This window comes from Epinephelus moara, chromosome 2 (genome assembly GCF_006386435.1).
Source record: "Epinephelus moara isolate mb chromosome 2, YSFRI_EMoa_1.0, whole genome shotgun sequence".
NCBI classification, from domain to species: Eukaryota; Metazoa; Chordata; class Actinopteri; order Perciformes; family Serranidae; genus Epinephelus; species Epinephelus moara.
In genome coordinates this window covers 25,752,002-25,896,180 of record NC_065507.1, presented here as the reverse complement: position 1 = coordinate 25,896,180, position 144,179 = coordinate 25,752,002, and the positions used below count along the sequence as shown (strand labels likewise).

At 41.2% G+C, this 144,179-nt stretch overlaps 4 protein-coding genes across 9 annotated transcripts in view; 2 read left to right on the top strand and 2 right to left on the bottom strand.

The window, feature by feature from the left end:
- Positions 1–18,530, bottom strand: part of esamb (endothelial cell adhesion molecule b) — a 60,581-nt gene extending 42,051 nt beyond the window's left edge. Inside the window, exon 1 of the mRNA XM_050068988.1 lies at positions 18,156–18,530. Within this exon, the coding sequence (XP_049924945.1) occupies positions 18,156–18,210 (55 nt within the window). The 5' untranslated portion in view covers positions 18,211–18,530. The remainder of the gene's footprint in view (positions 1–18,155) is intronic.
- Positions 18,531–39,109: 20,579 nt separating this feature from the next.
- zgc:77784 (uncharacterized protein LOC402947 homolog) lies at positions 39,110–114,161 on the top strand. 5 transcript variants are annotated; one of them, XM_050070424.1, is made up of 27 exons: positions 39,110–39,721; positions 55,585–55,911; positions 69,227–69,384; positions 72,697–72,817; positions 72,899–73,037; positions 75,886–76,013; positions 76,626–76,637; positions 84,359–84,483; positions 87,273–87,444; positions 87,871–88,076; positions 90,792–90,873; positions 91,084–91,252; positions 94,412–94,578; positions 94,891–95,012; positions 95,250–95,466; positions 97,418–97,536; positions 100,707–100,884; positions 102,474–102,692; positions 104,941–104,983; positions 105,069–105,205; positions 105,303–105,587; positions 108,124–108,262; positions 109,503–109,834; positions 110,052–110,168; positions 112,223–112,402; positions 112,707–112,828; positions 113,544–114,161. In XM_050070424.1, exons 1-27 carry the CDS (start codon positions 39,667–39,669, stop codon positions 113,553–113,555), a joined length of 4,083 nt encoding a protein of 1,360 aa, XP_049926381.1. In that variant the 5' UTR covers positions 39,110–39,666; the 3' UTR covers positions 113,556–114,161. The 5 variants fall into 5 exon arrangements, with proteins under 5 accessions (XP_049926381.1, XP_049926399.1, XP_049926373.1 ...); XM_050070442.1 differs by having other exon boundaries at positions 105,300–105,587; positions 112,241–112,402; XM_050070416.1 differs by having other exon boundaries at positions 105,300–105,587.
- Positions 114,162–124,162: 10,001 nt separating this feature from the next.
- lim2.3 (lens intrinsic membrane protein 2.3) lies at positions 124,163–126,256 on the top strand. 2 transcript variants are annotated; one of them, XM_050068125.1, is made up of 5 exons: positions 124,163–124,318; positions 124,955–125,148; positions 125,592–125,741; positions 125,834–125,968; positions 126,065–126,256. In XM_050068125.1, exons 2-5 carry the CDS (start codon positions 124,974–124,976, stop codon positions 126,124–126,126), a joined length of 522 nt encoding a protein of 173 aa, XP_049924082.1. In that variant the 5' UTR covers positions 124,163–124,318; positions 124,955–124,973; the 3' UTR covers positions 126,127–126,256. The 2 variants fall into 2 exon arrangements, with proteins under 2 accessions (XP_049924082.1, XP_049924080.1); XM_050068123.1 differs by lacking the exon at positions 126,065–126,256 and having other exon boundaries at positions 125,834–126,042.
- Positions 126,257–127,507: 1,251 nt separating this feature from the next.
- On the bottom strand, positions 127,508–133,265 carry hspa8b (heat shock protein family A (Hsp70) member 8b). Its single transcript, XM_050061359.1, has 9 exons — positions 133,014–133,265; positions 130,550–130,759; positions 130,254–130,459; positions 129,792–129,944; positions 129,024–129,579; positions 128,715–128,917; positions 128,431–128,629; positions 128,104–128,336; positions 127,508–128,018 (listed from the first exon to the last, which is right to left on the bottom strand). The coding sequence occupies exons 2-9, from the start codon at positions 130,752–130,754 to the stop codon at positions 127,833–127,835; spliced, it is 1,941 nt and encodes a 646-aa protein (XP_049917316.1). The 5' UTR covers positions 130,755–130,759; positions 133,014–133,265; the 3' UTR covers positions 127,508–127,832.
- Positions 133,266–144,179: the final 10,914 nt, after the last annotated feature.

Below are 144,179 nucleotides of genomic sequence, written 5' to 3'. Positions count from 1 at the left end.
TGAAAGTGGCAAACAACTTAAAAACAATGCTACCTGTCTCTAAACTTATATTTAATCTCCTTTTTTATCACCTGCAGCCATCTCAGTTAAAACCATCTATACAGCTGTCTGAAGAATGCGTTAGGTGGAACATTCTTCCTTAAAAATACCAGTTTATGTGTGGGAACGAAAGGTTTTTGTGCACATTATTTATGCATCTGGCCCCTGATCCTGTAAATTAACATCCTGTACACACTTCAGATACCTCATGTTTGCAGCCATCAGTTCCTTCCCACAAGAATCTCAATTGATTTGGTTGAGATTTTATCACGCACAGCTGAAGGCGCTCAGCAAAGATCTGGTACATGTTTGGAATCTAACTTGGCAGACCAAATGAGAACACTGCCTGGTCCATTTCACTGGGAATGGCTCCTGTTGGTTTGATAATCTTAGTAAGTAGCTCGGCCACTAAGAGAAGTCAGTATTAGAAACCTTCTCATCCACAATTATCACCTGACAACAACACCCTTACATTTAGATGAGTGGAAACTCTGCAGGTAGCAGCCTGCTGGTGTCATATTTTAGAGCACTTTGTCAAACTTTTATTCATTTTACATTTTTATGACTCCTGTGAATGTTCATGTGGGACTGACATGTTGCATGCGTTCTTCCCTTTCACCTTCAAGGAAGTGTCTTCACATGTCTCCACTGCAGATTAAAGGCAGGTTGGACACAATAAAGTCTTCAGGTGCAGTTTTCAGGGCTTAATCATTTCTCATACGTCGCAACAGTTTCTGAATAAATTCTGTACTTTAGTGGCAGGCTTGATACCAGAGAAAGTTTATGACTTCCACATTCCCATCTGAAGTGAAGCATATTTGATGTCTGAGCTTTGCCGGTAAAGGTGCCATGGTTACCGGGCTTATCAGGTGTGAGCAGGTTTCTTAGAAGCAGCTGTGTTCGCCAGATCAATTTAGAGGACCGACCAACCAACCTCTGGGCTGGAAATAGAAATGAGCAAATTCCCCCGTTGAAAAAAAAAAAAAAAAAAACCTATGAGGTAAGACTCACTATAGATCCTAATATATGTAACTTAATGCATGACTGCCTGCTGCCACACTGCTGACAGAGATACAGGAGAGTGCTGCACAAAGCAGTTCATGTTTTTGGCTAAATTAATTTCAGGACTGCTAAATGTGACATAATTTAAAAAAGCTTTTTTTCAGCACTCACGCGACTATTTCAGAGTGGCATATAAAACTGATGATTCAAACAGCTTCACCACCCAGTTACTGTGTAAGCAAACTGTCTGTTAATGCACTTTCGAATGATTTAGTCAGACTTTGCATGCATACAGGGCGCCAGAGAAAGTTATGGAGTTAAGACAGACCTGCATTTGTTATAACATAATGACATGTTTATGTTCCATAAAAAAACACATTAATAATAGTGCAGCTTTTCATAGTACTCAGGAAAAAAAGGCCTTATGAAACAGAAAACTTTTGAAAAAGGGCATTTTGAATCAAAAATTAAGTCCTATAAAACTATATAAAAACTAGAGCACTCAGAGAGCGCAGACCTCCACCAAGCAGCTCAGATTTCCTGCCATTTTATTATTTTATCCACTTCGCTTTCATCAAAATCCGTTCAGAACTTTTCGAGTTATTTTGCAGACAAACAGACAAACAGACATAACCTCCTTGGCGGAGGTGATAAGAATGGAGTAACATTTTTGTGGAATAACTATTGTAAATTATTGTTTCATTTAAATATGCTGCAGAAAAATATAAACAACACCTCTGTTTTTCAAGAGTTTAAGTAAAATTCTTTTTCTATACACACATAAAATTCTGTTTTCTCAAAGTTTGGTCACATTTTTTAAAAAAATCCATGTTAGTGAGCACATCTCCTTTTCCAAGATAATACATCCACCTGACAGGTGTGGCATTATCAAGATGTTAACTGAACAGCATCATCACTACATAGGTGTGCCCTGGGCTGGTCACAATAAAAGGCAGCTCTAAAATGTGCAGTTTGATCACACAACACAATAGCCCTTTTAAATAGGAATTGTGCAAAGTTGCAGGAAAGCCCAATCAGTCTTCTTTCAGCATTGGCAGTATAAAAACAAAATCGGGGAGTGCGGCAAAATGCTGCCTACCTACTTTTGTTTATACGGAATGCGCCTTTTTCAGGGCAATGGGGGGCATGAGCAAGTAACAAAACGTGTAGCTCAGCGGACATAAACAGTGACGTGGGAGGGAAGCCACGGCAGGTCAGTCCTTTGGCGATTCTCTCGTAAGTCAGCCCGTCTTTCACCGCGCCTGTCATTAATGGCCTCTTCATTTGCGAGGACAAGGAGGGCGCGCAATTCTTTGTCTCCCCAGTTGCTCATCTTTACAGTGTCTGTCAGGTTTGCGTTTCCCTCTTGCTACTAGCTGCTCGCTAATTCCTGCTATCAGCTGTTTCCTGTTTATCCACCCCCAGTCCCACATGCGGCATCATCAACAGCTCCTCCCACAAGTCTTCAACAGCCCCTCCCGTTGCGGAAGGCCACCTCGTTCTTTTTAAACCAAAAAGGTTCCGCCAATATGACTACACCTCGGGTCAACTCGCCAATCCGGCTCTGTGTGTCTAAACGCTCGCAGCTTGCCGGCAAAACGGCCCAACATTCGCAGAAAATCTGGCAGTGTAAAAGGGGCTTTTGTCACAGATGTCACAAGTTTTGAGGCAGTGTGCCATTGTCATGGTGACTGCAGAAATGTCCACCAGAGCTGTTCCCTGTGAGCTGAATGTCCATTTCACAACCATCTGCTGTCTCCAGTGTTTTCCTCTTTGAATTTGGCAGTACACCCAACCAGCCTCACGACCACAGACCATGTGTAACCACCCCAGCTCAGGACCTCCACATCCAGCGTCTTCACCTGCAAGACCGTCCAAGACCAGCCATCCGAACAGCTGATGCAAAAACTGTTTTTCATGGTTAAAATAATTTCTGCACAAACTGTCAGACATAATCTTCAGTGGCTGCTTTCAGACTGTCTTGCAGGTGAAGAAGCCAGATGTGGAGGTCCTGAGCTGGCTCACTAGACTGGTTAAATATAAGATAAAACTGCATATTTTTGAGTGGCCTTCCACTAGGATCAGCCCAAGGCACACCTGTGTGGTAATCATGCTGTTTAACCACCATCTTGATATGCCACATCTGTCAGGTGGATAAATAATGAATTATGTTGGTAAAGTGCTCACTAACATGGACTTAAAAAAAGTTGTAAACAAACTTTGAGAACTAAGCCTTTTGTGTGCACAGTCAAAGTCTTAGATCTTTTACTTCCAGTCTTGACAAATGGGAGCATGTGATTATTTCATCTTTATTCATTATTGAACACTTTGGCGGTCCACAATACTGTAGTGCAATTTGTTTCCCAATGTGCAAACAAGAAAAAATAGTTGAGTAATCACCCCAGTAATCAAACATATATTAATTCATTATGACTGTGATATATTGTAAGAGTGTGTGATGTATTAAGTGAGGTTTAATAATCCATCATGATGACATTTACATGGATTCTGCTGAAGGCAGTATTGGGCTGGCTGTATATTTAATTTCCCTGTGTCTGAATAATGTGGCTAATGGTTGATCAAGGTGTTACATAATATAAAGTTACACTCATCAAACAAAAACAGCTGTCTAAAAGAATTCTTGCTGCAGAAAGTAGGAAGACTGCTGCACACATCTTGGTAAATGCACTACAAACACAAAGCACTAAAAACTGAAAAACAGCAGATAACTGAGGCAGAAAAAAACTATGGTAAAAAGGGAGAAATCATTGATGTGGCTGCTATGGATGCAGACGTAATAATTATGTAAAATATGTTCTTCCTAACCTGTGGATACCGATTCTGTTCAAATAGCTCGACTCTTGGCCTGGGTACATTTGGGAGAATCACTGACACAGGCTCAACAAGGAAGGAAAGTAATATTTGTGTCAGTTACATGAGTTAACAGTTACAGGATAAATAACTGACAATGTTTCACTGAACTTCCACATAATCTCTAAACTGGAGCTTCATGTAGAAAAACACTGTTTGATGCAAAATGCAAATCCTTTTTGTATCTGATCTAAATGCTTCTCTTCTGAACCCCTGCTCTGCAGCCTCTGTGTGTCTTTTAATCATGTTTTCTGTGTAAAAATGTCAGTGTGTATTATAGCTCTGGTTCTCACTAACTGGGAAATCAAAATACAGTAAATTTTCCAACTTGTTAGTGTGCAAAGTAAAAATGATAATAAGAATCTCACCTGGACAGTCACAGGACTAGTCCTTGCAGAAAGGCTTTCATTAGTGATGATGCCGAGGAGAAGTTCCTCTTATCAAACCCTCCCTGGTCATACTAATGACATCAGGAGAGGCTTACTGACAAGAGCGTCACCTCAAGTAACGGTAAGGTCATTACTCTGCCCGGCTTCAATTCTCAGTCATCCCAAAGAGCCAATTATTCCAGGGGTGACAGATCACTGAGATTATAAAATGCTGTTCCAACTCATATTCTGCTTGGTAGGTTGTTTCTATTTTGAGCGTCAACACCCCTCAGGGTATTAATTCTAATGGCAATGGCCTCCCCACCAGAGGGGCCAAGCAGAGTGAAAATTTGATCCACAAAATAAATTGATGTTAGAGCTGTAATAAACACTTGAGGGCTCGGCAAGGAAGGGAGGGGATTCGTGGAAACGACGAAGACCACCACTGGGAGGTTTAGTGTAGTGGTCGGCCAATAGTGGATATCTAAAGGCAGATTTAATGACGATAGTTTGGAACAGACATTTTGCCGATATCACCCCCACACCCCTCAGAAAAAACTAAATTAAGAGTCTTTTTATATCTTGTTAGCACCAATAGCAGTCGTGCTAAATAGCTAGCTAGGATGCTGATGTTTAGAAGGTGTAGCCTAATGGTTACAGTGTTCACCATCTTGTTTTAATGTTAGCCCGCTAACATTTGCTAGTACGCGCTAAACACAAAGTACAGCTGAGGCTGATGGAAATGTTAGTTTTGCAGGAATCTGGACATAAACTTGAGTGTTAAATTCTGGCCTGAAGATGGCGCTAGATGAAAGATTAGCGTGAGAATAATTGAATCCACCCCCTAGGGACAATACATGTCTGTACCAAATAGCATGCGACCACATCCAGTAGATGTTGTAAAATGTTAACCTCGGGGTGGTGGCTCAGAGAGGTTATTAAATTCTCTCTACTTCCAAATACTTTAAATATCTTTAGCACATTTCATGCTGAACCACAAATGTCAATGTCATGGTGAGTCATCGGATCACCAAAATTACTAGTAGGCTATTCATCCTCTGAGAACCATGAATGTTGGTATGAGGTTTCATGGCAATTCATCTCATCTCACTGTTTTTATTCACACATGTTGTATGTAAAAACGCATTGAGATTACTTTGTATGCAATGTGCTATATAAATAAAATTTTATTGATTGATTGATTGTTGTTGGGATATTTCAGTCTGAACCAAAGCAATGAACCAACTAACACTGACATGGATAAAAAGTGATGAAGGATTTTGGTATTATAGGTTTTAGGTGCCTTCAGGATGCCTGTTATTTTGACCAATAAAACAGAACTACACTGTTTATTAATATGAAAAAAAAACAAACATAGATCCTCATATATCAACCTTTTAATTCCACAGTCCAAGTGACATTACTGTTGGTGATGCTATCGCAAAGACAACCAGATCTTTTTGGCCTTTTCCTCAGAGCCTGGCAACGACCACAGTTCACTCAATTACTTCTCTTGTTCTACTACCGTCCACCATTTCTGCTACTGGCGATGGTAACCGCAAAGATCTTACAGTGATACTCTTTGGCAACTGAAGATAGCTACCGATAGCTACCAGGGACAACAAAGGCATTACCCTCTTCCTGTTTTGGTTGCGCAATAATGTACTTCCTTTGTGCCATGAATAGAGCCTTCATTATCCTGGGAGATCCTACCCAGTGGCAGACACAGGTTCATAGTGAAAGCAAGGCTTATGGGGAACCAATCTAAAGGCAAACCAATCTAAAGTTAAAGCAAAAAACCTCTCGACTTCTACTTTAAGAAAAGTGTTTCTGAAGAGAGCATGAGAGGGAGTAACATTACATAGGCACAGCATGAAGCAGTTTTAATCTGTATGAAGGAATAACTGCTGCCCGTGCGGTTGAGTTGCCTCGCCACCGCAGGATTGACCCAAAGGACCTTCTTTAGCCTCACATAACCACGCCTGAAGCCTGTAAGGCCAGGTTACACCTCAAACCACATGACTGCAGTAATCTGGCCACAACAACCCTCCCCTCCATCTGGCGAGACAGTCGAGCAACAGGAGAAAGGACCAAAGATGCCTCTCACTCCTCAATGAATACTAATCTCTCATCTCTGCTGCCATTCGCCCCAATTCTGTCCTTTCACACGTAAAAAAAAAAATCACCAGCTCCACAGGGCTATCACCTAGCATTTTAAAACTAACCTATCACCAATATAGCATGGCAGAAAACCTATACAACCCTATGACACCATAAGAGGAAAAAAATTCCATCTCCTGTGGCTTCACTACAACAGCCAAACAGGACTATAATCTTCTAGCGTCTTAGTGCAAAACTCATCTGCTGCCACCACGCAGCCCAGTTCCTACCTGCACTACAAAGTCAAAAGAATAAAAGGTATTTTTTTCTTTACAGACCAGCAGTTTTCACGCATTTTACCCTTGAAAATCAATCTCCCTCTTTGGATAAAAGCAAACATTTTAAAATGCTGATGAAACAGGGTTTTTTTTTAACAGTCATATTGCTTTTAAAAGAAAAGAGCCTCTCTGTCAGAGTGGAGCAACCTCCTGCGATTACAGTTCTGATGCTGCTTTTCAATTAGATGAAGAGTAATTGTGATGAGTTGTCTGAAAAATAATTTCAGCAGGTTAACATTGCTTTCACCAGCATTAATAGGATTTCTTTGTCTCAAATCTCCAGATAAATACCTCTTGGCAAATGTTACTGGAGACGAGTTAGCGGCCTCGCATTGTGTGTGTGTGTGTGTGTGTGTGTGTGTGTGTGTGTGTGTGTTTGTATGCCTGGTCTCTGAAGTTCACACGCTGGTTTCTACCCAGACTCGTGGTCTCATTTAAAGAGGGAACGCACCTCATTAGTGTGTGCCATTTTCCCAGGGTGCACCTGGTCTAAATCATTGCGACCTTCGCCCACGCCTGGGTTGTAAATCACACACTCCTCCGAGATGCATCATTTATGGGCCACGATCAACAGGGAGATCAACCAACGGCGAGTACAAACACACTTCATTTGCTTTTTCCTTTGCAGAACATCTGTGATTCAAATGTTGTGAAGGTGTTGCAGCTGGGGTGAGACTAAAGAGCCAAATGACCATGGAACTGACCGAGTGGGAAGATTTGAAAAGCGCCCTGATTGTCACATCTCCCCGGTGGACAAACCAGACTGGTCGGTGGCCACATCATTAGCCACATGAAGAGGGAACGGGGTGGAGAGGTCAAACAGGTGAAGGTGCAGCACCAGCAGCATCCATATTTAAGTTTCATTATAGAACAACCTGCAGGTAGTTTTAAAGACGGATTTGATCAACTAAATAAACATAATATACCGCAGCTGCTTCTAAAGCCTTTTTGCTACAGCAGTCAATCAAGTGGTTGCAGTTTAGGTTTACAAATGATTCAAGCTGAGAGGATCTATCTCTTGTGTGTCTGTGACTATATATTCTTTCCCTTAAACACTGAAGACTATCTGAATCTGCCTACATGAAATTTTTATTGCATAACAAGAACCATTTTGCGCGGAGGAACACTCCTCTGTTGAGAATAAAGCATTAACCTCTGAGAGTTTATGTGCATTTCATTTCCTCTGCTGTGTCTTTTAAATTTCTGCTTCAATTTAAAAAGGAAAAACTTGAAGAGGAGCTGAATGCCCACCGTTTTAACGCCTGACTGGAGATAAAACAGCCATATGATGGTGTGTAATGGTTTGCATGAAACGGTAACTTGCCATAAAACCAACAGTTAAAGCATAATTTCAACACAAAGCAGGTACTCTGGGTTTCTCTCTATAACAATGGCTGCTACTGCCAGACACACTGTGTGGTTAATCGACCTGCATGTCTTTCATATACAGTATTTTAAATTTGCTGGTTTTGATAGACAATATAATTTCACATCCGGACACATTTTGGATGTATTTGACGTAGGGCTGCACAAAATTATTTTGACAGATGGGAATGGCAATTTTTACATTTTATTTTTACCAAAAAATATACAAAAATGAGGATGATGTAATTTTTGCTGCGGTCTAAAACAAAAAAGCATGTTCCCTTACGCCTGGAATATGATTTGTAAGCTGGAGCATCTCTGTAGCACCATAATGCTTCATTTATAATGATATTTCATGACACATTTTACCGTAATCCAAAAAATTGCAGCTCTTGTGATTTGGATATTGAGATTTTGATACCATTTTGATTAACTGCACAGCCCTAATTTGACGAAATGCTCATTTTTATTTGGCATCTGTTACTGCAGCACGAAAATATATCAGATCAGATGAGTTAAATTCATCCTCCAGGGTTTTGCATATTATCAACAGTATGACTTTTGTGAGGTGATTGACAGATATAATTTGTTTCTTCGTCTGCTTATAGGAAAAAAACAAAACCAGATTATACATTGAGATGTAGATTGTTTTCAGAGAAGTAATGACAATTTTAAAGGTCAATTCTGAAGCTCACTATCCTGCTGAATGACAGATGAGACCACACCATTAACACATCCATGACTGGGAGCTGAGTGAATTCAGTCAGATACACCACAAGGGGCTGGCATGGCACAATACAAGTGATTACTCTGTAGAAACCTAGTTTTATACCACTTTAGACGTGATTTGTGGAGGTATTGTATGTTAACACAACACAACTCTTTCACTTAAAAGCAAGGGGAAGGTTATACATATATAGATGATGGTCTCTTCTTCCTCTAGTACATTTCCAAACTACTGCAGATGCTATAATACTGCACCTGCAGATAACGTGTGGTTTCCTGTGTGGAGTTTTGCATGTTCTCTTCATGCCTGAGTGCCACAAAGACATGCAGGTTAGGTTAATTGGAAACTCTAAATTGCCCTGAGGTTGTCTGCCTCCATGTGTCAGCCCTGTGATTGATTGGCAACCTGTCCAGGGTGTGCCCCACCTCTAATGTAAGTCTGAGTGATTGCCTTTGCACGGTGCGTCACTGTAAGTCAACTGCTTTCCAATTCACCCTCACAAATTGAATTAATTGTTTCTTAGACATTTAAACTCATTAGATCAATATTGATTTCACACTTGATTGGTTGGATTGGGTTATAGACAGAATCAGTAACTCTTCTGCCCTGTTAAAGAGTAACTAACCAATATATATGGTTTTTTGATAGTGGTTTTGATTGATTCAGGTCCAAATCTTAACATTTAGGTGCAAAGTTTTTGAATTCTATATGTTCTACATGTGCTATAAATATCCATAGTGACTTCCCTCGCTCATCTGGTGCCAACTGAGCCAGCTTTCGTCACCAACCAAGCCACCCGCTCCCTCTGTAGAAGCAACATCTCTGACTGTGCAGACTGTGGCGAGCAGTGGTCAGTTAGTAGGTCAGTTAACATAACACTTAAATTAAGAGCCTGCGCTTTTATTTGCTTCAATCACTGAACTCAAACAGCATATATTTTAGACAGAGGTCAATATGAGACAGGCGAGAGAGACAGTTAATACTGTTGTTTTATGGCACCAGAGGATTACAGTTATGCATTCTCATAAAACAACATTCACAACTTACATTAATTTTTATGAAAAGCTCTTTTGATTCTTTTGATCAGTGGATTATTACAGACTAAAGGAATATAAATAGGAATGTCCTGACTTTATGGCCAATTCAGAGGCAAGGAATCACCACCTTTTTTTTCGTTTTGATTGAATTGTGAAGAATTCAATACATTAAATTTTGATAATTTTACTACAGATAACAAATCCTGCTGCACTCTGCATTCTTTCTTCAACAAAGAACCAATGAAGTCACCAAAACTCAAAAATACTAAGAAACAAAATAAAGTACTGAACTGCTTTAGATTTTTTCATGTCATTCTTTTTGGCTGGACCGACACAGCCATACAGCAGGTTATGACCAAGAAAAAAAGAAAAGGTTTAAAATACTCCATTTTTTCCTGACTATTAGGCCACAGGTTCTCATCAACATTGCACTGGGCATTTTTTCTTTGCAGTGCATTCCCTTGCACCGAGGGAAAACCCTCTTTGTGTAGCTTATCCATCTCTGGCAGTCCTCTGCACCTATTGCCAGGCAACCAGCATTTATGGCCTCCAGTTGGGACCTCNCAGGAGGTGAACTGGCACCTCTCCAGCTACCAGTCCACGCTCCACATTTTTTGGTCCGGACGGGGACTTGAACAACCCAAGTCCCTATGGACTGAGCTACTGCCGCCCCTGAGCTACTGCCGCCCCGGTGATCATTTACCTTTCATTTCCAAGCAGAGAGAGATTCCTCAACTGAGTTCAGAAAAAGACAGTATGCAGAGAGGAACTGCATCATCATACGAGGCTGCGCTGCAGACCATTCATTCACACAGCAAGAGCAGTGGAAGGCAACATTGTCCAAAATGATGGTGTAGATAGAGTCATGCCAGGCCTCAACAGGACTGTCTTTAGGTGGAACATTCACTCAGTATGTAAAGTATCATGTTATTAATTATCAATGCACAACGATTAACAGAAGCAGTCGTCAATGAAAATCTGCTGAAAGCTGAGATACACAGTCGTATACAGGAGCATTGTGACTTACCTGTTCTCACTAGAAAAAGTCTGACAATAGATGCCACAGTGCTCCGACTTAAAACGAACTGGACCCTTTGTTCAGCCTCTCTAAAGGACAAGCCATGATTGATGACACATTTAATAGTTGTTGCCTGAATTGCACTTGGAGCTAAAGCTCTATTTTCTCCTCTTGCTGCGACTCCTCCACTATATGAACATCTCTTCCTCGGGGACCTCTGCCATGGCCTCTTAGGGCTCATTTATGCTCAATATCAGATGCATATAGGGACATGGATGGAGTCTTCTGTCCGTACTGTGTGTTCATTTCATCAGTACATTTTCTGAAAGCTTACGGATATGGATGAACCACTGAAGATCGTGGGGGCAGCGCAGCATAGTTCAAGTGAGATTCGATCATAGGACACGATGAAGACATTTAAAAGTGACAGAGCATGCCGTGATGAATTTAATGGCCTCGCAGACCTGGCTGTCTACAACACTGCCTCCATTAAAAGGTACAAATTTACGACTTCCTCCTCTATTGCCATGTCTGTTGTTTTTAGAAACTTTTGACTTTGCTCTCTGGTGCAATTTAATAACTGTATCTAAGGATTCTTGGAAGTATGAGGGCGGTGACGTTTACAATGTTTGAGACGGACATATCTGTTTTCATACATAGATGAAGTATGAATGAGCCCTTCTCTCCTTGCATGCCTTTGGCCTCTTTGATCCAGGTAGCATTTTTTCTATACGGAAAAGGACTGATTGGTGGTCGAAGAGTTGTGCAAAGTGGTGTAAAGGAGTTTGCAGCTGAGATGCTTTGGTTGCATCTGGTTGCTATGATACTGAATTCTGGTGGAGGTATGTTGGTGCAAGGAAGAGCACTTGCTCTGGGCCTCTGCTCTGAATGAAGGGAAGGCTGAAGCCCATACGCAGAGAGGATGGACCTTCTGGTCTATGTGGGTTCAGTGTTCATTTCTCCTTCAATGTTGTTGTTCTGTACTTATAGGTGTAGGATGTGACGGTTGGTCTTTGCGGTATTTGTCCTGCCTCTCCTCCAGTGTAATTGGATGGCTGGGTAATAATTGTCAGTGATGAGGGCAGCGTTTTACCCAAAGGTTAACATTTTGCAGCTCAGTGCCTTGCCCCCCTGCTGGCATTTGTAATATGGTGTAAATATGAAGTGCTCCCATTGCAAAAATTACAAAAAACAAGGATGCTTCGTTAAAAAGAAAAAGAACTGAACATAGTGGTGTTAATATTGCAGCATTGCAATACTGCTAATATCATGGAAGATAAGAAAAAGTGTTAACACAATTGCAAGAGAAGACTTCATCTGTGCGAAGAAAATGCGGCTAAAGATCAAGTGGATACCAGTCTCATTAAGCAGGACAACCTGCTGACTGTGACAAGACCAAGTGAAAACCATGAGAATGTACATAATATAAACATCAAATCTTTTTTTACTGTAATAGTGAAGGGAAATGCAGGAGAATGAGAAAGACTATCTCTTCAAATACAGCTTAATTCACTGTACAACCTCAAGAGTTTATATAACCGAGTGTAAAAATCTGTACTGTGTCAACATGGTCGCACATCCATCAAACTTAACTCGGCACAGATTGTTTTGATCACCTGCCTCAAAGTCACATTAGCTCAACGAGCCGGCACGCAAAGCTCCAATCAACACCTGTCAGCCTCCACTACTGTAACTGTCACCGGGTGTAGTATGAAGTTGAACATGCAGCAGCTGTTGTGTGTAGGAACATGAAAAAAATCTGAGCACCACCGTGCTCTTTATTGTGTGGCGAGCATGAGCCAATTAATTTGACCTAGTTTTAGATGAAAGAATCCTTTAGGTAGCACTGGCTCTTTCTGCCTCCGATCAACGTCTGCACCCTCTGCAGGGGTCTCTGTGTGTGTTTGTGACACACAGAGAGGACCGAATCAATTCATCTCCCACTCACTAAGGTATGCGTCAGTTTCACAAATGTTGGAAACTGGTGGTAATTCACCAGTTTGAGTCAGAGATGACAAATTCAGCTCAGTAAGGTGACTCAGAGGATGTATGTTTTCTCAGCAGCAGGACAATGGCTAATGTGGTCGCTTTTAATGTGTTTCAGCTTATTATCCTGCAGGACGACAGAAAACCAAGCACACTCTGATGAAGCACGCATTATAGCTCCTGATTAGTAAAACGGTGTCCACCAAAAAACATCTACTGTTCACAAGTTTACTCAGCCACCTGACCTGTTGATAGGAAGCATTTTGCATCGAGTGCAGTTTATGGACTTAATTCACTGAGAAGTAGACAAGACGTGGCAACAAAACAGCCGGGACAGACAACAAAAACATGAAGGCAGCATGTGACACTTATAAAAATGGAAACTAATGAATGGTAACATCATCAAAGGCTGAGGATGAAATGGAAATGTTACTTTCAGTCGGCTTTTTTCATGTTTCACAAGGAACAAGAAAGGATTAATGTCGGCTGTCGGTCCAAATCTAGATCCACTAGATTTTCGCTAAAGGAACATCATCCCATTATCTAACAATTTACCTTTTCCTGTCAAATTAAACCTAAACAATTAAGAGTATTTCGGTGAAAAAGTCAGTGACTCTGGCTTCTGAATAAGTCTTTTGTGGGGAGTACAAGTAGCTGTGGTAATGCTAACTTGTGCAGGAATGAAGGAGAGAAGTTGTGGAATGTACAGCTGGATGCACGATATATCAGGCCGATAAATTATTGGCCGATAATGGGACATTTATATAATTTTGCATTATTCCAATAAGTAAAATTATAGCCGATAAATAATGCCGATAATATGAAACCAGACTGCTTTCATTGACTTAACAAGGGCAGTGTCTATACACTGGACACAGTGGGTGGCGGTGCATGTACCTTAAAGCCTGGTGTGCGAGCCGCCAGTAAACACAGAAGAAGAACAACACCTGCAGCACACTGTCTAGAGTTCCAAAGGGAAGACAACAGGATTGTCTCCAGTGTTAGCACGAGCTAAGTAGCAGCAGCGGCTTACATCCAACACCACTGTGAGGTCAGGGCTATGGAATATTATATTTTCTCACTACATCTTAGCCTATCTTAACTTCACATGTACATAAACTACAGACAATGCACTTCCTTTTGAAATAAAAAAATGTGCAATTATCAGTTTTCATATCAGTTAACGGCCATGAGAAGCAGGTAATTATCGGTTACCGGCATTGGTAGAAAAAAAGCCATATCACTGCATCCCTAGCGAATAGGCTAAATGATGTACAGTCATAACCTACCATCACTGCATAGGTCGCTGTAAGCTCTCTTTGTCATCTCTGGAAGGCTTTTAACACTCGTATGTATGCCCACAGGGCTGGTACTGGAAATCTTCCAAGAACACATAGCTGCAATAGTCAAAACTCTCTGCCTCCATTGTCCAGTGTGCTCTCCGTTATTATAGACCATTCCCTGGAATTGCATCGCTAGGCAACAGCAGATGTTCATGTTTACTTCCTGTCAGCTTCCAGTCATTCGCATACACATACATAAAGACCCATTTAGAATGATTATGTTGTTAAGTTCGAAGTGGTCTATACATGTTTTTTTGTCCCTTTGTTTGAGGTTTGACTGACACTTTTTTTTGATTACATCATCTCGGTGTGCTCTCTTCTCCTAAATGGAATGGAATATCCGCCACTTACTGCTAATCTCGATGAACCAACACCCAATGTTAGCATACAGTAACAGCGATGGATGGAAAAGCACATATATTTTCTCTTGCGGATTGTCTGAAAATTCCATATCTGGATCACATGATAACAACTAGGGCTGTCCCCGACTAAGAAATTTCCTAGTTGACCAATAGTTGTCATTTAGGGCCATTAGTCGTCTAGTCGCCCACATGTTTACGATATCAATTTAAATATTGAATGATATATTTTGGGCAATACAATGGTTTGAGTTGAAGGTGTGAGAAAGAATAGTATCAGTAACATTGTTAACACTGTGCTACATTACAGAGAAATACAAAACCGTACTAATAACCCTTCATTAATATAGGCCTATATTTTATCTACAAGTGNTAGGACAAATGAGCGTGAAGGGGGGGAGAGAGAGGGGGAGTGACATGCAGCAAAGGACCACAGGCTGGAGTCGAACCCGGGCCGCTGCGGCAGGTTTTGATTTATTTTGACAAGGCACAGCTCCTAACAGAGTTTCACATTTGTATTTTTTTTTTCTGCGACTATGTGGCCAATGAAAGCTTGCCGACCTATGACTGGTCAACTAATGTTTGGTCGCCCATCAAAGGGGCAGCCCTAATGATAATTAAACCATTTCTATGAAGACTTAACAAACTATCTGCTGATGAAGGCTAAAAGCTCTGGAAAATGAAACCAAGTCAGTCGACCTTGTGATGAGAATTTGGTGTCAACTACTTTGTTACTTTTCTAATTAACCAAAGTTCCTTCCAAAACCCCGTATTACACACAAACTTTGGTATCTAGACGCACACACTAAAAGGCATCTGTGTTGACTGTTTTGGTCTTTGACTTTGACCCATTCTCTTCCAGATATCTTCCAGATCTCTACATGACTGAGACTCTTGATTGCCAGACTCTAGTAGCTGCTTTGCCAACAGGAAGCTTTGCACTAATAGTTAATTCTCATGGCAGCACCCTGCTGTAATCGCTGTTTGTTCCAGCACTGGACGTCAACCAACCAATTTCTTGTTTAGTTAATCATGCGATACATAATCAGAATTACCCTAAGCTCTGTGAGTTATTCTATGAAAAGGGATATAGCTGGCTCGCAAACATCAGCTTACACCAGAGCCAAGTGGCTCCCGTCTCATTACACAGCAGCCGTCACTGAACACAATCAGCTGAGGACATGACAATATTTTAATAGATGGGCCACAGAGAAAGGCATTTTTTCAAGAGGGGGGGCGAGGCTGGCACGTTAACTGACTCTACACTCAGACTGCTGGGAGCCGAGTCACCTTGTCACTGTCCTCAGGCCAGTTTGGGCTATCTGATGGGCAGCGGTAATGTGTTTGTGTGGTGCAACTAGAACTTAATTTATTGCTGTCAGTGGTTACAAAATGTTCAGCATCTGTGTCAGATCATCAGAAATAAAAGGATCCTGCAGGCAGCTGAGTATTAACAGATTTATTTTAGTGTTCAGTTAGCCAATTAGCTATGGGTCTTCTCATGTAAAGCCAATGAGCAGCTCTGTTTCATCAGTACCAGCTGGGTCTGCTTTGCTCATGGGAAGACAGGCACCACAGTTTGTGCTGCAGTGTTTTGATTCACTAATTATGACAGTTCTGACAGACAGGACTGGTTGTGTTTTTCTGAACAGGCTTAGCTGCTGTCAGAAATGTGGAAAGAAATCCATCATGCAAATTAAATGAAATCCATTCGATCATCAGAACAGGAAGCAGCTGAAGTTGCTCGCCAGTGAGCCGCAGACTGAATTCATTCATTTGTTTCATTCCATTTAGCAGTGGCACCAAATCAAAGAACAGCAGATGTAATGTCACGCCACACTGGTTTCCATGCAGAGGCTCATACAAACAACACAGATTTTTTACACCAGGTGTCCTCTGCAATGTTAAAGGACATCATACACACTTTCTAAGTAATTCCAGCACTCAGAAGTGGGTTAAAGATGGATATAATGTCCCCTTTCTGTCTTTCCACTGCTGCCCCTCAGTGGAACCTGAGTTTGAACCAAACAAATCCTGACATAAAAGACACAAGCTGGAACAATCTCTGATTTCCACACTGGAGGAAAGCCAACATCTGGTAAGAAATGATGCAACAGCACAGATGACAGGTAACAAAATTGGCCAAGTCAAAAAGGACTTCTTTGAGTTCTGAATGATGCAGATTATGTGTGGATAAGGAAGACTGAAATATTTAGTACTCAACACAACTTGTCAGTAATTCTGTGTTTGTGATTATGTAAAGTAAGACTCTCAGTTTTGCCTCCGAATTAAATATTTACGGCCCCGAAAGACAAATACAACAATAATTGTTGATGTTTTTAGCTTTGCAAAACATTTGAATAGTTATGCTTCTTTTTGTCAAACATTTGGTGTAAATTTGTGTCATTATAAATGTGAAATTTTTATCAGTTTGTCAGTGAATTCATCACCAACTACATGCATGCAAGCCATACCAGCAAAACGCCAATACTGGGTGCAGGACTTTGAAGCCGTATGACCATTAAGTGACCCAAAATATGACAGCTGGGATGCCTTGTCCAGAATTTTTTTAATTGACATCCTCTTCCTTCTGGTAGACTGGCTCACTTTTATGTTATTTCCGACCTCACAAGGGACAATAAGCATCAAAAGAAAGCAACAACACTTGACTTCCTTGAAATTCACTTCAGAGCATTCAACCATGCAACAACATTATGCCCTCTTAAGATGAAGAGTACTCTGCTGTGTGCTTAAAAGGGGACCTCTGGTAAAACCACAAGCAGCAGCAGCCACAAGAAATAAAAATTACATATTTCATGAATTGTCAGCGTGCTCGCTCCTGCATTTGAATTCAAAATTTTGCTGGAGGGAAAAAAAGGAGGAGAGGAGGAGTGGAGGGGCCTTTCAGATTGACACATATTCGGCGTCTGAGGAGGCTGATGGCTGCTCCTTACTGCCAATAATGTGAATCTGAGTGATGCATTTGACTACATTTACACATGGGCGTATGCTTCCTTTCAACACTGAGGGGTCAATGTCTGAAAATCTGAGCATCAAATACTTGATTTCCTGCCAAATTTGTATGCATCAATTTGTGCCATTTTTGCTTCAATTCATGGTTTCATGTCTTTCATTTCCTCAAATTAAAAGTCCTCTTCTACTTTCATTCAATATTGAGGAGGACATGTGCCGTGCTTCCCACAGAAATCTACTCCTGTGCAGCCACTCAGGATTTAAATCTGAAGTTAATGCAGCCAGTGTTAAAGGTCACGCAGCTACAGTCCAAACATTACTTTCTTTATTGCATTGTGCTTTACTGACTCAATTCATCACAGTTAACCCTTAAAACTTGTTTGGGAATAAGGAACAAGTTAAAGGACACTTTCTGTTGTTTTCTGACTTTCTAATTTGTCCAAAAGTGGAAATTTGATGACAAGAAAACCTTTACTGTCTTTTCTCACTTGTTTTTCCTTATAACTGCCGTTTGAAACACATATTTATCACTTTCCCTGACACTAACAAACTGCTACTGGACCCAGGTTACACTCACAGGTTGCCACTTGCAGCAGCTTAAAGCTCCTCGAGTGAATTAATTAGCTTACCTTGTAAAATCCATAATAACATCAGCATGGCTCGAAGTCTTGTCTTTATCTCCATGGCGCAACATCCACCGGCTGCTCCAGCGCACAGGGGCTTTCTTTGAAGTTTGTCACCAAACAATCTCTCTCTCTCTGCTGCTTAATTGTCTTCAGGTAGCAATTAACTGTCCGCTGCACGAACCAGCGAGGCGACGTCTGCAAGTCAAGCTTCCTCTCCTCTTCCCATCCCGCCTCCAAACAGCGGCGGACATCGCAGAGCGCACCGCCGACTCCGCTCGCCTTCAACTTTACAAACCTCAGGAAGGTTAAAACAAAGAAAAGAAAAACACTCAGGGTTTCTTTTATATCCTTTCTATGTTGAATCCAGCCTGCTTCACTTCTGCTCCCTCAGTGCGTGTCGCTCCTTGTCGTCCTGCTCACACAGTAAAACTGTGAGAGCTTATCACCTGCCTGAGCTGCTCGGTGACGCCCCCTGGCACCTAAACCCCAACTGCAGCTCGTCAGTGAGCACATCTGTCCTTTATTAGGCAGGTAAACCGTTAATATAAGGACTTTTGTCTCTTTTAATAGACAGAGACATTAAATGGCAGCATGTTGCACTGACAGTGAGAGTGGGTGTGCCAAAAAACGCTCTGTAATATGCGTTTCGCTTATTGCTCTGACTTTTTTGGGGCTTGGTGTACACTTTCTTTACAACAGTTAAAATGTCAGAAACGTTTATTCAATTTTAAAGTAGAATGCATTGTTTCTTTGCTTGGTTTTGTCTTCAATATAGCAAATAATGTGAGTACAAAACTCTCTCAAGTCTCATCAGTCATGTAAAAACTTCTAGGGAATACAGTGCTCTTGAATGCAAGTGAAGGTAACATCCACAAACCACAACCAGAAAAAAATACTGTTCAGTGAGAACAATCTTGGCAAAAATAGTTTATTAAAAATAATAATAGTCATGTTGTTTATTTCTGATGTCTTGTACTAAGCCTGTGAAAGCTTAAGTTCATCATTGCTTAGGTGGTTTTAGATTTATGTATTGTGGCGGCACAGGCAGATTATGAGACAATGGGCCCCTGGGCACAGATATGCAAAAGGCTCCACCACCTCCCCTACACAGGAGCAAGACACAGAAACTTTTTGTTGTTGTTTTTGTCTCTCTGTAGTTATTTTGCATCTCTTTGTGGTCTTTTTGTGGAGTCATTTTGAGTCTCTTTCTGGTCGGTACATGTTAATTTGAGTGACATTTTGCCAGTAAAGGCTAGAGGGGTCCCTGACACTCTGGGCCCCTGGGCCTGGGTCTGATGCCTGTTCAGTTATCCATCCATGTGTGTTGACTATTGTCCTGTATGTTCTTGCCTTTCACAAAGTAGCTGAGTACCAAATATTCTCTGTAAATGGAGAATATTGTAGGTTTTATTTGTTTTATATTGCCCCCAACAACCAATCGTTTTATGCATCCCATTTATGCCCCACAGCACACAGGTGATGTCAGGGCGTCATAAAAAGGTAGCAACCAGCTGCCAGACAATAAGCAGCAGGCATCCAAGACACACAGCACTGAAAAAAAATGCAAATATAGCAAGGCAAAATGTCAAATCAGAGTAAATCTAGGGTTTGCTTTTACTGTCACTTTCACCGGCAAGTGTGTTTACAAATAGTAGTGACAATCACACATAGCCGCACAATGTGAAAAACCACAATAAACTTAAAATAACTTTGCTGTAAGACCAGCACGAAGCGTGTCCTCCCCATGTCTGCATAGGTGTCCTCCACTTGGATGGCTTGGGTGGCTGTGGCTCAGAGGTAGAGCGGGTCGTCCACTAATTGGAAGCTCAGTGGTTTGATCCCCGGCTCCTCCAGTCTGCATGTCAAAGTATCCTTAAGCAAGATACTGAACACCAAATTATAGCCCAATGGCTGTTCCACTGGTGTGTGAGTGTGTGTGAATGATAGAAGTAGGGGGCACCATGTATGGTAGCCTCGGCCACCAGTGTGTGAATGGGTAAATGTGATATGTATGTATGCATGTGTGTTGACGGTGGCTTTAAGTTGAATATTTTACAGGCAGAAGTTACATCCTATTTTACCTGCAAACATCAAAATAATGGAAACACCCCCTCAGAACGACTCTCAAATACACTTAGTCCCATCTAAGTGTAATGTCAACTCAATCACCATGCATTACCTGATGTATTAGAAAGTCTAATTCAGAGCAGAATGGAGAGTCACAGGTAAAGGTCCCACAGGAACGGGCCGCGCAGCCACTTAAACAGGAGAACAGGAGCTGCTGTGGGATTTTACATTGTAATGTGAGTCTGAGGTCCCAGCTCGACTCACAATAAATGGGTCACCAGGTGAAATATTAATGCAGGTGGGTCGATGTGTTGTATTTTTAATGGAATATAATGGATTTATTACATGATATAAAGCTTCACATGTTTTCTGGGAGCAGTGGCTGCACCGCTGTGTGCACTGAGCTTTACAGTTAAACACCATCAAGCCACGAGCCCATGGTTCAGACACATAAAGGCTGATATGATGGGGCTGGTGTTATTTTGGCATTGTTGTTTGTTTTATTTGTTTTAAGTGTTACTGTCTGACGCTGACTTATATTATTTATATTGCTGTCATGTTGTGGAACCTGACATCTTTTCCTATTGTTATCAGATTTTAACGTTCAACTTGGAAAAGTTTTCACTGAAAATATTGCTTAAGTCAAAAATGATATGTGTGACTATCTGACTCAAACTTTTTGATTGTTCCAGAGGTCAGAGGTCAAAGGCACGGAGACGCAGCCTTTGTCAATTATGCCCCTGAACTGTGGAACAGTCTGCCTGCGGGCCTTAGGGGCTCTACAGTACATCTGTTGAAACTTTTTAACGTTACCATGAGACACATCTTCTTATCATTGCTTTTGTCTTAAAACGTATTATTGTATTAATATTATTACTATTACTAATATTATTGTTATATATGCGTGTGTGTGTGTGTGTGTATGGCAAAGTGTTCATTTTGGTAACGCTTTATATTACAGCCCTGACAAATTAGAGTGTAATTATTTTGCATTTGGGCATACTGATAAAATACTTACTGGGTTTCTACTGTGACCATGGAAGGATTACTAAATGGGCCAACTAGACACAGGCCCAGGGGCCCAAAGTGTACGGGGTGGGGGGCTGGCCCTCACCTGACTACAGAGAGCTTGAAAATTACAACAAAGAGATGCAAAGGCACACAAAATAATGACAGAAAGAGGCTACACAACTACAAAGAAACACAAAACGACCAAAAAAGACAAACAACAAAAACAAAATTACCTCAAAGACACACTCACACATAAGATGCATTATGACAACATGGAGATGCCAAACAACAATACAAAAAGAGCTATGCTAACTATAAAGTGTGTGTGTCTGACACCTACGAAGGAAAGGTGGAGGATGAGGCTCTTGCGTATCTGTGCCCGGGAGCCCACTGTCTGATAATCCACCTTTGACTGAGACAAAGACAAAGACAAGATCAAGGGGGTAACAACTTTGTGATTCAGAGGAAATGACACTGTGCTGTAAGTATTTTTTTTGTATGCATGGAAACAGTATTGTAAATAAAGCCCTGTACACTCTTTTCTGTCAGGTGAAAGTACCTCCAGTCATTCAGAGCTGCTTTACAGTAATCAAGTTAAGCTCTTAGGAAATGCCCGCTGCAAAATACAATCCAAAAGTGCACAAAAGATATGAATGTTTGTTCTTGGAGCCTTAATACTGAAAGTGCACTTAACTTACTCTTGAAAGTGACTCTTTTGATCTATTCAGAATGTGTTTGGACCAGTTTCTAAAAATTATTTTACTGGCTTGAACAGTAAGATATGGGGTCCCCTCTCTGAACCCTGTAACTGTGTTTTTTTATTATTATTTTTTAATCAAACATATGACTCTTACGTCTGTATTTATGTGTGAAAAATGTGTAAATCGTGGACACTTGCACATGAGGAATTTAATGTCACTGCTATGTGTGAATAATTGATTGCTCAAGTGTGAAAGAAGCAGCGATATGAAACTGCACAGCTTGCATGTTCCAGCCTCTCCGACCCTGTTCCCCATTCAATGAGCTACATTTCTCAGTAGGTCAGGTAGATTTTAGTAATGAATTCAGCAAAAAATGTTACGGACCACTTCACCACCTGTCCTTTCCTGCAAGTGACCACGTGATTTACGACTGCACAGAAGAGATGAAAAATGTCTCTGTGGAGGATTTCTTTAGTATCTCTGTGATTTGTGACACTCTGAGCTCCTATCTATAGGAGGAAAAACACTCCCTGCTTTCTTCCTGAATATGTTCATTGTTGGAGTTGGCTGAGATGCTGTTATCTCTCAGATAGCTCGATGATCTAGCCTTGACAGTCTACTTCCAGATAGCATGACTGGAATCCTTTGTAGAGACCATTTCCTCCCCATTGCACTTTGCTCTACTGTATTTTCCACTGTCTGAATAAAACAACTTGATGGATTACTGGTGCAAAGAGTTTAAATTTATTGATTCTTTTGTGCCATCTAGTGGTCAACACCTGAAGCACTAGTCCTCTACCTGCTTTTTTTATCTTTATTTTTAGGGGTTGTTGGGCTGCAGGTAAAACATTGTGAACAGGTCAGCAGTCCCTCACAGGGCTAATTCAGCTTGACAGACAATCAACCACACTCACGCTTGTGTACCTGTTGGCAGCTTTAGTCTTCACTCCTGACCTGCTTGGCTTTGGACAGAGGGAGGAAACACCCAGAGGAAATCCATGTGAGAGCATGAGTGGGCGGATTCAAAGGTCTGGACCCAGGCAAGATTGCTGCTATAATTCTATACTTTTTCTCATTGCCAAACAAGTCCCAAAAACAACACTGTCTCTCAATGCACCCAGTCTTCCCTGCTCTGTCTGTGTCACCCAGCCCGGAGCCTGTTTGCTCCCACGGAGAATCATAAACCACCATTCATTTTTCCAATGGGCACTTCTGTTGCAGATGAGCAGCAGCATCAAGTATTCATAGTCTTACTTGCCAAAAAGGATTTATATGTTTAAATGTCAAATAAACATTTAATCAACCTGCTCATATTAATTTGAACTGGATCAGCCTTGTGTAACTGTGACTGGATCCCTTATCTCCGTATTATTTGGCATTATTAGCTCCATTGCTTCCTCTGGTGGCTCCACTTGTGTATTGTGCAGACAATCAGTGTTGAAGCAACAAAACTTTTGTTAAATTTATGTTTCTAATAATACTGCAGGGTCAGAACTCCAGCAACCATTTTAAAGAAACAACTTTATTATACAATATGGCAACAAAGTTGTTCTTTACACTGCAAGTTCACAAGAGTTCTCACCTCTTCAGACTTCTCCATGCACACTGGAAATAAGTTTAGTTGTTCCTATAATGTTTCCAACGAGACTAACAGTTAAAGGGACAGTTCACCCCCAAATCAAAAAATGCATATTCTTCCTCTTACCTGTAGTGGTATTTATCAGTCTAGATTGTTTTGGTGTGAGTTGCCTAGTGTTGGAGATATCAACCATAGAATCTGTCTTCTATTGAATATAATGGAACTAGATGGCACTATTCAGCAATGTCTCTTTCAGAAATCATGACTCAAGAGAGTTAGAGTTACTCAAGATAATCCACAGACCTTGTTGTGAGCAGTTTCATTAAAGACTCACTCTTCCTAAGCTTGAAAAGTTTTTGTCACATACAGCAAACATCTCCTCGCGATCCGCTAGCTACATGTCCTCTGAATATGCTGTGAAAAAGTCCGGTCTCTGTAGGCAGCCCAGGCTCTGCAAATGGCAACAAAAACACTTTACTTCTGTTTACGTTCAACAATGTTATCAAACACAACGGAGCTAGCTCGCCTTTTAGCCTCATTGTAGCCTGTAGCTCTAACTGCCTCTCTGGGCGGGAACTGCCCATTGGTTCGACATCCCATTGGTTCGACATCCCATTCTTCCGACCATATTAAACTCATTGTTCCGAAGTCCGTTCCGAAATCATCATGATGCCCTGTGGTTAAGGTCTGGTTAGGTTTAGGCACAAAAACCACTTGGTTAGGGTCAGGAAAAGATCATGGTGTGGGTTAAAATGAAAAAGAAAGTGACAAACACATAAGCCGTGAGCCTGCTTCGCCTCAAGCCGGTCGCGGCACACCATACGCCCGCCGCGAGCCGTTCAGCACCGCAAACAGTCGGACTAATGGGATGTCGAACCAATGGGCTGTCGAACCAATGACATGGACCCCTCTGGGCACTGCATTCACGTGTGCGCGCTTGCGCGAGACCGTGAGACATGGGCACTGCGTTCATGTATGTATGTGTGTGTGTGTGTGTGTGTGTGCTTGGTCGCAGCCTGGACCAAAATGCTTTTGTTGCCATTTGCGGAGCCTGGGCTGCCTACAGAGACCTGACTTTTTCACAGCATATTCAGAGGACATGTAGCTAGCGGATCGTGAGGAGATGTTAGATTAGACAAAAACTTTTCAAGCTTAGGTAGACTTAGGGAGCCTTTAAGGAACTGTTATCTTTTTACCCAAATACATCTGCCAACTGCTAGCTCAAGTAATACCGCAGAGCTAGCTTAAGTTCCAGCTGAGCCAAAGAGGACGTACATAATGTTTACATCTTGTGCTGTCACGAGCACGAGCCTCTCGTCCATGTGTAATGTCCCTCCAAGAGTCTTCAGCCATGCTTGCAGCTCTGTGATGCTGTAGGCTAAATGCTAACATGCTCACAATGCTAACATGCCGATGTTAAGCTGGTAAAATATTTACCATGCCCACCATCTTAGCTAAGCATGTTAGCATGCTAATATTTGCTAATCAGTAGGCTATTAAACCTGAAGCACAGGTTGGACAAATAAAATGTTGACCTGATGGTGGTGCTAGATGAAAATTACAATTAATCTTGAGGGAGACTCAGTGCATTTACAGAATTTCATGGAAATTCATTCAGTAGTTGCTGAAATATTTCAATCTAGAAAATGCCGCTTGCTTGGCTAAAATAAATATATCAGGCTGAATTTTGGGGACATTGTATAAGATGAGGAACAACACACCTACATTGTTTCCATCTGATGTAACAGTGCAGCTGCGGGGTAAGCAAAGTGCTGTCTTTGAACATTTCACTTTGTGCACAGTGAGAATCCAGTAAGCAACTTCAAACACGCAGATACAGAACGTTTTCAGTTTGTGATACTCATACACAAAGAGGGAAATGTGTCTTTTGAGCTGCCTTATGTGAAATTCAAGGGTAAAATTAAGAGTTTAAGAGTCTAATTAAGGTTTCTAGATGCACCACATTAACACAGGACTGCAAAAAGAAGACATCAGAGCAAATAAGGTGATGGGAGGACTCTCTGAATCCATGAAAAGTCTAAGTCACAGTACATTTAAATGTCTTTGACTTTATCGGTCATGCTGTGTCATATTCTTTGCATGTCACGCCTTAATTTGGATTTCCCTTACCAAATAAGAGTTTGGCAACACCTCTTGTGTTTCCAACATTTCTGTAAAACAGTGTTGGCCTAGTTTAAGTTTGCTGATAGAGAAGCTGGTTTTCATTGATAAGTGCTTCTCTGACAAACAACCGTCACCACGCTGCCACTTCATATGAAAAAGCATAAATAAAAATAATAATAATGATGATTTCTTTCGAAGGTTGTAAATTATTGTGAGCGCTGACATTTGGATGAATGACATTTAAATCCACCTACACCAGCCACCAGCAAACGCAGACCATGGTTACTTCAGTGACCTCTTCGGTAAATCATGTCTCGTGGTGAATGCAGCAGCCAGGCATGACACTTTTAATTCATCCTGCATGTGAAACCTTTGACGCCTACTCGCATAAAAACATCACGACCAGCATGAAAGTAACGCTCACACGGGAATATCAGCAAAGTTATGAGCCATCAGAGGACTTAAATGGGAGATTTCAAAATGCCAAACAAATAAAAGCATTAATCATTTCTGTCCTCAGTGAAATAAATTGGAAAGAAATACAGCTTCTACCTGTATATCTTTTAAATGAATTCTTCTGCCTGTTACCTTCTTTTCTTACAAATAATGTGCTGGAAATATGAATGTTTATCGGTGACAAGAGTTTGAAGAATCCTCACAGTGAAATCGGAGCTATTAGTTTGCTCTGGACATTGACTGCTTGCTTCCTGCATTTCCATTAAAAATGTAGGAGTCACACTGACATGCTCATATTGTGCAGCAGGAAGACTCGCAGCAGAGCACTGTGACAGCCGGGCTGGTGAATAATCTCAGAGGCTGTTTGTGTGTGTGTGTGTGTGTGGCGCTGGATGTCTGCCACGTGCTTGGTGATATGAGCCCTCTGTGTGGAAGGGCCTTCTGTCATTTATCACTCTTTAGCGTCATTACAGAGAAGATTAGATTTAGACGAGCATAAGGAATATGAAGATGACCTTGTCTTGTTTTTTTCTTCCTCCCCAGGAAGATATAATGCAATTCTGCTTGTGCAGCACAATAACACTTGTTCAGAACTGCTCTTCATGAGTTTGAATCTGCATTTTTTACATTATTTTTAGTTAGAAATAAACATCAATCCTTGCAGGCTGCTGTGTAATGTGACTCAGCAAGATTATCAGCTGTAAACCTGCACCATCCTCGTCCTCTTCCTCCTCAGAGGCCGAAAACAGTTGTGATTCTGATTTAATTCTTAATTGCCAATTTGCTTCACGCCAGCATTGCATCTGTTTTATGCTCTCCACATAATACTGTACATGACAACTGTTTTATTAGCTCAGCATGACAGAGAGCCTGAAACAGACTCGACTGTTTTTTGAGGAGTTTTATTTTCATACATCTGAGACTCGCCATCCTGAAAATGAACCCGCGGTTTCTGTGAGAGGCAAATGTTTTTTCTTCTGCAGACAACTGGATTAGGATTCACAGACGACAAAACAAGCATGAAAAGATGTTCAAAACATGAGAAATCACAGCTGAGCCTCAGCGATGTTATTGTAAATCTCAGAGGAGACGTTTTTTAATAACAGCAGAGGGTGCTCTGACTCGTCCTGTCGTGATGAATTCCATTCAGAAGGAGGTGATAACAAGCTGAGAGGGATAATGAAAAAAAATCTAATACATATGGACAAAAAGATGTTTGCTATTTATGTTAATATTATCCTGCATGACATGATTCAATGATGCAACACAGATGATGCTCCAGCAACAGGACAGCAGAGCCGTGAAGAGGCACAATTGATCTGTTGTTGTTTTGTGACACACACCTGAGCTGCTGTCTTAAAGTTCTGACGATGTTTTTGAAGTTGTGAAAAATCCTTGTTTCCCAGAATCCAAGGTGGCATCTTTTTTTAAATGGATGGATGAAGGGAATACTGATCAAACTGAGCGCTTACCACCAAGTTTTGTTCTGTATAGCAAACTATTAATTTCATCATCGCTTTTTTTCTCCCAAAGGCCATTCTCGGTGATGGCAGTGTTGGGAGCCAGAATTGGGCCAGGTTTTTTTGTTGGCTCAATCTGGGGCGTCATTCATCCCAAATCTCAGTCAACTCTGGCAACCAGACTCAGCCCATCTTATTTCTTCTGGCATGCTGAGTTTGGGCCGCTGCTGGGCCAGGTTATTTTTGATAATGAATCAGTGATGGCAGTGTTGGCAGCCAGAATCGCACCAGTTCATTTAGCCCAATTCTGGGGTGTCATTCTTGTCAAGTGTCAGTTGAATTGGGAAACTAGATGCAGCCCAACCTATTTTTCCTGGCATGCCGAGTTTGGGCCAATGCTGGGCCAGGTCATTTTTGATAATTAATCAGTGATGGCAGTGTCAGCAGCCAGAGTTGTGCCAGTATATTTAGCCTGATTCTGGGACATCATTCATCCCAAGTCTCAGTTGAGCTGGGGAACTAGACACAGCCTTACTTATTTCTTCAGGCGTGCCAAGTTTGGACCAATGCTGGGCCAGGTCATTTTGGCTACCTGTGTTAGATGATGAATCTTTTTTTTCTACATAATGTCAGAAAATGGTGAAAAATGTATATCCTGGTTTTCCAGAGTCCAAAGTGAGGTCTTTTTTAAAATGGTCGTCAATGCAGGGATTACTGACCAAACTGAGTGCTTATCACCAAGTTTTGTTCTGTATAGATCTGCAACTAACTATTATTTTCATTATTTATTAATTTCATTGTCGCTTATTTTCTCCATTAGGCCATTCCCAGTGATGGCAGTGTTGGGAGCAAGAATCGGGCCAGTTTTTTTGGCCTAATCTCAAGTCTCAGTCCAGTTGGGCATCTAGACACAGCCCAACTTATTTCCTCTGGCATGCCGAGTTTGGGTCGAATTTGGGCCAGGTCATTTTTCAAATTTGGCACAGTGGTGACAATGCCGGCAGCCAGAATCATGCCAGTATATTTAATCTGATTCTGGGGTGTCATTCATGTCAAGTCTCAGTTGAGTTGGGCAGCTGGAAGCAGCCTGACTTATTTCTTCAGGCCTTCTTCAGGTCATTTTGGCCACCTGGGTCAGGTGATTAATAGATTTTTCTATAAAATGTCAGAAAATAGTGAAAAATGGTTTTCCTGAGTCCAAGATGACATCTTTGAATATCTTGTTTTGTCAGATGAACATCAAAACCTTAAAGATGTTCAGTTTACAATCACAGAAAACAAAGGATCAAAGGATTTTTTTATTTCATTGTATATCTTACAAGAACAATACACCATACATATGTTTCAGATATAGCCAAAAACTAATTTCTATCAGTAGTTCCTGGGCGGAGGCTACCAGTGACACAAAGACAAGTCAGTTGTGGTGCATTGAAACATCACATTTCGAAAACAAGTACAATTAAAGGGTATTTAATAAGATAATATGATAATAATAATATACAGTAATATAAATTGGCTCCCAACTAGGGAGTATACCATCAGTACTCAAAACTGTTTGCTGTTTGTGTGTGTGTGTGTGTGTGTGTGTGTGTGTGTGTGTGTGTGTGTGTGTGTGTGTGTGTGTGTGTGTGTGACAGACTCATTAATTAAGTGGCTCTACTGTTTTGGCACTGATACTAAAATTCAGGTATCATATTGGCACAGATATTGAAAGTTTTCAAACAACACCCAACCCAATGAGCCAGAGCAGAACTTCTGGAGCTGAATTAACAGACCATAAACAGAAAACTCAGTTAATCAAAGGCTCCAGATTCCCAAATGGAAATATTAATATTTTCCTTTGTCTCCTGAGACGTTAACCCCTTTACATCCAGTTTTCTGCTTCTGTTTAAGAAGCCTAAGATTGGAAAAATCCTCCAAATAAATATATTTTGTATCAGCTTGTTTGGACTTTTCATTGAATCTGTGTGATGATTACACCAAGTTAAACACTCAAACCCAAATCTCCCTGGTTTTATGGCTGCACATTTACGATCAGTTGAATATTCTAGATGTATTTTTCATAATTTTATACACATTTCTTCAAATTTTGATTTGGTTTGCTTTGTGTTTGGAAAATTTGGGACCTCTAGTAGAATTTACAATAAAGCTCAGTCAGTTTGAGCCAAGTCTTGCTGCACAGCTGCTGCACAAGTCTGACTGTGATCTAGGTTTGGATTGTTGCTCAGACAAAACAACAGTTTGAACATGTCAGTTTGGGCTTTTTGGAAATTTGTGGTGGATATGTTTCTGAAATGTTAGGCACCAACATAGCACTGTTATTTTCTGTCACTACTTTCATGCATTTTTCTTGTGAAGTGAACAGTGCTCTATTTCGTCATCATTGCTCCTGAGCTTCTGTGATGTTGGATGTTGTTAGATGCATCTTTATGGAGTAGACGTTTGACATCTGGTTTGAGCACTGTGGCCAAGTTATAAGCTCAAACTCAATTTAAAATCTGTATCAGTGCTGGCACTTCTGCTGACTCTTGCAGCCCTGATCCCTCCCAGGAAAGATGTGCAGTTATGACTTCAGACCAGCAGAGGACTCCCCTGAGCCTCGACTGCAATCTGCTGCTGCTCTCAAAAACTATGTTCAATCTAAAAATGTTCCTTTTTCCTCCTCTGTCATTCAGTTTTCAGTGCTCCTTCCATAAGCATTGTTGGATAAGGTGGTCATTGCAAATGTGAAATGAAACCCACACATAATACATATTATAAGTACTTGTAAAAAACACGAGGACAGAACATCTCTTTGCAGGTACTCGACCTCAGCTCATGACCTCTGCTATAACTTTGATGCAAAACACGTCTGATATCTTCCTCACAGAGACACGGAGGAGAGGCAAGATTTGAGCCCTGTGACGTAATGCTGCAGAATAGATAAATGGGCTCTCGAGCACAAGTGGCAATTACATGAGAGATCTATTTGTACCGAGCAATCAGTGGCTGAAGATGGGGAAACTGAGAAGTCTGCTTTTTTTTCTCTCTTTCTGCAAATGTCAGAATTGTCGGTTGCTGTTGTTTAAGTGGCGCTCATCTCACCCAATCTCACTATTTCACAGTCCCCCAAAACAAGTTACATTTTAATTACTTTCCCATAAAATGCATTTTTCTCCCAAAACAACAGACAGAACTCAGCAAACACAGCTGTCTGAAACTACATATATTATCATTATATAAATTACAAAGACACGTATCATAGCGGGATGTTGACGCATCATACTGACTTGACAGGAATGAGAATGGGCTGATGATGAATTAAGTCATTAAAAGTAGTGAAAATGCACGCATATATGAGTATATTATGATTTATTGTGTTTGATATTCCTGCTTAACTGCTGACTGCATCATATAAACAAAAGCATTTAAAAGAGCTTACTAAACTTCTGTATGGAAGCCCATTCCTGACAAAAAAGGAACAAGCAAAGTTAGGCAATATTTTAAAAATGGCATGGTAAATTAAAATCATGAGACAAAAAGTCTGGCTGAGCAAAGCACCCCAGACGTTCCTCTCCCCAGCAATGCTTTGCAGCTCCTCCTGGGGGATCCCAAGGCTTTCCCAGGCCAGACAAGGTATGTAATCCCTCCAGTGTGTTCTGGTTCTGCCCCGGGGCCTCCCACCAGTTGGATGTGCCTGGAGCACCTCAGAACCCAGGAGACATCCTGATCAGATGCTCGAACCACCTCAACTGGCCCTGTCTCTAAGGCTGAGCCCAGCCATCCTTCATGGTACGTCAGAAATTAAGATAAGAAGTCTCACAAATGATGAGATGAATGGTAAACATAAGATAAAATGTGAAAAATGGAAAACATTGATTCAGAGAGGCCGATAAGATAAGAAGCAAACAAGTTCTTGTAAGTTAGTTAATTTAGATACCTTGAGAGAAAACACTCCCAAAAAGAAAGCAACACTTCTGAATCGCATCTTTACTTATAGTTTGAAACTGTCACCAGAGCATGAAATCTATATTTGGGAGTGGGGGGATGGCGGGTCAGACGAGAGGAACTGTAATATTTATCACGGTGCAGCGTGCTGTACTGTAAGCAGCCTCATACAGGCTCATTATATCGGTTTATCAGATGCAGCAGGAGTCAGGGCTCCTCCAGGGCTCTTCCAGCTCTCTGCACAGCTCAGTACAAACAACTCTTAGACGATGTGACACTGCCATTTAAGAGCATGACAAAAGAGGAGCAGTATTGCCCTGTGTGTGCTCCCTCTGCTGGCAAGGGTCCCGAAACACTGAAAAAAAAAAAAAAAAAGAAGCAAGAAAAAAAAGCTGAGCCTCTAAGCCAAATGTTGCAGCGATAGTAGCTGCTTACCTTCGCACTCTGGTGCATTGGATGTAAATGACTTGCTGCTGTTGGCCCTGTGCTGCTGTGACACTCGGCCTATAAATAAACTCCCTGGTCCTCCTGGCTATCTGAAGGTCCTTTGCACTCACACACATATGCACACACACCACAGGGGAACAAAAGCCCCGCTCGTGTGACTAATGAAATCTGCTGACAAGGTATGTTAACAGGTCAACAGCTAAGACCCTCGACCATGTAAAGACATAACAGGGGCTCAATTAGTAACAGCAGACGAGGATTTTTTCCCTGCTACGAGTGCTTTTTTGGAGATATTTGGAAGGCTTTTTGTTTAGTAATTGTTGCGGCTGGTACTGTGAGAGTGAGGCAATATGGAGTTTGTCATAATGAGATGGAGCCAGACGGTGATCAGAGACCCATAAGGTCAGAGCTGGGGGGTGAGAGGCTGACAGCTGAATCTCACATTCTTCACTGCAGTCAGACAGACTGCCACATCCCACCATCTGTACCTCCCTGAACACACACACACACACACACACACACACACACACACACACACACACACACACACACACACACACACACACACTAACCTGCCTACAGCAAGCTGAAAAAAGACCACCTTGAATTCTGTTAAATTCCAAAAGTCAGACACACAGACTTTGGAAAAGACAAATAATTCAGAGGGATCGTGTTTTAAGAGCTGCAAATGTCTTTATGAATTATTGTTCACAATTCTTTACAACTACATGCTTTAAGGAATAGTTTGACATTTTGGGAAATGTTGCCTTCTTGTGGATAGAGTCCAGGAGCTCACTGCACTCGGGCAAGAAACAGTCCAGCACACAACCTCCCTGTAAAACCACAAATTTACTTTGCACGTCAGTTTTCGATGGATTATTAAACAACTGAGACACAACATGTTAATTAGTGAGCTTAATAAGTGGTTGTTACCATCGAACAGACCCAGACCAGCTGTTCCCCCTGTTTTTCATCTTTGTGTGAAGCTAAGCTAAGTGTCTCTTGGCGCCAGCTTTTTTATTCAGTGGATGGATTTTCAATTTTCTAAAGTTTAGTTTCAAGTAAAAAAGCCCCTGTAGTGATACTAGGAGAGACGGCAAAGGAGGAAGTCGGGTGACGATATTATAGAGCAACAAAGTCTGTGAAGGAAGTCAACATTGTTTTTCCAAAGCCATGATCTCCTAACCTCAACTGTGTGTTAATTACTGTAACTATGCAAGTACCTCCATAGATACAACAGTTTGTATGGCACAAATTAGCAGCCCTACCCAGGCCCCAAGAAAGTGCGCCAGATTTGAAGTCAACTCCATGGCCAAATCATGGAGTCACAACCTCCAAGTCCATCACCTGATGCCATTGGGCCCCAAAGACTTTTTTTACTTCGGCTTTAATTGGGAAAGAAATGTCTGTAAATGGGTAGATAACTTCTTTTGAGCATCACAGCTCTTGCAAAATGACTTGTTTCACTATTGGGATTTGACAGAGCCTCACTTATAAATCATTTTATTCCCATTCAGGTTAGCGGAGGGCTGAACCAGAAGAAGAAGAAGCCTGTGAAGTCTCTGAGGATTACTATTGCAACAACACAACACATCTACAGTAGGGTAACTCTTACATGTCTCAGGATGGTCTAATTCCAGGTCATGTTCACTATTAGTGGACAAAAAATGTCACTTTGTCACATCACTTCATCACATTACGTTTCCTACGAACTGTGGAGCAGAACACTAAAGCTCACCTGAACGTATGAATACAAACAGTGAGAGCAGGGCTTTACGATCCTTCCATCTTTCGGGTTTAAGCAGGAAGTGTCCGAAAAGTAACCACAGGGATGACTGACTCATGGCGTCCAAGAGTTCATAGTGATGTTGCTTTTTGATCTTTCGATTTCAGCTCTTTCGATCAAAATTACATGATGAAGTGACGTGACGAAGTGACGTGATGAAGTGACGTGACGAAGTGACGAGACGAAGTGACGAGATGAAGTGACGAAGTGACATGGCGACATAATGTGATGATGTTAAGTGAAGTGACGAAGTGAAGAGACGAAGTAAAGTTGACGAAGTAAAGTTGACGAAAAGACGTGACGAAGTGACGTGACGAAGTGACGTGACGAAGTGACGTGACGAAGTGACGTGACGAAGTGACGTGACGAAGTGACGAGACGAAATGACGCGACGAAGTGACGAGACGAAATGACGAGATGAAGTGACGAGATGAAGTGACGAGACGAATTGATGTGACGAAGTGACATGGGGACATAATGTGATGATGTTAAGTGAAGCGACGAAGTGAAGTGACGAAGTGAAGAGACGAAGTAAAGTTGACGAAAAGACGTGATGAAGTGACGTGACGAAGTGATGAGACGAAGTGACGAGACGAAATGACGAGACGAAATGACGAGACGAAGTGACGTGATGAAGTGACGAGACGAAGTGAAGTAGCGACATAATGTGATGACGTGACATTGTTAAGCATATGACTTAAAAAAAAACTCAGCATTGACTTTTGGAATGTGGTGGTAAGTCCTGTATTTATTTGATCCGTCCACCCTGACTACCTCCTTACACAGTCTTTGTCACTCTTTATAGAACGTGACCTGACTTCACCCTGCTGCTGTCATATGAGGGCGAACAGCCTGCAGTGAGCAGGTCACATGATCACAGCCTCCTATCTCACAATGACGCAGGTTATACTTGAATAATAATGAATTACTTTTTGTAGGTATTAGTATGAATAATGAATGAGAACAGCCTGAACCATGACAACAAAGGTCCCCTAACCTTAACACAGTACTCATTTTAACTCATCATCTTTTCATAGACCTTAACCATAACCATATTTTCTTGAATTTGGAGCACTTTGTTGGAATACACATATGCCGCAATTTCTTTTAATTGAATGAATGAATATAAAGCCTGGTCTTTAATATGCATAATGGGCACAACATTAGACTCTGATTAAATAACAGCATCTGTCCCTTTTAATTCAAATGCTGCAAACCTGCTGGGTTTTTCAAGCAGCAGTTTTCCTGTCCTGCTACAAACTCTCTCAACTGTGAAGATTTTATTGATTATTCATTGATGCCAAGTTTACTTATGCCACATTGAAAACAGTTGGACAATGGACTGACTCTTATGCTAAAGTTTACACCCTCTGATGCTGCAACTTCTACTTTAAAAAGAAGAAAGAAACAGCCGAGGTGCTCTTTGAACCATGGAAAGAAATAGAGAACTGAAGCTCCACAATGGTGGATGCAGCCCGAGCACAACTCTTCCTAGATCAAAGCAGACTATCAGAGCCATATAAGTGATATCAGAGTACCTAATAATGACTTCTCTGAGGTTCTGAGTTGAAGTTGAAAAAAGAGACCATTCCTGTCTGACACTTCCGAGACTCCGGCCACTCTCCTGTTGAGATGCCTCTATTTTATGCCCGTTTAGCCTTTGTGGCCCTTAATACGCTACACACTTCCACCGTAGCTGAGATTGAAGCCATTGTGGGGCCCCTCTTTGTGTCACGCCTTGCAACAGACATCTGGACTCCTCTTCTGTTGCCCAATTTCCAGTCCCATTCAAAAGGGACAAAGGAGAACAGGCGCCTGACCCTCCAAAAGTCACTCTCCATCATGTTGGGCTCCCCGCAGCTTGACATGGAGACAATGAGGTGAAGGGAGAAGTAGCAACGGCACCGAGGAACCGGTCTGGTCTATGCTGGAGGAGGGGGAGTAAGTGAAACAGAGATCATACCCCCAAGGGAGCCGTGTTTGTCCACAGGAGGAGGACGGAGGCCGGGAACCAGAGGCTCCAGCGGGGGCCAGATTGTAGAGGAGTGGGTGTGAGACAACAGCTGCTTAGTAAATCAAAGAGTGGAGGCTAAACAGCAGGACTGCAACGATCTGGAGTGCTGAGGATGAAGGACGACTGTTAGCATGCACAGTCGACACTCTTCATCGTCAGCAGCAGCAGCAGTGATGGTGACAATGATGATGATACTGAGAAAGCGATGACTGTTCCGTTGGAGTGTTGATTATTAAAAAACAATGGCAGTCGTCAAGTCAAGTTTATTTATAAAGCTCATAATCACATATTTGTCTCAAAGGGCCTGGCTGAGAGGGAGAAAATAGGCTGATCTCACAGGAAAGCACGAGTTATGTAGTTTATAGCTTATATTATACTATGAATGTTTAAATAACACAAGAGCCGTGCTAGAGGACTACTGATTAGACTCAGTCAGGGAGTGTTAGGAAATGGGAACATTTGGGGATAATGTATGAGCTGTGTTGAAACTGTGACTTGGTTATGAAATACACAAGACACTAGCTGTAAAAATACAAAAATATGTACAACGTGAGGAGCAATATCTGATCAAGCAGCAACCAGGAGGACAAAGAGAACATCTACACGTCTGGCCAGACATTGAAAAGAGATACGACACAGAAAGCCTCACCCAAACTCAGAAAATGGAGCTTAAATGGGCTGCTAGTGAAGGAAAGGGCACTAAAAATAAACCTGATACAAAGAATGGCACAGAAATGTAAGCTGTATACTTCACTGACATTAATGCTGGTCTTCCTGTTGAATCAACATTTTGAAAAGCAACTAATAAAAAATTACACAAATAAACTTACGTTAAGCATAGCTTCACAAATTAATAAACACATACAGCACCTTGCATGAATGGAAGCTCTCGCTGCCATTAGTGTAAGTGCCTCAGATAAAAAAAGCCTCTGCATAAGTGCAGTCCATTTACAATCACTGTACATTCAGGGTTCCCTCATTTGATTCACTTGAATAATTTCCAGTCTTTTTAAGAGCTACAGTATACAGGACTACACAGTTGTGCTAAAACATTTTAGACTTGCAACCCCAAAACTTGAATCAGAACCTTATAGTTAACCTGAAGTCTTCATTAAAAAAAATAATTTAACCTAAAATTTAACCTCTAATCCAGTGGCTTTCAACAGTCTTGGCTTTTGGCCAATAAGAAAGAAAGAACAAAAAAAAAATCCTGCGACCCAGACCACCCTTACCTTAGACCCAGGGCTAATTTAACCATCTACTTTCGATTATAGCCCAACCCTGTTTTAAAGGTCCAGTGTGTAGGATTTAGGGGCTTCTATTGGCAGAAATGGAGTATAGGCTATTATTTGTGACTGTATTTTCCTAGGGGGCGGCACGGTGGTGTGGTGGTTAGCACTGTCGCCTCACAGCAAGAGGGTTGCCGGTTCGATCCTGATGTGAGAGACCTTCTGTGCGGAGTTTGCATGTTCTCCCCGTGTCAGCGTGGGTTCTCACCGGGCACTCCGGCTTCCTCCCACAGTCCAAAGACATGCAGATTGGGGATAGGTTAACTGATAACTCTAAATTATCTGTAGGTGTGAATGGTTGTCTGTCTCTATGTGTCAACCCTGCGATAGTCTGGCAACCTGTCCAGGGTGTACCCTGCCTCTCGCCCAATGTCAGCTGGGATAGGCTCCAGCCCCCTGCGACCCTCAAGAGGATGAAGCAGTTAGAAGATGGATGGATGGATGTATTTTCCTAGGTTTATAATCACCTAAAAATAAGAATAGTTGTTTTTTCCTTACCAGAGTCCCTAAGAACAGACAAACGAAACACTGACTCTAGATAGGGCCATTTGTGTTTTTGTATTTCACCACCGTAGCTCTCCTTTGGCACACAGCAGAAGTTTGAGATGTTTGCAGTCTGTGACCTCACCACTATATGCCATGAATGCTGCATTCACATTGAACCAGGGAGACTGTAGATGGCAGATGAACACCTTTTGGACGGGACGTGAAAAACAAGCAGTCCAACAGAATGTCAGGAAGGTAAAATGAAACGTGTTACTAGCTCACCCTTTTTCCCCTTTAAGGGCAGTGGCCTTGTGGGTAACCTGTGAGGGTGTGACGTGTACTGAGGGAAGTTTCTCTCTTGGTGTGTGTCGTGATGAAGACCCATGCAGCAAATAGTGATTAGTAGTAGTAGAGTTAAGTGTCATGGTTACTGTTAGACCTCATGAGAGGGCAATGTTTATTGTTTTGTGGTAAAGACTGCAATAAAGCCACTGTTGGTGAACAGCACCGGAACGCTTCACCATTCTTTATTCTGCAGGGTGGTCCCTACCACTAGAAGCTAGTTACCAGCTAATGATGAGCCAAGCTAATCTAATGTTAATAAGCCAGCGTGTTCCCAACTGTTGCAATGCCGAAAACATATTTATATATATATTTTATTTTTTTATTTTTTACAAAATATGGAATAAAATATATCAAATAAAATACTTTTGTGTTTATTATTTTATGTATTTTTTCTAGTAATGTCCGGGAATTGCCTGTTTTTTCTTCTTGTGCAAGGGAGCTATGCAACATCTAGTTGAGAATTGTGTTGCGGAGGACAGCAAAAAGTTAAAATAGCTATTTTAACTCTGAACAGCAGTGTTGTCTATTGTTCATGTTGCTGGTGTTTTCTGCTGGCCTCACCTAATTTTACCATGTTGCACTAGTCCACAAAAATCTGGTTCCAATGCTGCATTTGATTCCAAATGCAGCATGAATCCTACTAGCCTTTAAGGACTTTTTACTTTAGTTTCTTCTGTTAAGATTGTAGACTCAAATCTAATTTCCCATACCTAAACTTTAAAACCTATTTTATTCATGACCTAAAACTTAATGCTCCAGCGTGTAGGATTTAGTTGCATCTAGTGGTGAAGTTGCGGAACTGAAACTTCACACATGTGCCAAGTGCGTAGGAGACAGTAACTGATGAGAAAACACAAAAATGCAAAAACGGATATGGCCCTTTTTAGAGCTGGTGTCTGATTTGTCCATTCTGGGCTACTGTAGAACAACATGGCGAACTTCCTGCTGGAGGACCCGCTCTGTTTGTAGATATACAGGTTAAGAATACACAACAATCCTTTTTCTCAGTTTATTATAAACTAATATAATATGGATATTGCATACTATTTCCATCAATAGAAGCCACCAAATTCTAAACACTGGACCTTTAAAAAATCCAACGCTCATGTTGATGTGTGTAACTTCAGTAATGACCCTAACTCATAAATAACTCTCCTTTTATTAAGTTTTATCTCATTGCACGAGTTTCCGGACGTCACATAGCTGGAGATCAGACACACATGCACACACACAGAGCGCAGATGTCGTCTCTGTCTCTTTAAAACACTGACTCCTGGAGGTTGGCGAGGATTTGTTGCGGATAGCAGGGAGTGCGGAGCTCAGCTCGGCATGTGCAGCGCTTCATTCTCGCTCAAACTGACGCCGCAACCTGCAACTGGCCGGATCAGAGCAGACAGAGAAAGCGGGAGGATTTATTTTATTTATGGCCGGGCTAAATATAGTTAAACCTCCTGTTTTGTGTTTTCAGCAGCAGCAGGGCATCTTAGAAAGAAGTGGGCGTATGTGTGTGTGTGTGTGTGCGTGTGTGTGTGACCATGCGGGGATGAAGAAGTGCTGCTGCTGAGTTTTGTTATTAGGTTTCTCCGGGGCGGTGCTGCTGCTGCTGCTGATCCTGCTGCTGTCATGGTTTTCTGGGAGTGACATGAAAGTTTTTTTCGGGGGTGGGGATGATTTTACGCGCTTGAAATATTCCAGCTGAGGCTCCGACTCCTGAAACCGGTTCAGCTTTTCTTGGTTTTAGTTAAAAACAAATCTGGAGGTTTGAGTCAATTGATAATTTGACTGGACTCTCAGGAGGCTGCAGACTCGGGAGAGTGTGGAGATGAACTTTGGAAATTTACTTCTTGTGACTGTCTCATTCATCACCATCACATCAGGTAAGAGACCCATATAATTACGCACAAATGTATTTTAAAGGTGCCCTTCTCTGTCTTCCATACACACGCGCGCTCAGCCCATATGGCGTGACTGGCTCGGCGTGTGTTTGTCTTCTCGTCTTCAGATGGATGTAAATGTTGTGTGGAGCTGGACACGTTTCCCACACCAGCTGTGGGAACATCCTCCCAGTAAAAATGAATTGTATAGTGGAAATGTCACCCATGCATTTATCTGTAATTTTTAAATACCACTGTAGGTGAAAGCGGAGAGGGAGAGGTTGCACATTTTCTCAGTGCCCCCCCCCAGAGCACTGAGGTGGTCACGCAGGGAGTCCATTAGGCAGCAGGAGAGGTCAAGAAGAGGCTCCACAGTAACCAAAGTGAAACCATTTAACTGTCACTTTTCCTTCAGCTGTGAACACATAAACTCTCAGGGACAAGTGTCATAGTCTGGCAACCCTTCCACCTCCCCTCCCCGAAAACTGATTTGGAGGATGCACACACAAATTATCATAAAATGCTTTTAAAAGCTCATCTTGATTACCTTTGAGAAAGGGATTATATTTTTTTAACCATTGCTCTAATAACGGATTACATTTCTGAGCCTTAATCCATACCCCAAATAAAAGCAGGGCTCAGAAAAACAATTCATGAGAGTGCAGATGTTTTTTTTTATATTTTCATTCTCAGAGTAATTGATGCAGCTTTTGACAGCTGATAATGTGTTAAAGGTCTGAATGTTATGTTTCAGTTTTAAACTCAGTAATTTAACTCAGTGGATATGAAATGAAATTAAACTACGAAACGTTTACTGCCATTTTACATGAGAACTCAATGTATGCTGTATTTTTCAGACCAATACCTATATTGTGTTTAAGAGTTTTAAAGATCTGAAAACAATATATAAGCTAATATTAATTTATGTAGCTACACAAACACATAACATACACGTTTTTGCACATGCACGAGCACATGGTGGCATGATTTAAATCCTGGGGATTTCATTCATGTTGTACTGCCAACTGACGCCCTGACAAATGCAGCAAAGAATAACACCTAAAATATTATATTAAAATATTTCTATTATATTTAACATTTATTCAGATGTCTTTTATAGTGCCATCATCTCATCTGATAGGCCTCATATTCTGGTGAGAACGAGAATATAAACATAACTTTTGTTTGTTTACAAGAAAACTCCACATGGCGCCATTACATTTGTTATTTTTAAACCTGCAATGACTGATTGTGGCCCCTTGCCAACATTTACATATTATCAGCTTTTAAAATGATGTGGCTAACTTGTTAGCATATTTTCATTGCCTGTCATATTTTGCAGATACATTAGCAACATTAGCATTCATTTGAAGTTATGTTTTCGGCCACCTTGCGAATGTAATTCCAATTTTTACTGTCTTATAGCTCTGTTTTTGGTCTCTACCCACTCCTGAGGGAAAAATCTGTCTCTTCAGCAACTAGCTGCTCCTCTATGTTCACCAGCTAATCTTTCTGTGTCTGCTGTTTCCTGCTGGACAGGTAGCATACATTACGATTTTAGGGCTACTTCATTGTCAGTGTGCCACTGCTGAAACGCAGATAAATGTAGCAAAAAAGTAGTTGCGGGCTGTAAAACCAAAACATTTAATTAAAAGATGCTAAAACACTTGTAGAGCTGAGGGGAACTACAAAGGGTGCCATGCCATTGTTCCAACAGCACAAGATTCCAAAGCCCAGTTAGTCCAAATAATGTCCCATGTAGCCAATTTTTCCGATAGCCCATTATCCCAAAAACCAACGCCCATTTCTCTGAGGTTGTGTTTATCCAAAGATACACGCTCTCTGCAGTTAGTTTCAGTTTCTCAGTGGTGTTTGGGCCACTGATTGCCTGCTTTCCAATGATTTTGAGTGGCCAAACTTAGTGTTTTTTAAGCCAAAACATGATCTTTTCCTAACCATAAACATGGGGTTTTGTGCCTAAACCTAACCACATATTCACCACAGCGTTGTTGACAAATGTAACGTATCTGTGGTTTACAGAAATGGATAGTGTAAACTTTTCTGGTGTTTGGGATGTCTAGCTGTCAGCAATGGGCATTTGTTTTTGGGATTACAGGATGTCAGAGGGATGGATTTTTTGTCCAACGTGGCTTTTATCGGACTAACGGAGTTTCAGAATTTTAGGTCATTGGAACAATGGGCAGTCCTGACCTCAAAGTTGGGCGCTGATCCTTTGTGAGATTGTCACTACCAGCGACCCCTTCCACATATATGTCGCCATGTGATCTGTAGTTAATTAAAAATATAGATTATAGCAGCTTTAATGATTGTGACAGGTGAAATATAAACTTGTTAGTCTTCCCTTGTGGACAAACTGCGTGACATTAATTTCTAAATTACCTCAAACATATGGTTTGCTTCTCAGTACTGCCAGTTCTTGTCACCTCCTGGCTGACTGGAATACGCTAATAACAGCTGATATATCCAACCACGCCAATTTTTCAGTCTATTTTACACCCTCCTCAATGATATATTATCATTTCACTATAAATCCTGAGCTCTGTGACTCCTCCTGCCACTCGCTCGGCTTCATTATTATAAACTGGTGCCACCTCTCAACATTAAAGGCACTTTTCAACACCCACACCATCTGCCTACATCCATTAATGTGGAGAGGGTATTTTCTCTCGTTCCCACCTCTATTACATCGCACGTACCCATAGGGTGATGTGTATTTTCATAAAAGTACTTGAGAGGAGGATCCACACAGGCTTTGTGACCTCTGTTGGAGCTGTGTTGAAACAAATACTGCACCAGTAGATTTTATTCTCCTGTTTTTATTAAGGCAGATTCAAAATGTGAGCGTATAGCGTTATATGTTTTGATTGTGTCCAGTCAATAACTTCTTCTCTGTTGGTTTGAAGATGTGCTGTGGGGGTTTTGTTCGTGTTTTCTCAATCCTCTGTGTGATTGTGAGCTAAAACAACAGACTCCTTCACAAATTGTGTTCGATTCAACGCAGCAGCTCTTTCTCTCACACACAAACCCAATCTCAATTAAGACGGCATCAGTGTGTACCCTAATGCATCTCATTGAAATGTCAGTTATCTTGAGCTGTATTCAGCTTGGTGGCGTGTACGGTGTGGAACTAATCGATGCTAAACAACCCTTAGCTGGTGATTTGTGTCCACTCTGTCCTCCTGCTCATTACTTAGTGACAAATATGGCTGAAGGCTGACTAAAGCCTCTCACAGTCGCTCTTGATGAAACGACCGTGCATGATGAAACCACTATGTGCCTCATGCTTGAGTCATGTCGCCGGATGTCGATGATGCCCCACTTCTGGTACAGTTGCTGATGACATCATTTAGAGATTAGATTACGCCTGAGGAGGACAGTTGCCAAACAAAGGCTCAAAAAGCTCAGACCGTTGCCAGAAGAAAATCAAACCTGACTTCTCTGCTTTGAAATTCAGTTGGCCGTGGCACGTTATCGCCCTCCCGCAGAGATTACTTGGCAATGCCACAAGAACTCCTTGAATGTTTTTGGCCTTTTTAAGTATGTAAATGAATTGAAATTGAAAAAGACACGAGTAAATCTCAGCAGACAGCCACCAGCCCCACAGACAAGCTGCCAGCCTTCTGCTACTGTCTCACTTTAACTTGTGAAGTTAGTCTGCCTGTAGATAGTTTGTGTTTTTCACCAGATATCAAGCAGAAAGCTCAGACAGGTCCAGCTTCTCATAAGCGCTTCGCTCCGAGCCTGGCTGTCGCTAAAAGGCACCGAGATCTGAAGCAAAGCAGAGACGTGCCCTCTGCGGCTTTGTTGTTTTCACACATTAGTGTGACAGCAGTACACTCCCGCCCCGGGGGAGGATGCAAGGTTAATATTTCGAAAATACTAATTAATGAAAGCACCACTCGTTATGTAATGCCCCAGCTAGGAGCCAAGAAGCGTCAAATATAGCCTGAATCAACGGAGTTTTCAAGACGTGATTTTGATCACCCCCCCGGCTCTTACCCTGCCAACTACGTGTGTTAGATGAGGCAGAAATGTAGGCGACGCTGTGAGCAAACATGTGGGTGTGTGTCTGAGTTTGCAATTAGGACCAATGCAATAGCTTGTCTATCAGAGCTGCGTGCGACACTAATGGGCATCATTTGACTGCGGTTGCCTGCTTTCTCTGGAGTTTTTTCATTTGCTTTCTGAGTAAATGAAGAAATTCTCACTGATCAGAAGCAATCATGACTACATCTAATCATCCGTACACACGATCAGATCACAATGAGTTAGGTCATATAAAGTTCATAATAGACAAACAGCACCATACATAGGGTACAGTATACGGCTGTAGGCTGGGAAGACTTATCAGAGAATGCCAGCAACACTTACGGGTATGCATGTAAATTAAAGCAGTTATAGCCAACATCCTCATTATAGCATTGTTTTTAACCGGCCAAGTCAAAGGGATTGCTCACAATCATGAACCTCCAGAGGATTACCACCTGAATCTGCAGCTCCTGTTTGCTTTACTGAGCTTTATAGTGCATTTCAGCTCATTGTTTAGCTGTCCACACCACAATTTTACTGTTTTGCTTCACTCTCACTGCTGTCATAGCGTTGTTTTCAGCTGCAGCAGGCAGCTGTTTTCAGCACAGAGCTCTAAACCCACGGTTCACTACTCGCTCAGCACCAAACAGCAGACAGACACAGTTAGCAACTACCTGTCAGAGTTTTTACTGGCTCAAAATGAGGGGGAGGTGGAACCATCCTGATCATGTGCACACTTGCATTTGTACTGTGCCTTCAACTGGCTCAAGGAAACACTTTTTATAGGCAGCATATTTTAGGATTTGTAATCTTACTATATAATGACGAAAACTCTCTCTGCGTGTGTGTGTGTGTCTGTTCCAAGTTTTTCTCCTCACTGACTTGGTCAATCCATGTGAAATTTGGCACAGTGGTAGAGGGTGATGGGGGGATGTGAATGAAGCAATATTACATCAATTGGCCAAAGGGGGGCGCTATAGCAACCGATTGAAATTGCAAACTTTGAATGGGCATATCTCATGCCCTGTATGTCGTAGAGACATGAAACTTTGCACAGAGATGCCTCTCCTCTGCCATTTTGAATTTTTTGAAAAACACTTAAAATCGATCTCTTCCTAGGAAGTTTGACCGATCTGCATGAAACTCGGTGAACATAACCTAGGGACCACTATCTAAAGTTCCCTCTTGGCAAAAGTTGAAAAAACGTACTAAAACTGAGCTTCTATAAGGCAATGAATATTGCGGAGGGCGTGGCTCATCACATAAAGGTGTATAACATCTCAAGGGTTTCACCGATCACCACGCAACTTTGTAGGCATATGACCAGACATAATCTGAGGGGACCCCTCCATTATTGACCCGATCAACCAAAATGGGGGCGCTAGAGAGCTTATTTCTTATCTAGGCCTAACTGCCATATCGATTTTTTCTAAACTTGGTAGATATGTAGAACAGGACGCCTCAAGGTGACTGGAGAAATTTAACTCTAATTGGCAACTGGGTGGCGCTATAACAACAGAAAAATGCTTAAAAATGGCTAAAATGCGACTGATCGCTGTGGCTCCCCCTGTGGCCAAATGTTTTTGTTTTCTCTAATTTTAGGTATGACTAAGTCATGGTATGGTATGCTGTACATAATCACGGAAACTGTCAGTGTGTCATTCTGTCAGTCAGTCATTCTGTCTGTCCCACGTTTTTCTACTCACTGGCGTGGTCAATCTATGTGAAACTGCACATAAGCATTGAGGATTGGCATAGGTAGAAGGTGACATGCACATAAGCATTGAGGATTGGCATAGGTAGAAGGTGACAAAGCTACCAATGGGTATGGACTAGTAATTATATGATTGGAAAAAATGACAAAAAATGTTACATGGATAGTCAGTTGTTCATCTGCAATGTTCTGTGGTCCCAGTAAAGTTTGTTTGTGCACTGAAGTAGCATAATAAATGACCTGGTTATCACTGAGATATACTTTTATATCATTTAAAGAATCTTTTGTAAGTAATCCTTTCTCATACACTTTTATAAGACAGCCTATCCTTTTTTAAATATAATTTATTTTGATTATTTGACTTCCTATTTTAGCCCTGCGATAGTCTGACAACCTGTCCAGGGTGTACCCCGCCTCTCGCCTAGTGTCAGCTGGGATAGGCTCCCAGCCCCCTGCAACCCCTAACAGGATAAGAGGTTACAGAAAATGAATGACTTCCTATTTTGAAATATTTGCTATTAGTAGTATAGTCGTAGTCACAGTCATGGCCCTAATTGTATTATAGTGAGCTAAGTCATGTTTTACAGATGTCTGTTTGAACTTTTGTACTGATAAAGCAGGAAAGAAGTGGATGTAAAAATATCTACTTTATCTCCTTACATTTCATGGGCGTAAACGTTCTCGGCACAGGGTGGCCTTCAGACACAGAAATAGAGGTGAATGGAGCAGCGCTCACAAAAGCTGAGTCCGACTGCTGTTTGCAGTGGCATTTTTTAACTCCAGCTGGTGACTATCATCGAATGTCAAGGAAAAGGAATTTTTTTTTTCTTTAGGGATTTTTAAAAATTTTTTGTAGTGGTGGTAACAACATTGCCAGCAGAAACACTGTGGCACACTGGGTGTGAATATGCATTTGCTGGGATTAGCGACTCTTGCCTAAACCTAACCAATCTGATCAATAAAGGCAACAAGCACAAGCCAATCAGAGGAAGAGTAGGGTGAGTCATGCCTTTGCTATCCTAGGAAAAGCTAATTTGCGCATGCATCTGGCCCCCGATTTGCAGCAGTTCAAAACGGAAGCTCTTGTTTTTCCTCTTTGGTAGTTTTGGCAGTGCCTGTGCTGATAATGACAGCGCCACCACATGGGCATTATTCCACAACTGGAGTTACAAATTACAGAGATTCCACCAAGTGCAATGCTTGTTGAAAAATAATGTTTTCCATGAGTTTGGCATAGAGCTGTGGCATGAAACTTTGTGGAGGAAGATGCCTTATTCTCTATGCAGGAAAAACTGGCTGGGAAACATAGTGGGGCATTATGCAGTTCAAGATAACAAAGTGAGTGATAATGTTGCTACAAAACTGCTGGATGTGTTAATGAGCAGGTTTGTGCTAAGTTAGTCATATCAACTTGAAAAGTGATGATATGTCAGTGTTGTGATCACAGTTTGTTTCCCCTGCCCCCAAGTTAAATCACACATCAGATCTTGATAAACAAATTATTCAGGTTGAAAATCTTCACTGATGTACATTTTATGATTTGTTGAGAACCAAATGGTGATCAGTGGAAACCAAAATCATCAACCGGCTGAGGGCTGGATTCAAAATCACACCAAAATTCAAATTAAACAATTTAAATCACAGGCTGATCCAACTTGTGTGCATTTTATCACAGCAACTCATAATGTGACTCAGTAGTGTGTATGGCCGCCATGTGCCTGTATGCACTCCCAACAACGTCTGGGCATGCTCCTGATGAGTCGGCATATGGTGTCCTGGGGATCTCCTCCCAGACCTGGATCAGGCCATCGGTGAATTTCTTGACAGTCTGCGGCGGTACTTGGTGGCGTCGGATGCACCGATACATAATGTCCCATAGGTGCTCAATTGGATTTAGGTCAGGGGAAGGAGAGGGCCAGTCAATGACATTGATGCCTTTGTCATCCAGAACTGCCTACACACTCTGGCCACATGAGGCCGGGCATTGTCCTGCACCAGGAGGAACCAAGGGCCCACTGCACCAGCGTAAGCTCTGACAATCACTCTGAGGATTTTATCCCGATACCTAAGAGCAGTCAGGGTACAGCTGGCCATGACATCTGTGAGATCTTCCAAGGATATTCCTCCCCAGACCATCACTGACCCACCACCAAACCAGTCATGCTGGATGATGTTACAGGCAGTATAACGTTCACCACAGTGTATCCAGACTCTTTCACGCATGTCACATGTGCTCAGTGTGAACCTGCTCTCATCTGTGAAGTGAACGGGGTGCCCGTGGCGGACCTGCCAGTTGTAGTGTTCTGTAAGCTGTAAGCGCAGGTCCCACTAGAGAACTTCGGACCTTCATGCCACCCTCATGGAGTCTGTTTCTGGCAGTTTGGTCAGAAACATGCACACCAGTAGCCTGCTGGAGGTCATTTTGTAGGGCTCTGGCAGCGCTCCTCCTGTTCCTCCTCGCACAAAGGAGCAGATACTGGTCCTGCAGCTGGGTTGATGCCCTTCTACGGCCCTGTCCAGCTCTCCTCGTGTATCGGCCGGTCTCCTGGTATCTCCTCCATGCTCTTGAGGCTGTGCTGGGAGACACAGCAAACCTTCTTGTGAGCGCACGTATAGATGTGCCATCATGGAGGAGCTGGGCTATCTGTGCAACCTGATTAGACTGCAGGTACCGCCCCATGCTGCCAGAAGTGACACTAGCAGAACACAAAACTAGAGAAGAATCAGTCAGGAAGGATAAGAAGGGAGCAGCTGTCTAAACCATTCCCATTTGGGGGTTGTCTTGCTTTTGCCTCTCCATCACACCTGTTGTCACTTTCATTTGCACCAAAGCAGCTGAAACTGATCCACAATCACTTGTGCCTCCTAAAAGGACAGATTGATGATATCCCTGAAGTTTAACTGACTTGGTGTTAAACTGTGACCGTTAAGTGCTCCCTTAATTTTTTGAGCAGTGTATATATATATGTCAACAAAAACAATGTATCCTAACAAAAAAACAATCACAAAGCCTTCATCTACATAAAGGCAATACCAGCAGAGGCAGGTGTAGATGGGAGGGGCCTCACGTGTAACAACAAGGGGGGGAAATAACATTAGTACCACTGATTATAGGCTAAAGTGTTGCGTTTAGCGTATCAAAAAGAAAAAAAAATATCAGCTTGAATTTCATTGTGTGTCAAATGAGTAGAGCTCAGATTTACTGTATTTCTCCATGAGAAGAACCTCTGCTTGTCACCCTGACACATTCATTTGTACACAGGACAGCCTTGAGAGTGTACATGAGAGCGATAACCTTGCACAACCCAGCACACTCTCATTCACAAAGCCTCCTCCGTATTGGACGACAGCTGAAGGTTGACTGCTTTTCACTCTTATGGATTATCTTTACTCTCAGTTGCACCACACGCTGAATGTCCATGTGAGGTTCGTCGAAGTTAAGATGTGTTTAAAAGGGTTTCATTGATTTGTCCTCTCTGGCACGACTTAGGCACAAAGATGATGCGTGTTTTGTAACTGGGGGTTTAACAGTGATTTGTTTTGTGATGCAGCATTCACTGTAAGCCTTTTGAATCAATACATGTTGAATTGGATATTTTACCTCCTGTTTGGAAAACAATACAGATCTGTATTGTTGAGTTGATATGTCCTGTTGAAGTTGTCATTTTTTTTCAAAACACACCTAGTAGTATTTGTTCATTGTAAGAACTGCTTTTGTGTTTTGTTTGCTGCTGGGAAACCACTGAAAGCAGTCAGATATAACTCCAATCTCTTATTCTGAACAGCCCTCAAAATAATACCTTCATAAACCTGAATGCACAATAAATTGGAAATATTCTCCTGCTGTAATTTGCCGCAACATATCGATCAAAGCTGTGAATGCTGGGAATCGTAACAACAGTTGAAATGATCTGAAGCAGCAATTTGTAAAACATTTTTTCCTGTTTATGTCATTTGTTTTGAAATTCTACAACAGTAGCCGATGTCCCTCCCTACTTGTTCATCTCTTGTAAATATGAAAGTCATTTCACACCAGAATGCCCCAGATTAAAATTTTCACACAAATCAAGTGACACTCTAAATTCCCATATTCACTCGGATATCTCTGAAGACCTACTGCCGGCTCTAATGGGGCGTGTTTATGATCTGACTAAAAACATACCTGCACAGAGGTCCCCATTAACGCCCATGACGTTTATTTTTTCGGTGTCACAAACAAGGCTGTCAGAGTTTCTTTTCTCTGAAAGGTGCTTTCAACCGCTGCACCACAATCTTCCTGTCATGAAGCAGACGTCACTGTGAAAATATTCTTCCTCACAAAGAAAATGTGTTGCTGTTGTGCTCAAGGTGCCACAGTTTTTTTCACTGATTGCACACTTGTCACAGGAGCAGGTTGTTGCTTGTCACTTTGGCCACCGAAGGCTGTTTGCCATTCTATTTTTTGTTTCTGACGCGACTACTTTCTCTGTAATTCATCAGCATGGTGCCGCATCGATACTGTTGCATGATAGCTGTATCTCTTGCACCCATTAACCCTCATTAATAATCCTCAGTGGGAAAAAGTGGTCCTAATGCACTTTTAATTCTTATCTCGACTGTGTCTGCAGAGTTAGGGGGTGTTTTAATTCTTCTGGACATCTTTTGAAAGTGTCTCAGTCACAAACACACTCACCAAATAAAATGAATATCCAAGGATTTGTCACGGTGGCATTTGTGCCATTCAAGCCGACTGAAAGCAGCCAAAACTTCACAGTATGTGCTGACACACCAAGTACAAGGACAGCTGGATCTCATTATCACTGGAAAGAAAATTTTACAAAACAGAGAGTGGAGACTACAGCCTCCATAAATGTATATAATAAAAGGAAGAAAATGACACATTGTTAACAGTTAATGATGTTAATGGAAGATTGATAAATTTATGAGGTGGTTGGAATGATGAGGTAACCAGAGGGCTTAGTCTGTGTCCCTTCTGAGTAAATATAATATAATCTGTTGATATCCAAAAGAGTATTTAATAAAAAGTTAAGGTTTTGGGACCAAAAATGAACTAATCAGAGTAATCAATGATCGTAAGAGACAGAACAGCTTTAAACAACAAAGACTACAGTTTGAAGTTGAAACTAAAGCAGTTGTCTCAAGAGAGAGCCATTTGTTTTATAGGATTATACAGTGATAAATAAAGATAAAACATTCTCATACAAATCCACGAATGGCTGTTATACTACATTAGTCATTCCAACTTTAATTATTCAGGAAATCTCATCAAGATCGACACACACACAAACACACGCCTACACTAATTAAAACAATCACATATATTATTAAAAATATGAGCTCGTAAAACTTTTAAGTTCCTCAGAGGAATGAGTGTTCCTCATATTAAAGCTGCACTGATCATTTTTTCATGTTAACAATGGTTGTGGGATGTGAAAGGGGAGGCTCCACAGAGGATTACCGCTCCGCATGACTCTGCAGTACCCCTCACTGCTCTCTATACAGAGCAGCATCAGAGTGTGTAGCCCCCTCATGCTAGACAAAAAACCCCCGCAAATGCCCACTTACATCTGGCTTTGGAAAGGGTTCAATTGGCTTTCACTCCCAGAACAAATGACTCTGCAGTAGTCACAGGTATTTATTGGCTCCAGCTCCAATTGGCTTCGATCGTCAGTGATGGAGATGTGACACCTGGATGGACGCACTAATTTTCACCCTTTTCCGTTGTGCTGCAATGACAATCAGTCTCCGTCCAAGTAGTGCTTGAATATCGTTCAGATTAGTCAGCACCAAGTTTGAAAGTGAGGGACTGAATTGGAACAGCTATAGACCCTTTTACTGTTAGCAAACTTTATGACCTTTTTTGGTGGGCGAGGCTTAGCTGGAAGCAAAACAATTCTCCACAGACATTAGCTAGTGCTAGCTTGGTGAAACCAGCCTAATCTCGCGAGCTCATATTCTATTTCACTCCGCAGATCAGTCTGGCCATGCAATCATGAAGGCGCACGTCATCAGAATAGGAGGGAAAAGGAACGGAGTGAATGCATTTAGTAAACAACCAACATGGCTACTGATTTTGAAACTGCGATGGTAAATGTGTTGAACGAACTGGAATGTCCATTTTCTTTAAAAGCAGAACAAACGGCTGCACTGAAAGCTTTATTGAAAAAAAGGATGTGTTTGCCGTCCTTCCTATGGGGTTTGAGAAAAGTTTAATTTACCAACTGGCTCCGTTGATCGGGAAAAAGATGGGACTCAGTGAAAACCCAGTGGCTTTTGTTGTTTCTCTGCTAGTTGCTCTCATGGAGGAGCAGGTCAGGGAAGCGACCAAGCTGGGAATCACAGCCATGCAACTCGGAGTCCACAGTGAGGAGGAAATCCGCAAAGACGGCAACACTCTTTCCCAGACATCATCACAGCTTATCTCCACTGCACGCTGCACTAGCTTGCTGGTCTGTTTACAGTGGTGTTGTGCTAGCTACATCACACGTTTTGTTTACTCTGATTGGTTTTCCGTCTTTCCAGTTGCGTGAAGGGGCACTTTGAGTGACAGTCAGTGATACTGCCCCTCGGGAATAGAGGAAATGTACACTCCGTGTCCAGACCCATTCGCGTTTTGCGTATTGGGTCTGACAACGCTAGCGCTAGCAGGAAAGTTCTGTCGGCTTGTTTTAGACAATGGAGGATGATGATGTGAGTGCTGCGTCCAGAAATACTCATTCTGAGTGTCAGAGTGCACTCTGGCACAAACTGGGCCGTTCATAAATTTGAGCGCTGTCTGAATGTACCGTTTGGTTATTCAGAGCACCGCACTCTCAAGGTGGCAGAGCGCTCTCCTAGGCACTCTGTCTGAGGAGATGGAGCAGCAGAGCATAGAGCAGAGTGAATGTGTGATTTAAACCGCTCATTTATTTATATAAAAAATACAATGCTCTGTTTCTTCAACCAACAGGGCTCTCATTTTAGTGCAGAGCATCAGACTCAATATATGAGCGCACCATGTTAGGTCACTCACTGTCCAGGACTGCGAGTGTTACTTGAATAAGTAAACACTGACCAACGGGACCAGACTGGCCGACCCATATGCTCTCACTCAGCGGATGGATGATTTGACAGGATAGCTGAAGGAGGGATGGCCAGCTTTGTGGTAGATTACTATGCCAATCTTACAAAGGAGGACGACACTTGAACGACTTCCTCCTGTTTGTTTTGCTATCGAAGCTAACGTTAGCTAATGTGCTTAAAAGTTAGCGTTACGGCGAAATCCAATCCTCTTAATACCTCCCCAATTTCTGATGAGGTGGACATGATAACTCTCAATATACATAACATTATTCGACATAAATACTTTTCCCTAACCTGATATGAAGTGTGCGCTGCACATGATCGCCTCCGTCCAGTTCTTTCGTCTTATCTCATTTAACCAGTTTTCTTTGTTTTTGTTGACGGACAGTGGCAGCAGCTGGTATGCGATACGATTTAAGTTTTGAGCCATGACATATTCTATTCTGGCTCCCAATAACACAACAAGACAACACTTTAAGACTCCTACTGTATGTACACTTCAGCCCTGTGGTGGCGAGTCATGTTTTGCCTCCAGCTAACAAACTGACATCATTGTGATGTTGGCCCTGAAAGGGTCTATACAAAGAAGTAATCAAAGAAGTAATAACCTCACAAATTTTACTGGCCTCCATGCTGCTTACTACCGTTTACTAACCAGATTTCTGGTGCGTCCGTGACACAAGATGTGGCACACCAGAGAAAGAACGAAACAAAACAGAAAGACATACTCATCTACTGACAATGGGAGAGGAGTCTATCGACTACTTTAAGCAGGTTGCTAAATTTGGCAGAAAAAGGTCAACAAACTTTTTGCTGCTTTTGTTGCACAGATTAGCCCCAGCGCTGAACTATGGGATGAAGGTTTCCATGGGAACATGTAAAGTGGGTTGGAAAAATTATAGCTGCAGATGCAGGTTGCTGTTCTAAGAAGTATAGAATAAAGATGAAGTTACAAGTTAGTTAAGCACATTAACTGTATTTGGCACTCCACTGCTCTGTCTCCTCAGACTGAGTGCTCAGGGTACGGTCTGCCACTCAGAGAGTCTGGTGCTCTGAATAACGAAATGGTATGTAGAAATATATATTGAAACAGCGCTCTGAATCAACTGAATGACTATTTATGAATGCACTTAATGTGTCTAGGAGGAAGGAAGGTAGAGACAGACAGAGAAAGACATAGAGGGGCGCACACTCCAAAAATAGAAAATCAATATGTGGCAGCCAGTGTTTATATTGTGGCGGGCCGTCACAAATAATTGAATTTGTAGGAAATATGGCATTGAGTTGAATTATGGGGAGTGTAGGATCCAATGTTTTGGGAGCTTGACCCAAAAATAGAAGGAATTGTTAGATATTTTGGAGCCCCCCCCCCCCAGCCCCCACTCCCTACCTCAAAGAATATAACTTCACTGAAATGCAGCATTAAAATGCGGAAAGTAATCTTTTAAGAGGTCAGCTGTCTCACAGTATTTTTTTTTGTGATAAAATCCAGTTATGATAGAGGAGGAAGAGTTCAGAGTGATGTAACTGTGTTACATGAGCTGGGATTTTAAAGAGCCTGCGAATCCTTTTCATGCTTTAAAAACACGGTTCACCATCAGGACATCACTCAGCTGTAGAGAGCCTTCTTCAAAAATCAAAATAAACCTTCTGTGGACAAACTCAGTGAGACGTGTCAATATGTACTCGTCACAGAAACCATACAGATGTGACAGAAAGCAATCTAAAGGAAAGTGCATTATAGTATCTTAAAGGATTAGCATTACAGGCCTGGCATGAAATAATTTACACTTGTTCTCTTTATGTAAACAAAGTGTGTTATTGCCGGGACTGACTGGAGGTGCCGTGGCACATTTTAATGGCTCGATTAGTATTCATCTACATCCTGCATTAGTGTTTTGAGCTGTCCTGGTTTGTGACCCCGGGGTGTTTAGCTGAGAGCGCTCGTATCGCTCTTTAGATGTTGACTTCAGGTTTGTGCCATGATGGCGACTCCTGGCCCCGCGAGGATCAAATCACTTCATGAAAAGACATAAATCTGCTTACAGCTGAAAAGTGAGGGTTTATCCTGATGCCTCAGATTTAAGTATAATGTACCAGAAGCATGTACAACAACATGTGTGTCATTAGGTTACTCCTGACTGCTCCTCTCCGATGATAATGGAGGATTTTCAAGCCGTCTAGATTATGTGCTGAAAATAATGCCTCAGACGGAGCAGCACAATAATCAGTGGCACAGTGACCATTTCATTTTCTTTCTTTTTTTTCCCAGAGTGAGGGAGAGACCATCTGTTCCTAAAAGCAGCAGTATTTTGAATTATTCATTTTTTCTGACTGTAACACACTGTTAGAGACATTTGGTCTTCGTCTAAAAGCTTACCTTAGGATTTGAAACAGTGTGCCTTTCCCTCACCGCCAAAGGAAGATAGTAATGGATCCCTAGAGAGAAGAATATGGGGGTTATCTATATCTCTCCACCTCACTCATTTTCTCAGCTCCGATCTCTCTCCCCTTAAACGCATAGATCTGCTTGTCTTATTCTCGGCTTTCCACCAACTATTATCTCTACCTCTGCAACAATCCTGATTGACACAGAGATTGGCCATTACCATATCACATGCCTGATTGAATCCTCTGTACAGGTGGTGTCTTCTGTGAAAATACTCTGCTATATATATATATAGATATGTTCTCTTAGGGCTGCTGTGTTTTGCTATTTGCAGTATATTGCAGGAACAAATGGATATCAAGTTTAGTGATCTGAAAGGCACAGGGTTTTGCTGGAATATGTGATGTCTTCGCCTTGAATTCAGAGTTGACCTTCAAGGAGAGATTACCCATGATTTGCTGCTTCACTACACACACATTTGTCCAACACACAACCGGTGTCTTTGTCCGGCAACCTCTAAAGGAAGACACGTTTGCCAATTTCAAATGGCTTTGCTGCTGTCTCTCCTGGTAGAAAAAAAGATAATACGTTTTCATGAATGGTAGGTGGTCAGATAGGAAGATAACATCTGCCCTCATCTCCACTTCACAGGGTCCCGGGCAAGGTTTGAAGACAGCGCACCCCGGATTGTGGAAGACCCCTCAGATTTGATCGTCTCCAAGGGGGAGCCTGCCACGCTCAACTGCAAGGCAGAGGGCAGACCCACTCCCAGTATAGAGTGGTACAAAGATGGCGAGCGTGTGGAGACGGACAAAGATGACCCCCGATCCCACCGCATGCTCTTGCCCAGCGGCTCCCTCTTCTTCCTACGCATTGTACACGGACGCAGGAGCAAACCAGACGAGGGCGTCTATACCTGTGTGGCCCGCAACTACCTGGGAGAGGCCATTAGTCGCAATGCTTCACTGGACGTTGCCAGTAAGGCTCTACATTATTGATCACAGTCCTGAAAGTGCGTGTGTGTGTGCACGTTTTTTTGTGTTGGTGTGTGTGTGTATAGGATACAGATGCTTCACAGTTGTGTCCCAGATCTTTTTGCAGCCGTCTGGCAGCTTTATGGAGGTCCACTGGAGAGTTGGCCGTGCTTAAGAATAATGATATAAAACAACCAGACTGTAGGAAGCAGTCTCGTAAAAGATGGTGGTGTGGGTGGAGATAAATTCAGCTGTAAGTAATAGTCTGTGGATTAGTTTCTAATTTTAGGCTGCTGTGACAATAATGTATTTTGTCTTCAGCTCTTAGGTGTGTATTCCTGTGACTTTAAACATGTCTGGGGCACTTCAGCCTGTTCACTACTAGTTCAATCAAACATTTAACTATGTGACAAAATAGGTAATTTGCTTCTAATAATAATAATAATAATAATAATAATGCTATGATAGTTAAAGTCTATATCTATGTCTACCTAGTAAAAGTAATGTGCCAGAATTCTTATATAACCCATGTAATCACTAAGGCTGTGATCACGTGACCAATGCACTGATGGTAGTAAAGAAGGAAGTAGTATAAAGAGCAAAAGTCTGTGTAAGGAGGCAGGTTGAGGTGGTTGATGGGTAAAAAAACATTTGACTTTCCCCCAGGACACTGTTGATCTGGTCCCATGTGAAACCAAGTGAACTCTGAGTTATGTTCGGGCATGTCGTCACCATGTTTCTTTTCCTAAACCTAGCCTACAAAACTTTACTTCCTAAATCTAACTTTTAGTGCTGACTCAAATGCTTCTAAGCCCACCCCAGGTCCCAGTGCAATATTTGTAGATAATTTTCACTGATGCTTCTAAGGTCCTAAATTGGTATTCAGGACTGCCCTAGTAACTTTAGTCTCCTAAACCTAATCCACTTAACTTTACGTTAAGTATGTATGCCAATTGTGGGGCACTAATTCGTTAATATCAATTGACGGTTTAAAGAGGATACGTTGATTCTGGTGTTTGAGGGTGTAGAGTGAAACTGTTTTCCTGAAATGACACGATTTAAGTTTTCTTAAAACATTAAAGGGAAATTCTGTTTTTTATTCCTGCGCTGTTGACAGCTGTAGCTGGAGGCGTTATGTTTTGGGTTGTCGATCCATATGTCCGTACATCCATTTGTCCTGTTCCCATGAATGCGATATCTCCTTGGGGATATTTCTTCAAATTTGGCACAAATGTCCACTTGGAAGAACTGATTAGAATTTGGTGGTTGTAGGTCAAAGGTCAAACTCGTTGTGACCTCATCTGTCTCATTCTTGTGAAGGCAATATCTAAAAAAAAAAAAAAAAAGCCTTGAGGGATTTTTTTTTTTTTTTTTTTTTTCAAATTTAGCACAACTTTTCCCTCGGACTCAAGGATGACCTGATTAGATTTTGGTTGATAAAGGTCAAAAGTCAAGGTCACCGTGACCTTGTATCATTCTCATGCTTGTGAACATGGTATCTCAAGAACACTTTGAGAGAGTTTCTTCAGATTTGGCCCAGATATCCTCTGATTTGAATTTAGTGGTCAAAGGTCACTGTGACCTTGCACCAGTCTCCATCTCATTTTGTGAATTTTCTGATATTTCAAGAAGGCCTTGAGGGAATTCAGATTTGACAGAAATGTCCTCTTGGACTCAAAAATGAACTGATTTGAATTTGGTGGTGAAAGGTCGAAGCTTCTTACGCTAATTTTAGGATAGGATGATGAAATGATGACATTTTATATCCAAAAGGTCAAAGGTCAACTTCACTGTGACACCATAATGCTCTTCAAAGACACTCTTCTGGCCGTTACTCAGGAACAGAAGGGGAGACATTTGGTCAGATACTGAATTAGTGACATTAATCTTGGGTGTCCACCTTGAAACTGTGCTGATTGTCCAGATCTGTGCTGCCAGGTTGAAGATGTGTGTAAAGCATCCATGTTTTTACAGACATGGATGTAAACTGTAACTTGACGTGTTTATGGAGGCACACAAGTGGTAATTCCATTTTTTTTTTTTAACCTGGCTGTCTATTATCATATTTTTGTCCATTAATTAATTAATTAATTTAGAAATGTTCTGAATATGGGTGTCTGCTATCAGTAACAACCATTTAATTAAACAGAAAAAATGTAATGAATATGTGGTGTATAGATTTTAAATATGGGAAATACACTTGTAATAGACTGCTATTAGATCAGTTTTTGCTTTATACTGAGGTGCAGGAATCAGTTTCAGGGAAGATTAAGTTGAATCAGTACACCCCTAATTTAATTCACCACCCTTGTTGCAAAGATTGGAGAAACGCAGACTCTGGCAAGATCAAGATCAATCCGTAAAGGAGAGTGAGTCTCCTATAACATTCAAAACACCTGAGTTTAACAGGAAAAAATATTTCCTGAAAGCTTGTCTTCGTGTCATCTGTTATGCTATGCAGCTCACTAACAACAGCTGCAGGGGACTACTTTTGTGTTTACTGTCGGTCAGACTCAATGACAAGTGTCGGAGATGATTTCTCTTAAACTGAAGTGTTTTGAAAAGCTGTAGGAGGCCACTTGTGCTTCTTGTCCTGATCGGTGTCTTTCCTGCCAGTCTGAGTTCCCTAAGTCTTTACAATGGAGATGATGGATAGCATGTTATCATGACTAATGCACCAAAGTATGAGGATAACACCTGGGATGATAAATGTCCGAATTTCCCTTTAAACTGCTTCTAGATGGCTGGCCTTCTTATACACAACACAGTAACACATGTATGCCATAGTTCAGTTTCACAATCAACTTTCGAGACAGTCTGAGCACATTTGAAATTAGAAAATTTGAGTTGCAACTAACAGTTATTTTTATTGCTGATTCATGCTGTCACCCTTTTGTCTATAAAATGTCAGAAAATAGTGAAAACATCCAATTATAATTTCCCAGAGTTCAAGGTGCATGTCTTCAGATGCCTTATTATGTCTGATCAATAGTCTAAAATCCAAAGAGAGTCATTTAATTGTCATATCAAATAACGGCAGCACATCCTCACATTTGAGAAACTGGAACCAGAGAAACTGTGGTATTTTTGCTTGATCACGTCCACAGAAAATAAACCTTCACTGGTCACTTATACTGAGAAATGTAACCCAACTGTTGTTGCTGACCTGTGGAGACCTTCTCTACGGCGGCCAGATTATCATCACATCACCTGCGAGTCTGCTCTGCGTGCACAAACAAGCTCATGTGTGTGAGCACGCGTGTATAGCTGTGTTCCTCTTTGTGTGTTGTCTGTTGCCACTGAGAGCAGCAGGGGAGTGGGAGCTTTCTCCTATCTTGGTGAAAGTGCACTGAAGTAAAAAGCTCCCACTAGGAGCCGCGTCTATTATTTTCCCTCCTCGGTCGAGGACACGTGCAATTGTCTTCCTTCCCTCCTAATTGTGCCAGTGTGCCTCGGCCCTGGGCTGAACTGCAGCCTCTCCTTGGCATGAGGAAATTGATTAGTCAGTGGGTGGATTAGGGGAAGGAGCATAACAGATTAGCAAGGTCGAACTGTCCTCGTTAAAAAACACAAAACAGCAATTTGTGCGCGGTCTTATCTTCCACCATATTGAGGCTAGTGTGTGTGTAACTGCTCATGGCTGGCTGACCTCATCTGTAGCTCGCATCCAAAAATAGGGACTCAGATATACTGTATATTGGGAACCACAAGAAGCTGCAACTAATGCAAATATCCACGCTGGGAGAAGATATGATGCATATGCTGTCATATTGCCTCTCTTAAATCGTTGATAATGAAATTTAGCGTTGTGTGCAGCTGGAGATTACAGTACAGTCATATTGGTAAAGGGATGATTTACCTACAGGCACTGAGTGACTAACAGTATTAATAAGTGCCTGTTTTTGCTCCTAATCTGGCAGCCTCCAGCTAGAGAGGGCATATGCTAAGACAGCATGGTGGTGGTCTTAGACTCCCCCCTCCCCTCTGTGTGAGGTTGTGCTGACTGTGGGGTAAATAGTGACCCAATTAGCTCTGGCAGGGAGGTGGGGGGAGTGTGCAGTGTTAATGAGAGGCCAGTTTTTAAGCTGGTGGTCTTGCAGAAATGTGTGCGTGTGTGTGTGAGGTAGCAGTCTGAGGGACAACAGGTGGGAGGAGGAAGAGCTTAAAACTCCCACTGAGCAGTAATTAATACCGATGCATCTGTTCGACTGTCGACGAGTCGGAGCAGGGAGAGGAGTGCTGACACTAACCTGGTTTTAAACACATTAATTACACATTAATTGCTGGTGAATGATGCATAATGTATTGTGCTGCATGACTAAGACTTTTCTCTGCAGTGCACTTACAGATTTGCACTTCACTCAGTGCTGGCCACATAATTCTTAGCCCCGAGAGAACAGCTTTTATCTGGACTGGTGTATGCAAGAGTTAGCTAAAATTGCTTCTTTGAAGGTACATGATATCTTTGTGAGGCTACGCAGTAAAGGGTGTAACCATAGAAGACAGAGGAGCAAACGCACATATCTCTTAAATCTCAATAACACATAGTTCTGACCTGAATGTCAAGTTAGCTCATTGGTTGATCAAACATTGCGTTTGGAGGTTTTTTGTAGTTTTTCTTTCTTGGTTTGGATGTACATATTAAGATCCTTCTTAAATCACTTGATATAGATGCCCATCTTGTCATCCTCTGGTACATTTACGTTGATAAATCCAAAGTCTTTCTCCGATGCAGTAGTTTGTTTACACTCTGAGTGTGGTAAAAATGGATTTCCTGATTTCTTGAGACTCTCCTCTAAGATAGAACCACAGAGTTTGTTTATACAAGCAGCAATTATGACCCATATTTATGTTTATTGTTTGGATAATGTCTGTAATTACTGTGACAGGAGCAGAGGAGGAAGACAGGCGATGTGGTATAAAGAGTGACAAAGTCCGCTTAGGGTGGGTGGAAGGGAAGGTGGATGGGTCAGACTAACATAGAACTTTGATCCGGGTGATCGATGTTTGTGTCCCTTGTGGAAATAAAAGTCAATGTTGAGTTCTTTTAACAACGTGACATAGTATATTGTAGTCAGACATACATAGGATCTCATGTACGTTAGTAACAAACATTTATTTCAAGCAATCATGATCATGGTGCATCTGTGACTGCTTCACATCAGCAACTATGTGTTAAAAGAAATGGCCACTTTCTTTTTAGTGTAGTTTTTTAATCCACAAAACTCGTTCGGGGTATTGGAGGATAACAGCTAGCCGGAATAACAGCTACACTTGAAGTACATGGAACCCACATGTTGAAAATGTAATAAAATTTCTCACCGTGGTCAGTTAGCCTGCCCTGCAGACGTGCTGTGTTTACATGGCAACTCGCGCGAGACTAGCTGATGGCTAGTGGTGGTGCTAGTTCTCGAGTCTCGCGCGAGTTGCCATGTAAACACAGCACACCTAACTGACCACGGTGAGAAATTATGCTATAAAAGTGGAACAAATGACGTCTTTTCAAGTCAATTTTGCATGCCGTGGCTTCAGGGCACTTGGATTACGACGGACGAGCCGTTCTGATGTTTTTGAAATGCATTAGCGGAGCTTTATTACATTTTCAACATGTGGGTTTCATGCACTTCAAGTGTAGCTGTTATCCTCCAATACTCTGAACGAGTTTTGTGTCAGTAAGTACTGTCTGTATTTAAATTCTAAAGTGACCATTTCCTTAAACGGTCATATGCAAGCTAGTCTGTTTTCCACCAGTAAGGGCACTAATTATGCGCTCCTGTGGGTCCTATTGGAGGGTCGGAACAAATGACCCATGGGGTTGTATGGGTTGGGTCAGTGGTTCTCAACCAGGGGTCCAGGGACCTCTGGGGTTTGTTGAGGGAGCTGGTCCCCAGAAAATAGGGATTAGTTTATTTTCACTTTTCAATTCACTATTGAGGTGCCCCAGTGTAAATAAAAGCCATTAAGTTTCAAGTTTCAAGTTTATTTATTTAGAAATGGGACAATGCATATTAATGAACATTTTAAAAGAAAAAAAAAATGTAAATATGAGAAGAGATTGTAGCTGTACGGCTAATTTCCATCTCCTGTCCCATAGGCAGGTAGGTGTAAGAAGAGAAGAGGAGGGAGGAAGGACAATAAGAACTTTCCACAACAACCACAATAACAACAAAATATTCTATGTTCTATTGCAGGGTGCCCGGCCATAATAAAGTAACCATTCTGATCATAGGTTTCACTTCCTTCACAGTTATCCTCTTAACTGTAGTCGACAACTTTAGAATTCTTGTCTTAATCATGTCTAACAACCAAAATCTTTTCAGATGAAGGCCCCTGAAGCACAATCTTATCAATGTGCATCAATTTAAGGGTCCGTGACACAAAAAAGGTTGAGAACCACTGGGTTGGATGAACTGTGTAAATTTCGTCTATGTTTTCTTTACATTGCGGTTTACTAGATGTGACACTGCTTGCTACAGGATACAATCTGTACAAGTATGACAGAAACACACACACACAAAACGCGTCTGAACAACACTGATGTGTGTTCACTTCTGGAGCCTGGAGAGGAATAATTCCAGCCTGAGCTGTTTGCTACAGGTGTCTTCCTTTTCCTCAAAGCTTTTGGAATGATGCGGGAACACAAACGGTCACACCCTAATTTGATAAATGTGATCATATCGACTGACAATGAGGGAATGGATACTCTGAAAAGCCCCGAGGCTTATCCGCATTAAAACAAATATTATCTGGTGCAAATCCTCACATTTGAGCAGCTGGAACATTTTGGATATTTTGCAGTTTTTCTTGATCAACTCCACAGAAAATAAGCAATCACTTTTGTTGTCTGTTCATATTCAACTCATACCTGAACTCCTTTTTGCAAACGCATTTTCGTCCACTTCCGTTCGTCCATCCCTTGGTAGTAAAAGGCAGAGGTGTGATCACATTAAGGTGGTGCGACAGATCTTGTCCCCACATAATTTACTTACCAAAAAGCTCCAAGAAAAGAGAGGACACCTGTAGCATACTGCTTACTCTCTCAGGCTCTGGTGTAATAATGGGGATGTGATAGGATTTGTATTCCGATAAACAGAAGAAAATATAGCCCGGGACATACGCTGACTTCACCGCTGAGTCATGGAGGTTTGTGTCAGAACCTAAAAAGGATTCAAGAACTTAGAGAGATTTCTTTGTTCTGTACAGTCAGTCCCTATTTGCCTCACAGTTTGCAGTTGAGGTGATGTTTTTTATGCTCAAATGCATTTTGCGCACCCCGAGGTCCACAAGTTATGTTTTTTGTATAGCTGCTGTTGCTGCCTTCTAGAGTACCTCGTAGTAAGGAGCTCGCTTTGCTCGGAAATGCCAGCAGCAGTCATTATTCTGTCTTTTTTTCTTCCCTTTTTACTGTAAGCTGCCAGTGACCGGCTGACTTGCCTGGCTGTTGGATAAAAAAAAACAGAATAATGAGAGAGTGGGAGTGGAAATCCATCCTCCGTTCTCCCCAACTGTTTTTTCATCTTTAAAATAAAACAAGATAGGGGGTAAAAACAGTAGTAGTGCATATTTCAAAATCATGAATGTGAATGTCTGCCTCAGCAAGGAGACGGTCACATGGTGCGGCAGGATTAGAATAAAGTAGGACAAATAAAAAATAAAACTTGTTTAAAGGCTTTAGAGCCAGATGTTCCTCTTACTCCTGATGAGGGATTATGAAGGAATCAAAGTTCTGGTTGCAGCTTGTTTCTTGGCTTCTTCTGCGCTACGTTCTCTTTTTACTGGGGATAAATATCAGATACATATCATCCCCGATGAATACGGTTTATGTGCAGCTCAGAATTTATCTTTACATAGATACAGAAAAATGTGACTCTGAAATTGTGCGAATCACTTCATGTGAGCACCGTCAAGCCTCGCTAATGATACAGAGTGTGTTGTCTGCCTGTCGTGTTTGTTTGTAATTGAAACATCACATTTTTTGGAAGTGGAGGAATCCATAACCATGATTTTTTCATAAAGGCTATTTGCCCTGGAGTCTCTTCTCATCCTGCATCAACACAATCAGACAATGGATGGATTAAAGCAATCTCTCTTCTCTGTAGGCAAAGCCTCCATTAGCTGTGACAGGGCAGTATCATGGCAATGGGATTAGACCACCTCCCTAACGGGTTTACTCCTCTCCTGAAATAAAAGAACAATGGGAGCTAGGCAGCAGGTCGTCTCGGCCTCTCAACAGTGTGCACGTCCGCTGTCCTTTAACCTTTCTGTCCTTCCTTCTACCTGTCAGCTGTGAAAACGCAGAGCCTGGTCGCCATTCACACATCTGTCTGGCCCACGCTGTCTGTTCTGCCTGCTTCCCACACTCACTGTCACCTCGTGTTTAGCACAAAAGCCTTTTTTTTCCTTCCTGTCTGTCACACTCACCCATCATGTTTCTTTCTTGCTGGGTATGTAAATGGTCTGTGAACTGTTAAGTAATTTGCCCTGCGGCTGCTTGAGTTTAGTCCCAATCAATTAACAAAAATACAGCAATATACATTAATAAGCCCTGTGCATGCACCGCAAAGTGCAAATGCCATACATACAATTTTCTTGTGATTAATCTCTCCTTCTCCCTCTGTTCATTTTTCCAAAAACACTAACAGATGGCCTTTCTGCAGTCCTAGAGCTCCTCTCTGCTAAACACTACATAGCAGAGATAAATGTCACTTAAAAATCAAGTGATGAATATTCTCGGGGAGATTAAATCTCCTAATCTGTATATCCCTGAAATATTAAAGTTATGAAAATGAATGGGTGCTCTCGGAATAGCGCCCGCAGAAATAATGATGAAACTGCTGAAAGTCATTTAGCCCTGCTGTGCCATTATTTAAGCTCACAGGAAGTGCCTTGGGGAAAATGAGGATTTGTCTCAGCAGAGGCAGGGTCAAACCTCAGCTGCCCTGCAACAACCACGCTCCCTGCTTGAGCCCGGCACGGACGGACGGAACAGAGAGCGCAGGGCCTGGTTTAGGAGATTATTTGGCAGACCTCGTCGTTTAATGTCTGAGAAGTTAAGTTTGGGACAGTAGCCCCTCAGGAGGGGGAGGGAGGATTTGTCTTTGTGTTTCTGAGGAGATTGGTCGATTCTGTGGCGGGATCATCATCACACATAAACACCCGTGAGAAACTGTGTTTGGCATGGCAGGCTTTTAAGTCGGAGCAAGGAAGGATCACATTAACTTGAACACAGCTTCAAAGAAAATGTTGGAGCTCGTGTTGCACAGTGTTTGGGGGTAGTGATGTTAGGAATATATTCTGCTCTCTGGCATGTGTTTCAAACCCTCAAATGTCCCACTTTCTGCGAGTCTGTGCCCGGGGACTCTGGGTTTCAAATGCTAAAGGTGTGTGCGTGCATGCGTGTTTGTGTCTGCGAGTGTGCAGTAGTTCAGGGATTAGCTCTCTGCCCATAACTTTTTCACTTCAGTCACCATGGCAGTGAAACAAAGGTCTCTGTGCGCACATCTAACCAGGCCTTACAGACGGAGGTCTAAAAATAATGCAGTGCTTTCAATTAGCCCCTCAGCTCTGCAAAGCATTTGAAACAGGCAGCCAAGTGAACAGGGTCGGGGTTATCTGGTGAAAAGACCTTTGGGAGGAGTGTGAGTGCCTTTACTGGTTATAGTCCACCCATACTGTTGCTATAGCTCCTGCAAAGGCTTCCTAATTGTCCTGGTTTGAGAGCGTCTTCAGGGTGTTTTAATTTTCTGTGGCAGATGTCCACGTTATATATCTACAAGCTCCGTGGTCAGCGAAGTTCCTCCTCCGCTGTCACATAATCACCCGCTCTGAGATGTATTACAGTGTTTGAAAATGAGTAATGATTAAAATATCACTGCAGCATAATGAGAACTTTAATAAAAGAGGTTAGAAGTTCTTTGTTTTGTAAAGACTTCTCACTTTTCCCTATCCTAAATGTCACAGCATTAAAAATCCCACATGGTGAGGAGAGTAAACTTGCAGTTAGTTTTCAGTAAAGCTCAGTTTAAGAAGGCAGTTATGTGTCATTGATTAATTCATTTCGCAGAGTTTAGCCGAATAAAAAGGGCGTATGCTGTACAGATTGACTGATGTCCACTTCAGACCTGAGAGAAAACTGTCAGCCGCCTCACTTAGTTTTGAAAGATTCATAGTGTTTTACCCAGGACAATCACAGACGTCGAACTCAAGTGAGGAATGATTTTCCGTCTTTAAACAGCTGTGATAGTCATTTCAGATGAGATTTCAGTGTGTCTGAATATTGATGCTGTATTAAAGGCCAGGGCTGCCATGTTGACACAGACCTGTCAGGCGCACTGATGGATAATTAATACGGCATGGATTTAATTATGTACTTAGAGTAATTGGCTTAGACTGAACTAAGTGCTCAGTTTAGTCGATTTAAGGTGGATTGCAGTAATGTCACCAAATCCTAATGAGTAAAGACGGAGATTACACCAGTTGATCCATCACAAACATGAAGTTTAAAATGATTTACCACTCAAATTCACAGTCATTTTTGAAATATTAAACGAAAGAATATCTATCACAAAATAAAGGCTAACTGTCATTAGCAGATTTAATCGACTGTAGCTAGCTGGTGGCCCTAAAAATACATATCAAAATGAAATATGCACTTGGTTGTGTAGATAATTTAATGCTAAAAGACTGCGTATCCCACACCAGGCAGTCAGCATTCTCACCATTTGAATGAAATTTGATTTAAATGAAAATAAAGAAACAGCATTGTGTATCAAAGGGAAGAGATAGTCAGCTCCTCTTTCAATGCATTATAATTAAAAATGTGATTAATATATGATTTATGCTGAAAGGCACTTGCGGTTGCCATGGTTACAATGTTAGTGCAGCTACAAAGGGAGGCATGGCTCTTGACTTTTGCAGCAGTAAACAGTACGAGCCCTGACACACCAAACCCACGGTCGGCCTTAGGTCAATGTCCAGCCGTCGGTGAGCATCTGTAGCCCTAGTTATTGGAATGTGTCCTGCACCATTGGCACTAGTCCTTTGTTAGCCCTTGACGGCCCTTGTGGCCCTTGTTGGCCCTTGTTGTTGCCAATTCAAGATGTTGAATGTGCGTCTGTGCTGGCTGAGCTTGTCGCTGAATGAAATTACTCTGATTGGCAATTCAGCTCAGTGCACAAGAAGATAAATGACAGTGAGAAAAGAAAATAAACGAGTCAAGTGAAATTGAAACAAATGTGTTATGTTAGGTAAGTTTATTATTTTAACAATTTGAAATCTTTAGCAGAAAGGGCTCTTATTGTATGATTGTGTTATTGGTCGTGAACACATGGTAAATCACTTGTTCTCTCAACACTGGGTTGTCTTGTTAATGTGCTAACTGGCTAACTAGCATCTTGAATCATAGATGTATAATAATAACTAGGTACCGAACCCCAAGATGGCACCCATTCACTCCAGTGGGCACATACTCCAAAAAATGTGTCAAGCTTCAAGGATTACTTCTGTGCTATGCAACCCTACTGAATATGTGCAGTCATGTTTCACCAGCTGGACCTGTCTGCAAGTTCCCGCTCAGCTCATAGACTTAACATTGTGATGACATCACAGATTTTGACATTGTCTTTCTTGGCTCAAGAAAAGTTTGAACAATATAAAACCTCCATGGATCAAAAATTCGTTATAGAAAGAGTCACAATTGACCCTGTTTGCAGTTTGAGGTAGCCTGACAATAGTTTTAGAAGCGTCTCATTTACAATAATGGTCTACGGAGAAAATGCTTATTGGGCTGCAGGTTTTTTTTTTGGTGCAATACCACCAGTGGCCACTGAGAAAAATTGGAAGCAAGGCTTAGCAGTATTTCCGGGGGCCTGATCTGTCCTGTTGATCTTCCAATTTCCCTTTTTGAATGATGAGCAAGACTACTGCTGACTGCTGCTATGGAGAGTTTCTTCCTCTCATGCAGGCGCAGAATGTATGTGCTAGTTGGCCGTTGGCTGTAGTCTTTGTGGTGTGTTCAAGAGCAACTTTCTGGCTGAGACACAAGCGATCTATTTTCATGACAGAGGAATTAGCTATAGAGACCAAAACCGTTTTATTGTACCAGGCTGAAAACGGCGTCAGGCATTTTAACATGGGGATCTTTGGGGATTGACTTCTTGAGCCAGCCTCAAGTGGCCACTAGAGGAACTGCAGTTTTGGCACTTTTCGTGCTGGCTTCATCTTTCAGCCCCGCAGGTTGACACCCGGACTTGATCGATCTGCCCTGCCTAATTACAGTTCCTGAGCTCTGATTGGATAATTGCTTTGTGGAGGTGGGGTTTTGATGATTGCTCAGTTGATGATTGAGTGTGTTAATGTTCAGACTGCTGCCATGGATTGTAGATTGACAGAAAAGCAGATGATCTCTCATTTTTGTATCTGTAAATGATCGCTAAAATATTCATGAAAGTGTAAAAAGAGATTTTATTGATTGATTATGCAGGATAATATGCTGTAGATACAGGATGTGGTCCAACTTGAAGAGTGAAGCTGTTTTTGTCTGTGTGTGTGTGTGTGTGTGTGTGTGTGTGTGTGTTTGAAAATGTAAGCCCGTCAGCATTCGAGTATGAGTTTCCATTGTACGTCTCATGAGAAAGCTCCAGATCACAGTTCACACTGAGGCTTTCATCTGTCAGTCACAGTCAAAGATTAGAAGATATCAAAGGTCGCCGTGTTAAAGTCTTCTCATCCTGTCGTCATCCGCAGGGTGGCGAGAGTGCAGACTTCGGCGGTGACATGAGGATAGATTTTCAGTTCTGATTTTATTCAAGGCAGAGTGTTCGGGCTTTGTAAGATAGCGTTTGAAATCAGAGACACAATCCTTTCATTAATGCAGAGGCCATTTTTTCTCTCTCACACATGGGCTAAATTATGAATGCGCTGTTATTTGTTTACTCCATGTTGGACTGAGAGATGTGCATTATTCATCTGCTCTGACAGGAGAGACAGCAGAGTAGGACACAGGCCTGGGAAAACATTAAAACAGAGCGCAGTCTAACAAGGACGTTGCCAGGGATTTGAGCAGTCATGCACATGCAAACACAATAATCGACTTAATCTCAATAAGCTTGTTTTAGGCCAACTCTCTGCAAGAAGATGGTTCACTCAAGAAAACAAGTCTAAATGATTTCCAAGATGAATTGGTGTTGGTCAGGATATTGGTGGTGTGTCTTTGTGGCTGCTCACCGATCTGTGGGTCTGATGTACAGTCTTTGTTTAGAGTACATCAGACAGACAGAGCTTCTGAAGCTAATTAGATTTTCTTTGTGTTTTCTCCTTAGTCCTGAGAGATGATTTCCGGCAGGCCCCGAGCGATGTGGTGGTGGCTGCTGGTGAGCCTGCAGTCTTAGAGTGCGTACCTCCACGTGGTCACCCTGAGCCCACCGTGTCCTGGAAACGCAACAACGTCAGAGTCAGCACCAAGGATGAACGCATCTCTGTGAGTTCAACATGATCACTGAGCAAGTCAAACTAAAAGTTATGCGCACACACACACACACACACACACAGGGCCATTTAATCTCTTTAACACTACATGTTGAGTAGCCATGATTCAGTCAAGTTTCCAAAATTTGGCTCAAATTTTAACCAAATTTCCAAAATTATTGCCATGATTTCTCACTGGAGCAAATGTGTATAAATCTCTAACAAATCCACTAATTACTCCAGTTAAAGTAAACAACAGTGCTCAGCTGTTAAATTAAATTATTTAGCCTTTTAAAAAAAATGAAAATAAGTCACGCAATAGATTTATCTGTATGTCTTCAATGGGAGCACATGGCCTTGTGGCTGAGAGCGACAGAGACAGCCTGACTGTTACGACCAAGCTTTTAAAGGAAAAGGAAGGCAACATAAAACCAGAAGTTTAAAGGTAAAATAAAGATATTTATTAACAAAGGAGTGTGAATATGTGATACAAACAAAAATTTGAAGCAAACTATGAAGAAAAGAGGGCTTGTGGGTGCTGTTCAATTCAAAGAAAGAAATATAACCAAAAGAGGATTCTTACAATAAGTCTAACTAAACAAAACTAAAAGTGAAAATAAAAACCTCACTATACAGCTTTACTTGATGGAAAATCAAAAAACAGACAAACAGCACCCTTGTATGTAGTTAGTCTAGCAAAGAGAAAAATACTGCCTGTGTGTGACAGCTTTTTAAACTACACCTGGCTCAGTCCCCCGTGTCGTTTGGCAGCACCTCAATAACTAGTTTCACAAAAGCTAAATTCAACAATACCATCTCAGCTTGAAACATCTGCAACAATGGGAGGCATGCTGTTGGGTGGAACAGTTCCATTTGCCACAACTGTTAAGCTGGCTATAGGCATTTGTAGCTTCTGGGTCCTGAGCTGTACCCTCTGGGTTGGAGAGCCACACAATCAAGATACTTAACCTGTCAAGACAGGAAGCACAAGTGGGGATGGGCCAAGTCCTTGGGAAGTGCGGCAGGCTTTAAAGCCAATTTTGTTGTGGCCAAAGTGTGTAATTACAACGTCTAAGTTCTTCAAATGATGCCCCACAGCCCAAAAAGACTTTTTCCAATAGACTTACATGGCAAAAGAGATGTCTGTAAATCAGTGGAAACATTTTTTTGAGTGTCAAAACCCAGGTAAAATGACTCGTTTCCCCATCAGGATTTAATCCACTTGGTCCGATAACAATTTAAACGTCTGGAAGAGCCACAAAATTAAATCATTTTATCCCCATTCAAGTTAACGGAACGCTAAACTGGAAGTAGCTGGCTCAGCGGGCAGAAGTCTCTAGTGTGCCTATTCTATGGGCCACACCAGGGGCGATTGCTCTGAGACAACAAGGGAGGCTGGACTTCCCCTAAAATTTCATAGAAGAAATGGTCAAATATGCACTATTGAATTTACATTAAAATAAGAATTTACATTGCATTAAACATGCGCTGGGATGCGGTTCGCATCATGAATATGATGTTCAAACATCAGCTGTTAATCACCAGTTTTCAAATGTGACCTCCCTGTCATACATTCTCGTGTCAGCACGGTGGACGCAGAGCCTCTAAGCATTCCTATGAGACAGCGCTGAGCAGGTTTTTTCCATGCAGCAAAGCGAAACGGTCATTGGATAAAGACAAAATCGTCACTTCCAGGGAGGCTCACCTTCCCTGGGACCTAATGGAGCGGTAGGTCAGAGAGGACGCTCGATGTATGCATGATGATTGGAGGAATTGTCTAAAAGGCTGAACCTCTTTTTGATGACAGCGCTTCGCATTTCAAGCTCAGTCCCATGATGATATTTGTGAGTCTTCTGAAAGAGTGCTGTCCGGAGTTCATTATTTCCATAAGCCATATAGCTCATTTTCACCGTTTGTCGACACAGTTCAGGTGTTTAACCCCATTTGAAAATCTTTGAGGTATGTTTTGCTGTGGTTCTATGGCATGAGTGTGGCTGAAAAACGGCTTCAATTAAATGTTCCTTGTATAAGTTACTGCCTCGCTACAATATGACAAATTTTATGATGTGAGCTTCCCCTGTTTGAAAGACCAACCCCCACCACTGGGCCGCACAATGCGGAAGCAGTGCTGATCACCTGAGTGATTTTATACTTGGCAGCTGAACCATTTTGGCTTCATGCACCACTGAGCAACTTTCATAGGAATGAACGGGGTCCATCTGCCAATGCTGTATCCAGCTCTCTTTATACATCCATGGGATGGGCTAAGCTTTAGCAGATGGACCCAGTCAGGTGCAGGGGACCAAGAACAATATAGGTTAAGCACCTGGAGTGAGCGTTGGCAATGGCCGGAAAAACAGATGCATTGTTGTTTTTGGTCTTTTCATGGGATTGTTTGACAGTAACAAAGCTGTAGGTGTATATTTTTATACCAAATAATATAAAGTATATAATATAATATAGTAAACAATAGCTAAAATGAAAAAAAAATACATTTAACAGGAAATGTAATCTAAAATATCAGTTGTAAGACTCAGGTTTTTACCTTTCTCTTCAGAGCTTTTTTTAAACGGACCTTTTATTACCATCATTCAGCAGTCCTACTGAAAATACTGAAAGGCAGAGATATTCTTCTACAGTGACAATAGTTTCAATAAACCATAATTCAATGCGGACACCTTGGTTTTCTATGGCCCAAAACACGACGCTGGTTTTTCTGTCATTTTTGTTCTCACCTCTGATGTGTAAAATCAACAGCTGGACACAATCTCGGGTGGTATTTTAAAAGCCATTTGTTTTCAAAATGTTGGAAATCAGAAGCTGAAGTTGATGAAGGACAGCGGTGACATCAGTAATAGAGGCAGAGCTGGAGGAAGTGTTTAACCCCTTTGTTTAAAAGTACTCCACTGTAGAAAGCAAGCAAAACCCTGCTGCATTGAAAATGTCACTTAAGTGTAAGTACATGAAGAAAATTGCCCCTTGTGAGTGTTAGAGTGTTAAATATTATATCATTGGGTTATTATTACTGCAAGTGCAAGTAGCATTTTCCTTTTACATTTTATATGTAATCTTCAAAGTAAAGTAGATGTAGCAGAGCCAAAAGTACAGTATTTTCCTCTGGATTGTAATGGAGTAACAGTGTGAAGTAGCGAAATTTGACATATTATACTCAGCTGCATCAGACTACTGTACAGCACTATACCAAAATAACTCACACAGTATGTTGAATATGAAGGATTAATGACTTAGAGCGGAGCATTTTTCCATGAAAGGCTGTGATAATAACACTGAAGATCTCTTCAACTTTCACTGTGCTGTTTTTCAGATGCGTGGGGGCAAACTAATGATCTCTCACACCAGGAAGAGCGATGCTGGCATGTATGTTTGTGTGGGCACAAATATGGTCGGAGAGAGGGACAGCGATCCTGCAGAGCTGGTGGTGTACGGTGAGTTAATGTTTGTGCAGCAGCGTTAAGTCCTTAAAGAACATAAGTCGGACATATTTTATATATCCCGTCTTCCCGCAGAGCGCCCTGTGTTGGTACGGAGGCCGGTGAACCAGGTGGTCATGGAGGAAGAGACTGTCGACTTCCTGTGCGAAGTCCACGGAGATCCGCCCCCAACTGTCCGATGGCGGCGAGACGAAGGGGAGCTTCCCCGCGGGAGGTGAGAGTGACGAGCATGAGCACAGACCAATACAGAGTTAGATGCACATCCAGCATTTTCTGAGTCTGAACAAAAAGTACAGCTTCACCAGAGGCGAGTCGTGTATTGGATTATTAACACGTGTGACCCAGAAAACATATGTGGAGTAATTGTTCATTAATTCATGTCTCTCTATCAGTCTGCTAATATAAATTCATAAATGGAAGACTCTAAAGAGGATTCATTAGTCGGCACAATCCTCCTGTGACCAGTTTTCCTTCTAAACTCAATATAATGTATATTTAGCCAAGCCTGTTAAATAATTACAGTTTTTCACTTTTCAGTATAACATTACTCTAAAACTTAATACTATAACTGTAAAAATAAAACTTGTACAGTGCAGCCAACACTGTGTGTTGAGCTGAGGTGATAAATTATAGGTGTTTTATACTTTATTTATTTAATAAATGCAGGTGATTTTGTTCTGTTCTCTTCCTGCAGTGCTGCTCTACAACAGCTGTTGAATATATTGTCCCATTATGGTGCTGACATTTATGTCAGGTTTAATGCCAAAAAGAATTAAATGTAAAGAAGCTAAAAAAAGGTAGATTCTTTTGAAAGAGTAGCACAGCATTTTGTGAAATGCAGTTTGCTTTCTTGCTGAGGACAATACACCATGCCACATCACAAAAACTGCTCAGAAATGGCCCTGGCCTCCAAAATAGCAGATCCAAAACTTATCGAGCCGCTGTGTGATCTTTCAGTACATCACCTTACAATCCACAGGACTCAGAGATCTGGGAAATTTGGAGGACAGGTCGATACATAGAACTCTTTGTCATGTTCCTCAGGACATTTCTGAGCAATTTTTGCAGTGTGGCATTGGCCTTTGTCCTGCTGGGGGTTTTAGAGGGGCACTGCCATCAGGGAGTGTTGTTGCGGGGGGGGGGGGGGGGGGGCTGTCTTGGTCTGCAATTTAGGAAAACAGAATTGCAATGAGTTATACAGTTTTACCTGTCTATTTTACCTTCAAATATTCAGTAAAAAATAAACAAAAATGATGTCTCATTTCTTTTGTTTGTAAACAACAGATTCTGTGTACAATATTAATAGTACAACAAAATAAACTCTACCACAAATTACACATTTAAACAGCCCCTAAATACAAGAAATGTCCCTGGGATCTATATATATATAAATCAACAGGTGATTTCCTTCTCTTTTAGCAAAATCCCTGTTGATTGAGTTGTTTGTTTTTTTTCATCTGGACCTTTATGCTCTGCCATTTCTCCTCTAATCATCACGCTGTAACCTGTGACAGGCTGTTATGATACCACAACTACCGCACATTCACATATATGGAGTTTTTTGTCGAGCCGTGAGCATCACATAGGTTTACATTACCAAAGGGAGTGCTGCTGCCAGAGGAGCCGCTGAATGAGTTCCCTCTGAGCAGTAACTCCCTAAAAGAGTCTCAGAAGTCCGGGGCTGTTCATAAAACATCCAGCACGCCACAGTTTATTCCACACTACTGAAGCTGCTCCTCTTTTTGGAACCACTATGGAGTCAATGATAATTCTGCTCTCAGCCATGCTTGTTGTTGCCGTGGGTAACAGTGTGACATCAATGTGTCAATGAGTCGAAATATCGTGTATCATTATATGAATTTTTCATGTGACATTGAAAATTATACCAGTATGTGTCAAGTGGCATCCACATAAATGCCAGGACCCAAAGTTTCCCGGCAGAATGTTGCATTGTAACGACATGATCAGTGTCATTCACCTCATCTGTCAGTGGTTCTAATGTTTTGGCTGATTGCTGTAAGTTTATATTAATCATCTCACCTCATTATCAGCAAGAAACCAAGTAAGCGCTCATGTCTGTATGGTGAATATGAAGCTATGGCCAGCAGCCAGTTAGCGTAGCTTAGCGTGAAGACTGGAAACAAAGGGGGAACAGCTCGCCTGGCTCTGTCCAAAGAGAAGAAAATCTGCCCACTAGCACCTTAAAGTTCACAAATTCACACCAATTTATGTACAGGTTAACAAACAAGATTTAAAGTGTGACCTTTGGACAGAGCCGTTTCCATTCTTTATGCTAACATAAGCTCAACAGCTGCGGGCTGTAGCTGAATATACGGGGATATAATTACAGGATGAACATGTCCACATGCTGGATTTGAAGCATGAGACAGCAGGCGGTAGAAAAAAATGTACAGTGACTCATTTGTCCATTCTGAGAACAGGTAATTGTTATGATTAAAAAAAAAATAACGATGGTTGTTTTTCACATTTGCAAAGAGGTTTTTTCTGTTTAGTCAGTAATCTTCTTCTTGGTATTTTGTATTTCATTTATCTTTTGCTTCTCTGGTTTATGAGTCTATGAAATTAAGTCAATTATACTGATTTGATTCAGTGTCTCTCCTGCATAGAGTTAAATGGCTGCAGTTGCTTTCTGCACTGTGGTTGTGTTTGGTATTTTAAATATTTCTGCTCTGCGAAATCCATTTTAAATTCATATTTCATCTACTGATATGAGATAAAAATGCTTTTTTGGTCCAACAATGAGTGAAAAGTCCCTCAGTGGGTTAAAATAGTTGTTTCTAATTGATTTTTTCAAGTATTTTCCAGGAGCCAGTGACAGTATCGAAGGTATATAAGGTAGATTGTTCCAGTCGTTTGAAGATAATGTCACTTGATTGGAAAAAAAAAAAAAAATCCTCGCAGGTTGATTGACAAGGAATGAAATGACATTATCTTTTGGCACTGGCAGATTTTCTTCGCTTTGTGTAGATTAGTATGGTCATTTTCTTTTTGCTCTGCTCCACTGTTAGATCTTTCATTATCTCCCTTTTTCTCATTCCCAGGTTTGAAATCCGCAACGGCAACAGCCTCCGTTTGTTCCGCGTGAAAGAGCAGGATGAAGGGACGTATACCTGCACATCTGAGAACAGTGTGGGCAAGACAGAGGCCTCGGCCATGTTGCAGGTCCACGGTAAGAATGCATCATGCATATTGTATATGGGCACACACACAGACACACTTAGGCATGCATAAAAAAAAGGCTCATGTTCATGCATACAGGCACATGGCAACAGAATCATGCAAAAGCCAGTCCCCATTTCCTGTCCAATGCTTGGTGTTTTTATATCAGTGTATCTGTGTGAGTCCCTGTCCAGCGGTGCTGCCAGGAGCTTATGCTAAACCGTATGGATTACGCCATTTGACAGATGTTTGGTAGATGTGTGCTTTAACTCACTGCCAGAGAGCAGTCCCAGTATTAATAAGACATGACTCCCTCCCTCTCTCTTCCTGTCTCTTTATCTCTGTGCTCTCGCCTCCTCGCTCTCTGTGTGCCCTTTTTCTTTCTCTCTGTGTGCCTTGGTTTAAATAGTCTCAGACGACTTCATCCACTAATGCTTTTATCAGTGTAAATGAAATCCAAACCGAGCAGTTTTCCATTCACTCTGCTTCTTCTTCTTTTTTTTCTTTTCTCCCTGGCTCCTTTCCATGCTATCACTGGTTTTGTTTTGTAGCTCAGCGTTTCATCCATCTCATTAATTTTCCATCTCTCTCCATCATGTTTCAAACCATATCATCATTCCAGTCGGCCCGTTCCGTAAGTTCACTCTCCATCTAGTTCTTCTCTTTCAGCATTTGTTTTATGCTAATTTATATTTGCTCTTTCCTGTGTGGTATTCTTAATGGTTTTTAAATCAACAATCAATGCCTAATGGTGTAAATAAGTTCCTCCATTAGGCACTGAGTTGTTGACAACATGCCTGTTGCTGCAGTCAGGCATTAAGTAAGCCTCAGACACAGCGACTTAATGTACAGCAGATTAAGGGCTCCTATCAAACACACATCTGCTGTGTAGAGAGGAGTGTGTCAGGAGGATAGTGTGACACCACCATGTAAATCCCTCTCTCATTTGAAGCTACAGTTGTTCAAAATGCAGCTAAAAGGTTTTTAATTACAACTTAGTGGAGGTCTTCATTTTTAAATGAAGACATTATTTGACTTCAGGTTACATACTTTTAAAAATTAAATTATTGTATGACATTTCTGGTAGATGTATATGTGTCCTTTTTACATACTGACTAATAACACAGTGCTGTGATTATTAAAGGGGCACTCCCGCCATTTAGAAGTCCTCCTCCATGACATTAGGGAACTCATGAGAGACAGAGATATCCTGATTTTTAGTAGCTGTAAAAAATACCGGCTCCTACATTTTACATAATTGAACTGTAGGAGATTTTATTTCATTACACCCTCAATGCTTCAAATTTGTGCTCTCAAGCTCAAGTCAGAACAACCCTGATGACATCTCTAAAGCCATATTCAGACCAAAGAGTCACAACGAGACAAAACCGTCTGAGCTCGACTCAAGCTGGCTGATGGTGCCACCTGCAACTCAGCTGGTCAAATCGCGGGTGGCGGGTTTTAGAATGTAAGGTCGGTCACCTGTTTCTACAGCCAGTCAGCTTGTAGTAAGGTTCGCTGCGGCAGGTGCTCCATCCAGGATTACCGTCCTGCCCTGTCGGACGGTGGGTTGCACTGCTGCTGGCTGTATTCTTGTTGACTGATTAATTGGCGCTGGATATTTGTATTATTGTGGCATATTTATTATGTATACAGTCCATCTGATGCTACTACAAATGCAACTGTAGTTACAGTATCTGTAGCCAGTATCTCACTATCACTATCCTCATTCATATTTTAAGAAGCTACAAATTATATTCAGCCACAAAATAAGCCTTAAAAGCTGGAAATCAGAACAGAAGTACAGAGAGTTGTTGCACAGAGATGATAAACCGTCTCATCTAAGCCCTGTTTCCTCCGAGCAGTACTGTGCGGTTCAGTTTTTGTTCCCCTTCTGTTGGGAAAATGTCGGCGTGCAGCATTGTACAGTGGACGGTAAACGAGGTGCAGACTTGAGGAAATGCAGTGAGTGCTGGATGGAACAGTGAGTGACAACAACCCTGCCCAGGGGTACTGTTTGCAGTGGAAACGCTAGGGTCTACTGTAGGTACCATGTCTGAAGGGTTCCTGGTGGAAACGGTGCTCTAGTTGTATTGGTGTGAACCGGAAGGTTTTTAGAACATTGCAGAAAGGTGTATTGCAAGTAGAACTAGTTCAACTCGTCTCGTCGCAAATCTTTGGTCTGAACTGGGCTTAAGACATCATCAGGGTTATTCCCACTCCTCATATAGTATCTATACTAACTGTCATGTATAGAATTAGTGGAGTGCCCCTTTAAGTAGTAGTACTAGTTGTAGTATTTGTAGTTGTAGTAGCAGCTCTAGTGTTGATTTTACTGTTAAACTATTGAGATTTGCTTTTCATCCTTTGGTATATCTAATATGCTTTTATTTAACATTTATTTTATGAGGAAATGAATGTTCAGGAGTGTTATGAAAAGGTGCTCTATGTGATTTGGGGGGAAGGAGCTAAACTAACCCTACCAAAAGAATTATGAACAAAAATATAGACAACAACAAAAGACGGATTCAGACTACAGGAGTTTTGGACCAATTTAACCCTGAATCATCTCTCCTGAAATCAGAGAAATCTGGTCCAGGACATTTGTTGGTACTGATGTTTGGCCCAGATTATCCAGTAATATGAGGAGTTAACAGATCCAGTTTTTAACCTCCCAAACTGCTCACAGACTCACTGGGGCTGCCTCTTTGATTTCAAACATGTTGATATTTAGAATTCAAATTCTAGATAATTACGGTTATGATTATATAAGAATGAAGCAGCTGATGGTGTTCCTAAGCGGTGGTCAACATCGTAGCCCTTGAGGCTAACGTTAGCTGGCATACTACTGTTGACAGATAATAAAACTGACAGTTAAAATCTCACCTCCAGTTCTCGCTGAAGAATAGGCAACCTGTTTTGACCATTTTCTCATCCAGACCCGTTTATCCCTCTGCATTTGTTTTTCTCACTGCAAAGCGTTGTTAACATTACAGCAAGTTGTTGCACCACATCAGTCTCTGTTTTGTTTACATCTGCCTCCCTCTGAAATCATGTGATGCATTCATGCTCCCTCTGGCATGATAATCTTGATAATATCCTGTAGTGTGCAATGCGCCATAATTTTCAAATCTTGTCCTGTGTGCATGTTTGAGATTAGAGAGGAGAGAGACTCACTGTTAGATAGTGTTACTGAGTTTTTGATACAGTTTTTTTAACTAAGCAAAACAATAAAAGAATTTCCAATTATAATGTCTTAGATCAGTGTTTCCCAGCTGTTCCAGCCACAGGGTCAAGATTTTTCTCCTTAGTCATTTGTTCAAGGTCCACACAGTTTAAAATATTCACCATCATACTTGTGTTTGGCCATGTCGTCCAGCTAGTTTGCTGTCTCTGTCAAGTAGCTGTCCTTTAGTCACTCACTCTACAGCAGGAAACACTTCAAAATAAAAGCTGTGTAGCAGAATTTTTTTTTTTTTTTTCATATACAAACTTGTCACATTTGCAAGTCACTTGGGATCCATTTAGAATGGATCCACGACCCACTTTTAGACCACGACCCACCAGTTGGGAGCCACTGTCTTAAAGGTCTAGTGTGTAGGATGTAGTGGCCTCTAGCTGTGAGGCTGCAGATTGCACCCAATTGAAACTTCTCCTGTGAGCTAAGTGTGTAGGAGAACTACAGTGGCCCATGTGAAAATGTAAATGGCCCTATCTAGAGCCAATGTTTGATTTGTCCATTCTGGGCTACTGTAGAACAACATGACAGACTCTGTGGAGAAGACCCTCGGTTTCTAGATATAAATGGCTCATTCTAACGTAATGAAAACAGGTCGATTATCATAAGTGCTATGTCGTAGGCAACTGGATTTGCTTGCGTTTCTTGAGGACGTTTTGCCTCTCATCCAAGAAGCTTCCTCAGTTCTAAATGACTGGTACAGTGTTGCAGGCTTTAAACTCTGTGTGGGTGTGGACCCTTATAGAGTTGTTGGGGTCACATGTGAGCTCTTAGTTTCCGAGTTGTTAAGGTCACACTGCGAGTCGTTGACCCACCTGGCCATTGTGTGAGTCGTTAGAGTCAGGTGGGACCAGGGGTGAATTGGTGTGAAGTCGTATGGGTATGGGGAAGGATCCAGAGACTGCATTGCAGGTGGGTGGTAAGTGGTGTCGTGGGCCATCTCCTCTGTTTAACAATGGTCGTTACATTTTGACGTAGTCCAGTCGTCCAGTTTGACTGAGAATCTTCACCGACATGTCGATTATTATTTTCAGGAGATTATAAACTAATGAAAACATAGCTATGAATATTATTTCTGCCAATAGATGCCTCTAAATCCTGTACACTGGACCTGTGATGTAACCAGCTTATGTAACATCATCTGCTGTACATGGATGATAAATTTAACACATGTAATGTAACTAAAATATACAACACTAATGATTTCGACAAACACAAAAAAATCCATAGCGTCCAACAGGAAGTAGAGATCAGTCCACTCCCATATTCAGATGCAGGTGTTGAATGATCTGAACAGATCAAGTCCAGAAACAGCAGATAAACAATAAATCTGATTTTTTTTTGTCAAAATCTCTTTTATTGGGAAGGAAACCCAAAGCCCCATGCTCCATTACAAATATTTTCTCTTCCAAACAGACGGTAGCTTCTCTATATGAAGCTGTTTTACACCATCTGCTAGACTTCTAACTTTGAACAAGGAGAACAGCATTAAACAGATCACACACAGTATTCTGTCAGATCAAAATTATAACATCATATGAATTAAAAAACATAAAGTTGCCAACAACATATATATCATACATAACATGATGTTTATGTCACATAAAAGAGGTACCAGATGAATAAGAGCAATCGACTTCTATAAGTCATACGACCGTATGTGTATGTGATGTGTTTTAAGACATCATGGCATGTCAAGAAAAGAACCTTCTCAAAAACATAATCATCACACTTTGATGTTGATGAAAGAGTGAGACGTCCTCAGTGTTTGGGAACATGATCTTAGTGAGAACATAACGACAAAACACAGATGACTCACACACCTTGTGTATTGAGCCAGATATGTGTTTGCGTGCTCTCTCATGTCTCTATCTGTGTGTGAGTGTGTGTGTGTGTGTGTGTGTGTTGCTATGTGCTGCGCAGAGATTTGTAGAGAGGATGAATCCTGGCTGGAAAAGCTTCTCATCCGACGGGAGGCGTGAGCCAATTATTCAGACGGGAGGTAGAAGGCTGTGGTCAGTGTAAATCCACAGAGGCTGTGATGATGTGGCTAACGCAATGATCTGACCTGAGCTGGAAATTGGCAGCTCTGCCCAGACCTCTCCCAAAATAACTAAGTAAATGTCATCGGAATGCCGCTGCCGAGCACTGTGATGATTTGTTATTTTCAGAGGACACAGAGGTGATGTTTCTCATTAAAGATGAGAGGGCCATGAGAGTGTGGTGAGAAAGCTCAGAAGGTTAAAGAGGCAGCCCTTAAATCTTTGCTCATTAAGATCTGATGAAGGCTTTGTCGATACAGATCAGGGATAAAAGCAGTGGTGGGAAAGTAACCGAGTACATTTACTCTAGTACACAATCAGTGCCTTTACTTGCATGTTTTGTCTGACAGCTGTAGTTACCTTGAGATTATAATTTGCTATAAAAATATATGAGGAATTTATGAAACTCAAGTGCATTGTTACAGATCAACCCTTTGAAACCTGTACTTTTAGGCTCGTCACATTTCAGATAGGTTGTTAGCAGTTCCACCAAAGAGACATGTCCCCTTGAAACATTGTTTAAATAACTGTTCGAGGCCCCAAAAGGTCAATTTATTAAATATTTCACAAAAACAAACCAAAGATCAATGAAGAGTCCAAAATCTATTTCATTTTTTAAAATTTTCCTTCTACCTCATTACCCTCTTGAGACCTGAGCTTTTGTTTGTCATGCGTTTTTAATTTCCCCTAGTTATTTGGGAGAAGTAGGACCTGATAAGTTTAAAAAATAAGCATTCTCTTTGAACACTAGGTAGTTTTTTAAACGAAAAATGTCCGCGTAGGGGGACAATAGGTTTATTTTTAATAGTCACAGGTGTGTGTTAAAGTATAAAACTGTTTATTTCAATGCCTGAACATTGTTGTGCAAAAATACAATTACCAACACTGTGACATTTGTTCAGTGTTTTGTTCCTCTAGGGGTTAGGGGTCCCTGTTCAAGTTTAAAACTGTTCAGAGCTGTTTATTTCGATGCCTGAAAATGGATGTGTAAAAGCAACTGTATGAAAACTCTGTATGAATTTTCCTTTGCGCCATACTTCAGTCAATGAATGTCCTTCTGTCTGTAGGAACAGTCTGTAACACCTTACTGGCCTGTGTGAAATGATAATACACCAAATAAGTCCCAATGTTCCCAAACAAATACTTCCTAAAAAACAGTGTTTTAGCCTGTTGCTGTCGCTGAAATTGGTCAGATTTGTATCAAACTAAAAGTTTCAACCATAAATTTTGATCAGGCTTTGTACCTTTCCTCTTTTTGTGTTTGAATTGGCTGTGGACTGCCATCTTGTTTTTACATGGATTAGTGTATTGTGCTTTTGCTACCACTAGATGGCAAATAAAAATGTCCACAAACGAGGACGACAGGTCTAACCCTCTGGGGTCAAGGGAAAAATTGGCCGTTTTTCTGACTACTTTTGATTTTACCTTTAAATTTCACCTTAAAAACTGTTTACCTTGCTTTGTTTGGTGTCATTTTTTTCAGCACAAGCTCCCCTGTGTGACTTTATAGTTATTTTTTCATTTTGACATGCTGTATTAACACATTGGACCTAAAATCACACAAAACACCACCAATAGGAAAGGGGGTGTCACGTTTTTTTTTTTGCTTGCAAGAACTTTCTGCTTGTGAGCACTTTCCTTGGAATAGCCCGCTTTTACTGTTTGTTCCTGCACCAAACACGCACCAAACATGACGACAATATTCAGGAAAAAGCATGGTAAAAAGTATTTATCATAATAATCACCTTATCATAATCATGGTTTTACTCGGCCTATCAACACAATTTAAAAATGCTATATAGTTTGAAGTTCGCACTTTCAACACAGTTTGAAACGGAGACTCAGCTATGCTGGGTCTTGCTGCTACATCATCTTTAATCGGTCATGTGATTTGGATGCACCGGCGCGTCCGTTGACTCCATAATGTTAAGGGTCCGTCCCAATACCCCTCCTTAGCCCTACCCCTTGGCCCTACCCCTACATTTGCGCGTTCCCGCGAGGGGTAGGGGTGTCCCAATTCCTTTTTGCGTGTAGGGGTAGGGGGCCTAACGAGGGGTAGTGGGTATGAAACTAACCCTTCGGAGCGAGGGATTTCAAATGTTGACTTGCCAGCGAGGGGTAGATGTCGCCATGGCTACCACAGAGAAAGAGACAGGGAAAAATGTTCATACATAGCTAGTTACCGTCGCCAGGTTGCTTGTTAGCTAGCTAGCTATCTGGCGTCTGTCATCGGTCCTGTTCTGCAAAATTGTCGGATTTTTCACATTACGATAACACGCCAGCTAGTATAACTATGCTGCCTTGTAATGTTAGCTGGTTAGCTAGCTAGCTAGCTAGCAGAAGTCCCCTGTCGTCTGTCGTTCATCAAACAAAGCATGATGAATACAGCAAATGCGATAGGTAGGATGAACTTAACCAGAGACTCCATTGTAGATGCTGGTTGGAAACGTAGATGGCTCGCAGCTTCCTGTTTAAAATAGTTATGTATGCATGAACGTAACCGACGCGTGACGTAGTGAGTGGTGTCCCAATTCCTAGGGAAAGATTTCAACCCCTACCCCTCGTTGCTTCATTTCAAGGGCCAAGGGGTAGTGGACAAGGGCTAGGGGTAGGGCCAAGGGCTAAGGGGTAGTGGACAAGGGGGGGTATTGGGATTGGGCCTATGTTGAGCAAAATGTAGTACAAGGTGCAGCAAACCCATAAAGTAGTTAAGCTTCACCTCCACCAGCTACACCAGTGTAATGCTGCTTACACTGATGCATCAATATAACAATCTGATAATATATTAACATATTACTCACAGGGAACATTTTTCTGTAGAAGGCTTTTAAGTTCTTTTGACACTTTTTTGCCAATAATACTTCTGTACTTTTACTTAAGGACTTTTACTTGTCGAGTTTTTTTAACAGTGTTGCAGTGGTACTGTTACTTAAGTAAAGGAAATGAATACTTCATTCACCACTGGTTAAAATATCAGGTGTTGATTGCACAGTGAAAATATGGAGCAAAGCATAAGTCTGACCTGTTCAGAAATAAGGCTTTTAATGGGTGGTCACACCTCTTTTCCTCCTCCAGTACCTCCTCAGATTGCCACAAAGCCCCGAGACCAGATTGCCACCCAGGGGAGGAGCATCACCTTCCAATGCGGCACCACAGGAAACCCTCCACCTGCCATCTTCTGGCAGAAAGAGGGCAGCCAGGTAAGAGGCTGGAGCAGGGAACAAGAGATCCTCTAATGCTGAATATTGCAGCAATATCTAGTACAGTAAATTCCTGTTTACAAATCACTGGATGAGTGCGTATGAATATATTTGCTCTCCAATGATCCTCAGGTTGTTTGTGTGTGGTTTGGGGATTTTTGTAAACTCATACTGTATTGTTTATCATATTTTAACAGGCAAAGTTTCACACCTTCTTTGTTCTAAAGGCGAGAAAGACTCACGGCAACATGAACAGGTTTTGTCTGATTAAATCATACTTTTTCTGACACTTTTTTTCTTTGGTTGCCCACACTCCTTAAGACACATTTTTCCTAAGCGAAATCAGTGAGAGGCGAACAAGAGAGTGCAGCACATTTGCATTTGGCTCAGAGATATGACTAGAGACAAAGTGTTGGAAGGCACTGCGGTATTGCGTTGGCGAGAAATGTTTCTCCTGCTTGCGACCGCAGTGTAAGAGTCGTGGTTAGGGGAGGGGGGGGTGAGGAAGTAGAAAAGAAGGAGGGAGAGGTAGCAGGAAGTACACCAGGTGTGGAAACTGCTTCTTCAGGGCAAACCTGCAGACAAACACTGTCCTCCTTCCACATTGTACCCAACTATAAATACCCTGTTGCTCAACAGCAGCTGGGATCACTGACTTGAAGGAGCAGCTTCAGATGTTTTTAGAAGCTTGTCGGAGAGCAAACAGGAAGTTCAGCCACAGATTTTATGAATAAGCTTCCGTCTGCGGGACGGTTAAGGCATGGCTTGGCTGTTTGTGGAGCTTTTTGCTGTATTTGGGGGATTATCTGTAGCCTTATAACCTTGGTCCCTCCACCAAAGTCTAAGCCTCTTAGAGGAATGAAATGGATGGCTGAATGGATTGATGTGCATCCCTTCCCCCTTGTTCACATCCGTCTCACTTACAGAAAAAAACAGAATGGGACAGCAATAAAACATCTGTCAGTGGGCATCATCCCAAAAACACCAAAACAACACAGCTCTTCCAGTTTGTTTATGCCATGTTAGTGGTGGAGTCTGCCTGTCGGTCCACTATTTTAGTCCAAACTGAAGTTCCTTAACAACTGTTGGATGGATTGGCACACAGTTTTTGTAAAGGCAATTTTAGTTCCTAATGACTTTGGTGATACTCGAGCACCACCTAGCATAAGGGCATTTATTTTGGGTTAGTAGCTGAGAACAGTAGAATGACTATAGTAAAAATCAACAGTAATAGAGAGCAAGAAAACGCAGCTGATATTGGTGTATCAATACTGCGGAAAATAACTATTGAAACTGTGTCAAATATTCAAAATCAATATGTAGCTATCTATAGATCTAGCGCCACCAAGATGTTCACATTTGTGGTTTTCAATAAAATGTCTCAATAACTGCTGGACAGATTGCCATGAAATTTTGTGGGCTACTGTACACGTCCCCTCACTTTTCATGTAGCCCCATCATCAGGTCAAAATTTCAGTATGTCCAGTACTTTTATGACTAAATACTCAGTAACCCTGCCAATTAGCAAATGCTAACATGCCAAACAAAGATGGTAAACTTGTACCTGCTAACAACACCATTAGCATTAGCACCATGCATGTATTAGGAGAATTGGATACAGCATTGAATATGGGCTAGTTGCTCAGTGGATCATGAGGCCAAAATGGTTCAACTGTTGCTTATCGGGATTATCGGCACTACTTCTGTACTGTGCGGCCCACAGATTACGGGCACTAGAGGTTTAGGGCGGCCGAGCTTTGCTGAGCGTGACCGTGCGGCTAACATGCGCCAGCTGAATGGCTAACTTCCGGTTTAGTGCTCCGCTAACTTGAATGGAGATAAAAAGATATAATATTGCAGCTCTTCTAGACTTTCCAAATATTATTGGACCGAATGGATCAAATCCTGACAATGAAGTAAGTCGTTCTGTGGGGTTGTGATCCCTCTTTGCTAACGTAAATCTCTGGGAAAAAGTGGACCACGGGGCATCATGTGACAGACGCCGGAAATTGCAGTACCACTGTTTGGCCACTATGAAAATTGGCTTCAATGTCTGGTGCACTTCCAGGTGACTTGATTGGCATTGTGAGCATGTTAGCACTTAGACATTAACATTTCACATAGCTCAGTGCAGCCATACAGAGCTACTTGCATGGCTGGTTGTTTGGCTGTGTTTAGAAGTTGATGAAATGTGCCCCATAAACATCTAAAGTGTGTAGTGGTAAAACAGTCAATTAGTTCATTAACAGATAATTCATCTGCAACATTTTTGATAATCCATTCATTGTTAATATTTGCTGATTTTTATTGAACTTGTTTGAACAAAACAAGCATTTTGAAGATACCATGGGCTCTGGAACATTGTGAAGGGTGTTTTTTATTGTATTCTGTCATTTTTAGACAGAAAATAATGACAGTAAATACAGTAAACAGACAGGGAAAATGATAAGCAGATTAATGAGTGATAAAAATTTGTTTCAGCCTTAAAGTGTTAACAATTAGTCCATCAGCAAACCAACATAACCAGCAGTAATTTTGATAATTGATAAATCACTGAAGCAATCTGTCGTGCAAAGTGCCAACCTTGTTCTCAAATATGTTTCTTGTGTTGTCTCCATTTTATATCAGTGCAATTTGAAGATGCCACCTTGGGCTTTGGGGAATTTTGAAGGAATTTGTCACTATTTCCTAACATTTTACTGACTAAATGTTTAACTGATTGTTTAACAAAAGCAGACACAGTATCACCTTAGTCTTACTTTCCATTCTTTTTTTGTCTGTGTGTTTAGATGTTGTTGTTCCCCGGCCAGCCACCGTCACAGTCTGGCCGTTACTCTGTCTCCATGAGCGGGGAGCTGACCATCACCGACGTCCACCCCGAGGACTCTGGTTTCTACATCTGCCAGGCCATCAGTGTAGCAGGAAGTGTGCTGACCAAGGCACTGCTGGAGGTGGAGGGAGGTAAGACTTCAGTCCACACAGTCGCGTTTGAACCGGGGGGAGGTTTATTCTTTATTCTCTACTATCAGCTAATGAGTAGAAAACATATTAATTACTAAGTAGGTGCATAACAATAAGGCTCACAAAGACCAAGAGAGAACACAGTTAGAGACCCCATGCTGGATGAGCAATGATTTTCTGGCTTAATGCTCCTCCTCAGGCTGCTTGTAAGCACCAGATTTAAGCTTTTTTTTTTTTTTTTTTTTTGCTTTTTATGCAGCCTATTATTTTATGCCTACTAAGCATCTGAAGTATTTTCACCTCTTGCACTCCAACGGCTGGCAACTTTATAATCTTATTTTCTATAGGCCTTTTGTACGCCTTCCACTGTATAGCTAATCAAAAGAGAGACATAATATTCTGCTTCCTCTGTCCTCAAACTGTTAGGTCCTTCAGGTCGTGTCCCGCCGATTATTCGCCAAGGTCCAGCCAATCAGACTGTATCTCGGGGTGCGACAGCGCAGCTGCACTGCCGTGTAATCGGAGGGCCCTCAGTCAAGATTGCATGGGAGAAGGATGGAGAGAGACTTCTGGGAAATAAACCCAGACTGACCTTGATGGAGAATGGCACTTTGCAAATCACAGACATAAAGGTGTGTATGTGTGTGTGTGTGTGTGTTAAGTGGGTGTCATTTATTGGAAAGGGCGTGAAAAGGATGAGTTTTGCTGTTGAACTGAAGGAAAAATTGACTGTCTGACTGATGGAAACTACAAAAAAACAGCACAGGATACTGTAAACCTTCCTGTCTGATCTCTGGACGTCTTTCTTTTTTTCTGCAGCCCATGTGGCAACTTTTTTTCCCTTTTCCATTATAAATTCCATTTTCATTCCAAAAATTAAGGTGAGACTGAGTTTCAAAGACCAATCTCTCTAAGGCAGTGCATATCTCACCAGCGCAATTATGTGCTCATGCGGTGTGTAATTGTAATGTTAATGAAGGTGCTTGTTTGTAAATGCTAATGTGTTCTGCTGTGATGGAGGAGCAGTTGGCAGCCCCTTTGTGCTATAACCCCACCTGGAGGTCAGCAAGTGCACGCAGGACGGGGCGAAAGCAGCATCGTTTTCATTAATTGACTGGCGATAGATGATTAATCATCTGACCGGCTTTTAATTAAATCTCCTGCCCCGACTGTGCTTATTCACTTCCTCCGTCGTCCTGTTTCTCCGGCTGTGGCGCACAGCAAACTTGGAGCATTAAGGTCTGGTCCAGTGCACCACAGAGGCTGGGGAAATCTGCCATGCCAATGTGCTCAATGGAACAGAAGAGATGCATTAGTGTGGCATCAAGGGGATGACAAGGGGAAAAAAAGAAGAGGGGAAATGGAGATGACGAGTGAGGGACTAAAAATATTTACCCTGCTGATGCCCCTGCCTGGCATCAATATTTTAGCAGCAGTTGAAGTCATCTAAAGAAGTTCACCTGCCCACACGCTGTGCTGTCTGTCAGCCAGAGGTCAACACTGCGGTAGATGATCTCATACGGTCTGATGATGGTTCCAGCAGACTGGCTCTCAGCCAGGACAGGGCTGGAGCGAACACCAGGAGTGGCAGTGAACCATGAAGGCGTATACGGGTCATAATGTAAACAGGAGGGCAGGTAGAGTGGAGCGCGGTGTGGTGCCTCATGGTTTGTAGCTGTGGAGCTTTGAGAGCTACTGAAGCTGAGGTGGAGACTACTGAGTGAGTTTAGACATGCGTGGAATACATCTGATTTCAAGAATGAAGGCATGCCAGTGGTCTAAAGAAGTATTTAGATCCTTTACTGTAAAGCTGCTATTTGATATTAACACTGGATCAAATGCCTACATGAAATGTAAAAGGTGTCGCTCACAGTAACAAACACAGAATTATCACCTGCACTTCCCCTTCTGCTCTGCTGAGCTTTAGGGTGTCTGTCAGCTTAGTGCTAAGGTTTTATCACCCTTAAAGGGACAGTTCACCCCGTTATCATATCATATTCTTCCTTTTAGCTGTAGTGCTATTTATCAGTCTGGATTTTTTCAGTGTGAGTTTTGGAGAAATTGGCAATAGAGATATCTGCCTTCTCTCCAGTATCATGGAACTAGATGGCACTCTGGTTGTGGTGCCCAAAGCATCAAAAATACATTTAAGAAACTCAACAATGTCTCCTTCCAGAAATCATGATCTGGTTTCTTAAGGTAATCCACAGAGCTTGTTGTGAGCAGTTTCATGTGGGTACAATTTTCTTTCTACCAAACTACACCTGCCAACTGTATCACAGCGCAGAAGGAGCTAATTGGTACTAATTATAGGATAGTGTAGGATAGAGTGTTATTTAGAAGTGCGTAGCAGGTCAGCAGAACATGCAAAAATATGCTATATTATATTAAAATTAAAGGTTCCAATAATAAATAAATAATAAAAGACTAATTTCCTGTTGGTAAATGGAGAACCCTCTACTAGGACTGGACCTGAATGTTTGATTATTTAAATATTTATTTTTTTGGTAAGGTTTTTGGTTTTTAATTTTGGGATTCAAAGAATTTCATTTCTTGTTTTTTCAAAAGTAACAAAGAAATTTCAAATTCACTGCTGTTATTTATTTATTTATTTATTTTTTACTTTTTTCTCTTTATACTACTTAAAATGGGTAAAATCTAATTTCTCTGTGAAGGTGTATGCAGCATATCAATTCTCTCAGCACTTCCTTGCCCCGCTGTCTTTGCTTCTGTCTATCTCAGATTCGGAGTCTTCAATTATGAGCATTTATGTAGCTCTGTTTATTCATGATAAAAAATTGTCACATGCTGATAATTTTGCCACAGAAAGTGCGCAGATAGGACCTCATCCAGAAACTAAACTAATAATTAATAGCCCTAACAGGGCTGAAGCTTCGAATATTTGCTGTTGATTACTACCTACCCTGCGGAGCCAAAAAAAGTGAACTAAGGACAGCCATTCCTTCTGACTACTTAATGATATGAGCTTATATTATCATTATTATGTTATATTGTGATGCATTAACTCGTAAGATACATGTTTATGTTGTGGCTACATTATACTACTTTAAAATAAATCTGCAAAGTTACTAGCACCTACACCTGTAAGATAAGTTTAGTGGAGAAAGACATGCAGTATATCTCAATACTCAGAGTAAATATGTACTCAACTACTGCCAGACATTGAGAATACGATGATTTTGCTGCAGACGTTCTTACTTCAAACATTCTTTCAGTCATCTAAATAGATCCAAACCATCCTTCAAAAATTAAAAACTGCTCGCAGCGTTTGTTCTCTTTCCATGTTTTCTGGATGTCTGTCTCAAATGTTAACTGCCGTTCAACAGGACACTGACTCGGGGATGTACACGTGCGCGGTATCCAGTGCCACAGGGGAGTCGAGCTGGAGTGGGATGTTGACTGTCAGAGGTACTCACACCAAAACCCTCCACTCTCTGTCTCTCTGTTACACTTCACACTCTGTCACTCTCACACTACACCTCCATGCTCAAGAAACTACACGCTCTGCCAATGTTCTTCATAAGAGCAGTCTGCAGAACTCCGCTCCCGTTTCAGCCAGAATGTTCATCAGAGTCCATCTATTGTAGAGTGTTAATAGTTTTCATGTTTGTGTAACAGAGGACGGAGTGTCTCCTGTGTCCAGAGCATCTGAGTTCATCCAACTTCCCGGGCCTCCGCAGAAGCCTGTGGTGACGGAGGTGACCAAAAACACAGTCACCCTCACCTGGCAGTCCAATCCTCATGAAGGCGGGGCCGCTGTCACCTCATACATCATTGAGGCCTTCAGGTACACAACGACAATTAACTAACACCTTAGTGTTCTTTAAGACCTTTAATTTAATCTGACCGGCACTAGAATGTGGAGCCAATCTATTGAAATATGTCAGGCATCAAAGATGTTTTCTCGATTGCAGTTATGGGAAAATGTCAAAGTATTTCGTTTTCTTGCCGAGAGTTAGATGAGGAGATTGATATCAGTCTCATACTTGTCTGGTAAATATGACTCTACGGTAGCACATTAGCTTAGCATGATGACAGCTAGCCTGGCTCTCTGCATAGTTCAAAAATCTGATGAAGGTGTGGCTTTACAGGGAGTAATATGCTGGTATCTGTAGCTATTTCGACTGTATCCATGCTCTCCTCTGTTTCTGTATTATTTTGTATTCTGACTATTCCCACATACCAAAGTCTTCTTCATTTCGAGTCATTAGAGTTTTGAAATGACTCATCTCAGCCTGAGGGAGAGACAGTTCTGTTAGGTGACGTACTGAAGTAAAACCGTGACACTCGCTGCATCAGTATTTAGCCGTGGCAATCCCGAGGAGAGCCATGGCAGCTCTAACAACCAACCAGAGGCTTTAGTGAGACAGACAGTGAGTGAAAGAGAAGACAATTACTGCAGTGGTCAGCTCAGCAGCTCTGTCTTGTCCCGGGGCAAAGGAAGGAGGGGATGCTTGCCCAGTTGGAGAGTTCACTCATTACAGAAGCAGGAGTGAGGGTATAGACCGAGTGTACGGACACAAACACACACAAAGTCCAGTTAGCGCTGTGTGGGAAGAAGGCTCAGTGTGGCAGACTCGCACGCAGAGCCGATGATGAAGATCCACTCACTGTTGCACGCTCCACCACCTACCAATTGTTATGAAATGTTTGTTTTCAGGCTTCAACGGGAACAAAGAAAGAAGTACAAGCCAATATTTTCCTCTTATAGTATCCCCACTTGTATACAGTACATAACAACACTTACATTTCTGTTTTAATTTAAAAGAGAAGAAATCTTCAAGGAGGATTTATGTAAAAGAAGCCGCTGTTTCCACTCCAAACCCATTTTCACATGCAGCTTTAAAGAAAAAAAGAAAAGCTGGACGACTCTATTTAAATGGCAAAGCAGTTTCTCTGAGGAACATTTGGTGAGAAAGGTGGCAGAATTGGGAAACATTGATGATAGAAAAACGCTGTGGCCTGCTTGTTGTAATTACCTCGCCATTTTCCCCTCCACAGAGTTGAGGAAAATGTTAAATTGTGCTCACGCTGTTTGACAGTAACCCATCCCTGCACAGCATCGGGCTGTCGTATCCCCACAGGACCCATTCAGAGGCCATCGTTATAACCTGCTGGTAATAAAAAGAAGGAATAAAACTCGTCGTTGTATCTGTCTGCAAGCTGAGAGCAGCCGTGTGATTTCCAGATGAACAAAATGTCATGGATCCAAGAAGCTGTTAAAAGCCACGGCGGTGTCAACAGCTGATTGTTTTCAGATTGCTTTGCATTTCTGACGCTGCACTGGTTATTTAAACCAATCATTCAACATCTTTTGTTCTCTTTCTTGCCAGGAGTTAGATGAGAAGATTGATTAACACTACCACATCTGTCCGATTTTTACTCTTCAGTTTTTGTACAGAATAAACGAACACTTTTTAAAGTATTAAAGAAGCATTCTTTGTGGTAAAGATGATCTTTTCATCTCAAGAGGTAGAAAACCTACAACTACCAGGATGCACTGCATTGCACCAGACTAATTAATGCTCCCACTGGTGGGTGACGAAATGCAAGCTTGGCTGTTTGACATTTCGGCCTTCGCCAGCTTGGTCGTTTGGAGCCAGAGGTGACCATATTTGGACAAGAAGATGGAGTTGTGGAGGAGCGAGGGGTGAATCTGACTAAGAGCCGGAGGGGACACCTCACTCAGAGCACCCATACCTTTAATTATGCGTAACTTTAAGCCTTAATTAGATGTAAACGGGTGAGTTATATCCTCCCGAGACCTTGTGTCCTCATATGAGGACATCACATTTTGGGTTTACTTGACCCTATACTACATTCTACTTAACTTAGACCTGTGGCCTCATTCGTGGACACTTTATGACCCATCCAGTGACCCTGGCGGAGCGTAGAGAAGACGAATCTTTGCTATCTAGAGGAAGAGAAGTCTTAGCAAGGTTTCCGTCGGTGAACATGCAGAAAGATCATTTGCACAAGACACTAACCCATGTAAAAACAAGGTGGCAGCCATCTCTGTCAAGTCAGTCTGCAGCTGATCCCAATACAAAAGTGGACAAGGTCCAAAACCTGATCACAGTTTATGGTTGAAACGTGTTTATTTCTTATTAATTATGCTTGTAGTTTGATATTGAATACAAATGTGACTAATTTTAGCAACAGTAATAAGCTAAGACACTGTTGATTAGGGACATTTGGACTTAATTATTGTTGACAATGTTTAGTTTTTGGTACTAATTGGGTCCTATTTATTCCAAATAACTAGGAGAAAAGAAAAATGCGTACCAAGCAAAAGTTCGAGTCTTAGGAGGATATAAAAATTCACCCATGTACAGTTTTCATAAATGGGGAAATTAACTGTAGAGACCAAAACTGTATTCTCTTAAGTTGAGCATTTTATCATGGGTTCTCTATGGGGATTGGCTCACTTCTGGAGCCACCCTCCAGTGGCCAGTAGAGGAACTGCAGTTTTTGGCATTTCAGCGTTTGCTTCATCTTTCCACCCTTGTGGTTGCGGCTTGGTCATTACCCCAAGATATCACACTTCGTTTTCCCGTAGTCACAAGATAGCAACAGATGATTAAATCAGAATTTAAGTAACTAACTGCAGTTGCCATATTACATGTGATTTATCTGATATGTCAAATTAGTGACATCTCTTTCCCTGACATTGCCTGTTCCACATTCATGTGCTATCAGGCTTTAATCAAACCCATTACCTTGTTATCTCAAGATAACACGATAATGGAGCTGCTCTCTCAAGATTACAGGAGTGAGAAAATGTTCACACTGAGTGCGGCACTTCTTCCAGATCTTGACCTTCGTGTGTGATACCACCATCTTACTTTCCCTCATGTCCTGACATTAATATAATGATCAAATTCACTCTGTAAATCTCAGGTTCTTGGGAGATGGTAAATATTTTTATTGATTTCTTTTCCTTCAGCCAATCTGTGGGCAGCACCTGGCAAACAGTGGCGGACCACGTGAAGCAGGAGAGGCACACAGTTGTGGGACTCTTTCCCAACACTGTTTATCTCTTTATCGTCCGAGCAGTCAACTCTTACGGCCTCAGTGACCCCAGCCCGATCTCTGAGCCTGTCAGAACGCAGGGTGAGTTATATAAGCAAAAGCTCATCTTTTTCTGATTAGACCCTTGCATAATATGAGTCCTACTGTACTACTTTGATTTCAGTTTATATATTTAGAGAATGAAATTAGAGATACTGAAGCTGACACCAAGATAATGAGCTACATGGTTTAGAAAAACTTGCAATCTCAAAACTAATTGCTTTCTCAGTGTGATGCTTTTCTGCCTTGAGCAATGTTGAACTTCATCAAAAAGCTCTGCTTTTTTTCTGCTGAATAGTTGCTATTCAGCTGTTTTCCTGGGCCTGGACTCAATAGAGTTCTTTGTTGTTTCAGATGGGAGTCCTTCAGAGCAGGGTGTGGACCACAGACAGGTGCAGAGAGAGTTAGGAGAGGTGTCTGTCTACCTGCAGAAGCCAGTGGTTCTGTCTCCTACCAGTGCCAGGATTTCTTGGACTGTGAGTTGAATACTTGGCTGATGAAAATATCTGCTTTTCAAAGTCGGCTTGCAGTGTGCGGAGGACACGCTAATCTCCAAACATTAACTTCAAAAACTCCTCCAAACATTACGTGACACCAACAGATTAACTTATAGTACAAACACAGCTGGTTCTGGCTTTCATCACCGATGTAAATGTGAAACTCTGTGTCTGTTTTAATTATTTATTTATTTGTGTCTCTATAACTTTTCTCAGGTGGCTCTTCAGTCCCGGTACGTTCAGGGCTATCGTGTATTTTACCGGACTATTGGCAGCTCCTGGTTGGTCCAGGATGTGGAGGCCACATCTGACCACAGCGTCATCTTGGTAGATCTGCACAGCAATACAGAGTATGAGGTCAAAATACGTCCTTACTTCAACGAATTACAGGGACACGACAGCCTCATGGTTCTGCTGCGTACACCTGAGGAGGGTAAGAAATGCTCATCAATAACAACGTCAAAAGCATAGAACTGAAATTACTAGAGAAACAGCTGATGTTATTGTCCTGAAATGTTTAGTTTAAAGCAGTGGTTCCCAACTGGTCCAGCCACAGGGTCCAGATTCATCCTTAGTCATTAGTACAAGGTCCGCACAGTTAATAATATATTCAGCGTCATACTTGCGTTCTGCCATGTTGTCAAGCGAGTTTGCTGTCTCTGTCAAGTAGCTGTGCATTAGTCATTCACTCCACAGCAGGAGACAGCACTTCAAAATAAAAGCTCTGTGCCAGAAATTCAACGTACTTAAAAATAAAGTGTGTTCCACTCTTGCGAGTCACTTGCGGTCCTTTCAGAGTGGACCGCGAACCACCTGTTGGGAACACTGGTTTAAAGTAGGTAACGCTCTAGTTTATAACCCTTAATTTCCTAACAGGTTCTTGTGTGTTATTTTGTTTTTGTTGTTGTTGTTTTATTGGGTTTTACATGAACATACAATTGCATCATCAGAGCTCTTATAAAAATTTAAAAAGGTGTAGGGCCTATATTCTCTTCATACAGAGATATTATAAAAAGTGACAGCTGACATATTGCTAAACCCCCAAACAGCTTCCAAAGATTAAGAAAATTGAAACAACACAACCATAAAAATAAAGAGGGCTGTGGCTCAGAGGTAGCGCAGGTTGTCCACCAATCGGAAGATCAGGGGTTCGATCCCCAGCTCCTCCAGTCTGCATGTCGAGGTATCCTTGAGCAAAATATTGAACCCCAAACTGCTCCCGATGCTTCCATTGGTGTGTGAGTGTGTTAAAAACTGAGTAGCAGGTGGCACCTTGTATGGTAGCCTCGGCCACCAGTGTATGAATGTGTGTATGAATGTGTGTGTGAATGGGTGAATGTGACTTGTAGTGTAAAAAGCACTTCAAGTGGTTGGATGACTAGAAAAGCGCTATACAAATGCAGGTCCATTTACCAAAATAAAAAACAAACAAACCATCAGTCAGCTAATAGTAAACTGAGTCCGTACCGTACATGAGTAGTCAGTAAAGCAGCATATCACCCATGCTGCAACAAACATTCATGAAACCTGTCTGAACCACAAAGTTGCTTCAGTAAGGAATGAGTGGGAAATTTATCTTCTTAACGAATCGGAAAAAATGGACCCCATATTTTTCCAAATTTATTGGAGGAACCACATAATTAAAGTTGGATTGTTTCCAGTCAAAAAAACGGAAAGAGGCCTCTTATCAAGTGGTTATGAGACTCTATTAATTATTACTATTCATTAACAATTGGGCATTATTACTCTTCTAGCCAGTGTGATGATTAAAGCTAAGGCATCTTTTTTGGATGCAAAGAGAGAAGGCAATGAGGGGAGTACCTCAAACAATCCGCTGAGAGCATTAGTTATCTCTAATATGGTATTAAAAATCTCCGTCCAATAAATTATGTAGGGATGGACAAAGCCAAAACATCTGTTTAAGGTCTGCAGGAGATTGCTGACACCTATCACAGGCAGGTGAAACATTGTCCATAATAGGTTCTTATTAATTTCCAAAATGTTTTCTTGAGCCAACTATGAGATTTGTGAAGTAACACAAAGAAAGTGTTTCATTGTTACACTTCAATTTTGTTCATTTCCAAGCATAATTGGGAGAATCAGTGCACAGCAGGTCGGCTGAACATGCAAAACGTGACATATATTGAGAATAACATTTCCAATGATAAATAATGAATGAATATTTAATTGGATTTTAACTGAACCTTTCTTTCAAGGACTCTCCTATTTTCCTGAATAATAGTACAAAATTAAATAGTTCTTTCAAGGCAACCTCTCGGACATTATTAGGGAAATACTAACCTGTAAAACCCAGCGTTGCCATAACAATGATATCAGTTAATAGTAATAGAAATATAATTTTTCCTCCTTATCTCTGTCTGCAGTTCTAAGTGCAGCTCCACAGGCTGTATCAGTGGTTCAGCTCACCAACAGCTCTAGTATCAGTGTGTCTTGGGAGCCTCCACCTCACAATACTCAGAGCGGCATCATTCGAGAGTACAAGGTAAGAATACAGCTATCAGCGTATGACTCCATCCGACTCCTGAGACAACACCTGACTGTCTGTCTCTTTCGCTGATCGCTATTTCTGCTTTTAAACCCGTCAATTGCTGACGCAGACGAAGGCTTCAAAAAAAAAGTGGAAGAAACAGTTGTTTTAATCCATGATATATTTACACAGTCATTACTCGGTGTTGTCCAATTTGTTGTTTAGATACTTATTATGAAAAACACTGATTTTAATTAACAATTAGTAATTACTCATGCCTCTTATCTGCTGCCAGTACATGTGCCGCTGCCGCTGAAAGAGACTCATCAGATTGAACACTGACTGTCCCTGTCATCTGTTTGCTCCATGAAAAAACACTGAGTTCTGATTATCTGTCTCTTAGTATGAGCACAACACTGATTACTAATCATCAGGCTGTTATTCCAGGCAAAGAAAAAAAGGGACACGCAGTTCTATTGTTTTGATTTATTCTTCCCATCTGTGCCTTCATGTAGAAAGTTAGTGAGAAAGCTGCACAAGTCTGATCATGAAATATCAGATCCTTTTGTGTGTGGAGGCTCATCAGCTGAAGGCAGGGATCACACTTAATCCCCTTAAACATTCAATTTGCTGAACATGGCACAGAGTGTTTTGTACAAGCCTCCTCATTGCTTAAATGTTAAAAATTACATGTTGAATTGGCATGGTGCTGTTACAGGAGACATTTTTTATTTATTATTGTCTAAATATAGATGTACTCTCTGTCTCCTGCCCAGGAAACGTAGCGGTACCTGCTAACGTTTTGTACATTAGCTTATAGCTAACTCTCCAACAGCTAAGGAGCTGTGCATTGTCCCTGTCACATAGAAAAAAACTTCACAAAAAGTTTATTAATAAAAGGTTGATTTGTTGTACATTTTGCAGATCATACGGGAGCATAGCAATTGAGCATAGCGTTAGTTCAGGCAGGACACGATGTAGAGCTCCGCTCACATCACAGCTACATCGGTTGATCTCAAACTGCCCAATCAACTGATGGAGCAGAGTCATTTGATAGATCACAGATTCCTTTCCATGCAACCAATTCATTCAGGGCGCCCTATTTAAACTGCTCTGGCCTGCCTTACGGTTGCTGTTTCCTCTGTAAACCGCCTCCACCCCAGCTCCTTCTTTTAATGCTGTGTCTGACTTATCAATGTCATTTCTGTTTGTCATTGATGCTGGCTCCGTTCTGTTCCCTGGGGGTGGTCTTTGCTGCTGCTCTCTCTGCCTCAGGCTTTCCACGTAGGCGCATGAAAAAGGCTTTCTGCATTGGCCCAAGGAAAAGCAGAGGGGCCCCAGGACAGAGCCATATTGCCAAATATAATGCTGCAAATAGAAATAAAGTTTTCTTTGGTTAAAGTGTTCCTGACTCAACTCACACTGAGGCAAATATTGCGTACATTTATTAATAGCAATATTTGGCAAGTGCAGATAAAGTTTTTAGCTAAAAAACAAACAGTATGCTCATTTAATAAAGTGTGATCCATTGATGTTGATTGAATTGGCCAAGAGTGTATGTAGTAGTTAAAACTAGCTCCATATCGACCAGCTGCAACATTAAAATGCTTCTTAGTCTGCACAAGCACTTTTATTCTGAGACTTAAAGTACATTTTACTGTTGATTTTGTATGTTTAAAGTGAAACTGTGAAGCTTTTGACCAAAGAGGTAACCACCAATGCTGACACACTACTGCTGCTGCTGCTGCCGCCTCCTCTGCTTTTCTTATTCAGAGTCCAAACATGGCTCCAAGGTCAAAATGGTATTTAATGTCTTGCTTGGGCCCACTCACTGATACCCGGGGTGTTTTCTCCCTGTTTTGGCATTGCATGCTTCTTATCTAATCCAGGGAGCATCCTGAGAGCAGAGCCCTTAGCGCTAAACATAACTGTATTTTCATTTGTTGCAATAAATGGTTAAATCTATGACAAGAGTGTTTCTGACTGAACAAACATTAGTAAACTTTGGATAGATACTGCTGTATGACAAAAATCACTGAGTCAGTTGACTGATGATGCTGATTGTCCTGTAACAGTAACTAGGGATGGGAATTGATAAGATTTTATTGAAAGCAATGACGTTATCAATTCGGTTTGATGTTTATTGGTTTGATTTTTTATTGATTCCTGATCAATTTTCTGTGTGGGAAACAAATTAGGCCTACTCTGAGTCTGGACGCAGTGTAATGAGATGAATTGTGAGAATATTTGTACAGCACTTGTTTTCATTTTCAGTTCACTTAGGTTTCTTAGTCAAAGAAAAAATCCACTAAACCTGAAATAGGATATTTACCGTCAGCAGTGAACATGCTGCTTGGTTGTGAAGCAACAACGCTTGTATGTAATGTCATATATATGGCATTCCTGGAAGTAAAGCTCATGTTGTGTAGACGAAATGTTTCAGCATATCGCTTACAATGACTTGTAACAGTCATTTTGCAGACAGCAGCACTGTTGTCATCTTTCTTTGTGTAATGAAGCCACCCTTTGGACCGTGTCTTTCTCTCCGTTATTTTTTCTGTTTCTGATGTCATTATTTTTGCAATGCGCAACTGTCAGAAAACTGTGCCGACATTGATAAAAGCAACTGTTAAGCTTGGACGCATATGATTCCTATAGATCGGACAATTTGAAACAGGTTCTCAACTGGAACTGCTTTTCAGTATTGAGTTACATAGAGTCGTGTTGATGCAAGTACAATTCTGGTCAAAAAATATTAAAGCAGGACTTTTACTTACAAAAGAGTATTTTGTAATTGTGATGTTACTTTTACAGAAGAAATCTGAAGATTTCTTACATGTTACATTTCTCATAAATCCAACTTGCATGAATTTTCATGGGAGAGTACGACGTCGAACACATAAAGCAGGGCACGTACATTTGTAACATCAGGATTTTAAATCTGGCTTTTAACTGTCATTGCATTGACATCCTTTTCTCTTTCATCTCTGCTGTATCTCTGCAGTCATTCTCCACTGCGAACTACCAGATAAAGCTTCAGTGTCAAAAAATGAAAAGCAGCTTTTTATCTGAAGTCTGTCTTATTATAACAGGCCCCGTCTTGTCACAGGCTGTGCAGGATAAATGAATGTCTTCATGTGTTTACATGATTCAAACATTAACCCTCTGTGTCTGGTGTCTGTCAGGTCTGGTGTCTGGGTAGCAGCATGGAGCAGGAGACCCAGATAAACCGAACAGTGGATGGGGCCGTTCTGTCCATCTTGCTGACGGGCCTGCTGCCTGACGTCCGCTACACTGTGATGGTGGCTGCTGTCACCAGTCTGGGTGTGGGCGCTCAGAGCCCACCTGTCAGCCTGCTCCTCAGTGAGTCAATCAAACTGTTGCAGCCACAACAGATAAGGAAATACGAGCAAGATGCGCTCTTAGCAGGCTCAGTTCACCACAAATAAAATCTGTATAGTTAATTATACTGTGTGAATGACCTTACCAAAGAGTCATCATCAACATTGAAGCTCTGAGTGTGAAAATCTTAAGTGGAATTCATAGTGAAGTAGAGAAGTTTATTTAAACTGTCATAAATACATTTAGCATTTAGTGACTAACAAACACAAGTTTGCAACAAATCTCTTCTTTATCTGAGCTCTCTTTTCAAAATAAAACGTCTTCACAGATCCACAGCCAGTTATCCAGACAAGTTGTAGCCCAGAGGAGGTGTGTTGTATTTGGGGTTTTCTGAGATCTCTTTCCTCTTCTCTTTACCATCTGCTGCAGTTACTGGGAGGACTAGAAACACACTTATTCAATCTCCTGCCGAGAGTTAGATGAGAGGACTGATACCACTTTCATGTCCGTACAGTAAATATGAAGCCACAGCCAGCAGCTGGTTATCTTAGCCTAGCATAGAGCCTGGAAACAGCAGGAAGCAGCTAGCTTGGCTTTGTCCAGAGGTAACAAAATTCCCCATCCAGCGCCTCTAAAGCTCAGTAATCAACACATTGCATTTTGTTTGTTTAACCCATACTACAACACAATTGTAAAAACAAGTTTGACTTTAGTGAGGGTTATGTGCCACAAGTCTAGTGCCCCATAACGTCTTGTTGAGGTTTTACAGGTATATTTTGTTACTTTGGAAAGAGTCAGGCTAGCTGTTTCCCTCTGTTTCCAGTCTTTATGCTAAGCTAAGTTGAATGGCAGCTTCAAATTGAACTACGGGCCCTGACACACCCAGCTGACGGCTGGCAGTAGTCAGCCCTTGTTGGATGTTTTTCGGCTGATTCAGCATATTGAATCGGTGTCAGAACCAGCAGAGCCTGTTAGTGAATGGAATCACTCTGATTGGCAGCTCAGTTCTGTGGACGATGAGAGAAACGGAAGTGAGGAAAGTAAACAAACAAATTAAATGGGCGGGTGTGAATTTGAAACAAAGTTGTTATCTTAGGTAAGATTATTTTTTCTTGCCAATGAGCTCTTGAGCAGAAGTGGTTCTTAATTATTTGTAAATATATTTTGTTCTTTTAACACTGTGTTGTGTTTTTAATGTGCTAATTAGCTAACTAGAGTCTTGAATCCTTCCTGTCAGTCTTGCGGTTTCTCTCCTCTCACTCAGGCACAAAACGTACCTGCTAATTGGCCGTTAGTGGTGTGTTTAAGTGCAACTTTTTGGCCAAAACACAGGTGTCGTGAGGTGACAAAACAGTCTGCCTTCCTCCCTACTAGCTCTTTGATGTCAGTTTGTTGCGACTGGGCCTTAACAGACCTTAGAGTGGCATCAGGCTTCTCATCTTACTCTTGACAAGAAAACAAATAAGTGTATTTCTCAAAACTGACACTGGATCATTTACATGACGTAGATGAAACAGGAAGGAAAAAAAAACACTAAGAAATGTGCCTTTACACAATAAAGATGCCAACAGCTCTCTACTTTGTCCCTAACTTTGCTACTTCTCTTTCAGCTCCTCCATTGGACAACACGTCAACGCCTAAAAAGAAAGGCGGTAACCTCAGCATATCAGAGCAGATCACAGGCGTCATCCGCCAGCCGGCCTTCATCGCAGGGCTGGGTGTGGCTGCATGGTTGGTGCTGATGGGCTTCAGTGGTTGGCTGTACTGTCGACACCGCAGGAGGAAGCAGCTGGGACATTACACCACCTCCTTCGCATACACACCGGCAGGTAAGTGGAAAAAGCTTATCTCATCTTAACTAGGTTTCAGCATCATGACAGGTGTTGGGTGTTCAAAGTATTAATTGTAAAATATCAGTAAATTGAATTTTTGGAATTTGACATTTGTGGAGATTTGCAGCGGCGTTAGATTTTTTCGATGTCAGGAAGATTTCCCCTTATGGAATGAACTGTAAAAAGCGGGAAAGGCTACAGTGACATGACCCAGAATGGTTTTCCGACACCTTCAGATGCACTCTGTCACATCTTATTCATTATAAATCTCTTGTCCATGAAAAGGGGAAGTCACGGAGGAGAAAGCCTTCAGTTGTTGTACAGCAAACTGTCAGATTTTAAGTGACAAGTTCCTAATAGACCGCCGGGGATATCTCCCGCACTGATGAATGTTTTCAATTTTAGTTTGTGTTCACTGGCACTGCATATTCAGTTAATTAAAATGTATTTATCCCCACTGGGCAGTCTTTATGGCAGGAGTAAAGGAAAACACCAAAGACACACTGAAGCATAAACAGTAACTACTGTATGCAGTTTATTTTAGATTTTTATGCCCTTTGGCACGTAAGCACATAAACACATCAGTTGTTTTCTGACTTTGAGAGATATTCGTCCATGTTCATAAATACTCAATGGACAGCCCAAAGCTTTAACAAAAAGCAATTTGATTTCTCCGTAAATATTTCACAGTGACTATTATTGCCATACTAATGACTAAAGATTATTTTGCTTCACATTTTAGTATGGAGTTTATTAGCATCTTGTTTATTTAGATGCCACAGACTCGAGATACAGGCAAAAAAACAGCTTCATCGATTCCTTAAAAAACATTTGCATTTTTATGGATTGCAGGCGTAATGTATAAAGATGTGTCTGTGTAGGTTAACAGTATATCTTCATGACATATCGATTCAAATCTGCACTCTTAAACCCTGTGCTGTATAACCTTTAGTTTTATAGGAATGGAACATGATTCATTTCCAAATGTATTCATGCTCCAGTTAAACTTTCGTGTTATGAATTTGAATGTATTTATTTATTCGATGAGGGCGATGCATTTAACATAGGTCCAGTACAGAGCATGAAACTGATGTGCTGCACAGAGAGTTTGTAGCAGCTGGTAGTTTGCAACTCTTTTCCCTAGGCGGGCTTTTACCTGTACAGTGTAATTAATATAAACAGCTTTCGGTTTTAAAACAAAACACAATATATCATGAATATGAAAATACAATAAATACACATCACACAGTATTAGGGCTTTCAAGCGATTGAAAAAATGAATTTAATAATTACATGCTCTGTGAGGGATTAATCTAAATTAATTGTTTACATCAATTTTTGCTGTGATAGTATTTGAAAAATGAATTCAATTCAACTGGATTTTGGCAGATGTGTCGTAGTAAAGCTGCTGGATTTTGGACATAATTGTCCCCCCTATCCTCTACCACCAAATCTGGTCTGTAGTCCATTGCATTCTATTTTGAGCTAGTTAGTTGGTCACAGGTAGACTTACTCAGTTTACGTCTGAACGCCTGGTCAAGTGTGGCTTGACGAGGCTGGCTGCTAGCACTAGCATAAGAGGCTGTGCTAGCTTGGATCTCTGCATTCACGCGCTTCGCGTTGAGGTGATATTTCAGCCTTAAAGTACTTCGATGGTACGAAAATTTCTTACTACAGAAATTGCAGAGAACAGTGCACCTGTCAACAGTTCCATCTGGGCATTTTTTAAATGTAAATGTTCCATTCACTGGGCCAAGCAGCGTCACTTTGGCCTTCAGTAATGCACCGGGTCAAAGGGCTGATTGATGATTAATCAGTGTTCATTTGTCCGACCTGTTATTTTCTCTGTGATAAATTAATCAAAATTAATGCGTTATTTTGGCAGCCCCTCACAGTACACATACCACCATATGCTAACACACATACAACATATAGCAATACACCATTTATTTTACAGTTGGTTAAAAATGCATACAGCTCTGATTTGCCTTTATCCAGCACATAACCTTTGTGTTAAAGGCTTTTATATCTTGAATTAATTTACCAAATTCCAGTTGGCAAAGTGTTCCAGAGTTGACAGCCCTTTATGGAAAAAGCGCACTGATCAAATTTAGATCCACAATATGATATTTTACAGTTGCCATTCACCAGGCTCCTAGTTACTGTTGCCATCGTGTCTTTGGAAAGACAAAAACTTTATCTTTTCTGCTGTAACTGAGTAACTGAGAGCTTTTTCTTCTTCCAGTTGGCTTTGCTCACAGTGAAGGATCTGGAATCATCAATGGAGGGTAAACTGAAGATTATGATTTGATTCAGATAATGTTTGTGTATTTGATGAGCAAAGCATTGACATAATCTCACCTCTCTTCCCAGGCCTGGCTTGTTAGGATCCAATATGGGGAACTACCCCTGGCTGGCCGACTCTTGGCCCACTCCGAACCTCACTCACAGCAGCAAAGACTCTGTCAACTGCTGCTCTGGCAAACTGGACTCAGACAGATATTATAACAGTAAGAGCTCTCTCACTGTGACTGTTTGGTTTGATGACTCACTTCTGAATACTTAATATATCATTTTAATTGTTAATGAACTTTCGCTGCTCAGCAGTCGGCATCATGAACTACCAGAACCAGTCAGAGAAACACAGCACGGCGTCAAACGACAGTCCCATCTACAGCACCATCAACACAGCCGCTGAGGACGACCTGCTGGCGTACTACGACACCTACTCCAGTACATCATACAACCAGGGTCCGGACCCGTACAGCAGCAACCCAGTACTGTCAAACGTTGGCCTTGCGGGTCTGGAGCGAGACCTGGACCAGTGGACCATCCAGTCTGGTCAGTCTGGGTCTGAATATGCCAAGCTCCAGTACACCAAGAAAAGCAACGGTGAGGGCTTTCTTCCTCTATGATCCATGTTAATTTAAAAAAACAGTGAAACGTGTGATAACATCTCAGCTGATCTGATACAGTGTGAATGTGTAATTGCATTTCTTATGTAATGGCGACTTTACAAAGGAAATCCAAACTCTGTGTTTGCGTCTTTGTATCCATATTTCAAGTTTATAATCAGTTTTGGCCAACTTAGTTTCATCTGGGCCTTATGTGTAATGTGGCATGAAGCTTTTGAGTATTGTTGCCATGGTTACCTGCAGATAATGACACTATGCACAATGATTTTGAGCAGTGGTTTTAGTGTTTGATGCATGTTGAGACACAGCTTTTATGTCTGCCAAACAGATTGTGACCATGGTGTAAATTTAAATGGCGCAGCTCAAATAAGAGGCAGGTTGTGGCGCGGCACCTTCAACAGTGTTGTTAGATGTAGGCTTGATTTCAAATGGATAAAGCATGCTTCCTGTCTTGCATCTTCTTTTAATGATAAATAGAAATACAATGTACACTTCACATCAAACGCCACAAATGAAAAATGAAATATGGATTTTTTGCACAATAAAAAAAAAATGGAAATGCTAGAAAAGTGCAGACACATCTAAATAATGCAGGTGGAAAGCTTTGTATCGCAACAATGTGAGTAGTACATGTAAATTAATTGTGGTAAACTTCCCGCTGTCACCCAGATCTCACTGCTCATCTCTTAACTTGGATCAAAATGTCATTGCTTGAACTACAGACCATACTTCCACAAAGAGTATACATGACTTCAACGGGACTACAACGGGTCGCGCGCCGGTGACGTCATAGGTGATAGAAACATGGGATTTTGACTGGCGGCAGAGCTCTTCACACACATAAAGTGTAAATAAAAACAAATCAGTTGAGTCTTTCCCCCTCAGATGAAATGGCCAGTCAGGCTACATGCTACGGAGAGAGTTTAAGAGGTCCTGATCGCCTTCGGTACGACGAGAAAGTGAAAATGATAGGAGGTGTGTGCCCTTTTCAGCTGCCAACCTCTGTGTGGATGAATGACCCTGTCAATTCATTCATTCAATTCATGTCCTGTCGATTCATGACTTAAAATTCATTAGAATTAACTTCTTGGCTTTGAATATCTCATGTTATTGTTGAGATCAACTGAAATTAGCTAGCTAGCTAACGTTAGCCAGCTAACCTGTGATGAAGTGCCTGCTACAGACGTAGGTGTAGTGACCACAGATTTCTTCTTTCCAACATTCTTCACTCTATCCGGGAGGAAAGCAATTCTGTTTTTTTTTTGTTTTGTTTTGTTTTTTATTATTGTTTGTTGTGCAGTGAACAACGCAGCAACTTTTCGGCATTATGAACTCCTAGCTGCGACTAGCGTCTCTCCCGGGTCGAGTTCAAAACTTTCACCTAAAAGGGGGCGTGGCCGTTGTGACGGCATTGAGTGACGTTGCGTTGAAGTCATGTATAGAATTGGGTTGAGAGACCCGCCCCCTTCTCTCTCAATCTCTTGTGCTCATCAACTGTAAACCAAGTTGTTACTGTCTTTCCTATTTCTCACCTAAAATGCCTTCAGGAACATATTTGAGCTCACACATTAATTGTAATTTAAAGCCATTTCTTTCGAGTTGCCTTCCATATTGTTCCCTGTGGAAAAACGTCTGCAACGTCTTACATTACCCACCAACAGGAGTGTTTATTGGTCTGGTGCAGCGCAGTGCATTCTGGTAGCTGTAGGTTTTCTACCTCTTGAGCAAAAGCAAATGCCACTGCCCTTTTTCTCATTTTCTCTGGCCACTTGGCACCATTTCTGAAAGTCTTGCACAGACAGCCCAATTTTATAAAAAAGATAATCTCTCCAGCAGTGAAATACTTTAAGGCCAATTTGCACAATTATCAGAGACAACTTGCTCCTGGTTCTTCCTTTTTGAAAGCAGCATTAGCTTCACACTGCCACTCATTGTACCATGCCTCTGCTCTAGAAAGACCAAAAAACTAAGTACATACAGTTTGGCATTGGCAATAGGAACATTAAAAATGATGTTGTGTATGCATGGGAATAAGTGAGACAAATTCATTCATTAAAATAATGTAATGAAGTGCAATAAAGTAGCAGTTACAGAAGAGTAATTGACAATCTAATCTTATTTATGTGCCTTTTCATATTAAGTTTTCAGTCTCGTCTTAATGCCTTTGTATGCCCCATAGAAAGCACTTTGGATTGCCTTGTTGTTGTTGAGAGGTACGACTGTATACCAATGAACTTTAAGATATACATGGAAACATGCAGGATACAAGAATGTAAAGGAGTGCAGAGGCTAAGTGCTCAATCAGTTTCACATGCAGACGTTCAAGGGAACATTAAGGGGCTCTTAAATATGAAAACACTGGTCAACATAAAGAAATGTTCTTCAGGCACTCAAAAGCAGAGAAGCCTGTTGAGCATATTCAGGGCTACAACCACAGGGTCAGGGTGGAGATAATTAAAAACACAGTGACTAATCTTGTACGCAATATGACATATCGTGTTTTATCTTCATAGACAAACTGGTAAAGCAGAGGTCCGCTGGGTCCTCTTCCAGGTCAGCTCCTCTCACCTGGGTGGATGTTCTGTCGCTTCCTCTTCCTGCCAACAAAGACAAAGGTCACACGAAGACCGACAAAGAAGAAGAGCAACACAGGTGAGACTTATTTAGACTCATTTAACTTGTACATCAAGGCACCCTTTTTCCCTCTTGTAAGAACACAATTGCTCTTTGTACTAATACTGAGTTTATTTATAGCATCAAGGCCTCTGACTTTACCTACATGACAGAGAGAGTTAAGGCAGATGGATATCAAACCTGCCCTGTAACTCTGCCAAGGCTGTCAAACAAAACTTGAGTGAAGTTTGGAGTCTGGGGAGTTTTCGAATTAACAACAGTTGTGTCTGCAGGCAGTGAGTAGATTGAGCTGTGGGGATTCAGAGGGGAGCGTCTCCTCTAACTAGTTCTGACAGATTAGATTGCGGACATAACGGGGTGGGATCGGAGGGCTGTTCTGACTGTGCCGTGTCTTTTGTAATGACATTAGCCACCATCTGACAGTCTGGATTAGTACTTTCCGTTTTCAATGACACGTCCATCATTAAATTAGCCCTGACGGCGGTGAAGTGACAACACAAATCACTGAGGTGGTTCTCTCTGACTCTACATGCATTTCCATTTTCAAACGAACTTGGAAATAGATTCGTTTTTAACTATTATTTCTTTACCTATGTATGTATTTTCTTATATATAGTAGTATTGTATGTCTCTGTGAATAGAAGTGATGGATTATCTGTCCACCACTTTGGTCCTGACTAAAATTTGACATTGCCATAAAATTAGGTACAGACACTCACATCCCTAACACTGATTTAGACTTTCGAATGGTTACTGGACCAAAAGAATCAAATAACAATAGTAGTAGTAATATCTGTGATATTAAATGTATCCAGTGATTTACAGACGTCTCCCCTTCACAATGTAAGTCTACGTGAAAAGGTCTTTTTGGGCCCAGTGGCATCACAAGATGGAGTTTGGCAGTTTGGCAACTATGTCAGATTGACTTCAAAGCCTAACACTGTTCCTTAAGGTTCCTCAAACCAAATGGTGACATCACGATGGCTACATCCACTTCTTTTAAATGGTCTATGGTGATTAGTGCTAATTAGCAAATGTTGCCATGCTAATACGCTTAATTAACTAATGTTCACATTAGCATTTAGCGCGAAGCACCTCTGTGTTCACATAGCTGCTAGCATGGCTATGAACTTGTTTGTGTTCACATAGCTGCTAGCATGGCTATGAACTTGTTTTACTTACAGTCTCTTGCTCAGTTTTTCCCCCCCCTCTGAGACACATACACTCATGCTGCTGTTACTCACTGTCCGTCCTCCAGCTCTGAGGAGGAAGATGACAACTGGTGTCCTCCGCTGCCAGCCAGAACCTACCTGATGGACGCTTCCAGGGAGGAACTCTCCAGCCTGCCCTGCAAACCAGATGAGCTGTCCTGCGCAGCAACACTGATGTCTTCCTCCAAGCGAGACACTCACAAGCCCGGCGAAAGTCCACGGCTTCAGCACTTTGACCTCTTGGCGCGTCAGCAGTCAGGTTCCCAGGTCTCCCAGTCCAACCCAGATCTGTTTACCAGCACCAAAGTCCGCGTGGCCGGCGAGGTGTACCACACCAGCCAATGGGCAGAAGATTTCAAGGGGGAAAGCCTCGGAAAAGGTCGGTTCATATCCAGTTTAAAGCCTCACATCTTTGGAAGTGACTTCCCGAGAGGCGGCCACAACCACACAGTGTCATGTATAATTTAATTTATGATGTTACCCAGCAGAAAGTATTTGTACGTGGAACTCGTGTCACATTTATTCAAAGTGCAGCTCAGTGTTCTTTGGTTTCCTCTAAGTTTCCTGAGGTTGACATCAGTGTGCTTTCTTGTCAGGACAATCTCCTGCTCCCGCTGCCGAGTCGAGCCCCGCAGCCCAGGCACACAGATCCAGGAGTAAGAAGAAGACACCCAAGGATGGACAGCTCAGGCGAGAGCTACACAACCAAGCAGGTATGACACATTGTTTGTAACACATCTAACTTCAGCTTTGGTTTGGGGGAAAAAGAAACAGGAACATTTCCATTCTTAAGATTTGAGCACTAGCAGCATGGCTTTATGGATTGCAATGTCAGTCTGGTAGTCCACCACTTTGGTTCTGACTGAAATATCTCAACAGTCATCAGATGGACTGCCATTTAATTTAGTACATGCAACCATGTCCCACTAAGGCTAAATTGTACTGACTTTGGTCATCCCTTAACTTTCCATCTAGTTAAGTCAAGTTAAAATTTGCTTTATGTCCCATCAGCCCCAGCTGTACTTTGTGATTAGTACTAATCAGGAAATATTAGTATGCCAACACGCTAAGCTGTGATGGTTAACATGGTAAACATTGTACCTGCATGTTAGCATTGTAATCGTGAGCATTTTAGCTTGCTGGTGTTAGCATTTAGCTCAGCATGACAGGCATAGCTGTAGACTACCTAAATGTAAAATAATTCAGCTTGCATTATTTGTGGTCAAATCATTTTAACTAAGTCGTATTTTTAATGTCAAAGAATGCTCAAGGAAAAGTTCGACATTTTGGGAAATGTGCCTATTTGCTTTCTTACCAAGAGTTTCAAGGGGTGTTGTGTGCCACACTCTTTCTTGGCCAGGACCAGAAACATCCTGGAGTCTTCACCGGTTGCTTGGCAACTGGTCACGGCCAAGGACTACTAACTATAAAGCATTTTTCACCCACTCTGAAAAGCACACCTTGGTTAAGATGACACTTCTCCAAATCCTGGATAATGGCAACTTAATGCAGGTTTGCCTCCAAAAATCATCCACCGTAGTGCTGTTAGCTTTGACAGCAGAGCCCCTTTCAACACAAATTAGTGTTACCTATATTCTCTAGTCAGCTGGCCATCACTCCGTACCGGACAGCATATCCATTGGTATCAGTTCATTCATAAAACTGTCATTGATAAAACCCTGTTTATCTCTACTCACTACATAATATCTCCAACGGTAAATGCAATTACTTTCTAGCAAATTTATTTTATGGCAATCGCCCTGAAGTCCGTACCTCTTTTGGCTGTCACTCATTCTGTTGTGTGTTCCAGAGCCCACACATCCATACTATTTAATATGAAAAAGATGTAGTGCTGTCTCAATACAGAGTACGTTAAATGCAGTATGCCAAAAATACCAGGATTTTCTATACTTTGCAGTGTAGAATCCAGCATGCCTCTCTGGCTAATTGGACCTGAAATCCTCTGTGCAGCACAAGATACCTCACATTAACTAAGCCGCAAACAGATGACAGTTTGAGAGCTCGTTGACAGCTGTCAGAAGCCGCAACGACGACTGACAGCGCATTCAACTGACTGATGACCAGAGGAATAGTAATAATAGGAATATTAATTCTTTAAGTGAGCAAAAAAAATGACAGTAGTTACCAACAACAAAAGGACATAACTATGAAAGTAACAACAGAGAAATACATTTGTACATTGCAAAGTAACAACAGCAGAGTTCTCTGGGTACCACTTAGCCAATCGTTAATTTATTGCACGAGCTGCATCTATGCTTCTATGTCTTGTATCAGCTTGCCTCCTGTCGCTGCCTCTTGGCGAGTTTGTTATTGTAAATGAGAATTGGTTTTCAATTGATGCATCTGGTTAAATTAAGGTAAAACAAAAATAAATGAAATACTTTTGGTACATAACCCCCAGTAAAATGTCCAGTTGTCATTTTCAATCTGCGTCTTTTGTACGTAATAAACAGATATAGTTCAGAATGTTATTTAGAGCTTGAGAGATTCTTGAAGTTGGTTTTGTTACCTTTGGACAGCACCAGGCTAGCTGTTTCTCCCTGTTTCCAGGCCTTATGTCAAGCTAAGATAATCAACTGCTGGCTGTAACGTCATATTTAACGCAGAGACATAAAGGTGGTATCAATGTTCTCATCTAACTCTTGGCAGGAAAGCAAATAAATGTATTTCTAAAAAGTTGAACTGTTCCTTTAAAGCATCATGTCTGTCTGTAGTTTATTAATCAGCGCTGATCAATCATATGCAGAACTTCCCCCTCCACCAGCCCCTCCTCCTGCAGATGACTCCCTGCAGCTCTTGGCTGACGTTTTGAGCCGCAGCCGAACAGACGCTGAAAGAAAAGAGGGGAGCGACTCGCCCACTCTTCAGAAGAGGGGAGAACATTTCTCACCCCAGAGGAAAGGAACTACAAAGTGGTTATCACAGGGTAAGTGCAATATGTGATACTCACCTCTGTCGCGTCATTTTCTATCTGTCAACAACAGATGATAAAAGAACAATTTCTGTACCAACAGCCATCTTGCTTCAACAGCTGGAAGCCACATAGATTTGTATTAATATCATTTAGATCCTTCATACAAATCCCTTTGAGCTTAGAAATACCCAACTGGCACCAGTGTATGCACACTTACCCAGAGCTCTGCTTTTAATAGCAGAGTCTGCGCCATCACTTAGGGTTTAACCTATATAAATACAGCTGTAACTTGGAGTGATTTGTTTGTCATCCACAGATGAGAATGTAATCCCATATGGGCAGTCCAGCTTCCTGCCCCAGGTCCAGATGTCAGGCTACGGGTCCCTGGGTGGAGGAGTCCTTTCAAGACCCTCCACTGCTGGGCGGAGGAGAGATGAGGTATGTCTAGACTTGCTGCACAAACTGCTAAACAGACACTGCAGTCTGCATGCTGTGGGTCACAGTCAGTTCAACAGTAAACTGAGGGCTTGTCAGATTCCTTGAGACAGTGAGTTGTAGAAGTTTCCCATGGGTGTTGGGCAAGGGCCGAAAGAAGTTCTCTAACATAGTGACTCGAAAAACTCTCCAACAATCTACTGATACAAAATGGGGATCTGCAATATCATTTGGAGTGCTGTTAAAAACTCCCCACGTTTCCTTGCATGTACATATGAATGAAGCTCCTTTCCCACTGCACAAAAAAACCACTAACATCTGGCTTTTGTATTTTAAGTCAAACGCTTCATTAACTTACTTTTCCACCTCAGCCAAAAACTTTTTTTTGGATATTTTGCCTTTTTGTATTTTCAGCAGTTTTATTTTGAACATTTACATCGAAACTTATGATTATTTGTATTTCAATGAATGAAATGTCCCTCTTACTCACAATTTAAGAACAAAAAATCAGATTAAGTGACTCTTAATCAAAAGTGTTTGATCATGTTATGTGTTTATGAATTTATAAAAATGAAACAGAAAAAAACCCCTCTTAAATATGACATTCAGTATCGACCATGTTGTTCAGTAACCTCCATGTGTCTGGTAACGTGTATTTAAATGTTACTCTCAGACTTCTGCACCGTCTCATTGCTCTCTGTGTTGTGTTTGTTTTCAGAACCTCATGTAGACAGACGCCGATTACATGACATGACATCCTCCTTTTTCCTCCCTGATCTCCCGTCTTTGCAAACCATTAATCTGTTGCCATGGTATCATGAAAAAACTGAAGACTAAAGGGAAAGCATCAAGGCTTGCCATCTGCCTTTTCATTTTTGTTTTATCTTAATGATTTCATATTTATTTTTTTGTGATCTCCCTCACCTTTATCCCGTGTAAATAGACATCTTTGCAATTTTTTAAAGATGTGATAAGATGTAATACTAAAAATGGATCTTTAAAAAAAAAAAATGGTATTTTTAGGCAATGGAAAGTTAACTATGACATTATTGTACAGCAGATAAATGAATGTATCTTCTGTTTACTCCTGACCATGAAACCATGATAATGTGTGAGTTTGACGAAAGACTGGAGAAGACATGAGGCAGAAAATGTGTTAATAAATCATCATGTGGGTGTGTGAGTGTGGGTGTGTGTGTCAGTGCATGTTGTAGTGTTTGTGTGTGTAATTGTTTTTATCTCTCATCTCTGTGTGACTGTGTACTGTGGTATCCCTGTAGATCACCAGTGTGTTAGCTCTGTCAAGATTTTTAAACTGACCAATAAAACATTTATTACAAAAAAAAAGCGTGTGTGTGTTACTGTTACTGAATATCAGGGAAGGACTGCAGAAGCATTCAAGCCATGCTAGGGGCATGGCTGTAGGCTGTCCTGCACTGGTTGGTTCAGCACTTTGGTCCAGACTGGAATATCTTAAACACTATAAAGAAGAAATTTGGTAGAGACGCTAGGTTGCCCTGAGACGATAGGCCACTCGTTACAGACATGCAGAAGGTCCCACCACCTCTCTTTCATTGGAGCAGGGCACACAGATGTTACAATTTTTTAGCCACTTTCTGTTGTTTTGCATCATTTTGTAGTTGCCTTCCATCTTTTTTTTGTCTCTTTGTGGTCATTTTTGTCTCTTTGTGGTCATTTTGTGTCCCTCTTCAGCTATTTTGCATCTCTTTGTGGTCATTTTGTGTCTCTGTGGTCATTTTGCATCTTCAAGTTATTATTTTGAGTGTGTTGTTGTTTTCTAACTGTTGATGGTCATTTTTTGTCTCTCTGTAGTCATTTTGTGTCCCTCCTCGGCTATTTTGAATCTCTATGTGGTCATTTTGTGTCTCTTTGTGGTCATTTTGTGTCCCTCCAGCTATTTTGCGTCATTTTTTTGTCTCTGTGGTCATTTTGTGTCCCTCGTCAACTATTTTGCGTCACTTATTTGTCTTTCTGTGGTCATTTTGTGTCCCTCCAGCTATTTTGCGTCATTTATTTGTCTCTTTGTGGTCATTTTTGTCTCTCTGTGGTCATTTTGTGTCCCTCGTCAGCTATTTTGCGTCATTTATTTGTCTTTCTGTGGTCATTTTGTGTCCCTCGTCAGCTATTTTGCGTCATTTATTTGTCTCTTTGTGGTCATTTTTGTCTCTCTGTGGGCATGTTGTGTCCCTCTTTAGCTATTTTGCGTCATTTTTTTGTCTCTTTGTGGTCATTTTGAATCTGTTTGTGGTCATTTTTGTCTCTCTGTGGTCATTTTGTGTCCCTCTTCAGCTATTTTGCATCTCTTCATGGTCATTTTGCATCTACATGTTGTCATGTTGAGTGTATTATTGCTTTCTTACCCTTTGTGGTCATTTTTTGTCTCTCTGTGGTCATTTTGTGTCTCTGCCTGATTGGTTCATGTTTATTTGAGTAAAATTTTGTTGCTAAGAGCCAGGAGTGCCTGTGCCCGTTGGACCCATTCAGCAATTCATCCGTCGCCCTGAACTGTTGAAACTTTGGTGACTTTCTGACTTCATCTTGTGCCTTCATCAGGTCAAAAACATAATTGCCCAATTGCTTTATGAGCCCTGTACATGCGCACAATTTAATAATTTAGGCTCCCTAATTAATAATTTGTGTGCACAAATTATGTGCTGTCGATTTAATATCACATTATATATTTTGCTCCCTCCCGTCTTATAGAATAAGCTGCGGCTTATTAAAGAAGAGGATTTAGACATTTATAAAGTGCTCCAGAACCCAGAGGGTGATTTTTTATGAAGTCGGTGCAGTTTCATCAAATTTTTTACAACAAAATGGTCTGTCAACCTGTAAAATATGTTAAAGGGATATCAAAGATAAACACATTGACATTAAACACACACTTATCTCAGTCCAAGATCAAAATTAAAACTGTGTGAGGGGCATACAAACGACATGACTATCATGAAAGTGATCGGTTATGCTAAATGGAGGGCGCATATTGTAATTATGTGTTGATTGATGATCATATTATTATAGACAAGCAAAGCAGTTTTAGTTGTATAGCAGATTTTCACATGTTAGCATGACTCTTGGTGCTGCTGACATGTACAGTAGTTAATAGAAATAAGGTTTGTACTGGAAAATACTGACACATACTTTAATTTGGCCTGTAATAACTTCAGTACAAACCTTTTGAGCAAAGTGAACAAAAGATCCATCTCTATGACATGAAATGTGATGTGTGTGTGTGTGTGTGTGTGTGTGTGTGTGTGCGTGCCTGCGTGGGTGTGTGTGTGTGTGCTGGGTAATTCAGATGATTTACAGGAGTATGAAGTGAAAGAGAGGAAAAAACAGACAGACGATTGAGCTCAAATTTTTCCATCAGAGCCAAATGTCTCTGAGGAGTTTGTTATCTCGGGTTCCCAGAAAAATGGCCCTTCTGATACCAGATACTGTGGATGATTTGATGCCTTCTTGAGATTGTGGTATTGTGAGAAAGCATGTTTGTGAATTGTGGCTTAATGAAAGGAGGTAACCTTCATCCCTATGTGCTGCTCCTGAGATGCGACAGCGATGGGATATAAAAAGGCTTTCTTCATGTCTGCACCTTCATCTGCTGCATGTGCCTCTTGTGCGCAGATCTCACTGGTGTAAGTATGACAGTATTTTGGCAGGGAGGCAGTCGGATGGTGCGGAAAGTGAGTTGGACTCCACTGCCTCTGGCAAATACCCACTGGGTCCCACCAGGCTAGGAGGATAATGGTAATCCGATGCAATTTAGAAGGGTTCTACAATTTTATGCTTTTAGGCCTGTAGCAAGGATTAGGGTCTCTGCGGTTTACACCCACCGCACACACAGACACACACACACACACAGACAGCCACAGTGTGTTACTGAGGCCACTTCACATGGATTCACAAATCAACTGGAACAACAGGAAGATTTTTTTCCTCATAGAATCGTATTTTCTTTAATACATGTCATTTATTTCACTTCATAGATCCCACCCACACACGTTTTAAAGACATAGAAATACCTGCTTCGAATAATAAAATTTCAGTTTACCACATCAGACTGTAAGTTGCGTAGAGACCACAGTTGGCCTCCAAACAGGATGTGAAATACAAGCAAAATCAGGCCATATGTAGCCTATATGTCTTTAACTAAGACTTTTGGCAGCTGAATGTAAAGACAGCCTTCGAGTGTCAAACTCCATACAACTATTCTGCACAGTGACGACCAAACATCCAACTAAGTAACAATTAATAAAACACATTTTTGAGTGGAGGGGGACCTAAAATCCACATTAAATTATGGTCAACATGGCAGAAAGTTCAGTACATATACCCAAGGACAGTGGTTTCCAACTGGTGGATCGCGGCCCAGCAGTGGGCTGTAGGTTCATCCTGAATGGACCGCAAGTGACTCAGAAACATGACAAGTTTATAAATAACACTTCATTTTGAAGTACAGTGAATTTCGGCACAGAGCTTTTATTTCACAGTGCTGTTTCCCTGCTGTAGAGTGAGTGACAGACCCTCACAACAGACAGCCACTTGACAGAGACAGCAAACTAACTCGACGACATGGCCAAATGCAAGAATGACACTGAATATATTAAACTGTGTGGACCTTGAACTAATGATTAAGAAGAAATCTAGGTCCCATGGCTGGATCAGTTGGGAACCACTGCACTAGGGGGAACCTTTACAGTTACAGGGGGGCACTTGGAAAAGTAATAAGTAACTCAACTAATTTGAAAAAAAAGTTGTAATTGTCAGAATCAAGTGTATTGCTATGTAGGTGTTTACATACAAGAAATTTGCTTTGGTGTATTGGAGCACAACACAGTGACAGTAAATTCAAAAAAGCATTGCAAAAAGTCAAAGGACATAACTCCCCTTACTTTGTGCAACACAGTATATCTACACTGTGAATTATGTGTAACATTTACTCAATATTTATTTATTATGGTATCTGCCTTTGCAAGGCAACACTGTTTAAATTGTCCTTACATTGTTTTTAATTCTTTAATTCTTAATCTTATCTCATCTAATCTTATCAGAGCTGGTAGTTTGTGCATAAAAGTGCAAAACTGTCCAAAGAATGCTCAGACGTTCATGGTAGGACGTATAAAAAAAGCTATATGCAGAGTGGTCCTGAAGATGTGTGTCATGCAATGCATAAAGATGGATGTGAAGACATTGGTGTCCATGGTGGGGGACAGATGTCAATTTCAGTGGGGGTCCAGGGCCTTATTGATGAGGCCAGCAACAGTCAGGAAGAAACTGTTCTTATGGCGTGAGGCTTTGGTCCTGATGGATCCCAGCCTCCTGCCAGAGGGGAGTGTTACGAAGAGTTTGTGTTCATGGTGAGAGGGGTCGGCCACAATCTCTCTTGCCTCAGGGTCCTGGGTGAGTGCAGGTCTTAGAGGAACAGAAGACTGCAGCTAATAACCTTCTCAGTGGAGCGAATGATATGCTGCAGTGTTTAGGAGGAACATAAACAATACAATACACCATTCAGTATGAGTTCTAACACCTAATCAAAATGTGCTGCGATAAGATCATAAAACCTAGTGAGAAAATAAGCAAAGGCGTCTAAATAAAAAAGTAAAACTACTGGATAAAACAGTAGTAGTATGAATACAAACCTTTCCAACATTGAGTTAAAGAAACCAAGCCTAAACAGCCACAATTCCAGGATTACAAGAAATTATTAGCTGAAGCCCCTGTGCCAGCGGAGGATTATCCTGCTAAAGTGTCCCTAAACAAGATGTCGTATCCCTACAGGCTCTACAGGTGTTCATCTGTCTCTGACCCTGCGTGTGGGTCCAGTAAACTCATCAGGAGCTGCCGGTGTCACTGTCATTGTGGAGAGGGAAATTATTTGTAAATCCCCTTTGACACCAACACAAAGTGCTTTACATAAGACATAGAAATGCATCCAACATACAAGGCTGAAAGTAAGTAAGTAAGTAATAAGCTGAAAGTTGTCCCAAATATAACTTAATAAAATGCAGTGACAAATAGAAATGTTTTAAGCCTCAATTTAAAGGACAGATAATTAAGTAAAGCATTCTGCATCAGGGATGACTGATAGCAGAAAATGGGTTTGGGGTGAGATAAGAAGATTTTCTGGCTCAGCAGGTGAAAAAAAAAAAGTAATCATCATTCAGGTGAAAATCTCACAGTGAATTAAGATAGTAATTTTTCTATCCCATCGTGGTATAGTGGCAACAAACCTATTCGTGTGAGAGAGAATCCAACTAATGACTCAGTCTTTGGTGCAGGACTAAATAAAAGGCCCCATCTAGTGGTCCTTACTGAGACTCGCAGGGTGACTGTGGTGCCCATTTGCTGTATGTTGATGGTCATCAGTGAATGCTATAGATAGAAAGGAACTGTGTGTGGAATTTAATATAACTGCCCGGGACATCTACTGATATTCAATATGTCAAACTTTTAGTTTTACTCTAAAACTAACAGAGCTTTTGCCTGTGATTGAACTTTCTTTTTGCCACCATAAGCTGTCTCCAATGTCATCTCCGAAAATTTGGCGGTACATCCAACCAGTCTGGTGAGCCATCCAAGGACCGTTGAAACCGGCTTCTTCATCTGCAAGATCGTCTGAAACCAGCCACCTGCGGTTGTTCGCTGGCTGGATGTACTGCCAAATTTTCAGAAATAACACTGGAGACAGCTAATAGTAGTGAAATGCACATTCAGTGCACAGGCAACATCTCTGGTGAACATTCCTTACGCTCCCTCAAAACTTGCAACATCTGTGGCATGTGTTGTGTGATAAAACTGCACATTTTAGAGTGGTCTTTTATTATGACTAGCCCAGCGCACTCCTGTGTTATAATCATGTTGTTTAATCAGCCATACACTACGACTGTCAGGTGGATGGATTATGCATTATGTTAGTAAAGTGCTCACGGACACGGATTTAAACGAATTTGTAAGAGAACTGAGCCTTTTTGTGTGCAGAGACAAAAATATTAGATCTTTGATTTCAACATATTATGTGAGCAAAAAAAGTGTTGCTTTTATTTTTTTGTCGAGTGTATTTACACCTTTTCTTCATGTCAAAACATCCTCCGTGAAAAGGCTCATTAAACATGGAAACATTTTAAAGGTAGGGTCTGGAGGATTTTCCAGTTACTGTTTGTAAACACACATTCAAATTCGGCCCCTCCTATCAGGCTCAACTCTCCCGGGTGTACGGAGCCCGGAGGTACGGAAGAAGGCTTCACAGAAGAGGTTCAGGCAAGGCTTGCGCTGGTGCACGCTCGGGCACGGCACCTGCGCTCTCTCATTGGCTGGGGGAATCTCCGCCCAGAAGCGGTCCGAGCTCACAAAAACATCAAAATACAGTTAAAGGGCAGGAGCTCTGCAAACAGAGTCACCACCACACATGAGTAGAAGCCCATAGGTGATGATTAAGCAGGATTTCATTTGTATATGTCAATATTTTGTTTTGTTTGAAAATCCTCCAGATCCTACCTTTAACACCCAGTGTTCTCAATTAAAACAACAAATAATCTCCTGCAATTAAAGTAAATATCCTGCTAAATTTTCCATTAGCAGATATAAACATTTTCTAAACAGTGAACTAAAGCTGAACTGAAGTTGTTTACGTGATGTTGTGAGCATTATGATGAAGGTCTAGCTTACTGTTTAGGCCTGTGGCATGTACATAATACCCTTTAACCATCTCCCTGTAAGTCGTAGCAGAAAGGGGAAAAGGAAAGGAAAAGGGCAGAACGGCCCTTTAACACTGTGACAGGAAAGGAAGGTGGGGAGCAAGGTTTACTTCAGTTTGTGCACATCTTTGCTCTAAATCCATATGGGGAAAAAGTAGAGCCAAAAGTAAAGCAAGCAGCAGTTGAGACAAAGACCGGCTGACTTGTGTAGAGTTTTCTAGACACCAAGGCTACTGAAGGTGTGCTGATCCCTGGAGCAGGTGGGATGAAGGTTGTTCATCTCCTTCTTAAACCTGTTTGGATGCACCGGTGAACTTCCTCGCTGTGGCCATCAAGATAAGTCTCCTATTACTGCCCTCTCCAGGCTTCTCTCCGAAGTCATTTATATTATCCTTAACCCCTCAGTCACATTACCCCTTGACAGTCAAAATCCCCTCACACACACTGAACTGAACTGACCTGGACTGCAGCCATACACACTTCACTTGGAAACAAACCTATACTTCAGTATGGGCTATACAAACAGTACGCTGTGTACATACGGATAACAATCTGACTTGAATATACTGCAGACAGATTGTCTTCCAGCCTGTAGGCTTATCTGTACGTAACAGCTGTGGTTTATATTTGCCTCATATCTTTGCTTAGCTGTATGTCTGTATCTGCATTGTCCTGCATGTTTTAGGTATATTGAGTGTACTGAGTGAGAACTGGGGTCAAATGCTTCCAGCAAACACATTAGGGGTACTCTGTATTTATGTAAATGTAAATCAGGTTAAGTGCTTTTGCCTGATTTGTTCTAAACTCCTTGAAATGAGACTCTTTGGTGACTCTCACGCAGCTACCTGATTAAAAATCTCTCCACCACTCTCAGACCCTTACAAGAGCAACACTTCTTCAGACATGCAGTATGGTTAGAGGCCACAGGGCATCAGGGTCATTTGGGGCAAAGCACTACCTGCTGGTGGTTGAAAAAAAGAGTAGTTTTAAATCTACTGAGTAACTTAGATATTGACGTAGGCTTATTCTGGATAAATGCCTGCCATAAAAATCCTTAGCTGCATTATTCTACAATTTAAGATCAGTGTCTGGATATGACAGATTTCAAATGGTGTTTTCAATGCGCTTAGCTCCAAAGGCAGGCCCATACTTGCGATGTCAAGTGCCCTGACTGTGAGGAAAACAGCAATGTTTCCAAAGCTTTCAGCGATGAAAGCGAGTATAAATTCAATGCCACCTATGGCTGATTACCTGTCCTTGCCTCACTGCAATCTGATGGGTATTCACCAAATAGTATTAACGTTGTGCTTGTAGTTGTCAGAAAAGTCTGCCTTCCAAAAACTTGACATTAAACATCTCAGAGCCCAGCAACTGCAGGATCTTATGATACACCAAACTCCTGGAAGAAACATGGAGTTGTTCTCTAGGTACAAATGGTGAACTGCTAGCTTTTCAGAGAAGACACTAATGTTTTGCTTCCCCTGTTAGAGGTGATGACACCCAGTCAAAAGCATCTCTCAGAGAGGATTACCAAACATGGAAGCAGCAGGACAGTGGTAAAACTGGGCTTGCTTAGCTACCATAAAGCAAGTGGAGGGGAACAGTTACACGCCCAGTCACCTGTGTTGTGATATATATTTTTTGTCATACTCAACCAAGGGTGTAGGTTTTGTTTCAATATTTGGGTGGGACACGTATAAAGCAGAGGTGTAGCGGTCCTCCTCCAAGAAATTCTGATTGTCTAACACTTCATTTCCTGCTCACTGGTGAAACTGTATGCATTCATTTGTGTCTCTTCTGCATCAGCTTATGGTGTAAATGTCATGTTACTTCCTGGTCCAATTTTGCAACATAGCTGCTGCTTCTTCTTCTTTCTGTTTTATGGCAGATTGCAATCATTGCTTTTGGGGCTGTGCTTTACCGGACTCACTGTTGTGTCTGAGTTGCCATTGTAATGAGAAATTACTTTTCTGAATAAAGAATACTCAGATAACACTCAGAGTCAAATGTTGTCTTTCTGTAAAGTTTAATCCAGCAACAGTTGCAACCGGGCACACACCAAACAGTCAGGTGAAAAGGCTCAGAGTGAGCCCAGAGCATCATATTTCAACAGCATGTTATCTAACTGGGGTGAGAAGTACAGGTCAAGTGTCTGTTTAGGATAACAATTAAAAACATACCATCCCGAGAGGCTCTCCCACCTTATCTCTATGAAAGCACTTAAATTATGTTTAGCAGATGACGTGAAGGGAGAGACGACTTCTTCCTAACAGTCACGGCCTGTTCTGGTCGTAAGTCACGTCCTGTGATCTGACCTTGCACATGGCATCTTGTCTTTATGCTGCGTGACTATACATGTAACCAGATAAAATTTCCATCACACCATCTAGTAGTGCGTCAAAATAAAAGCCCTCTACTTTCATATTTTTATTGGCAGGGGCAAATACATACTGAGGAGGACGAGCCCCCTGCAAGCCCAATATCTACGCCTATGTACTCAACATATCTCGACAATGTGCAGAGAAATGTTTTGTTTCCCGCTCCAGTATGGTATTTGGCATAACAAAAGAGATATGCAAACATTAAATATGGTGCAAATATTTAAGGAATTCAGCGGAATGGTGGAGGTTTCCTTGTTACTTCTATGATTCCTGCTTTTGCACCTGTGCGTAGTAGTTACACCGCCATTGTTTCCCCCTAAAACACCACTTAGTATGCTACACCAGCTACACCATCAAGAGAGTGACTGAAATACTAATTTCTCACTCATAACTCTCTTTTTAAACCCCAGCTCTTTCTACAGCACGCTGCTAACAAAGACAAATCACTTTTATTGCAGCTTCTTCACCCAGATTGTACAAACCCACAACTCTATTAGCCGCCCACTAACCAGCTCATCATACGCTGTTCTGCCAAGTTATCCATACACATCTTGGACTGTGACTTTACGCTGCTGGCTGTGTTCAAGTTCACTATTACATGTGTTTTTATTTAACAAATGTCTGAGCAGTTCTTCATCTGTAATTGAATAAATTCCCTTGTGCTTGCTGTGTGCCAACTAAGTGACAGGAGCATGAAAATATGAGACGTTAATGAATTAACCTGCAATTAGTCTTCCCACTGTTGTTATGAGGGATGCAAAGGCTTTAAAAGCAGTGTAGTGAGTGCAGCTGCTGGAGTATCGTCATCATTTATACTGCACGCCTGAGAAGATGATTGATTTTATGTAAATGAGCACAGCGCACAACTTGAATTATAATAATTTGTACACAAGTTGCTGCAGACAATTGTATTTAGAGACAGAAATGACCTGATATTTACTGACAATAATGTTGCTTTCCCATCAGCGTAATAGGAAGAAGGATTTACCCAAAACACATCAGCTGAGACTCAATTCAAAATGACGTTTCTACCACTTAAAATAATCTCTGTCAAATGAACCTTTCCAGCAACGGCGGCGGGTAAGCCCGTTGCAGGCCGTGAGTTTACTGTGTGTGGTTGTGCAGCATTTTGAATTAAAAGCCCTGTGTCATCAGTATTACTGCACAGCGCTTTAACAGTTTTGTATTTTCAGCAGATTCCCTAAAACACAAAACTCATCCTCTGTGATTGGTCGTGGCTCAGCATGCTCCATTGTTCCCTCAGCCCGTTTGTTCGCTTGGTTTCCTATGCACAAACAAAACTTTCCTGCATGCCCCGCACAATATTGGGCTCCTCTGTGCTTTGACAACCCGAAATATTGGAATCTCTGACTTTTTCTGAGGGAAAAAAGATAAAGGTAGGTCGTTAATATTAAAACATCTTGTGTGAGACTGTAATTTAGTATAATTTAAAGAAATTTTAAAAAGTGGTATTTGATCTTGGTAGTTAATCTCTTGCATAAATTTCCCTTTAAATAGCTTTAAAATTTGTGGAAAAAACTAACTTTATGAACTACGGAAACCAAGAAGCCTTTTATCATGGATGCAGAATTGAATCAAATCTTTAAAACTAAATTTCTTGTGCACAATTGTCTCCCCATAGTTCAGCATGACATGCATTGTATCTTTGGAAATGTGGTGTTCTTAATCAAAATTTAAAATACATTTCTGTGGGTTTGAGAAAGCTTTGTAAAGATGGACCCACCTCTCACTCTGCCATTGTTAGAGCTTGATGACTTGTCAGCTTGAGCTGGCTGCTTGTCCACCATGTAAATTACCTCTCAGTGTCATTGCCTAATGAGTACTGTTTCTATAGTCAGATGTGTCAAGCTCCAGCGCAGCATTTGTGGCATCCTGCTGAATGTTTTTAGATATGGTTTTATTCATATTGAGTGGAGCCCCACGCTCTGCAACAGGAAGCGCCTGCTTTAATTGGTACAGTGGGGGCCCGGATGTTTGCGAGGCTCTGACCTGCTCTGTTTTCTGTATGTCAGTCAGTGTTTTTTTAGCAGGATGTACAGCTTCATGGGAGGTGGGTTGTTCTGTGCCGGAGTCGGGAACATACTCCTCATTGTCTCCACGGCAACTGACTACTGGATGCAGTACCGTCACTCCAGCAATTACATGCACCAGGGCCTGTGGCGGTACTGTGTGCCCGGGAAATGCATGACACACACAGACAGCATCGGTAAGACTCTCTGGGTGTCTTCCACTGCGTGTGCACAGGCACATCCTCATTTATATTTATTAGTTTGCTGACAGTCAGTCTGTGAACTCCACACTAACCCTGCTCAACACCAGGGTTACTTCCCTTTGGGGCTTTGTTGGGATGTGAATGTTATCAAGAAATCTTTTTTGTAAAAACCCACTGGTTTCATTTTGTAAAGGCGCTGTATTAATTGATTGCTACATGAAGTTTTCAGGTTATTTTCAGTCATCTGTCAAAAGTTAATTCATCAAATCAGGTGCAAGTCCATTCCCAAACACTAGAAGGCAAGCTAGAGCTGAAGAAAATCATGAATAACTGTGAAAATGAAATATATCAACACAATGAAAAGACTTAAAAGATTCTTAATTCCACATTTGAATCTGATCTCTCAAGTCTCAGACCTCATGTCCTTTTACCCACAGCGTACTGGGATGCCACCAGAGCCTTCATGATTCTCTCCCTGCTGGCTTGTTTCATCGGCATTGTGATCGGCGTCATGGCCTTCATCCACTACTCTTCCTTTGACGGGTTTGACAAGACATTTGCAGCCGGCATCCTCTTCTTCATCTCCTGTGAGTTCCTCCGCCATAGCTACATTGCAAGCCTCTCCACTGTAGTGAACACCTTTTACCAGCTAAACCTCATGATTGTATCTCCTCTGTAGCCTTCTTTGTGTTGCTGGCCATGGCTGTCTACACAGGAGTGACAGTGAACTACTACGGTAAACGCTATGGCAGCTGGCGATTCTCCTGGTCCTATATAATGGGCTGGGTGGCAGTGGTGCTCACATTCTTCTCAGGTGTGCATCCTAACACACAAACTAATGCCAACACACAGGTGTGCCTCGTTCTCGTGTTTATATTCTCTTCTTAATGATCTGATTCTTCTCTTCCAGGTATCTTCTACATGTGTGCCTACCGGATGCACGAATGCCCAAGAAACTCTAACTCACGCTGACCTGCCAAAGACAACACATACATCAGCACTGGTCCATCATATACGGCCAAGAGGAACCAATACCCTGTCAACTTTCCAACTACTTCCTGAATATTCATGAATAAGCAAAATAAATGAGAAAAAGAACACATTTGTTGTTTGTATTGTCTCTACATTAATTGGAGTAAATGAAATACAGTACAGTAGAGCTGCACACTTATGCATGAGAGCAGAAATGGTGCTTGATGTTCTAGGGATAAGCAAATGAAATGGTATGGCATGGTTACAATGCTATAAATCAACATATCTGAGGCACAGATTAATAAAAAAAGTGTTGGTGTACTGTACAACTACTGACAACTGCACAAATGACCACTTTAAAAACTACTAGACTCAACATCATACAGTAAAGTACTGTAAGGTAAATAATCTGTTACTGTTGGTAAAGAGTATCACCTGTGAAAGTGAAAGTCAACCCCAGTGTGGCTGCACTTGGTGTTCTGCATTTTTTGTTTATTTTTCCAATACTGTCTGTTTCCTCTTGGATGTGTGCTGCCCCACCCAGCAGTGTCCTAAAAAAGCAAAAGAAAAAGAAAAAATGCAGATAAATGCAACATCACACACCAGAGTCCTGCATCAGGTTGGGTACCTGCGAATACCTGGCAGCTGACACGCAAAAAGTTGATTTGCAAGTGGAATTTTGTCTTTATTATTATTTTTAATTTTTCGGGTTCAGTTTTGGGTGAAAAAAAGAGCATACAGGTTGGATCCTGAGTGTTTGATGATAAATATATTGAAATAAAATTAAAACAATATTAATAAGTTAATGTTTTTAATCCTGTGACTGCTGACTTTGAGTTACCAAGTTACCAACAGGCACAGTAACTGTGGAGATGTGCTGCTCAATTTAATAAGAATAAGGGAAATGTATTTTAATCGGATTTCCTGAGATACCTTCTTTTAAAATATATCTTAATTTCATGTTTGAAATGTCCACAATGATCACTTTAAACATGCTGCCTGAACAAAGTATTTCAACAGTGCATGGTCATTTTAGGATTTGCACTCTGGGATCTAGCTGCAGATCTTGTATTGGAGGGTCAGGTCATGGAACTAAATGGTTTTACAGGTTGCATGCCGTATTGCATGTTGCACTTCCAGTTTGTCTTGGTCTTAAAAATCTTATTACTTGATGAAAAAGTGATGATTGAGAGGGATTACTTGTGTCTATACATTGTTTTTTGGGAAAATCCTGCAAAATATACCATAAATATTTGGATAATTTCTTAACAGATCGTGTGTAGTGGAGCAGGTGTTGCATGTAATATATGTAACACTTAAAATTAACATTAGAATAAGCTGTCATGGTGCCTGTAAAGTGATGAAAATTATGAGCGATGAGTCAAAGTTCAAAAAAGTTTTTTATTTAGTCTCATTTTGCAAAGTACACATAACCAACTGAGAAAGAAATAGAAATGTGATAATACAAACATTAACTGTTTTAACTGGACGCAACACAGCCACTTGAAAAGCCCGCCTACCAGAAAAGCCACAGTGGAAGTGTTGCTGAAGGCTGGCGTACAAAAATTATCAAAACAATCCCAAAAGAGGCGTGGTTAATGGTTCTTAACAGTGTAGATAACTCTGCAATATAATGTGATCACCCTTCACACCAACCTCAAAGCAGGAAAGAGAACAAGCTCATGCAAGTTTGGTAAACAACTCCTTTAGTCGACTTCCTCGATGGTGGGGCCGGAGGACGCTCCTCCGCCTGATGGATCGGCACCTCCGGTGAAGCCGCCTGGCATTCCCCCCGGCATCCCCCCTGCACTCTGGTACAGCTTGGTCATGATGGGGTTACACAGCTTCTCCAGCTCCTTCTGCTGATGCTCAAACTCATCTTTCTCTGCAGACTGAGGAGGGGGATTTAAGTATCAATCTAATGCCAGCTGGTAACTATTTTAAATTTACAAACATATAACGTATTCTTAATCATACCTGGTTTCTGTCCAGCCAGCTGATGACCTCGTTGCACTTGTCCACAATCTTCTTCTTGTCCTCCTCGCTGATCTTGTCCTTCAGCTTCTCATCCTCCACGGTGGACTTCATATTGAAGGCGTAAGACTCCAGGCCATTCTTGGCAGTCACCTTCTCTCTCTGCACATCATCCTCAGCCTTGTATTTCTCTGCTTCCTGGACCATACGCTCGATGTCCTCCTTACTCAAGCGACCTGATGGATTTTTATTTCAAATAAACACAAGGTTGAATACTGTGTGTCTAATTTCACGATCAAGATACGGCGGTAAAGTTCTTCTTCTGATTACCTTTGTCATTGGTGATTGTGATCTTGTTCTCCTTCCCGGTGCTCTTGTCGACAGCAGACACATTCATGATGCCGTTGGCGTCGATGTCAAAGGTCACCTCAATCTGAGGAACTCCTCTGGGCGCAGGGGGGATTCCTGTCAGCTCAAATTTCCCCAGAAGGTTGTTGTCTTTGGTCATGGCCCTTTCACCCTCAAACACCTGCGGATTTAACGCCAGTTCAACTCATCAAGAAAGATTTTACTGAAATGTAATAGTTCTTTTACACTAAATATGGCGGTCATACCTGAATGAGCACACCAGGCTGGTTGTCTGAGTAGGTGGTGAATGTCTGGGTCTGCTTTGTGGGGATAGTTGTGTTCCTCTTGATGAGAACAGTCATGACTCCTCCAGCAGTCTCGATGCCCAGAGACAAGGGGGTCACATCCAGCAGCAGCAGGTCCTGCACGTTCTCTGATTTGTCGCCTGACAGGATGGCTGCCTGCACGGCTGCAGAGCACGTGGGTGGATTTTGAGTTTTACATTTGCATCATATTTGTAAATCAAACTGTCAGGATGAGTTTGAGTTATATTTATAGACATAAAGGGGTTTTACCTGCACCATAGGCCACTGCTTCGTCTGGGTTAATGCTCTTGTTGAGGTCCTTCCCGTTGAAGAAGTCCTGCAGCAGCTTCTGGATCTTGGGAATGCGAGTGGAACCTCCCACCAAGACAATGTCGTGGATCTGAGCCTTGTCCATCTTAGCGTCACGGAGAGACTTCTCCACGGGCTCCAGGGTTCCTCGGAACAGGTCTGCGTTCAGCTCCTCAAACCGGGCTCTGGTGATGGAGGTGTAGAAGTCAACTCCCTCGTACAGAGAATCGATTTCGATGCTGGCCTGAGTGCTGGATGACAGTGTGCGCTTGGCCCTCTCGCACGCCGTGCGCAGACGACGCACCGCCCTCTTGTTGTCGCTGATGTCTTTCTTGTGCTTGCGCTTGAACTCGGAGATGAAGTGGTTGACCATGCGGTTATCAAAGTCTTCTCCGCCCAAGTGTGTGTCGCCTGCTGTGGACTTGACCTCAAAGATGCCGTCTTCAATAGTCAGGATGGAGACGTCAAATGTGCCACCGCCCAGGTCAAAGATGAGGACGTTTCTCTCGGCTCCAACCTGAAGTTTGAAATGTATTTACTGTGATTTGGGTATTGGATACAACCACTTTCAGCAAGCACTTTGGGCTTTTTTTTCAAAACCTCACATTCAAAGTCGACTCTAAAGGCACACATAAAACTGTCAAAAACAAAAAACTTTAGACAGGACAGAGAGCAGTTTTAAGTGTTGTTATAAACTCATACAAAACTGTAGCCTAAAGATTGCTTTACCTTTTTGTCCAGGCCATAAGCAATAGCAGCAGCAGTAGGCTCGTTGATGATACGAAGGACATTAAGTCCAGAAATGGTCCCTGCATCTTTGGTGGCCTGGCGCTGAGAGTCATTGAAGTAGGCAGGCACAGTCACCACTGCATTTGTAACAGTCTGCAAGAAGAAATGTTACAGGAAACTGCTGTTAATGAGACATAATTGACATTCTCAACATCAAAAGTATTTTTTAATCAAAGCTGAGCCACCAGATCCTTAATTTTTTTTAAATAATGTGACTTGTAAACAAGACAGAGATACTGCAGGGTTCAGTTTAAAATGTTTTGCAGGTAACGTAGCAGCCAAAATACTGTAGTAGAAGATAAAATTTGTGCATTTGTTTTGACTTCTCATCCAAATCTCCTCTCTAATTAACAACCAAAAAGTTTCTCAGATTAATGTTGTAAAAAGGGAACAAAGGTGTACCTTTCCGAGGTATGCCTCTGCGATCTCCTTCATTTTAATCAGCACCATGGAAGAGATCTCCTCTGGGTAAAAGGTCTTGGTCTCCCCCTTGTACTCCACTTTTACTTTTGGGCGTGTGGAATCATTGATGACTGTAAATGGCCAGTGTTTCATGTCTGACTGGACAACGGCGTCATCAAACCGACGTCCAATGAGACGTTTGGCGTCTGAAGGACAATTAAAAAAAGAAATAAATGAGCAGACACATCAAAATTAACTAGCTATACTTTTCCTTTTCTACTAATGTGTTTTCATACCGAATACTGTGTTGTTGGGGTTCAGGGCCACCTGATTCTTGGCTGCATCTCCAATCAGCCTCTCGGTGTCAGTGAAAGCAACATAACTGGGTGTGGTCCTGTTTCCCTGGTCATTGGCAATGATCTCCACTTTGCCATGCTGGAACACTCCTACACAGGAGTAGGTAGTGCCCAGGTCAATGCCGACTGCTGGTCCCTTGGACATGGTTCCTGAGAACATGAATATGATCAGCTGTTAATCATATATTGGCACTACACTGAAAAGCTGGGTCTGTGACAGATGACTATCTGTGGGTGGCTACCGTGATGCACATTTGTAGTAGGGTGTAATGAGGCTATTATCAGAGTCTGAGCAGCTCAAACAGAAGTGAAGTGAAGGTCCACAGCACCTGTTTTTAAGCCTCCTACATTTGACAGCTTGGCAGCGGCTGCCTTTATTATGGCAACTACAGATAACAAAGAGAAGAGGACCTTTTCTAAGACGCAGGTTTACTGTGGCCTGATAACCACACTGAACTGCCATTTCATTATGTTATCATAGAGCTGAAATGTTAATTGTTAGGTTGATCAACTGAAAATTATCACCCACTATTGTGATTATCATATCATTGTTTGTGTCATTTTTCAACATGAAAATGTCAAACTTTGTCTGATTTGAGCTTTTGCAGTATGTTCCGGCTGTTCTTTGTCTTATATGATGGTAAACTAGCTATCTTTGGGTTTGAGACAAAACAAGAAGTTTTACTATATAATATTCATATTAGATACTGTTTGAATTAAACTAGAGCTGGGTTTACTACTTAATTTGAGGGATAATTAGCTGAGTAAAACCATATCAAATCTGGAAAATGATCCAAAAAAAACAAAAAACAAAAAAAAAGACTTGTTTCACTCAGCACCAAAGTTACAGGATGAGTCAGTGAGCACTAAGTTCTTGGAACAGGCCCTATTTTTACTGTTGCTATACTGTTGCTACAGCAGCAGCTCATCAATATACTGTAATGTTAGCCTAATGTTAAGCCACATGAGAGGTTGTTACATTCAAACATATGCAGTACTTATACTGGGGGTGGGGGTGGTCTCCTCTGGTGCAGCATACTACAGGGCCATTGCAGGAGAGTGTATGTGAAGGGGTAAGAAATGCAAATCAGAGCTGAAACAAATTGTCTTATGATCTCTTAGTCAATCAGAAAATTAATCTGCATCTATTTTCATAAGCAATTAGATGCTTCAATCACTCTTCAACAAAACAATACACAGCTTTTGGCTTCCAGCTTCTTACTGTTTGGATTCCTTGCTTTTCCACATGTCTTATCTGTTTTATTATTTAGTTATTACCCTGTGTTATTGTTGGGTATTTTATTTTTGTGTTATTTTAGCTGTGATTTTATTTGTCTCATTGCAGCCCTGAAATGTTTCGATACTGGTTCAACCACGTAAAAGCACTTTGTAACTTCTTCTTTTTCCTAAAACAACTAAAGAACAAACCACAACATTTGAATGTATGAACTATGAGAAAACTGTTTTTAACAGGGAAAAAGTTAAAAAAAATAATGATGCTCATAGTGTCAAAATGTCTGTCAAATCAGATATATGAGGACATTCACCTTGCTGTCAAGTTGTCTGAGTAATTTTGCAAGACAGCCTTGTGTCTTTTGTGCAGAATTGAAATTGCATTTCTAATTTGCAGTGCAGAAACTACTTAGAAACATGCAAGTTCATGTTCTAGATATAGTGAATATAACTTAGCTCCTGTTGTTGCTACAGTATTATAGTTTCCCCCAGTAGTTTGAGGTTGTTTAAAAGTTTAATGGTTAAAAGATCCTTTGATTGTGGGGAAAGAGGAGTTATGAAACAAAGTCAGGCAGCCACAGAGCAGGGCTCAGAGGCAGGGTGAGGTGCAGAGCAGTGTGCTGCATCATTATCTTGGCTATCAGCAGCCACAGTACATGAGGGCGTGTCCCTTTCACATTTCATGAGGCTGGGAACTTTCTGGACCCTTCCTCCCACTTCGTTATAACTTGCACACAATTGACAAGACGTTACATAACCGCCTCTGCAGATGACGTGCATGATCAATGCACTGTAGCAACTTTACAAAGCGGATTCCGGGTTAGCGGCATCACTTCGTACCTGTCGTTAGCCACTTTGTGTAACTCTCATGTTTAATAGGTTTGCTTAATATAACTAATGACATAATAAAAAGTTAGCTTGAAGCATCAAGTCATGGGAGAAGTTGGTGCAAAGTGTAGCTGTGTTTGAGTTATAAAATGGACTCCAAACTGTTAGCTAACAGTTAGCTTAAATTCTGCTGTGTTATTAGCGGACATATGCACGAGCGCTGATGACGTACGTAACGTTACGGTAGTAACGGTTAATTATGTTTTAATTAAGTTAGCTAACATTACGCCTCTGACTTGTAAAAGTTAGTATGATATAAGTTATTCACCTAGCTAATACTCACCTCCGTTATGTTCAGGTATCTGTCGTGAGGCTTATGGTTAAGGTGATGGTTTAATACTGCAGGCTGGCTTCACCCTGAGTGGCTCTCGGTGTGTCGGGTCCCCTGATGATCCCCGCAGTCCGGCGGTGTGTGTGGGAGCGGCCGCGCCTTCTCCACCACACTCTGCCTCAGAACTCTCCAGAACACAGGAGGAGCGATGCTGACCAATCACCCTCCATCATGTCTCTGCCTCTATAAATGCTCCAATCAAAAATACGCCCTGCACATTTCCACAGCAGTTGCTATCAAGATTATTGTAATAAAATTCAAGTGACTTCTGGCTGTTTGCAGTGGTGGAGGAAGTCTGCAGATCATTAACTGCGCTGCCAGTGCCCAGTGGAGGAGGAGGTACACAGATCTTTAACTCAGATAAAATGGGCAGTGCCACTGTGTAGAGATACTCTGTATAAAGTTATGCATTTAAAATTTTATTCAAGTAAAAGTATTGGAATCAAAGTATAAAGTAGACTACAAAAGGTAAAAGTAGTACCATCAGCAGTACTAGCAGTAGTATCATACCACTGTGATGGAAGACGTATTTAGATCTTAAAGTAGCAATACCACAGTGTAGAAATACTCTGTTACAAGTACAAGTTCTGCATTTAAAATCTTACTTAAGTAAAATAACCTATGTAAGGACTGGAAGCAAAGTACATTTTAAGTACCAAAACTGAAATTATCACATGTGCAAAATGGCCCATTCCAGAATCATATGACTGGATTATAATTATCAGTGATGGAAGAAATATTCAAATCTTAAAGTGGCAATACCACTGTGTATACATATTGTCTTACAAGTTAAAGTCCTGCATTCAAAATTCTTACTGAAGTAAAGGTAGCAATACAAAAGTGTGAAATACAGTTACAGTTACAGTTAACATCCTGTATTCAAAAACTTACTTATCTTGCCTATCTTCCTAAAGTAGACTACAAAAAGTAAAAGTAGTACCGTCAGCCATACTAGTAGTAGTATCATACCACTGGGTTATATCAGTGATAGAAGTATTTAGATCTTAAAATAGCAATACAACGGTGTGTTCTCTGTTACAAGTACAAGTCCTGCATTCAAAACCTTACTTAAGTAAAGTAACCTATGTAAGTACTGGAATCAAAGTACACTTTCAGTACCACAACTGAAAGTATTCACGTGCAAAATGGCCCATTTCATAATCCTACCACTGGATTACAATTTACTAGTGATGGAAGAAGTATTCAGATCTTAAGGTAACAATACCACAGTGTAGAAATACTGTCTATACAAGAATAAGTCCTGCATTCAAAAATCTTACTGAAGTAAAAGTGGCAATACAAAAGTGTGAAATACAGTTACAAGTTAACATCCTGCATTCAAATTCTTGCTTTAGTAAGAGTATCCTACATAAGTATTAGAATCAAAGTACACTTCAAGTGCCCCCCAAAAAAGTACTCAAAACGGACGCAAAATATCCCATTTCAAAATCATACCTCTGGACTATATATTGGTCATGGAATAAGTATGCTGATCTTAAAGTAGCAATACCACAGTGTAGAAACACTGTGGTATTGCTGTGAATCGTACTACTGGATTATAATTAGTAAGTAAAAGTACTGCATTCAAAATCCTTCTTAAGTAAAACAACAAATGTATTAGCATTAAAATAAACTTAAGTACAAAAGCTCAAATGCAGAATGGCCCAGTTATATCATATAATAGTATTAATATTATTGGAGTATTTATATGTAAGCAGTAATGTTGCAGCTGCAAGTTGGGACTAATTTCAACTACTGCCAGGGATCATGATATATCCTAATTTATTAGTTGATTTATATTCTGTATTAATAACCTCAATAGTAAACAACAGAAAAACAGTAACTAATGTTGTCAGATAAATGTAGTGGAGTAAAATGTACAATATTGGTCCCCAAAATGTAGTGAAGTAGAAATAGAATGGAAATACTCAAGTAAAGTACAAGTACCTCAAAACTGTACTAAAGTACTGAAGTATATGAACAAATGTCGGCCTCTTAGTGTCAGTAACTTGTAATGGAGTACTTTTATAGATTGGCATTCGCAGTGGTAGAAAGTAACTGAGCACATTTACTCATACTGTACTTACTATTTCTATTTTATGTTACTTTATACTTCTTCCTGGGGACACTGAGGTCCTTTGATGTGTGTGTGTGGAGATGTTGACCATGGTGGCCAGTGCACTTTTCTACGCTGCAGTGTGTTGGTGAAGCAGTAAAGCATAAAATGAAAATACTCAAGTACAAAACTGTACTCAAATACGGAACTTAATTAAATACTTCATTACATTCCAACAGTGCTAATGTCACACTATAGAAATACTCCATTACAAGAAAAAGTCCTGCACTAAAAATGTTACTTCAACTGAGAGACCTACATTTATTCAAGTACTTTACTTAAGTAACTCTTTGCAGTCAGTGCAAGTAAGGAGAATAAGCTTAACCACACCTATAACCGCTGGGCTGACACCTTAAGAAGCATAAAGGAAATGAAATGTAGTCTAACACCTCTAAACACTGATACTGAGACACTGAGATCAGGGTCGATTCCCAAAACAACAACAACAAGTGGGTCACAGATCATCAGGTTTTATTTTTTAAAAAAACAACAACCCTGGGATTAATTTACCTTTAACAGCACAATACATGCAACAGTGTGTCCTGATGCAACTTTTTTTTTTAAGTGCCCCTCCCATTTTACTGGCGTAACTTGTTAGGATACTGCTCAGGTGTTGCCTGGGAATGACTCAGCATATGCCATGTACCTGCAGTCAATGGCTGGTGTTGAAAATGAATGTATTGTGTGGTTAAATAAACATATAATACTTTCCGGTTTTGACCCTGTAAAGGTGCAATACAAAAAAAGGAAGGAAAAGATAAGATCTGATGAGATGGAACAAGGATTATACAATGTATGCATATAGAATATAAAATAGAGTGCAATTAAAGTACAGAAAATATCATCGACAACAATAATGTGTAAGACTAATAGGAAATATAGCATCCACCTTAATTTATTTTGATACACTGAGGAGGAAAACCATTAATTTAACACATTTCACATTCATTTTTGAGCTTGGGTTTTTCAGACAAACTGTTCAGTAATGTGAAGGGTTAACATTTTGATTTGATTTAGTACTTAAGTTGCCAAGTATGCTCCCTTGTCAGCTTGTGCAGGTTGTTTCTTGCCGCACAGGCTGAACTTGAAATGAAGCACTGTCAGCTCCTTCTTATTCAGTGCCAACAGAGTGCTGTAGGGATGATGTTTTTCTGTGGGCTGACACGGATGTTCACGGATGATCACCTGATTCCCTCTTCAAAAAGCAGATTGGGTTTTTCCATTGGATTTGAGATCAGTGGTTCCCAACTGGTCCAGTCAGGAGGTCCAGATTTCTCCTTAGTCATTAGTTCAAGGTCCACGCAGTTTAAGATATTCAGCATCATGCGTTTGACCATGTCGTTGGGCTAGTTTGCTGTCTCTGGCAAGTAGCTTACTCACTCTACAGCAGGAAACGGCGCTTAATAATAAAAGCTCTGTGCCAGAAATTCACTGTACTCTAAAATAAAGTGTTTTTTACAAACTTGAAACATTCATAAGTCACTTCGGTCCATTCAGAATGGACCCGTGACCCACTTTCGGACCACAACCCACCAGTTGGGAGCCACTGTTTTATAATATTGCAGAAAATAAGCTCTGTGGCAAACAAAAGTTTATAACACTTACACAGTTTGTTAACCAAGATAAACTTTAAAAATGAACACTGATGATGATGATTTTTGAAATATAAATTTGTAGAAAAAGATTTCGGCACACTTACATCTATGCAGTGTTTCACTTTATTGCTGACCTTTCTGTCTCTTAGACCTTCATCAGAGCATAGTACATGAGCCAACAATAGACAGGCTGGTGAAAGTAACCAATCTCAGTCTAATCACTGGCTCTATGCAATACACCTGGCGCAACCCTGGTGGTTGGAGCTCCACCTTCTCAGAGTTATAGTTTTTTTAATACTGGATGGCAAACTGAAAGGCATACAAATGGAAGCTACATTTGTCTTGCCATACATGATTTTTGAAATGTAAATGAAATTGCCAAAAGTAAAAAGCTAATGTAATGGCTGTACATGAATTACACCACCCAATGAGCACCAATCGGGATTTCAACATTGATTTCTGGTTAAAAGCTGTTTGATATTCGGTATGAACATCGAAGACCTTTTTTCACCATCTTTTCAACCAGCTAAAATGCGGTTACAGCATCAATGTCTCAAAATCACAAATTTGTTTTATTATTCGGATCATTTGTTCAGTAGGTTAAAAGAGAGACAATAGGCTACTGGGTCATTCTATGAAACGGGTGCCATTTGAGTCCACAACATTTGATGAGATTCATAAAGCACAAAAATGTGTCAAATTGTATTTCCAAAGTTTAAAGTTATTAATTGAAGTGTTAATCACATAATATATGAGACAATGCTATTCTAAAAGAATAATACACAATTATTAATGATTTTTTATTGGTACATGGCCATTTTGCCATGTCTGCAATGGCCAACATGGAATTTGCATGAAAATTATCAACAAAAAAATCTTATTTTTTGATCAAACTTTTAATATTTTTATGATTAAATGCATATCCATGATACCATAAACTATATTTATCCAAAACAGAAAGATTATTTTAGTAAAAAGTTATGATTTGTGTGTGTCCCTCAATTTGACTTACCACCCTGTCACACTTACTTTTTCGGTCTATAAGAAATGTACTGTTGCTTTAAATTACATCACAAAGAGGAAGTGACATCATTTGAGACTAATAGAGGAACCAAGTTCAAAAGCAGGGAACTTCCCACATTATTTTACATTGTTTATTTGTTGTTTTTGTATGTTGGATAGGGTCCGTCAAGCTTAACCTAACCACCCCGTCACGCAAAATAGATCAGGAAAATATTTTTTGTTAAAAAAAAATTAAGTATTAATGCAAAGAAAATTATATTTCAAGTTGAAATCATATATGCAAAGTTAGCTAGCTAACCACACAGTGAACCGGCAGCCATTTTAAGTTGAAATTTACCACCCCGTCATGGGGTGGTATGTGAGGTGACGGGGTGGTTCTTTTTCCCATTTTAATTTGAAAATTGATTGAATTGGAGCTTCAATGTACAAGGTAAAATGTCTGCTTTGAGTAGGAAAGGTCAAGGGGCGTTGATGTAGGATAATAACTTTATTTTCTGTTAACTTAACCCTGTTTGGTTCATCTCACTCACTAACTCTCTCACTATCTCACTCCCTCACTATCTCTCTCACTATCTCACTCCTTCAGTAACTCTCTCACTATCTCTCTCACTATCTCACTCCCTCAGTAACTCTCTCACTATCTCACTTCCTCAGTAACTCTCTCACTTCCTCAGTAACTCTCTCACTATCTCACTCCCTCAGTAACTCTCTCAATATCTCTCTCACTATCTCACTCACTCAGTAACTCTCTCACTATCTCTCTCACTCCTTTAGTAACTCTCTCACTACCTTATATAATAATGTTAAACAAAGGCTAAAACCAACAAATCAAATAGAAACAGTGACAGCCACCCACCCTGTCACGAGTTACCACCCCGTCACATGAGTTACCACCCCATCACAGTGTAATTTTCTTTAAAAATGATGAAAAGGGAGTGAAATGCTTCATACATCAATGTGGAATAGTGCTCTTATTTTGTTGACTAATTAAATAAATGTAACTTTTATTTGACAATTTGAAGTGAAATTGTATTTTTTGTTTAAAAAGTGAGGCAGTTGATAGGTCAAATTCATATTTCAAGATTACAGTAAGAATCTGATAATTAAAAAACTAATTAAATAACATGGTTTTAATTGGTAGTATCCAAAAAAGGGACATTCTACTGGTAGGAAAACATTAGATTTTTAAAAATGATTTAATGTATTACTACTCATATTGTGTGCATATTGTCCGTGACGGGGTGGTAAAAGAATCACTCCCTGGTCTGAATAAAACATGTAATATTAATAAATATTTTATGCCTGAGGTGGGAAAATATGTTTTCTTGGAGGTTTAACATGTCTTTTATATTGTGGATTTCTTAAAAAAATGTTTGCCCTTTATGAAAATTCTGAAAATTGCAAAGTGGAAATGGCAATGGCAATGGCAATGGAATGACCCTACTAATGGGCTCTGTGCACCAGCTCCACTACGAAGCAGTGGAGCTGGTGCACAGAGCCCATTGGTAGGGTCCACTAGTAGGGCCCATTAGTAGGGTCCACTACTTCCTGAAAGGAAGCAGTGGAGCTGGTGCACAGAGTGTGGTGTGTAAGGTATTTCTCCAAAGTCACATTGCACTGGTGGGTGAACAATGGTTCACAAAAAAATCGTAATTTCAACATATTTAGGTGTTTAGTATAAATGTCATAAAGTCTATGCGCTGCCAGGAAGAAGCTTTCAGGACAGTTTCAGTTTCATATCTGTACATTCTTCATCATTTATGTAAAATAACAGAAGTTGTGCTGACTGCTGTAATGCGCATGTGCAAGTGATTTGCTGTTACAGCTTCGACTAGTTCAAATGTACGGACGTCTCGCAGCCCACCGGGACCTGCAGAGCGAGGTGAAGGAACTGGTGAAATAAATGCGCGTCTCTGCGGTACCGACATACTTTGTAAGTACCTGTGCCACTGTATTTCAATAAAACAAACCATAAATTAGACAATAGTTGTGTTTTATGCTGCTCATGATGCGGCCTAGGCTGCTGTTTTGCCAAGCTAGCTTGGTGATAGCACGCTAACATCTGACAGTACATTAGCATGCTAACATCTGACAGAACATTAGCATGCTAACATCTGACAGTACGTTAGGATGCTATACATCTTCAAATAGTCTCGGAAAACTGTCACTTTTGAACCTTTTCCGAACGTCTTTTCACCAGTGACTGTAGTCCTTTTTAAATGTCTTTTCGACGGAAAAATGTTCACTGGGCACAGGCGCATGACTTTAACTTAGCCACCACAATGAGTCTTTAGAGCCGTGTTCGGCTAACGACATTCTGTAACCCCTTTTAGCCACTTGTTAGCAACCACCTTTTTTAAGACACACAAAAGCTTCAAAATTCACGAGAGGGGTATTTATTGACATGTTTCAGAACACAACATTAAAGTATCTAAAGCTTGTGTTGACTCCAGACCTTATTTTAAGCATCTAGGCCTAACCAATAACCCATTCAAAAAACCCGGTGATTGTTAAAATGTGAACTCATTTCCAGGTTTTATGGACTCACTCCTGCTTTAATCTGATGGATATACCTGTAGAACAGTATAGTACAGCCACATTGACTCCTGCTCTTGGTCTGTTTGAACAGTTGTGTCTGGCTGGTTGCATAATTTTGAGTTGAACTTTGGATGTGTGTCACTGTGAGCACATGATGTTAAGTTAATATAAGTTGACCTTCTTTGAGGTCAGTTTTGTTCAGCTATGCCAAGTTAACTGTTCATTTGTAAGTAAAAGTCCTTTTATTATATGTGGACACAGTTTCCAGAGTCTGCCTTCACCTTCCTGCCACTCTGGTCTGGTGTCTCCACATCCTCAGTATGGTGTAGTAGACCCATACAAACATCATTTAAAATGTCAGATTTTATGAACCACTGACTGTTCAACGTGGTCTTGTGTTATGTAATTATGGCTTTTTATGAACTTTATTTTTCACTGCAATGGTCCCAAGAGGCCCTTTAGTGGATGCCTATAGAGACGGGACACTTGTTTTGTCCCCTCAGACTCGACTGTTATTCTTGTTTCAGTGTAAACATCCATAGGACTCTTTGTTCCCATTGAAAGTATATTAAGTATACTATTCCTCACATGTCTGTGTCACATTCACGGACACATGAGAGTGTAACGTGCCTCGGGCTGGTATTGTTGCAAGGTGTCTGTGACTTTATCAACGTGCTTAAGTAAAGATTAGCCTAACACTCTCTGTGCATGAAATGAAACATATCAACACATTCTCACTGAGCTGTTCTGTGCTGGTAATGAAAATGTTATAAATTTTAACAATTATGGATATTGGCTATATTGCTTTTTTCTTAACAATTGTTCAGAAAAAACAGCAAGTACACACACAACTGCAGAGTTGAGAGATAATTCCCTTTCATGCAATTATGTGATTCACTGTGAAGGAACAAATATTGCTTTTTATCCTTTTTATGTCTTTGCAAGAAACCATTTTGAGCTCAAGCAATCCATGCAGCAGCACTCGCAGAACTCTTCCTCAGTTGTCCCCTGATATTTTAAATTGGCACTTCCTTGTCAGTCAGTTATGGTGGAATCCATTAAAACAGAGACTAAATTCTGGAGACGAGTATCAATATACACTCACCGGTCACTTTATTAAGTACAACTGTTCAAATACTCGTTAACACACATAGCTAATCAGCCAATTATGTGGCAGCAAGTCAATGCATTTAGGTATGTAGACATGGTCAAGAGTTAAAACCGAGCATCAGAATGGGGAAGAAAGGTGATTTAAGTGATTTTGAACGTGGTATGGTTGTTGGTGCCAGACGGGCTGGTCTGAGTATTTCAGAAACTGCTGATCCACTGGGATTTTCATGCACAACCATCTCTAGGGTTTACAGAGGATGGTCCCAAAAAGAGAAAACATCCAGTGAGCGGCAGTTCTCTGGGTGAAAATGCCTTGCTAATGTAATGCCAGAGGTCAAAGGAGAATGGCCAGACTGGTTCAAGATGATAGAAAGGCAACAGTAACTCAAATAACCACTCGTTACAACCAAGGTCTGCAGAAGACCATCTCTGAACCAACAACACAACAAACATTGAAGCAGATGGGCTACAGCAGCAGAAGACCACACCTGGCGCCACTCCTGTCAGCTAACAACAGGAAACTGAGGCTACAATTTGCAGAGATTGGAAAGATGTTGCCTGGTTGGATGGGTCTCAATTTCTGCAGCGGCATTCAGATGGTAGGGTCAAAATCTGGTGTAAACAACATGAAAGCATGGATCCATCCTGCCTTGTACCAACAGTTCAGGCTGGTGGTGGTGGTGTAATGGTGTGGGGGATATTTTCTTGGCACACTTTGGGCTCCAGAGACGTCTTTAAAACTGTTGAGAGGACACCTCGAACTGCAAACAGGATCAAACATGACTCTTTTTATTACGAATTGTTGATCCATGAGGGTTTTATATTTGTAAAACCCTCCTCAAAAAGCAATTTTAAGCAATTTCAAAAAATCTGTGAAGTCATAACAAAGTAAAGTAAGTCTGCAGTTAACTGATTTTTTAGCCACTTGGGGGCAGTGCAAACAGGATGTGAACATGATATTTACATATCATCTTTTAAGTTGATACAGCAAATCTGTCAGCAAACAGTTGCTTATTTACACATCCAGCAGTTACGGAGCAACATTATCATTAATTTGGAGTCATGTTATGACCACCTGATGAATGTAAGTCCAAAACTCATCCTGTTTTTGGTCTCCTGAGGGAAATATCTGGCTATTTAGCTGCTAAATGCTTTAATATCTTCATCAGCTATGGTCACTAACTGTATCTGTCTGCTGTTTGGTGCTGAGCAGGTGTTGTGCAGTGGGTGTAGCTACAGTGGGCATACTGTTTCTAAACTTTACCTCAAACATAACTTTGTACTACAATTTCTTGTTACGCACTGACTGACATGCACACTGATACTGATATATCTGCGATAAGCCATGCCCTACAATTCATGCATCTCTGCAAAGCTAATAATACATGCTCTTGGTTTACTTAATTCCCAGGTAACACAGGGAAACAGCGTCATCCTTTATTGTGTTTTTTTTTTCAAACCAAGATATTTAATATCTTATGTGTACGCCTCAGCCCATATTGTTAGCTGGCGAGATGATTCAAGTACAAATTGACTTTAAGTTCATCTGCAATTTGCCAGCATCAAAGCCACTGTTTTACACATTCAAGCTACGTCATAAATCAGAATTTGGATTCTCTAACAAACTACATTTCTCTGAACATTTTAACAAGCCTGCAGCAAACACGAACTATATCCGCTCCCTTTTTAATATGAAACATTTGTTTTTCCTATTATGGGTCCTGACCTAAATCTGCCACGGGCCTGTACCGGGTTAATATCAATTTCCCCAAGGGTGACCACATTCACTGCTTCTGGGTCCAAGTTTTGAAGAAATGTGCCCTTAGTAACACTGATGGCATGGCTTGCAGACAAATGCTTATTTAGACAACAAAGGGGTGATTAAAACTGGCATTTGACATCGGATACGTCTAAAGTAATCTAACAAGCACCTTTTTCAGGCTGTATCCTCACGGTGTATTGTGGTTTTGTTCTTTGGGGACCAGAGTTACTCTGGAGTCCCTTTCGTGTTATGATGCTTCACAAAAGCCTTTGGATTTCTCTCAGATAGGTGTGTCTTTTATCCCAGAGTGTACAAAACAGCACTGATATTTTCTACTTATGTTTTACAGCCTGAGGCCATAACAAAAACTGATCCATTACAAAACTTGCACTCAGAGGAACAATAATGAGACTTTTATCACATCATAAGATCTCTGAAGAGAACACTTGTGATTTGATCACTGGTCCTGCTCTTTCATAGTCCTAAGAAAAATAAAGCACTGTTTGTGTGTATACATTATGGTTTCCTATGCGACACTCTCCCTGCCCATACCCGACAAAGTGATCGAGTGATTTTCCATTGCAGCCATTAATTTTGCATTACCATACATATAAAGTTATGTCTTAGGCCAGACCCAATGTGAAATGATTGCTAATGCATTACTGGAAGCTGACTGCTGTAAATGTGGCAGCAGCAGGAGACAAAGTAAGAATCAATCTGACGCCCTGCTGGCAAACATCCTTATTCCAGCACTATATAATACAAAAAGCAAAGTATGGTTTATACTATTTCATCGTTAGTACATCCAAGAAACAAGCAACTTACAAGGGAACTCACTCATCTCTTAAGAAAAAGCACCCAGTTTCGATTTCCTGTGTCTGTCTTTAAATAACATGCTGACCTCATTTAAGATTGGGACAAACTAAAATAAATTCTCTCGACTGAGATCAATATCGTCACATCAATAATACAGT

Bases quoted from the DNA above. Each gene is read 5' to 3' on its own strand.
- zgc:77784 (XM_050070416.1), top strand. From the start codon at position 39,667: ATGAACTTTGGAAATTTACTTCTTGTGACTGTCTCATTCATCACCATC. The intron at 72,818-72,898 runs GTGAGTTAATGT...GTCTTCCCGCAG, and splicing joins TGCAGAGCTGGTGGTGTACG to AGCGCCCTGTGTTGGTACGG. The intron at 94,579-94,890 runs GTGAGTTATATA...TTGTTGTTTCAG, and splicing joins TGAGCCTGTCAGAACGCAGG to ATGGGAGTCCTTCAGAGCAG.
- hspa8b (XM_050061359.1), bottom strand. From the start codon at position 130,754: ATGTCCAAGGGACCAGCAGTCGGCATTGACCTGGGCACTACCTACTCC. The intron at 130,460-130,549 runs GTATGAAAACAC...ATTGTCCTTCAG, and splicing joins CCCCAACAACACAGTATTCG to ACGCCAAACGTCTCATTGGA. The intron at 128,918-129,023 runs GTAAAACCCCTT...CGTGCTCTGCAG, and splicing joins AGCAGTGGCCTATGGTGCAG to CCGTGCAGGCAGCCATCCTG.
- lim2.3 (XM_050068123.1), top strand. From the start codon at position 124,974: ATGTACAGCTTCATGGGAGGTGGGTTGTTCTGTGCCGGAGTCGGGAAC. The intron at 125,149-125,591 runs GTAAGACTCTCT...TTTTACCCACAG, and splicing joins GACACACACAGACAGCATCG to CGTACTGGGATGCCACCAGA. The intron at 125,742-125,833 runs GTGAGTTCCTCC...TCTCCTCTGTAG, and splicing joins CATCCTCTTCTTCATCTCCT to CCTTCTTTGTGTTGCTGGCC.